Source organism: Lolium rigidum, unplaced genomic scaffold (genome assembly GCF_022539505.1).
Source record: "Lolium rigidum isolate FL_2022 unplaced genomic scaffold, APGP_CSIRO_Lrig_0.1 contig_15802_1, whole genome shotgun sequence".
NCBI classification, from domain to species: Eukaryota; Viridiplantae; Streptophyta; class Magnoliopsida; order Poales; family Poaceae; genus Lolium; species Lolium rigidum.
Window position 1 is genome coordinate 135099 of NW_025899878.1, and position 144179 is coordinate 279277.

The window sequence follows — 144179 nt, forward strand, 5'->3', positions numbered from 1 at the left end:
CGCCGACGGATTGCCGAGGGATGGTGCCGGCGGCGAGACAGCAAAGGGAGGGGAGGAGGGATTTGCATCGACAAAGTGGTGGGGTTCGTCTGTTCTCTCGCCGACAGAGCGGGCCCGTCCCCGCTTTTCTCTCGTCCGGAGTCCCTGAGTACTCCTCGGGGGGCCTGGGATGGCCTGGGCTCTCCGAACGGATGAAAGGTCTAATCCGGACGAAATCGAGGAGCTGGGGGCGCGACAGGGTCATTTTCGTCTATCCGGATGACAAAAAGGCGTCCTAGGGGCCTCGCTGGAGATGCTCTAAGTCACAACGGAGAAATGCAAATCCACATATAGGAATGATTTGACTATCATTGTTATCAACTTGTTGGAGATTCGTGCTACTGTTCTTACAGAACAAACCCTCCCATCTTAGATAGTTAAGTCCACTCCAGTTCTGCATATCACCTCGTAACTTATCAGGTTTTAAATGATTCATTGTTACATGTTTTTAAGATAAATATGAGGATTCAACATTAATATTTTTCAACAACATGTTATCATAGAAATATTCAACAATTCTTTCATCAAGGTATTTAACAAATTTTCATGGTTATATCACCAAGATAATTAAATAATTTTCACCAAGATACACACATTTACATACATAGTTCCCAAAAATGATTTACAAAGGTACTCCCTCCGTCCGCGCTAAGTGCACATTTTCCTATTTTGAAAGTCAAACATTTTTAATTTTTACACGAAAATAACAATATATGTCATCAGATTACTATAATTGAAATATATGTCAAGATTAATCTACCGATATTAATTTAATGTCATAAATGCTGCTATTTTTTAAGAAGTTAATCAACATAAATAAAGTTTGACTCAAGAGATATCCAAACGTACACTTATTTCAGGACGGATGGAGTATAAAGCAAAGTACACGGGTTTCATGCATTTTTCCTTCATAATTAACAGATGGTTCATAGTTTTATATCACAAACATGAATGTTTCATACAGATTCATACACTCAATAGAAGATTTAAGAATGTAAAAGTAGATTCAAACAAGAAAGCTACAAGTTTCCATCTGCAACAGAAAGATCTATCAAACAAAACTCAGTGTCAAGATTAGTTCAAGATCCAGTATCAACACATGATTCACCCAATATCTACTATATAGTTGACATAAATAGTCATTCACGGAAGAAACTTCGACAACATATTTTTACACAAGTTTTACATGTTTTTTCCAGCGGATCTTGAAAGATACAACATGTTTCATATAAGAAACTCATAGAATGACCTTGGTTGTAATCAAAAAAATCATGCGAGAGTGTACATAAAATAAGAAACTACAGTGTATGTTGAAAGAAAATTCAATGAAACGTGGAACAATCATTGATATTCATCCAAAAATCACAGAAAATCCATAAAAACAATTGTCAAGAAAAATATATAGATGAGGGATCTCAAATCCAAGCCATGAACAGCCAAGATCAGGGCCCTCCCTTCGCAGATGGGGACAACGACGAGGGGCTCCTTGAACTAACCGGATACGACAGCGAGCTACGGTCGGTTCTCCTTCGCCCCAATGGAGAGAGGACCCGACGGGGAGGTCCAGTTGACCAACGATGGTCGAGGAGGAGGACGGGGATGGGGCAGCCCCGCGAGTGGGTCTTGGAGTCACGGGTTATGCATCTAAAATGCATATATGTTCTTTGTAGTTTATTGTGTATATTTGGGGATTTTTCTATAAGATTCCATGTATTTGTATTATAACCCCGTAGCGTAGAATAACTCTATTTTCATTTTGAATTTAGTGACATTCATGAACTCAAAAGAATCTAAGATTTTTTCTATGCTATGAAGAAAGAAGTCATGGAGCACTTGGATCTCAGATGGGACTTCCAGAGGGCCGAAAGAGGGGACATGGCGCAGCCTGATACCCCTGTTGTGCCATGGGTCCCACTTCCCCCCTCGTGGCTCTGTTGCCATCTAGCTTCGCGTCGGTCTCTTATATTGACCTAAAACCTTCTATAAAAGGGTCCCCATCATGATCATAGTGCACGACGAGTGAAGAAACATAAACACAGAAATGGTGGCCATAGAAGAAAATATTGGAGGGGAAACATCGCCGGCTCGCATCTCCAACCTCCCCAACAACATCTCCTTCGTCTCCATAATGATGAGGGAGTAGTCCACATCCGGACTACGGTTTTATGATAGTAGCTTCATCTGTCTTTCTTGTTCTTCAATGATTCTAAAGTCACATGAGCTACACTCTTGATTGTGACCATCTATATGTAAGCCCTTTGTGGTGGATCGTAGATTGTTTCGTAGATTGGTATTTTAGATGGTATTTTTAGTTTGTGTTTGATGTGTGAGTAGATGTATATTATGTACTCTATTTTGAGTACAAGTTCTGATCCAACTAGTATGAAAAGTGATAACATCCTAATAAAACTACTAGTTGTGTAAATCTCTCATGAAAATGAATTAATACTTGTAATCAAGCATTTAGGATATAGTCAAAGCTAGATATAGCATTTAATGATAAAACAAAAATATATGTTTATGTAGTGAAAAACATGTTTATTTTTGGACTCATCAACATCCCCTAGCTACATCCTACATGGAAGCCATCAGCCGTTTCATTAGTCGCCTTGGGGAAAAGACTATGCCACTCTACCCTCCAATTGGTAGACTTTTACCAAGATCATTTAAAATTTATAACACTCAGCATGATGAACTAGTTCTAATTCATCAACTTGGGTGAAAATTCAATAACCTCGACAAGTTCTATGAAAAAGTTTGAAATTTCACCAAAATTTTCATGCATGAATGCAATATGCAAACCTGGGATATTACAAACAAACTCTCAAGTTCAATTATACCAGAAAATTTGTTTTTGACTATTTAAGTCATAGAGTGCATTATGTACTTTTACACAAATATATATTGTCATTTTGTTTTAGACTTGGAATTTTAATTCTTAAGGACTAAGATAAAAAAGAAATCCAAATAGGTTGACCCACTGGATAGACAAAGAAAACACATGAGGACTCCCTTAATAGAAAATAAAAACAAAGGAAAGCAACAAGCTACCCTTAAAAAATAGGGAAACAACAGGGAGTTCGCAACGCCCTCTTAACAATACAAGAAAACGATCTAGAGGCATGCTTGATGAGCACACACAAACTAACAAACAAAAAATACGGAAAAACTCAGAAATGAAGTAGACACTCCGTAAAAAAATGGGAACAATATATATCACTGTAACCATGCGCGTGTTCTTTTTCTTTCGAGTAAAAAAGCAGGAGCCTTTGAATTAGAAGAAGAGAATTTTTATAACTAGTTTTCTCAATTTTCTTTGTGGGAGTGGTGTTTCGGCTCATAGGAGCATATGCTTCATTTATTTTAAAATGCATCTTGGACACGTTTTGAAATGTTAAAAAAATTAAAACAAAAAATCACACGTCCATGTTCATGTGCTACGCTCCCACAAAATCGTTTCATGAAAAATCGACCTGTCGTGTGACGTATGTAAAAAAGATAAAATCCAGGGCTAAAAATAAGGTTTTTCACAGGATAAATTTTCTCTTGTAGACCGTAAATAATATATGTTTTTCGCTAAACTTGATTAATGCACATATATAGTGGAGATGTACATGTAGAATTTTTGTCAAAAAATTTCTACACTTCGAAATATGGGTTTTTTTGGTAGAGGGAGCATATGCGGCTGTCGCCGGACGACGCCCCATCCCCGGCATCCTGCTCAACGAAATTGCAGGCCAACCCGATTTGCACTTCCACCCGGTATGAATACATTTTGGCGCCCTTCGATGCCTCCATCGATTTAACCGTCCTGACCTGACCCCATGGCATGTGTGGAAGTCCTACTATGATGTCGATGAGACCATAGAGGCCAGCATGGCGGATATGATCAATGGAGGGGGCAGCACCCAAACGCAACATGGCACCGAAGGTGGCACCCAGACGCAACATGATGCCCCCAAGGTGGCACCTATGCCGCCCCTATCTCCATCGATGAGGCGCCCTTGTTCGAGGACGAGCAACCTCAAGTCACCAAAGGAGCGTCTCGTAGAACAAGCAACTTCACCGAGGTTGAGGATGTGTGCCATTGTGAGGCATGGATGGAAGTAGGACAAGATCCAATTTGTGGCGCCCCACAAAGGAGTGGAACATTTTGGAAGAAGAGATCAACAACATATTCCACGAGTACACGCATTTGGGCGATAACCCTTTTGTGAGCTTCTGGAGTGAGGCCTCGCTCACAAAAAAGTGGGTGTGGATCCAAGAGCAAACCTACCGAGTTCAACGCCGCATATGACAAGATGAAGAAGCGTAAGGTGAGTGTCCTTGATATTGCCGACTTAATGACACCAATCTATGGGCCCATTCAAGGTTGCCAACAAGCAAAAGAACTTCAACTCTGTCCACTGTTGGAGGGCGCTCAAGGATTGCCCCAAGTGGCCAAGTTGTATGCCTCCTATGATGCCAACACGGTCGGCGAATAGAATGTCATCGATGTTGATGGTGAGGCCCCAAGTGCACCTCTAAAGAGGCCTGATACGTCTCAAACGTATCTATAATTTCTTATGTGCCATGCTACTTTTATGATGATACTCACATGTTTTATACACATTATATGTCATTATTATGCATTTTCCGGCGCTAACCTATTGACGAGATGCCGAAGAGCCAGTTGTTGTTTTCTGCTGTTTTTGGTTTCAGAAATCCTAGTAAGGAAATATTCTCGGAATTGGACGAAATCAACGCCCAGGGGCCTATTTTTTTCACGAAGCTTCCAGAAGTCCGAAGAGGAAACGAAGTGGGGCCACGAGGTGGCGCCACACTAGGGCGGCGCGGCCTAGGTGCTGGCCGCGCGACCCTTTTGTGTGGGCCCCTCGTGACGCCTCCTGACCTGCCCTTCCGCCTACTTAAAGTCTTCGTCGCGAAACCCCCAGTACCGAGAGCCACGATACGGAAAACCTTCCAGAGACGCCGCCGCCGCCAATCCATCTCGGGGGATTCAGGAGATCGCCTCCGGCACCCTGCCGGAGAGGGGAATCATCTCCCGGAGGTCTCTTCATCGCCATGATCGCCTCCGGATCGATGTGTGAGTAGTCCACCCCTGGACTATGGGTCCATAGCAGTAGCTAGATGGTTGTCTTCTCCACATTGTGCTATCATGTTAGATCTTGTGAGCTGCCTATCATGATCAAGATCATCTATTTGTAATTCTTCATGTTGTGTTTGTTGGGATCCGATGAATATTGAATACTATGTCAAGTTGATTATCAATCTATCATATATGTTATTTATGTTCTTGCATGCTCTCCGTTGCTAGTAGAGGCTCTGGCCAAGTTGATACTTGTGACTCCAAGAGGGGGTATTTATGCTCGATAGTGGGTTCATGCCTCCATTAAATCTGGGACGAGTGACGAGAAAGTTCTAAGGTTGTGGATGTGCTGTTGCCACTAGGGATAAAACATCGATGCTTTGTCTATGGATGTTTGTGTTGATTACATTACGCACCATACTTAATGCAATTGTCTCGTTGTTTACAACTTAATACTCGGAGGGGGTTCGGATGATAACCTGAAGGTGGACTTTTTAGGCATAGATGCATGCTGGATAGCGGTCTATGTACTTTGTCGTAATGCCCTGATTAAATCTCATAGTACTCATCATGATATATGTATGTGCATTGTTATGCCTTCTTTATTTGTAAATTGCCCAACTGTAATTTGTTCATCCAACATCTGTTTATCTTATGGGAGAGACACCACTAGTGAACTGTGGACCCCGGTCCTATTCTTTACATCTGAAATACAATCTACTGCAATTGTTCTTTACTGTTCTTCGCAAATAATCATCATCTTCCACACAATACGTTTAATCCTTTGTTTACAGCAAGCTGGTGAGATTGACAACCTCACTGTTACGTTGGGGCAAAGTTCTGTGATTGTGTTGTGCAGGTTCCACGTTGGCGCCGGAATCCCTGGTGTTGCGCCGCACTACACTCCGCCGCCATCAACCTTCAACGTGCTTCTTGACTCCTACTGGTTCGATAAACCTTGGTTTCTTACTGAGGGAAACTTGCTGCTGTACGTATCACACCTTCCACTTGGGGTTCCCAACGGGCGTGTGCTTTACGCGTCATCAAGCTAAATTTCTGGCGCCGTTGCCGGGGATCGAAGAAAAGTTACACCACAAAGATTTCTAACTCCCACGTCAACTGCACGCCAGCAGCTAAATTTCTGGCGCCGTTGCCGGGGAGATCAAGACACGCTGCAAGAGGAGTCTCCCACATCCGATCTCTTTACTTTGTTTTTGTCTTGCTTTATTTTATTTACTGCTTTGTTTGCTCCTTATATCAAAAACAAAAAAAAATTAGTTGCTAGTTTTACTTTATTTTACTGTCTTGTTCTCTATATCGAAAACACAAAAAAATTAGTTACTTGTATTTACTTTATTTATCTTTTGTTTATTTCATCATGTTTCCTCCTAAGTTCACCCTAAAAGACATACCGGTAGGACGAGGGTCTATAATTTCAGAGATAATATAGAAGATTTTTTCACTCATGTTAGTACCACTGAAGATTTTAAAGATAGACACTTGGTAGAACTTGCTCCTACTTATGAAATTGCTGTTGCTTCTTTAGTACACATGTTGGAAACTAAATTTGTTAATCTCAATCCTATAATTCAACACATGTTTCTTACACTCGGTGATATGGAGGAAGGGGAAAAGAAAGATTTTGTCTTAGAAACCCTTCTAAAAAAATTTGGTGGTGTAGCAAGAGAGGCTAGAAAGGTCTTTATTAAATATAAGATGCTTGGCTCTTATACCAACTTTGCTAGTACCCTTGAAAAGATGGACATGGAGAGAATAAGGTACACTAATAATGTTAATGATGGTGGGGAGATTAAGACAATAATACCTTGTAAGCTCCTAGGAATGAATGACGCTCTAGAAAATAACTATGGTTGGCTTGTTCCTGAAAATTTGTTTGACGAGGATAGCAAGCCTAAGAATAATGAAAAGGGAGCCTCTGAAACTCACATAGATAAGATAAAATGCATAGTTTAGAAAACTCCCAACCCCTATGTGGATGCTTCACCTCTTGATAATACTTGATACACACTTTCTGCGCCTAGCTGAAAGGCGTTAAAGAAAAGCGCTTATGGGAGACAACCCATTATTTTACTTCTGCACTTTGTTTTATATTTGAGTCTTGGAAGTTTTTTTATTACTGTAGCAACCTCTCCTTATCTTTATTTTATTGCATTGTTGTGCCAAGTAAAGTCTTCGATAATAAAGTCAATACTAGATTTGGATTGCTGCGCAGGAACAGATTTCTTGCTGTCACGAATTTGAGCAGTAGTCTCTGTAGAAAATTTAAAAAAATCTGCCAATTTACGTGCGTGATCCTCAGATATGTACGCAACTTTCATTCAATTTGGGAATTTTCATCTGAGCAAGTCTGGTGCCTCTTTAAAATTCGTCTTTACGGACTGTTCTGTTTTAACAGATTCTGCCTTTTATTTCGCACTGCCTGTTTTGCTATGTTTGATGGATTTCTTTGTTCCATTAACTTTCAGTAGCTTTGTGTAATGTCCATAAGTGTTAAGAATGATTATTTCACCTCTGAATATATGAATTATGCGCTGAAGTTTTCAAGGGTCAAGAGAGGAGGATGATACAATATGATCAAGAAGAGTGAAAAGTCAAAGCTTGGGGATGCCCCCGTGGTTCATCCCTGCATATTTTAAGAAGACTCAAGCGTCTAAGCTTGGGGATGCCCAAGGCATCCCTTCTTCATCGACAACCTATCAGGTTCCTCTAGTGAAACTATATTTTTATTCCGTCACATCTTATGTGCTTTACTTGGAGCGTCTGTTTGTTTTTGTTTTTTTTTTTTGAATAAAATCGGATCCTAGCATTCTTTGTTTGGGAGAGAGACACGCTCCGCTGTTTCGTATGAACACATGTGTTCTTAGCTTTATCTTTAATGTTCATTGCGAAAGTTGAACTATTTCATTCATTGTTATATGGTTGGAAACGGAAAATGCGGCATGTGGTAAATGGTTTAATGTCTTGAATAATGTGATACTTGGAAATTGTTGTGCTCATATGGATCATGTTTAAGCTCTTGCATCATGTACCTTGTACCCATTAATGAATAACTACATAGAGCTTGTTAAAATTTGGTTTGCATGATTGATCTCTAGAGTCTAGATATTTTCTGGTTAAGGTGTTTGAACAACAAGGAGACAATATAAAGTCTTATAATAGTTACAATATGTTCATATGTGAGCTTTGCTGCACCTTTTAACTTGAGTTTGCTTCAAACAACCTTGCTAGCCTAGCCTTGTATTGAGAGGAATTCTTCTCGTGCATCCAAATCCTTGAGCCAATAACCATGCCATTTGTGTCCACCATACCTACCTACTACATGGTATTTCTACGCCATTCCAAAGTAAATTACTTGAGTGCTACCTTTAAAATTTCTATTCTTTGCCTTTGCAATATATAGCTCATGGGAAAATAGCCTTAAAAACTATTGTGGTGAAGACTATGTACTTATGTGTCTTATTTCTTAATAAGTTGCTTGTTGAGCGGTAACCATGTTTCGGGGACGCCATCAACTCTTTTACCTTTGTTGAATATCATGTGAGTTGCTATGCATGTTCGTCTTGTCTGAAGTAAGGGCGATTTTCATGATCAAATGGTTTGAGTATGCATACTGTTAGAGAAGAACATTGGGCCGCTAACTAAAGCCATGATTCATGGTGGAAGTTTCAGTTTGGACAACTAATCCTCAATCTCATATGAGAATATTAATTGTTGAATGCTTATGCATTAAAGAGGAGTCCATTATCTGTTGTCTATGTTGTCCCGGTATGGATGTCTAAGTTGAGAATAATCAAAAGCGAGAAATCCAATGCGAGCTTTCTCCTTAGACCTTTGTACAGGCGGCATAGAGGTACCCCTTTGTGACACTTGGTTGAAACATATGCTATGCAATGATAATCCGTGTTAATACGAGCTAATTAGGACAAGGTGCGAGCACTATTGGTATACTATGCATGAGGCTTGCAACTTATAAGATGTCTTATACATAACACATGTGCTTTATTACTACCGTTGACAAAATTGTTTCTTGTTTTCAAAATGAAAAGCTCTAGCACAAATATAGTAATCAATGCTTCCCTCTGCGAAGGGCCTATCTTCTACTTTATTGTTGAGTCGGTTTACCTATTCTTTCTATCCCGAAGCAAACACTTGTATCAACTGTGTGCATTGATTCTTACATGTTTACTTATTGCACTTGTTATATTACTTTGTGTTGACAATTATCCATGAGATATATATGTTGAAGCTGAAAGCAACCGCTGAAACTTATATCTTCCTTTGTGTTGCTTCAATACCTTTACTTTGAATTTATTGCTTTATGAGTAACTCTTATGCAAGTCTTATTGATGCTTGTCTTGAAAGTATTCTTCATGAAAAGTCTTTGCTATATGATTCATTTGTTTACTCATTATCTTCATCATTGCTTCGAATCGCTGCATTCATCTCATATGCTTTACAATAGTCTGATCAAGATTATGATAGCATGTCACTTCAGAAATTATCTTTGTTATCGTTTACCTACTCGAGGGCGAGTAGGAACTAAGCTTGGGGATGCTTGATACGTCTCAAACGTATCTATAATTTCTTATGTTCCATGCTACTTTTATGATGATACTCACATGTTTCATACACATTATATGTCATTATTATGCATTTTATGGCACTAACCTATTGACGAGATGCCGAAGAGTCGATTCTGTTGTTTTCTGCTGTTTTTGGTTTCGAAATCCTAGTAAGGAAATATTCTCGGAATTGGACGAAATCAACGCCCGTGGGCCTATTTTTCCACGAAGCTTCCAGAAGTCCGAAGAGGAAACGAAGTGGGGCCACGAGGTGGCGCCACACTAGGGCGGCGCGGCCCAGGTGCTGGCCGCGCGGCCCTGTTGTGTGGGCCCCTCGTGACGCCTCCTGTCATGCCCTTCCGCCTACTTAAAGTCTTCGTCGCGAAACTCCCAGTACCGAGAGCCACGATACGGAAAACCTTCCAGAGACGCCGCCGCCGCCAATCCCATCTCGGGGGATTCAGGAGATCGCCTGCACCCTGCCGGAGAGGGGAATCATCTCCCGGAGGTCTCTTCATCGCCATGATCGCCTCCGGATCGATGTGTGAGTAGTCCACCCCTGGACTATGGGTCCATAGCAGTATCTAGATGGTTGTCTTCTCCTCATTGTGCTATCATGTTAGATCTTGTGAGCTGCCTATCATGATCAAGATCATCTATTTGTAATTCTTCATGTTGTGTTTGTTGGGATCCGATGAATATTGAATACTATGTCAAGTTGATTATCAATCTATCATATATGTTATTTATGTTCTTGCATGCTCTCCGTTGCTAGTAGAGGCTCGGCCAAGTTGATACTTGTGACTCCAAGAGGGGGTATTTATGCTCGATAGTGGGTTCATGCCTCCATTAAATCCGGGACGAGTGACAGAAAGTTCTAAGGTTGTGGATGTGCTGTTGCCACTAGGGATAAAACATCGATGCTTTGTCTAAGGATATTTGTGTTGATTACATTACGCACCATATTTAATGCAATTGTCTGTTGTTTACAACTTAATACTGGAGGGGGTTCGGATGATAAACTGAATGTCGAGGGTGCTCCTCGGCAATGCCCTCCGATAGGGGCTTAGGGTTGGTGGAATCCTGCAAGCTGACACGAGACATCGGTTCACAGACAAGCGGGGAGAGCGATTTACCCAGGTTCGGGCCCTCGATGAGGTAAAACCCTTACGTCCCGCATGTCCGTTCTTGATTATGATGATAATGGGTTACAATGGGGTGCCGAATAGTTCGGCTGAGATCTCGTCGAGTTTGGCTAAGCGCTAAGGTAACCTAGCTTTAAGCTTCGCCGGCTAAGATCGCTAAGATTGGTTGTTGTCCCTCGACAGCCCCTCTCCTGGCCTTTATATAGGAGGCCAGGTCTCAAGAGGTCTAATCAAGTACGACTGGGTTTACAGTAGATCTATCTCTAAGCTTTCCTTGTTCGGCTCCTTCCGTGTCTTGCACTTCAAGGAATCTTCCGCCGCGTCTCCCTTGGCGGCCCATCTTGCCGTCGAGTGCCTTCATGGGCCTCCAACTAGGAAATATAGGGTAGGGCAACATTGGTTACCCGAAGGGTAATGCCCACGTCAGTAGCCCCCGAGTGTCTAGCCGAAAGTAGTTCGGGTAGAGACTAAAGCATGCCTCCTCCCAAGGTTCTTCCCCCTGATTGTTCTTGAATCTGCATCATCTTCTTCTGTCGGGTGCGCGTCAGCGCTCCTAATGGTAGTAGCCCCCGAGTCTAGGTACGGATGCTTGTAATCCGTGCGTAGACTCAAGTTGAACCACTCGAACATTTTACTCTGCCGAAGTTTTTCTGTAAGTCTCCGTATTCATTCGATATATTTTCCACATGCAAGGGATGATAAGTAACGTGCCCAACTTTTGTTGGTTAACTGCCGATGGCAAAACAACGTTACCCTACACAGAATCAAGTCCACGGGCATGATCCCGGAGTGCAAAAAAGTTCTATCGGGTGTGCGTCCAGCGCTCCCGATGGGAGTAGCCCCCGAGTCTGGGCACGGGTGCTTGTAACCGGGTGCAGACTTGAGTCGAACAATTGGCCCTTCCTTCAAACCCCTCTTTTTATTCTTCGAGTCTTCATTTTATCGGGTGCGCGTCAACGCTCCCGATGGGAGTAGCCCCCGAGTCTAAGCGCGGATGCTTCACAGTCTGTGCTTAGACTCAAATCTTTCATCCGATAACTTTTATTTTTCCTTCGAATGCTTTTAGCATTTTTCATGATGTCATCGATGACGCTCTACTGATATCTTGATCCTGACTGACAGGACGTAACCTGCTGGGCCTATTCTTTCTCTGTCCGGCCCTTTTCGCACAGTCACCAAGGCGTCTCCTCGATTTCTGCAACCTTCAATAGAAAAGATTACTGAATGGACCGGAGGCAACGACACGTGCCCCACTCAATTCTCAAGTCCCTCTTAAAATCTCCAAAGGGCGAAAAAATCCCTAATCCTCTTCCACATTTTCCGTAGCATCTCCTTGTTCTCCTCCTTCTTCCTCCCTTTGCTGCTGCTGCGCCGCCACCACTACTTTTCCGATTTTCCCCGGATCTCACAATGGTGAAGAAGAAGGGTGTTACCGCCACCGCCATTTCTACTAGCGGAGGCGCCGCCGCCAAATCCTCCTCGACTCTTCCGAAGGGGAGCGCCCCGAGCGCTCCTCTCCCAACTCCGGCGCCGCCAGCGCCGCCAAGTTCGGTGGCCAGGCCCGGAGATTGGGTAGCATCAACCGTCACCAAGCGTGACGAAAAAAGATCCCGAAGCCTGGGATTAATCTCCTCCGACGAGGGGGATGTGATCTTTCCAGGTGCGATTTCTCGGCCTAATCCCCCTGCTGGCTTTACCGTGATGTTCTTATCGTTCCTATATCGAGGTCTTTCGCTTCCCGCTCATGAATTCGTCCTCCATCTCTTGCGAACTTACGAAATCCAATTATGGCAACTCTCCCAACTCGATCCTCCACGTTGCTATGTGCATCACCCTTTGCGAGGCGTTTCTGGGTATCAAACCTCATTTCGGGCTGTGGAAAAAGATCTTCTATGTGAAGAGATATAGCAGTAGTAACGGATTCTTTGTCACCGGAGGAGTGGGGTTCGTAGCCCGTTCGGAGGTTAATTACTTCAGTTTCCCAATGCGAGAATCTGTGCAAGGGTGGAGGCTGAAGTGGTTTTACGTCAAGGACTCCCTGTCACCCGAATCTCAACTTCCTTGCTTTGCCGATGTCTTCGAAGCCAAGCCCAAGAATTCCTGGAAGAACATTCTCTCACCCGACGAAAAAGTAATAGCCGATGAATTATTTGCCAGATTTCTTCGAATCAAAGAGGCCGATGGCCAAACTATGGTTGGCACAGAGGTGGCAGCGGTGTTCTTGAAACGTCGAGTCCAACCAGTCATGGCCAGAGTGCACCCGATGTGGTTGTACTCAGGCCCAAAGGATGAAACCAGGATTAACGCTGCCGAACTGTCAGAAAAGGAGTTACTTGACGAAGTCCGTCGCCTTACTTCCTTTAGCCAGGAAGACTCGATCCCGTTGATATCTTATTACACTCCTCTCGATACTGATCATCCGCCACCAGAGGTAACTTCCTTTTGATGTCCTTACTATGCTATTTTCACTCGGCTAATATGATTGTTTTTATTCTTACTTGTTCTTCCTTTCGACAGGCCCCCATAGCCTCTGGAAACTTACATGATTTGCCAAATGATACTTCTGAGGGAAGAGGCTCCTCAGTTCCTGTTGATTTTCCCACCGTCGAGCACACAGGCCCAGAGAGTGAGCGTGACGATCTGATAGATTCTGAAACTGTTCACACCGACCTTCCTCCTTCAGCCGATGATGCTTGCGATACAGAGGGATCAGTGCGCAACGATGACGCTGATCATGATGCCTTTGTTAATGCAGCTGTGGAGGCGACCAGGGCTTCGCCTGCGAAGAGGTCAACCGGCGGCTTTGCCGAGGAAGACGATCTCTTCGATATGTAAGCACTTTCTTCCCTGGTGCCATAGCTTGTCCCTTTATTCTTCGCATTTTTTTCACCTCTTCTGTCGATCATTCCCTTTTTACAGTGACGAAGGTTTCGCCGAGCCTCCTCCTAAGAAGTCCAGGTCTGATGCTATTCCGCCGGCCGCTGCTGCCTCCGAAGCTTCAGCTCCTAAGGCGGCTCCCACGGCCCAGGCATCGACTGCTTCTTCCCTTTCCAAGGGAAAAGATGCTCCTGCCGCCACCACGACTCCTCCTTCTGTAAGTCCTTTCTGAATACGTCGTGGATTTCCTGAAATGTACCTTTTCTAACGATTCTTTGCAAAACATCCTTTTTTCCCTTAAGGATCTTCGAGGTGTTATTTCCTCTTTGGAGGCCTTCGCTTCCCAGTTCACTTCTCTGGAAGAAGATAAGGTTCGACTGCAGAAGGAGATCGAATCCTCTTCCTCGAAGCTGGAAGGCGCAGTCAAGATAGCTGCCAAGGCCCGCCAAGAAATTGATTCCCTGAAGGAGGAACTGGGTAAGCTGAAGGAAAAATTGAAGGAGGAGGAGGCGTCGAGGTTGGCTGCCGAAGCTCAAGCAGCCGAAAAGGATGAACTCCTTCGCCAATCTTCACTAGCTTTGCTTGGTAATCCTTTCCGCACTTTTCTGTTGATTATCATACTTCATGAATTCGATCTTTTGTTAACGATCTCTTTCCTTCTTCTTTCATGCAGAAACTGCCAACATCCCTGCCGCTGCCTTGGACAAAGTTCCAAACAATTCACCAGCAAACGGTGTGTCGATGGCTGTTGCCTCCCACCAGCTTACGCGGGAACTTCTTGAAAAGGGAAAGGGTGCCCTGGCGCGGATGCACTTGATGATTTTCCCCAAGATCAAGCAGGACAAAACCCTGGGGCAGCTGATCGATGCCTTCGCGGTTGACACCAAGGAGGTTATCGAGGTATTCAAGCGTACTTCGCGCACCTATGGTGCCCTCCTTGCCTTCCAGCTTATGATGGGTTACGGCTTTAAGGGTGATATTGAAGAAATGACTAAGGAGCTGCCAAAAGAGCAAGACGGGCAATTTGTTGACTTAAGCGCTTTTAAAGCGTCTGCCCTTATTTGCGCTCGTCGGCTCCTTGAGCTAGTTTCGTCAAGGAAATCATCGGCTGGACCCAGTTTATCGACCCAGACCCAAGCCCCTTGATTTTTGTAACAAACTTATGCTCGAGTTGATGTGAAACATTGTTCTGCTGCAAAACTTATGCTTGTAATAAACTCCGTGCTAGCGATATTGCTAGCACACCTTTGTTATGATATTTCTTCTTGCACTTCTCTTGATGGGAGTTACTTCGGATGATCGACTTGACTATATCCGTCACCCTTTTCAACGTTGTTTCCTGCAGGTTTTCCCAGTGCCCTCATTTGTCGAAGACTCTTCGGGTGTTCTTCCTGAGGGTGATCGGATCCAGCGTATGAAGGATCGGATCACTCAGATGGAAAAGGACCTGCGCAGCACTTATGCTTTAGCTGCTATTGTCAATAAGAAGAGCGAGATTGCATCCGAAGTGGAGCGGTACGCTCTTACTGAGCTGCATAAAGCTACCGAGAGTTTGAACTGTAAGCTTCCTGATTCCTTTGTCCTTTTGTCGACAACGCCTTGTCTGATCCTTTATTGATTCCCTTGCCAGTCATAGCTTTGAACCGTGCGGAAGAGAACAAGCGGATTCACGAGCGAGTGCATGCTTTAACCCAGTTGTCCTCATCCGAAGAGATTTTCTGGCGGGAACACTCGAAGGCTTCGGCTGTCGCAAAATTTCAGGATCGGGTTCAGCAAGTCCACCATTTCTTCGACAAGTGCTACAAAGCTACGAGGGTGGTTTGGAAGACGATGTTCCCTTTAAACGCAGTTCCCCCTACGCTGCTGTCTTTGATGTCTGAGTTTGGGAATGCCAAGAAAATTCAAGACTTGGTACGAGCGCAGGTTTTCGCAGGGGCCAGGTTGACGCTTGCCCTTGTGCTTGCATGGTACCCCTCGGCGGATCTACTTGCTATTGCCAACGCTGTTGGTGACTTCGATACTTTGTATCCGAAGGTATTGCTTCCTGCCAATGTAATCGTCGACAAGCTTGAAGGGCATTCAAGGGTACCTGAAGAAAGAGAAGCTCCACAAGGGTGATTTCGTGGATTAGGGTTTCTTTTGTAAATAGGTTAGTTTGACTGCTTTATCCAAGTGTTAGGATTGATGAGCCAAGAATTTTTATTCGGTAGATACATGTATATGTACTTTTACCGTAGTGGTGCCGTTGGCGATTTTTGAGGGAGCAAATCTTAATTGCCCGCTTAAGAATTTTTTTGTATTCGTTGGTCAGCAAACTTTTGAGTGATCAGCTCGTGTTGCAGGTCTTGCTAAACCCGTTGTATGTGCAACTTTGCTTTCAACCGATGTATGTTGCGACAGTCACTCCCGAATCTTTCGGGTGTAGTGGTTCTGCCGATGATCCCGTTGTTCATTGATATTTCCATATCGAACGTAGGTTGTGTTTATATGTATTTCCACACTCTTGCTATTTACGGCACTCGTAGAGGCATCTATAGCTGAGGGAAGGATTAACATCCTTGTTTGCTTTGTGTCTTTTAGCACTCGTAGAGGCTTTTTTTTTACGAAGCACGTTCTTCTGCCGCGTGCTGGTGGTGCGGCTTAGACGTTTTGAAGTACTGCAATGCTCAGCAAAGGATCGAAACTTAGGTTCTCATTAATAAAGTAAGCACGAGACTAGAGGGCGAAAAAGGAAGGCCCTGTTTATATAAAGGGAAAAAATTAATGCTAATAAATTGCTTAAGCAAGGAAGGGGTTCTTCTCATCTTCTGGCTTTTTCACCACGTTAATGGTTGCCGCGGCGTTGTTGACTTCACCAGGGGTCTGGGCAATGATTGCCAGCGTCTTGTTGTCTCCTGCGCCTTCTATGCCGTCTGCTGCCGAAGCTTTTGCTGCCGAAGCTTCTGCTGCCGAGGCTTCTGCTGCCGAAGCTTCAGGAGCAAGGTCGGCTGGATTCTTCTTGATTTCCCTGACATGTTTTTCCTCCTTGATTTCTCGTATCAACAGCTTGGGCAGAGGGTCAACAATTTCTCGTTGTGGCCCAAACTTCGCAGCAATCCTTTGAAAGTCGCGATCACAATTGTCCGAGCGTGAGAAACTTCCATAGACTGTGATGTTCGTCCCGTTGTTCCCAGGCATTTTCAGCTTGAGGTATGCATAGTGCGGCACAGCCATGAACTTGGCATAAGCTGGTCTCCCGAGTATGGCGTGATACTGTGACTCCCAGTTCACTACCTCAAACTCGATCTTCTCCTTTCTGAAATTGTCGGTTTTGCCAAAGACGACGTTCAGGTAAACTTTGCCAAGAGAGTAGCCCGGTGCAGTTGGGAGAATCCCATGGAAGCAGGTATCTGTTTCTTCTAGCATCTTCATGGTGATCCCCATACTTTTGATTGTGTCGACGAATATCAGGTTTAATCTGCTTCCACCATCCATGAAAACTTTGCTCATCTTGAACCCCCCGATTTGTGCCTCGACTACTAAGGCAGCGTGTCCCGGTTTTGGTATGGTCATCGGGTGATCTGCTCGACCGAACGTAATGTTCCGAGAGGACCACTCGACGTACTCGGGGATGTTTGCCATGATGCTTTCTCGCCAGGTTAATCTCTCGGGTGAGCTTCTTCATCTCTCTTCTTGAGACACCTGTCCTATGGATCATGCTCATCTGCCCCCGTGGTGGTGGAAACGCCTCGTTGGGTTGATGAGGTTGAGCCTGCTGGACTTGATGCTGCGGTGGAGGTGGAGGTGGTGGTGGTAGCGGTTGCTGGCCTCCCTGCTGGATGAGTTTATGCATGTCAATGAGCTGCCGACGGTCCCCGAGCAGGTGACTCGACTTCGTTTTTCCATCCTTAGAATCGGTATACGAGTGCGGGTAACGAGGAGCGTTGATCTGCTCAGCGTAAGGCAGTTTGGGGGCCCTCTGCTGCCGGGGTTTATAATTGCCACGGTTCCCGGAGTTGTTCCGATTACCGTCCTGTCGATCGTCTCTTCTGTCGTCATACCGATCATCCTGCCGATCAGAGTACTCTGCGGCTACCAGGTTGTTGTCATCATAGTTGCGGTTCTTCCTTCTCTTGTGGCGATCCCTTCGGCCACCCGAGTCGTGCTTCGGCTGGTCATCATCTTCGTCGTCACTGCGCTGTCGTGGCCTTCGCACGTTGTCCTCGCCATCAGCCCAGCTGTTGGCGATTTCCATTAACTTGGTTATGGTTTTAGGCTTTTTACGCCCGAGTTCTTCTATGTAACTCTCACGCCGGACGCCGTCGCTGAAAGCGTCAATTGCTCTATCGACAGACACATCTTCGGCAGCGTTTAGGAGTTTGGTGAATCTCCCGATGTACGAGCGCATTGACTCCTTCTGCTTCTGCTGGCAGTTCCGTAACTCTTCAATCCCGATGGGTCTCTTGTACGTTGCTTGGAAATTGGCAACGAAGGCGTCTACTAGGTCGTCCCATGATTTGATGGAACCCTTCGGCAGCCCCCTTAGCCAGGCTCGCGCTGAATCTTTGAGATAGAGCTGTAGGCACTGCATTGCTGCTATTTGGTTCCCCTTATGTAATATTACAGTGTGCAGGTAGTCGTCTATCCAAGATCTTGGCTCTTGCTGCCCATCGTATTTGGCAGCGTTGGTAGGCGTAGGCTTGAACTTCTTGGGCGGCATTGCCTCGCGGATTCTGTGACTTAAACAGTCGGCTCCCGTGAGCTCGCCGTCGTACTCCTGATCCTCATCCGAAGAATCGCTGTCATTCTCGTTCCTAGCGGCGCGTCGTCGCCTCGCTTTGTCGATCCTGCTCTGGGTGATTTCATCCTGAGCGTCTCTCGCATGATACTTTGAGCCACTGCCGTGCAGCGTGGTCTTTTCCTTTTGTGGAACTAGATTATTCCCCAGTATCGCGAGACTTTCCAAGGCGCCTCGATGAGCTTGGGCCATGGACCCTTCAGGGCGCTGGTTGATGAGGTATGCAGCAAGGTTGGCAGTTGCTCCTGCCACGGTTTTCGGTCGTGGCATGCCTGCGGTGTCCGTAGTCATAAAGGACTTGGTTAGGTTCGACGTGATTTCTCTGGCATCATCTTCCGAGAGCCTGGACAGCCTTGACCTGTGCTTGCCTGCCCCTTGAGTATTTCGAGAGGCGCTCGCCTGCGAGCCTCTTCGCCGCTCACTGGATCGATCTGCCGCAGATAGGCATCTCTCGAGAGAGGCTTGTTCCTTTGACAGGTGCTCCCAGTTTTTCTCTAGTATAGAGCGATAAGCATTGAGGGTTCCAACCGAGGTCCCTGCGGGGAGCGGTGTGTTGTTGAGTACTGCTGCCCTGGTGGCTGCCCACTTCTCATCTGCGATGGTGTAGTCGCTGTCGTGGTTGCTCGCGCTGTTTTTGAAACTCGCCCGCCTACTAGAGCGAGGAGTATGGTCTCCGTTTCCTCTGTGCCTTGTGTTTCCTGTGTTATTGGCGACACAGACCTGATGGTGCGCCGTCTTTCGGGTGGTTCCTTGGACGATGCTATCGATACCGTCCTCTCCTGACGAATACTGGGCATTGCAGATGAACGGGGTGTCGCTCGATCCCAGCCCGTGCTTGGTGTCGCAGTTCAAGCAGTAGTACGAGGTTAACTCCGAAGATGTGGGGTCGTCGGATCCTACCGACATGGAAGACTCGGAACGAGGAGTCGAGGGCGCGGGCGAACTTGTCGAGCCTGTCAGACCAGCCGAAAGGTCGAGTGACGATGACGCGCTTGGACTCGTCGATCCGGAGATAGGCGATTCCAGCAGTCGAAGGATTCCCTCCGCGTTGACGTTGTAGTGGACGCTGCCGAAGGTCATCTCCATGTTTCCTTGTAGATCTGAGAAGTTTGATCGGGAGGAATCGTTGTGCGGGGTGAACTCGTAGGAGCCGAAACGAATCGGGCTTCGCAGGTTCGGCGAAGATGGTGTTGATGAAGTCGCTGGTGAAGTTGCCGGTGGAGTTGTCGGTGTCATGATTGGATCTGCCGATGACCGATCTTGTGCCGACAGGTTTCCCACAGACGGCGCCAATTGTCGAAGGTGCTCCTCGGCAATGCCCTCCGATAGGGGCTTAGGGTTGGTGGAATCCTGCAAGCTGACACGAGACATCGGTTCACAGACAAGCGGGGAGAGCGATTTACCCAGGTTCGGGCCCTCGATGAGGTAAAACCCTTACGTCCTGCATGTCTGTTCTTGATTATGATGATAATGGGTTACAATGGGGTGCCGAATAGTTCGGCTGAGATCTCGTCGAGTTTGGCTAAGCGCTAAGGTAACCTAGCTTTAAGCTTCTGCTGGCTAAGATCGCTAAGATTGGTTGTTGTCCCTCGACAGCCCCTCTCCTGGCCTTTATATAGGAGGCCAGGTCTCAAGAGGTCTAATCAAGTACGACTGGGTTTACAGTAGATCTATCTCTAAGCTTTCCTTGTTCGGCTCCTTCCGTGTCTTGAACTTCAAGGAATCTTCCGCCGCGTCTCCCTTGGCGGCCCATCTTGCCGTCGAGTGCCTTCATGGGCCTCCAACTAGGAAATATAGGGTAGGGCAACATTGGTTACCCGAAGGGTAATGCCCACGTCACTGAAGGTGGACTTTTTAGGCATAGATGCATGCTGGATAGCGGTCTATGTACTTTGTCGTAATGCCCTGATTAAATCTCATAGTACTCATCATGATATATGTATGTGCATTGTTATGCCTTCTTTATTTGTAAATTGTCCAACTATAATTTGTTCACCCAACATCTGTTTATCTTATGGGAGAGACACCACTAGTGAACTGTGGACCCCGGTCCTATTCTTTACATCTGAAATACAATCTACTGCAATTGTTCTTTACTGTTCTTCGCAAACAATCATCATCTTCCACACAATACGTTTAATCCTTTGTTTACAGCAAGCCGGTGAGATTGACAACCTCACTGTTACGTTGGGGCAAAGTTCTGTGATTGTGTTGTGCAGGTTCTACGTTGGCGCCGGAATCCCTGGTGTTGCGCCGCACTACACTCCGCCGCCATCAACCTTCAACGTGCTTCTTGACTCCTACTGGTTCGATAAACCTTGGTTTCTTACTGAGGGAAACTTGCTGATGTACGCATCACACCTTCCACTTGGGGTTCCCAACAGGCGTGTGCTTTACGCGTCATCAAGGCCAAGGGGGCGGAACAACTCCAAGGCAGAGGCCAAGCGAGATGCCTCCTCGCTAGGGGTGATGGAGACGATCAACACACTTCTTGTTGACAAGGAGGTGTCGAGCGAGAAGCGGGATGAGAGGAAGCGGCGGGAAAAGGAACATACCGTCAAGAACTACTAGGAGATACAAACCAATAAGCTCGTGATTGTAGAAATCAATGCCCGTGCGACCACAAAGGAGGTGGTTAACAAGCGAAAGGAGTTGGAGATCGCCATACTCAATGAGGAGGCCAAGATCATGGTGACCCCCTTGACCGACGAAATGGATCCTACACACCGGGCATGACTCGAGAAGAAGATCATTTTAGCTCGGAATATATGATTCATGTGTTATGATTTTGGAACTCTAGTGCACCGACATGTTGTATTTGAACTCCGCGTGTTGCAAGTTTCGTTTCTATCAGTTTTCGCAAATTATTAACTTTGTGGCCGGCAATATTAAACACAAAATTTGAAAAACACGTTCGGTTTGAGGATGCGGATAAAATGCGAGCCGTCGTTATGGCCGATGCACCCGCCTCCAAACAGCGGCCTCTTTCTTATTCACCGGTCGCTGCATCCAGACCAAAAATGTCTGAAATACCGTCCGTTATGCGTCCGCCCGTGGAGTTGGCCAACCTACCATTCATGGAAGAATGCTTGAGTGGTAGGTGCGGAGAGATACTTGCGTCGACCGTCCAAACGTTTCCTCCGTGAGTTAATGCAGAGAGACATATTAATTACACATATAGGCGTGGGTCAGAATTGTGTCACGATTTTACTAAAAAATCTTACTACCTCCATCTTAAAGGTTAAGCCTTATTTTTTTAAAAGTTAAACCAAATAAAGTTTAGCTAAACTTTTAGAAGAATCTATCAACAAATATGATATTTCATAGATACCATGTAAAAATCTATTTTATTATCTATCTAATGATATTTAATTTTTATTTTACATGTTAATGATTTTTGGTAAAACTTAGTAAATCTAACATAGTATGACTTTCTAAAAATAATATAAGTCTAAATCTTTGGGATGGAGGTAGTATACCTGTAGGAACACACCAGAACTGGACGGATCTTGGTGTGAATAGACTGTCACGATAAGGAGAGCATCTGAGCCTGAGTTCAGAAACGAATTTCTGCCAACAAAGCTCCCTGACACACGTGCTTTATACTCTGTTGTATGAAGTACATCCTTCTGTATTACATTTTTTTTTGCGAAAATTCCACCGATCTATTAATAATCATCAACAGTAGTACAAAGATGCCTAAAAGTAATAAAAATTACAAAAAGGTCATTGGACCACCTAGCGACGACTACAGACACTAGCACGAGCCGAAGGCGCGCCGCCGTCCTCGCCCCTCCATCACCGGAGTCAGGCAAAGCTTGTCGTAGTAGAGCTTGTTGTAGTACACAAACGGGAAGTCGTCGTGCTAAGGCCCCAAAGGACCAGCGCACCAGAGCAGCAACCATCGCCAATGATGACAACCGTAGATCGGAAGAGACTGACCTGAAACCACACAATTGAACACGAGAGACGACCAGATCTCGGGAGATCCGCCGGACACACAACTCTACACGCCCTCCGCCGACGCTAGATGCACCACCGGAGCGAGGATAGTACGGGAAGGACCTTATTCTGACTTCAGGAAGTAGCCGCCGTCTCACCATCCCGAAGAAGACACCGAGAACAAACTAAACGAAGAACTGAAACCTTCCCGCCGGCGAGAGGCTGCGGTCCGCCACACCTCCAAGGCCCCAAAGCCACCGGAGGCGGAGCGGACCGGCAGCGTCGCCGACGAGAGGGACGAAACCCTAGATGGGTTTTGAGCCGCCTCCTGATCGCCTAAAAAAAGGTCTTTATTCACCATCCAATCCTTCTGTATTACATTGATCGTAAGTCCTTACATTAAAAAAAAAACTTACATAAAGCGTTGGGTCTCACTTAAGCTGACGAGAAATCATAGAGGTTGACAGCACACCTAGCTAAGAAAAATCAAAATTCAGCTCATTCCCTTAGGAGATCAACAAATCTCTTGAAATTCTTACACGATGAGCCGTTCTTTCTGAGGCTCCTGTCAGCTGAATCCTTAAGAATCTGTGCTCTTTCTGCAATGCCCTCGTCACTGATGACCAGCTCCATTTTGGTGGTCACCTCCTCCTTCGTTACGACGCCATCTTCACCGGGAGTCACGGCCAAGCCGGTTCTCCAGATATCGCAAGATGTAGCTCCGGTTTGCAAACTGGTCCACGAAGTACGGCCAGCATAGGATTGGCACGCCGTTCCTCACCCCCTCCATCGTAGAGTTCCAACCGCAGTGCGACACGAAGCACGCCACCGCGCGATGAGCCAGAACCTGCATGTTAGAACGTGAATTTAAAAAATCGTGATCATGATCTGACAATTAAAATATGGACCGAGATCCTCAGAAAATCGGCATAGTATGGTACAGTGACAAAAGTATACTGTAAGGCACCTGCTGCTGGGGACACCAGCTAACGATCATGCCCTTGCCGTTGACGGAGACGCGGTCCTGGAACTCGTCGAACCACACCTTGCTGAGGCCGCCGGAGGTGAAGTCCGGGCGCACCACCCACAAGAACGGCCGGCCGATGAGCTCTAGCCCCTCGGCGAGCTCACGGAACTGCCGTGGGTCGAAGATGGTGAAACTGCCGAACGCCACGTACACGACGGATCTGTCCGGATGCGAGTCGAGCCACTTCAGGCACGCCGTATCCTCCGGCAAGAGCTGCCCGACCGGCTTCCGGAGCTCACTGTCGGCGTACAGCGGGCCGATGGGCACTATGTCGGGGAACAGCTCGAACGCGGCGGTCTCAACGTCGAGGAACGAGTTGCACACTATGATCTCCGCGAGGCTCGTCGCCTGGGTGTTCCGGGACACCAGCCGGAAAGATACCTGCTGCCCCTCCGGTGCGCCGTCGATGCTCCACGGCATGTGCGATGTGTACATCGGCGGCATGTTGGGCGCGACCTCAAACGCCCCTCGGCGTCTCGGGATGCCTGCGAAAATTCAGAGTAACATGTCAATCCTCTGTCACTTCAGATGAAACTCCTCTGCTCAGCGCCTTGATTTCAGAAACGGAACAAGAGCATGAAATGCAACTACGGATGGATCTTCAGTCCATATACCCTTGTCGTCGAAGAAGCCGTCCTCAATCAACTGGGGAACCCGGCGCAGCGTCCCAAGGCCCGCCGCGGACGCCGGCCAGACGCAGGCGACCCGGACGCCGAGCTTCTTGGCAGCCTCGAAGCACATCCCCATGTTGGCGTCGCCGACGAGCCACTTCACATTCGTCTCCCTCATGAGCTCCTCCACGTAGCCCGGTATGCGCCGCGAGATCCCGTCGAGAAACTTGCAGAGGTCCCTGCGGTCGTCGCCCTCGGCCATGCCGTCCGGTACGGAGACCAGGCGGATCCCGTCCAGCGCATCGCCACCGCCGCCGCCAGTGGCATGTCGCAGGGCGTCGAGAACGAGCGCGTGGATTGGCTCGGTGCACACGAAGGTGACCTCGAAGCCGTGCTGGACGAGGCGGTGCGACAGCTCCATCAGCGGGGTGACGTGGCCCTGCGCCGGGAACGGCAGCACCATGATCCGAGGCTTCGTAGAGGCCATGCCGATCGACGGAACAGGATGGATATCCTCAGCAGCTTCGCAGTCGATCGACGGAGAGGCGCGCTATCTTCTCCGGCCGTCGAGTGACAGTGACAAGTAACTATGGCATACACCAACCAACTCAGTCGCTACTCGCTCACTCACCCGACAAAGGAAAGTGTGCAGAATAACTAGGGACAAGCGCACCAAGTTTTTAATCAAAGCGCACGCAAATAATAGAGGTCATAGCATCTCTACAATAATCTGATTGATATCATTCTTTTCAAAAAAAAGAGATGCCGCATCGATCAATCGATGCATACAACTTCTTATTAAAAAAGATTATTTAAGGTCTTACAAATATTCAAAGAAAAAAAGTACAACCATCATTAATTACAATCTAAAGAACGGAAGTAACACGCAACGCCTTATCAAGCCGCTAACCGAATCGGTTGTACATATCTTGTGCCACCGTGCCAAACGGTTACACATAATATGTATATATTGAGCTCTTCGGGTACGTGCGGGACTCCAGGAGAAGCGATCAGGGGGCGGCTCAAAAAACCCATCTAGGGTTCCATCCCCTCGCCGGCGACGCTGCTGGTCCGCTCCGCCTCCGGCGGCCTTAGGGCCTTGGAGGTGTGGCGAACCACGACCTCTCGCCGGCGGGAGGGTTTTTGTTCTTTGCTAGGTTATTTTCAGTGTCTTCTTCGGGATGGTGAGGCGGCGGCTCCATCTTGATGTCAAAATAAGGTTCTCCCTGCTCTATCCTCGCTCTGGTGGTGTATCTTGCATCGGCGGAGGGCGCGTGGAGTCATCTGCCCAGCGGATCTCGCGGGATCCGATCGGCTTTCGTGTTCGTTGGTGTGGTTTCAGGTCAGTCTCCTCCGATCTACAGTTGTCATCTTTGACGACGGTTGCTGCTCTGGTGCGCTGGTTGTTTGAGACCTTAGCACGGCGACTTTCCGTTTGTCTACTACAAGCTTTGCCCGGTTCCGGAGATGGAGGGGCGAGAACAGCGGCGCGCCTTCGACTTGCGTCAGTGTTTGTAGTCGTCGCTAGGTGATCGAAAGACCTACTTGTAATTTTTATTACTTTTGGATCAGTTTGTACTGCTATTAATTATTATTAATAGATCGGTGGAATTTTCGCAAAAAAAATTAGCCATAGGTATAACTTGTAGAAATGATGGGAACCTCATTCTGTTAAAGATAAAATTATTTCAGACATGCCAAATAGCCCATAGAATAGCACAAACACCCACTCTAATGCTGCATTTTTCTTTATTTTATACCCCATGCAACCAATTGCCAAACAGGTTTGTGATATTTGATGGAAAGTAAATATTAAAAAGCCATATGAGCAATGCGCCATAAAAATTTTGCAATAGAAAATGGCATAAATAAATGGTGAATTGTTTTATCTTGATCACATAAAGCAACATTTCTTACACCCTTTCAATTGCGTTTTGCCAAACTGTCCGTAGTAAGGATAATCCTTTTATAGAGAAACCACATACCAATTATAATCTTTAAGTGGTACTTTAATTTTCCAACTGTATTTGCGAAGGAAGCGAGTGTGACCATTAATCATATCAAGGTAAATAGATTTAACCGTAAACTTCCCGATTGATGTTATGTTCCTTTTGAAGACATCCTCTTGTGTCGAAAATGGATATGCATAAGTCAGTGTACTAGGTGTCACCATCTTTCTCACTTATTTCCCATCAAAGCCCGTCTAAACCTTTGTTCAGCGGTGCCATTGCAAAAACATCAACAGTTACATTTATATGACCTATTATATGATAAAGTGATGGATATTGCTTCGTCAAAAGCTTATTCCCTAACCAAGCAAACCTAGTGTTCATCATCCCATTACCAATTGCAAAGGGGCCTCTTGTGAAGAAATCACCTTTGACAATCATGAGGCCTTTTCAAAAGGGTAAGACGGGTGGTTTAGCTGAAACTTGAGCGAAGGTTTTGGATTGTAGGTATTTGTTGCACAAAAATTCTTGCCATACACCCTCATCATTTAAAAGCTTAAATAGCCACTCTCTAAGTAAGTATTTGTTTTTCATTTCTAGAACAACCCACCCTGGTCTTTTGGTCTACAAATCATATTCTATTTAATTTATCTATAATTGATTTTGTGGCCATCACTTTGCGAGAAGAAGCGAGATCTGAAAAAAAATCTAATCTTTTCCTTTACCTCTTGAGGTATCTCTAGAAAAGATAGCATGAACATTCGTAAACTTGTCAGGACCGAATTAATAATAATTAAACGGTCCCCATAAGAGAGTAATTTCTTCTATCCAAATACTCATTTTTTTTTCTCAAAGCAATCTTCCAATGGCTTCCATTCGCTACATGCTTCTATCGGATAATTTTTTCCAGCTATTTCAAAGCAATGCTTCCTTTCTTTCTCAAAAAATATAGGTCTAAATTGTTTTAGGCACCTAGAGAACACAATGCAAAATAATATTTATATTTATGCGAAAAGGATGGCCGATCTATTAATCATCATCAACAGTGGTACAAAGAACACCAAAAGTGGTACAAAGAACACCAAAGATAATAAAAGTTACAAATGGGTCTTTGGTCCACCTAGCGAAGACTACGACCCCTAGCCGCCATCGCCTCGACCCCCTCCTCCATGGCCTCCTCCTCGCCCGCGCGCACCTGGGCAAAGCTCAGGGTTGTTGGCGGTGGGCCCTCCAATATGCATCGCGCGCGGGGGCAGCACTAGATCAACGGTGGCGTTTCTCTGGTCGGTGATGCGGCATGCTCGTGAGCCTCGGTGTGGGATCCGGGGTGGCGGCCCCGGGCTGGTGGTCTATGGCGTGACACACCTAGGTGCGGCGGCCGCCATGGCGGAGGTTGCTGAAGGTCCAGTGGGGCATGGGGACGCGGCTGGCGGTGGAGGAGACCCTAGTTGCTGCGGATCTAGAGCCCTTGGCGGGACGGCCGAGATTGGTGTTGGCCCTGACAAGTACGCATGCATGGGCTAGCTTATTGTGGTCAATCATTGATCGAGGTTTTCTGATCATGTACACCAACATTATTGATAATGGGTTCATATCATTAGATGAATGATATATGGTGGACACACCTAATATGTAAGTATTGTAACGCGATTAAAGTCGCATCAAATTCAACGTTACCATGCTTATGAAAGCGTAGCGACCTATTCTTTAGACCGTGAGATCAAATTAGAATCGCGGCTAGAGGCTCCCCGTGTATTAATGAAATGCTTGTAAAGGACCGTGATTGTTTAAGTTAATGAAACTCCCTTCATCGCAAAAAAAATTACATGGAGAGTTCAGAAAATCACAATGTACGATTACGAAATAGCTAATATGATATGGTAGGACTTCCTCCTATACCATATCTCCTTTGCAATTTAAATTCTGCCGTTCGTGCAGATGCTAGAATCAACTATATTTGGTTTACACTTTCAGAGGAACTCCATTCCATGATAAACGATTTCTTTCCACTGAAATGAAACAAGCAGATAGGGCAGCACCTTCGGGTTCTTGTGGATGCCAATTATAGCTCGAATAGAAATCGTCCTAGAAAACTGAAATGGTCCAGTAATCACTTGCTTAGGAGATTAACAAACCCCTTGAAATTCTCATATGAAGAGCCGCCCTCGCTAAGGCTGCTGTGAGCTGCGACCCTGAGCGTCCGTACCCTCTCCGCAATTCCCTTGTCGCCGATGATTTGTTCCAGTTTGCTGGTTACCTCGTCTTTAGTCACGACGCCATTTTCCCCGGGAGTCACGGCCAAGCCCGTCATCCAGATGTCGCAGATGTAGCTCCGGTTTGCAAACTGGTCGGCGAAGTAGGGCCAGCACAGGATCGGCACGCCGTTCCTGACACCCTCCGTCGTCGAGTTCCACCCGCAGTGCGACACAAAGCATGCCACCGAGGGATGTGCTAGAACCTACATAGGCCATAGGGAGATGGATCACAGTTCACAGACATCGTTGGTCGGCTTGACTGTCTGAATATTTGCAAAACATGTGTAGCATGCTGCAGTTATTGACAATGTAAACTCACCTGCTGCTGGGGGCACCAGCTGACGATCATGCCCTTGCCCGCGATGCGGCTCTGGAACTCGTCGAACCACGCCTTGGTCAGACCGCCGGAGGTGAAGTCCGGGCGCACCACCCACAAGAACGGCCGGCCGGTGAGCTCCAGGCCCTCAGCGAGCTCACGGAACTGCCGCGGGTCGAAGATGGTGAAGCTGCCGAACGCCACGTACACGACGGAGCTGTCGGACTGCCCGTCGAGCCATTCCAAGCAGCTCGCGTCTTCCGGCCAGAACTGCCCCACGGGCTTGCGGAGCTCCTGATCGGCGAACAGAGGGCCGATAGGCACTATGTCAGGGAACAGCTCGAACGCCGTGGGCTCTGCGTCGAGGAAGGAGTTGCACACGGTAATCTCCGCGAGTCTGGTCCATGGGGCGTAGCTGGATGCCAAGTGGAATACTACCTGCTGCTCATCTGGTGGGCCGTCGATGCTCCACGGAAGATGCGATGCGTAGATGGGCGGCATCTTGGGGGCGACTTCGTACAAACCCTGCCGCTTGGGAAAGCCTGTGTGTTTTCAGGTGTTAAATTATTTGTTTGCTTCAGGTGTAAGAAAATGAAGTCAGATTCTAATTTTGAGTTAGAAATAATTATTCTCAGTTTCAATGAAGATTTTATTACCATTTCGTACTTAATTGAATTTTACTCCCTCCATTCATAAGAGCAAGAACAATAGTGTAGCCGGCAGCCGGCTATAACAATTTGCCACATCATCTATAGTTAACTTATAGCTAGCATGTACAATAGTAAGCTATAAAAGTGTAGTACTTTTATAATACATGGCCCACCTTTTAGTCTCACATACTGCCTAGGAGCACGTGCTAGATCTGGCTATTAGATAAGAGCCCACTTCTATTCTCTCTCCTAATCTCTCTCCTTAGCCAGCTGACTGTACCTTATTGTACTTGCTCTAATACTCCCCATCACCCCATGGACCAACCTTGCTCCATGATTTTAAGCAATGTTTTAAATAGCGAGCTATGCTTCTTAGCGGCGGTATTTTTTAGGCGCGAAGGAAGGCTATAGAGAAGCTATAGCGGAGCTAAGTCATTTAGAATTTTTGTAGAAAACAAGAAAATTCCTAAAGGCATCAAACATTCATATCATCTGTAAATATGATAAGAAATTCAATTATTCAATGATACGAAACTTGTACTGAACAATTATGATGATTTAGTAATAAAAGTAGTGCACAAATGCATATTACATAATTAGATCTAAATTTTAAATTTAAATTTGAAAACATTTGGGCTTAGCAGGAGAAATAGCGCTATTTTTCGGCCCTATTTATCGTTTTAGCGTGATTTAGCTAGCTATTAATGAGAGATTCTATTTAACGCTAAAAGTGCTTATCTTTAGCAGGAGTCTTGTCAATCTACTATAGCGATGATATAGCAAAGAGATAACGCGCTATTTAAAACTTTGATTTTAAGAGAGTTCACCTGGCTCCATGGACCAACCAGTCTATGTTTCAGGCGTGTCTGGCCTGTTTTTTCTAGTTTAGTGGTTCCACTACTCAACCCTAAAGTTACAATAGTGATGGATGAGATGAACTCTCTTTCCTCGGCTCCACCATCATAACGCTCTCGTCGGTTCTGGGTCCATCACAATATCCTAATTCAGGACTAATAGAAGTCACCTATCTTGGCTCCACTAAGTCGTTGTTTTTTATGGATGAGATAAACTCTTGTTCCTCGGCTCGACCATCATCACAATCCGTCGGTTGTGAGTCTATCTCAATATCTTATCCACTATGCCGAGGTCGCATTGTTCTCGTTTCACCTACCTTGGCTCCACCTCCGTTTTGCGGCACTGCACTTACATATACCGTGTGGGGAAAAGAAACACATGAATCTTGATATTCATCTGTTTCTTCTCTGCATTCGGTATAGTAATAAAAAAAAAGTGCAATCCACTCTTTTGGTTTATTAAAGGGGACTTACATTTTTTTATATTGTCGGTTGGTTAAAAACTTGTAAATCTCATCGATCTAGAGTTAATTTCACATTGCTTATTCTAGAACTGTACTATGTGAATTAGTGCAATTTTAGTCAAGTGTAAATAGAACTTTTAGATACTAGGTCCTATATCATATGATTTTCAAGACGAGAATGAGTAAATAATGATACAAAGGCTTCCATATGTGACTTGAATTTTTGGAAGAAAAAATCTAGTCATCGTATATTTACAATTGAGGAAAATCCAACAATTTCATAAATTGAGAAAGAGCCTTATTTTTTAGTGGTTTTACAGTTTTGCGAGTTATCAGACAAATGAGAATTAACTATTCTTAAATTACCACTAACAACCATGTGATTTCAATGAGAGATTCCTTCAACAAAAAGACATAAATCTTTGTTAGATGACTGAAAATCACTGCTTTTGGTTCGCAATTCGGCAAAATGATTGAAATTTTCTCTTTAATTGATTAAAAATGAAATATATTTAAAATGTATTTGAATTAATATGTACTGCTAAATCTCTGAATATTTTGAACCAAAAGTAACTAATTTGGTGTCTACCAATATCACTGAAATTCAGTTAATTTCGATAAAATCTCGTTACAAATGAAGTGATTGCCATTAGTCTGATTTTAAATTCAGTTAACATGCAGAAATACTAAATTAGACAGCAGAAGAATAGATATGCATACCCTTATCGTCAATGAATCCATCCTGCATGATCTTGGGGATCCTGAACGACGTCCCAAGGCTCGAAGCTGCCGCCGGCCAGAAACTGGCGACCCGGACGCCGAGGCTCATGGCAACCTGGAAGCAGAACCCCATGTTCACGTCGGCGACGAGCCACTTCACCTTTGCACCCCCAGACGCCTCCGTCTCCCCGATGAGATCTCCCAAGTAGCCAGGCACGCACCGAGAGACCGCTTCCACGAACTTGCAGAGGTCCCTGCGGTCGTCGCCCTCGGCCATGCCGTCCGGTATGGGGACCAGGCGGATACCATCCACCAGCGCCTCGCTGCTGTTGGCGCTCCGTCGCATGGTGTCGAGGAGGAGCGCGTGGGTAAGCCCGGTGCAGACGAAGGTTACCTCGAAGCCGTGGTCGACAAGGCGGTGCGATAGCTCCATCATCGGGGTCACGTGGCCCTGCGCCGGGAACGGCAGCACCATGACGTGAGGCGCCGCGGCCATGCCGATCGTGTAGGAGCGGCAGATGTGCTACGCAGTAGTAGTATGCTCGGTGTAGTGTGCTCAGTGTGCTGTAGCCGTGTAGCGGGTGTAGCCGGAGAGACTGATAAGCGCGCGTTGTTTTGGCATTTCCGCACGTCCGCTCAATGCAAGCAGCAACCTCTTGTCGTCTCCGCGCTGCCGTCGAGTGATCGGCCGGCTGCCGGCGCTGCTGTGTCGAGTGATCGGCCTGCTGCCGGCGCTGCCGAAGGCTGAATCCTTCTCGTTTTCCTGTTGGACGCAGGCGTGACGGCGTGACGAGCAAGGAGTCGGGACTTGGCAATAAGTTATGAGCGAGAACCGAGAAATACTACCTGTCCATCCTAAAATAAATGACTCAGTTTTATCTATATACAAATGTATTCCCTCCGGTCTCTTTTAATTGACTTGAATTTAGTACAACTTTATACTAAATTCGAGTCAATTAAAAAGGACCGGAGGGAGTATGTATCTAGACGTATTTTAATGTGTAGATATAGATCTAGAAAAAGTTAAATCACTTATTTCATAACTGAGGGAATAATTCAAAAGAAAACTGAACTTTCTATGGGCTAAGTTTTATGATGGCTGATGGGTTGTGCATCACTTTAACACAGAGATTTTGGACTCCCATTTTACAAGGCTAGGGATTTCAACCTCATTTTTACAGAAAAAAAAATAGGCTCAGTTTTTACAAAGAAGACACGGGTTTCAACCTTTTAAAAAAAAATCGAGTTAGTTCTATACTCTGTTCGCTCAATTTTTTCGACAGTGAGACCCAGCAATTTACACCATATATCTTGATATCGCGTCGGTTGGGTGGAACGTTAGATTAGATAGTAATCTGAAACACTTGCACGCAAATGTATACTATGTGTGCAACATCTCTATCTATGCTATGGCAAGTTGGCAAGCACTCCTGCCTTTAGTAGATGGAGACGCGAACCTAGAAAGGACGAACGAAAGAGATGGCTGTATTTTTCTTGTGGTATTCAGCACAACACGCACCATGAGCATTTCACCCAAAACTTGCAACACCACAAAACATTTTCAACGAACACCCATGTATATGCAGCAAACGAAAAAAAAAGCTTAATATTAACATACCAGACAAACCTATGCATCATAAGAAATCCAAAATTACCAACCTTCCAACAACCTTTGGGTGCCCTGGCCTAGACGCCTAGGGCTGAGCCAAATTTAACCGGACCTTGTGAGTTCGATTAGAACCCTTTCTCTCCGCCTCATCATTTTTCCGAGCTTGACAATGCAATTTTGGCTCTATCCCTCCATTAGGCCATCCATGGCAGAAAGGGGTAGGCAGGTTTGGGGCTAGCTCATATGTATGAATGTATCTATAAATTTTGAAGTTTAATTATTATGCTAATATCCAACATATATGTAACATATCATGAGTTACCACAACTGTTTTTAATGATTTTGGGGGTTCCCCACGAAATCCCCTTTCTTTGTTATCTAACTTTGGAATTCAGGAAGCCCCTATATTTTGTATTTTTACTTTTCTGGAACTCAAACACACCGATGATTTGTCCCACATCATTATTTTAGTAGGGGGAATACTGGGATACAAAGACGGAGACCAGAAGAGATCCGAGAACCCAGATCAACCCCTCGGCATGCCCAGTGGTCCCGCCCACACCAAGAGGGCATATGCCCCCTGGGCCGTCTTATTGACCTTGTTTCGGTGCCCGCACCTTCGTTTTGACCTAAAAATGCCTACATAAGTTCTTGTTTTCTTAACTTCCAGGGGGAGACAACAGTACGAGAAAAAAGACCGAAACAACGATAGGAAATTGGACCGCCAAAAAAGTTGGAGGAAAAGCCGCCAGAGCCACTCCCGGTTGCACCTCCAACCTCTCCAACATCGTAGACATTGTCGTCATCATGAAAAGGGAGTAGTCCACCCCTAGAGTATAGGTTTGCAGCAGTAGCTTGATCAGTCTCTCTATGTGCTACCATGTTTACAACCATATGAGAGGTCTCATGTGATTATGGTCATATTTGTAGTTGGAGTAGCTAGAAAGAGTAGAACTATCTGGAGAAGCGCCTGGAGGGAGTGCCGGTGCTGATTGTTCGGCAGCCTTCGATTGTCCTCCTCGATTCTCCTTGTCTCCTGGCTCTGTTCCTGCCATTTTGTCTCCGGAACATTTAGGAACAACCAGCCATTAGAAGACGAAGACGCCGGTGGAGTTGATCATGTAGGACAACCATTTGTCTGGGCTACTTTGGTCCCTTACATATGGCCCACATTAGTAGCATAGACACATGGGCTAAATTCCACTAGGTTTTTTTTTTGGAAGATAACGATGCAAAGGCAGTGGCAAGCTCAAATCTGAAAAAATAAATAGTCAGAGCAACTGCACTAGGGTGCAACCAATTTTGTGTATCAATAGCAGCGTTTCCTAAAATTCCTAGCCCCCCCCCCTACCCACCCTAGTGCAGTTCATCCTACTAGGTAGTCAAGCAGAACACATATAGTAGGAACACATATAGAAGAACGACTTCGAGGTGTCCGACAGCGGCACCAAGAAGGGGGAGCGGACGCAGAGGGTGCCGCTGCCCGTCACGCTGGGGAGGCTGGGGAGGCTGATGCATGGGAAATGGATACCGTGCGAGGCCTGGTCGGGCGTGCAATTGCCTGGCGGCTGGCGGCTCAGCTGCCTCCGGGTACCCGTCCCTCCTGTCCCTGGGCGCAAGCCAGATCGGACCGCGGAGATCCGGCGAAGGAGGCGGTACCTTCCGCTGGACCTCCGCGCCGATCCGGCATACGCCATCGACTCTGAAAGTTCGCGTACCTATCTCTCGACCGAGAGGGATCGGAGGAGGAGGGCGGGCTTCATGGGCGATAGGGATTTTCCCTTCGACCGTCCACCGCCAACTCGTCCACGAACACAGCAGGCGCCGACGCGTCGTGACCAGGCATCGACGCGTGCGCAGTACAACGACGACGACGATGACGACGACTACATCGAGGCGCTGGCGTACCATAACGAGGAGGTCAAGGACGACAGCGATGACTACGTCGCGGTCGTCTTCCACGAATGGCAGCAGGCCATGGCGGAGGGCCGCAAATTTGAGTTCCCCGAGAACATGACGGACGACGAGATGGCGAAGCTCGGCGTCCTCGTCTCCGAGAATGACCCACCTGTGCGGCCGCCGCTGCCCCGCTACGGCACCGGCGTCATGCAGCGGGCCTGTCGGAGGATGAAGCCCTTCGACTGGCACTACAGGACTCGGCCACGCTACAACCGCCGCCGTACAACCCCTGGGCTCCTCCTCCACAACCGCATCCCTGGGCGCCTCCACCGCCGCCACAGCCGCATCCCTGGGCGCCTCCACCCCCGCTACAGCCAGAGCCCGGGCGCCTTCACCGCTCCCAGAGCCCTGGGTGCCTCCTCCTCCAGCATCGCCGGCGCGCCCGGCGTACGCTCCCCCGGTTTCCAACTGGTCGTGGACGGTACCCGAGCTCATCGTGCTCGACAGCGACGACGAGCAGCAGTAGGCCCACGCGTTTAGGGTTTATTTTCATGTGTTCAACTATGTAAATTATGTTTTCATGTTAAAAAAATGATTCGGCCAAAAAAATACGCCGTGCCGCTGGAGCCACCTCCGACGCAAACGGACGCACGGTCGATTTCGACCATTTCGACCGACGTAAACGGACGCGCGCGGACATTTCCGGACACTAAAATGCGTTGCGCGCTGGAGATGCTCTTACCATACAAAATAGTCCATAACCAACATGTACAAGCCCTATCTGGCTCTCTCCACTAAAAAGATGCATTGGTGCCAGCTGACCTCCACTATGTAACCCCATGTAAATATGTATGCTAGCGCCACAATTGTTTTTTTTACTATTGTCCTTTATGTTGTATGGGCAAATCAGTTTTTGACAAACACTCAGGTCAATCGTAATCTTCACAGAAAAAATTATTTGCTCTATCACATATATGATTCTTGAGATATACAATTTTGCATACTGCCAAAATACACTCTAAAGTACTCCCTCCGTTCTAAAATGTAAAGCGTCTAAGGATTGGTCAAAAGTCAAACTTTACTAACTTTGACTATATATTTAGAAAAATATATTTACATCTGCAATATAGAATGGACATATTAAGAAAATATACTTTATGGTGAATCTATTCATGTTGATTTAGTACCGTAAATATTTATATTCTTTTTGTATAAACTTGGTCAAACATAAAAATTGTTGACTTTTGACTAATCTTAAGGCGCATTACATTTTGGGACGGAGCGAGTAGTTAACACTGACTATTTATGCCAAAAGGTAAACACCACCCATCATAGAAACACCCCAACGTGCATAATAAAAGGAGAAACTCGAAAGAGCTTGTCCAAGGAAGGTGATTCAGGGAAGTTATAGACCACGGCTTATCTCTCGCTTGCACGGGAAGTGGGGAGTTGACGCATGGCCAAACCGTTGGAAGGTATGTGTTGCTATACGGTGATTCATGTATATAGTGTCAAGGCTTGCTCCAGTATAACCCCCTCCTCCTAAACTCAAACTTATCAAAGGCTGAGATCGTTCCGTGTCTCTTCGTAAGCTTAATTACAAAGTGGTACCAGAAGTGATCTTAACCTTTATTGTGTTTTGAGTTTGAGAAGGAGTTGTCAAAGGCCACAGCCAATCTCACAAGCTCGGACAGTCAGACGTACTGCCACGATAAATAAAGAAGAAAATCATAAAGAGCATCCTAAATAAGTGAAACGGCGCGGCTCACTCCGCCAAGAGATTAACAAATCTCTTGAAGTTCTCGTACGAGGAGCCGCCCTCGTTGAGGCTTGTGCGAGCTGCGTCCCTGAGCATCCGTACCCTCTCTGCAATCTCCTTGTCGCCGATGAGCTGCTCCAGTTTGCTCTGCACCTCTTCTTTAGTCACGACGCCATCTTCACCGGCCGTCACGGCCAAGCCAGTCATCCAGATGTCGCAAATGTAGCTCCGGTTCGTGAATTGATCGGCGAAGTAGGGCCAGCACAAGATCGGCACGCCGTTCCTGACCCCTTCCGTCGTCGAGTTCCACCCGCAGTGCGACATGAAGCAGGCCACCGCGGGATGCGCCAGAACCTGCATTTATCGAAATGGATCAGTTTTTTTTTCGAGAATGAAATGGATCAGAATTTCAGAAACACCATAGCGGAGGGCGATGCTACGGTTGCAGATGAGCACCTGCTGCTGGGGGCACCAGCTGACGATCATGCCCTTGCCGGCCATGCGGCTCGAAAACTCGTCGAACCACGCCTTGCTCAGACCGCCGGAGGTGAAGTCCGGGCGCACCACCCACAAGAACGGCCGGCCGGTGCGCTCCAGCCCCTCGGCCAGCTCCTGGAACTGCCGCGAGCCGAAGATGGTGAAGCTGCCGAACGCCACGTACACGACGGAGCTGTCGGACTGCGCGTCCAGCCATTCCAAGCAGCTCGCGTCTTCCGGCCAGAACTGCCCCACCGGCTTCCGGAACTCCTGATCGGCGAACAGCGGGCCGATAGGCACTATCTCGGGGAACAGCTCGAACGCCGTGGTCTCGGCGTCCAGGAACGAGTTGCACACGATGATCTCGGCATGGCTGGTGGCCTGGGCGTTGTCGGAGACCACCACTTGGAACATTGCCTGCTGCCCCTCGGGTGGGCCGTCGATAACCCACGGCATGCGCGCCGTGCAGATCGGCGGCATCTTGGGCCCGAACTCGTACGTTCCCTCTCGCTTTGCCACGCCTGCATAATTCGTTCATTCAGTTAGGTGTTATCATCCGCGCGCGCATCAAGGAAGAAGTCGCAAACCCTCTACACAGACAAGTTTCCTCAAGCTGATTGATATGCAATCAGGAATGCGTTTCAAAACAAAAACAAAAGATATGCAATCAGGAGATAAAGTGCACATATAACTTCTCTCTCCAGAGTCTTTTAAATCGGCAAGATTCTAGCTAGAATGTTAATCTATCAAGAAGAGTCTTCTTTTAAGATGTGTCAAGAGTATGAGAAATGACCTACATTCAAATTTCTATTTAATTAGATTAAATTTTACCTGGAAATAGGAGTTTATATTTGTCGCCGTGCATGAGCCGTTCCCAACAAGACATGCAACTTTTCTATAAGACCCGGTCTTTCTCACCCAAATAGTTAGACTTCTCATGTCTAATGAAACTGTCACTACGGGCGGTGTCTCTACGTGCTAAGGAAAATAGTAATAATGTCTTTACATTTTAGAAGATATAAAATAGGCATTATATTGTGTCTCTAGTGTAAATAAATGTGAAGAAACCATGTGAAAAGCAATACTCAAACTCATGACCTTAATGATTAAGACTTAATCCATTAACCATCTCACCCTTTCACAAGTATATGTTGATAGTTGGAACAAATTTATAATTAGTGTTGCCCACCATGGCCCAAACATAGAACAAATGTCTCTAGAGAACAAGCATAATGCCTCAAACATTGCCTCTAGAGGAAAAGTGAAGACATACAATCAAGTGTCTCATGGATTGCCTCTTGATAACTTATCCGTGACATTTTTGGAGTGTGAATAAGTTGTCTATATAATAAAAATTGCAATACCTTACAGAAATGTCTCAACTAATGTCCCTACATTTGAGACTATTTCTGAAGTGTCTCAAAAAGTGCCACTACAGTATGCAAAGTGTCTTAATGTGATTTTTAATGAGGCAAAGTAGGAACTGTCTCTAGTAAAATATCTGTATGGAAGGTTTTTCTTGTAGTGGTACTTCATTGTCAATTTACTAGATTATTGATCTAGCATAACTATAGAGTTAATCAATGGATGGAATGTTCGAAAAAACTCAGTTTATAATTAAAACAATTAATATAGTATTGATTCAATACAAATATCTCAAGATTTCGAATTTTCATGGCAAGTTTGCAAGCTAGGCTCAGTTAATGCCTGGTTCAAGCGTCAAATTTCATGGCAACTCTTAGATCCACAATGGAAAAATTATTGTGTCAAATAAAATACGGATCTAAAAATTAAACGGAGAGTAGTATATTGTTTTCAGATTTTTGTTTAGCCTAGAGTATAACATGTTTCATACTGAAATTGTACACACTTGTAGAATCATCTGTATGTACATGATGTTGATTTTTTTTCGGAATTTGCTAAAACTTTAGATACTCTCTTCATTCCAAATTAGCCGACGCAGCTCTTTTTCAAAGGAATACGCTCTACAACTCGTCTAGACACATACTAGTACATGCCTAAACCAAATCTGAACAAAGACGCGTCAATTAATTTAGAACGGAGACGGTACCATTTTTTAATTTGCTAAGTTTGGCATCTTTGTAAAAGACTTGGTAATCTACATGTATAATGGAGTAGCATAGTGCTATCAGTATATATAATATAATCGAAGTTAGGCAGTTGTATCTTTCGTACCCTTGTCGTCAATGAGGCCATCTTCTATCATGTGGGGAATCCTGAACCACATCCCGAGACTCGCAGCTGCCGCCGGCCAGACGGCAGCCACCCGAACGCCGAGGTTCTTGGCAACCCGGAAGCAGAACCCCATGTTGACATCGGCGAGGAGCCACTTCACCTTCTTCTCCCCGGACGCCTCCGTCTCCCTGATGAGCTCCTCCACGTAGCCGGGCACGTACTGCGAGACCGCTTCCACGAACTTGCAGAGATCCCTGCGGTCGTCGCTTTCAGCCATGCCATCCGGTATTGACACCAGACGGATCCCCTCCAACGGCGTCTTGTTGCCGTCGGTGTTGCACGGCATGGCGTCGAGGAGGAGCGCGTGTATGAGCCCGGTGCAGACGAAGGTGACCTCGAAGCCATGGTCGACGAGGCGGTGCGACAGCTCCATGAACGGAGTGACGTGGCCTTGCGCCGGAAATGGCAGCACCATCACTTGAGGCTTCGTAGTGGCCATGCCGATCGAAGGGGCTGCCGGCATATGGATATACGAAACTAGCTGGAGTTGCGCGGTCGGCTAAGAAGTGAGAAACAGAGGAACTGATAAGGGCTCGTTGTTTCGGCATTTCCACCCGTCCGCGCGCTCTCGTCGTATCCGCGATCGGCCGGCTGCCGGCCGCTGCCGACGGTTGACACCGTCTCGTTTTCATGTTCCAGCGCGGGTGAAAGGCATGGAGTAGAGGACCTATTCCCCGCTCAACGTAGGCAGTCAGAAACAGAACCTCTTCTTTTCTTGGAGTACTAATCAACGTAGGATTTATCTCTCTCGACTTGCTACTAATCACTAATTATTGCAAAGCAAAGATATGTAAATCTCTTATTTTCTTTCTCCGTATGCAGATATGCACATTTTATAGACAAAATCAAGGACAATTAATTAAAATTTCTAAATTGCCAAAACTTTCAAGTCGAAGAGGCCACGAATAGAATCATCAGAGGGTTTGGCGAGCACTGGTACAGCCACAGCCCGTCCGTACGGCGCGCATCCGTACCATGTGTCACTCCCTTCCACATATCAAATGGAACAACTTTCGTGAAGGATCATATATATAATGGCATCACAGCCGCTGGAATATTGATGGACACATTAAAGCTTGCCCAGCACTCACCGATTTTGTAAGCGTCGACATGCCTGAAGATCAGATAGCACCAATAATCCATGGTGTGGTGCCTCCAACGAGAAGAACGACCCCCATGGGCGACATCACCGCCGAACTTCCGCCCAGAGCTTCGAGGACACCATCCATGCGCAATCAACCAAAGCCAGTCTGCATCTCCACTAGCCTACACACACCTGTTGCCATGACCACACGCTATCACAGAGCAGGGCCACCACAAACCTCGCCGCCGACGAAGACGATGGGCCAGATCATGCCAGATTTGGCGAGCACAACCTGCTGCATCACATGCTGCAGAGCATGCCCAGGAGCAGTCGCCGTTACGTGAGCTTGGAGTGGAGGAGGCGCTACGCCGCCCCATCTCGTCGCAGCTAAGCCGCATGGCAGGGGTTTCACCACCGCATCCCCAACTGGCAGGAGGAGTTCCGTCGTCAAGGCTCAAACCCGCACTGCCGTAGGCTAGGGCCTTAGAACACCGACAAGGATGCCGCCAGCCTCCATGGGGAGTTCCTGGAGCAACCACATCACGTCACCACCCCCTCTCCGCTCGCCGCCATCTGTATGGCAGGCTTCGCCCAGAGGCCTCCTCCAATGGTGGAGAGGGGGCTTCGAGGAGAAGTGGTAGGTGGCGGAGCATCTCGGGAAACCGCACGACCTGCCCCAGGAAATGGTGAGGGTACCTAAATGATGCTAGGTTGGAATATAAATAAGCTACTGTTGCGGTCAGAAACCCACCGGCGGGCAGCGACTGGCAACACCGTAGAGCCGGGAATCTCCCAGGACTGCGGCTGGCCCTGGTCCCTCCGAGCGACGGCCCGCAAAGTCTTCTGGTCACACGTCCGATGCTGTCGCAAGGGCGTGCCACCTGACCTATACCTGGTCAGGAAGGTGTTGGATGATGCCTCGCTTAGTTTCCTGCATGGCATACATGTAAACGTTAAATACGAGCCTCGATTGGCTCTCAGGTTATCCTGTGAATCGGCTCAAAGAGCCGATCCACCCATGATTCGTACGAGGTGTACGAATATATGGTGGTCCTGCTTGATCAAGATAAAGCTAAAGCGATCTACGACGATTTAGGGTTTTCACCGCATAATCGGATCATCCTACTCACGATTGGGCCTCGCGCTCGCGTACGGTGACCGTAAGCCGATCCTAGACAGGGCCTAAAAACCAACACGAGGTTGATCCCCGGAACATCCTGTCTAGGGCTAGCAAACTCCACCCTACACGCCGCTGGATCCTCCAACCCTTTGTAAGGCCTAACTATTGCGGATATTAAACTAATCCTTGAAGAACAAGGAGCAACCGTAACGGATCGGATCTACTAAACAATGATCAAGCGGGGTGCCGCCCTACACCTAAGATAGGTGTAAGGGCGGCTAGATGTATAAGGGTTGCACTACGATAGCATATGATACGAAGAACAATGCTAACCCTAACACATCTAAGATAACTACGTTGCTCGCCATCAAAAAGGCTTCGAGCACGAGCAACGCATGAACAACGTAATAAGCTTGTGCTGCCTAGATCGCAAGATGCGATCTAGGCAGCATGGTGCTTACCGGAAGAAACCCTCGAGACGAAGGAGTTGGCGATGCGCCGAGATTGATTTGTGTTGAACGTTGGTTGTTGTTTATTTCATAAACCCTAGATACATATTTATAGTCCAGGGGACTTTCTAATTCAGGCGTGCACCTAACCGTGCACGGGTAAAACTCTAACTAACCGACACGTAACCTACTATATTACAGATACAAGGGAAAACTAGCCCAAACTTTGCATATAAGGCCGATTCACGTATTTCTTCTGTATGTAATCTTCAAGCCCATCTTGATCGCGGCCCACCTCTGACTCGGTCGAATTCTGGTGATAACACATGCCCCCCTGGTTTTGGAAATGACATTTCCAAAATCATTACGCCTTTCCTTCGTCGGGTCATGTCGCGGCAGAACAGCACTGCCGCAGAATCTTCCATCATTTCACCTCGCCTCCTTGGCTTCTCTGCACGAATTGATAATTTCGGCATCACGTCCTCGAGAACCGTCATGGCATTAAATCTCCACTACACCCCCTTTATTTATCCGTGCCGAACGGTTCGCCACTTCATCCCTTTGCTCTGTTCTATCCATCGGTGCCCAAAAACCCTCTTCCCCGTAGCAATGTCTTCCTCTTCCTCTTCCCCCTCAGGCCTCCCCCTCCAATCTTCGCCGAAGAACAAGAATGAGGACGACCTCCACTCTGGGGCGAACCCCATCTCCTCCGACAAGGAGAAGAAAGAAGGAGAAGTAGAGAAGACCAAGGCCTCCCCCTCCGCCAGGCTCCCGCCGCAGAAGCGCTCCCGCATGTGGGCGGACAGCGAAGACGAGGATGATGACGAGGAAGGAGAAGAGGAGGAGGAGGAAGATGATTCCTCCTCTTCCGCTGGGTACCCGCCGACGAAGCGCTTCCGCGCTTGGGCGCACAGCGAGGATGATGATGATGACGAGGAAGAAGAAGAAGCTCCGGCCGAGGGCTGGGGCAGCAGCGACGAGGAAGCCTCCGGAGGTAGCGTCGGTGGCAACTCCGATGCCGACGATGATGCTAGCGAGGATTAGCAATGTAGGATTAGCAATCCCTGAGCAATCGGCTCTCCTTTTGTTCTTCCTTTCTTCTTTGAGCAGTCGGCTCTTCATTGTAAGAAATCCCAATATTAGTGAAGAATTTCCCTTAACTTGATTCTGCCGATTTCTTTCCGTACTGATTTGGCCGATTGTTAATTTGATCACCGCTCAATAAGCCGATGGCAACGCATCGGTAACCTGCGAACCTTGCTCAAAATCAGATCCCCAAACTTCCAACCGAACAGGTCCAATCCGCAGTCACTGAGCGTAGTGTTGGATTCAACGGCAAAAACCCCTGAAATAATGCCTGGCCTCATCATTAACCTCAGGTTTTCAGACATTTTCCTGCCAGACCCTTCTCTTCCAAATCCCCTTTGCTTTCAGGGGCTCTCTGAGACCATTGCTAACTCAACCCAGAGGCTGGAGATGATACTTCTGCAGGACAGGCTCCTGCTCCGTTTTTCCCGCAGCAACTATTCCTCAAAAGCTGAGATGTAGAGCCAGCCGATTTCAACAAAATCGGCTCCCTATAGCAAAGGGTCCTTCAGGACAAGCTGCCCCCCGAGCCTCAGTCAAGGCGAGAAAGGTAGTGAGTCAGCCAAATGTGCCGCCATTGGCCTTAAGTCATAACGCAGAGCCAGCCGATTTCAACAAAATCGGCTCCCCAGAGCAGAGAACCTTCAGGGTGAGCTGCCCCCCGAGCTTCTTCAGTCCACTTCTCGCGCCTTGCAGGTCAGATCGGCTCCTTTCCTTTGGCGGATCTGATGCAACCCATCCTCAACCTGATCTGCACGTCGAGGCTGCTCTTGGCATTGGTCAGGGTCATGATCCCTCAAACCGCCCCAGCTGATATTGCGGACTCGAGTACTTGCAAGAAGGCATTCCATTGAGGAGTTCTTCCAGTAGAGTCTCTCTTCGTGACCCACTTCCTGCTCCATTGAGTATCCCTTGAGTCGATGGCCATGCATCGGCTGTGCTTAAATTTTTTTTTGAATTTTTTACGGCCGATTTATGTATCGGCCCCCGTACTTCAATACCCGTCATCAAAGGATATCTTGGGCTGCTGGGCATTTGAAAGACGCTTCTACTGCATATCCTTGTGTTTTATCCACCTGGGTGCCCCCCGAGCCGATTCTTTCAAGGGACTTGATGGTATCGGCTCTTCAGGTATTCCCTGTTGGATCGAATGTTGAACCCAGGTAGAATGTACAGTGAGGATAATTTTGGCCGATTGCTGGAATCGGCCTCCACGTTGAATTGCTCAATGAAGGTTTTATAATGTTCCTCCATAAATCCTTGGGGCCGATCTCCTGGATCGGCATCGCCATGTTTGTCCATAGACGTTGTTTTTGTTACATGGTCAGGCCGGTGGATGAAACCAACCTAACCCCGTCCTTTGTCACGTCGATGTGCTCGCAGTCGTCCAATCCTGGAGCACTAAACTCCGTTGGAAGGATGGAGACCATGTTTGTGCCAGCCGATGCCTCATCATCGGCTTTCTTTTGTCTGGGGCGCCACTCTTTCCTTTGTGGCCGACCTTCTTCGTCCAGGGTTCGCTGAATTTTGGCGGCCAGATCAGGCCGTGCCTTCCTCAACGTGTGCAGGTATAACCTTTCAGCTTCCTCCAACCCACGCAGACGCTGAAACCTTCGCTTATGGGAACGGCTGAGCCCATCAGGGCACCACCTTGGCCGATGATACTTGTCTTCTTCATCATCGTCCTCTAGTTCCTCGAGATCTTCCACCCGAGCGGACTCAGCATGCTTGTCCTGAGGCGGGAGGGGCCCTAGACGTTTGAACACGGACACGTTGGCTGCATCCTTCTTCCTTTGTTTACATTCTGGGCAATTGCCGATTGTAGGCAATCGGCTCATTCCTGAATCCCAGCAGTGTCTGAAGAAGGGGCAGTCCCAGTGCCTATCCACGTCGTCTTGCTCCCTCGACTTTTCCTTGGCGTGGCGCTCATATCGCTCCTCGTCGTGATCATGCCGACGACGTCTCCTGTCGTCCCTAGCCAGACGATCTTTTTCATCATCGTCGTTGTATCGCCGGCGTTGGTCGTATTGACCCACATACTTGTTGAGGAGGTGATCAGAGAGAGGTCGCTGATATCTTACGTTCCTCACTTCTCCCTCTGTGATGTAGCGCTTGCCGTCGTGGCGGAGCCGATCGCGTGGAGCGGCTTCCTCCGTGTCTTTGCTATGAGAGCAGTTGCCCTCATCTCCTTCCTTACCAGAGTGGTGCCCAGGTCCCACCATGTTGATATTGCACGAGAAATCTGGCTGGCACCCTCCATGGTAAGTATACTCCACCATGTTAACGGCGGGGAAGGGGTGTGTGTCGACCTTCATGGCGTACTGGTTGAAAATTAGCCGTCCTTTTTCCATCGCCATTTGGATCTGCTGACACCACACCCTGCAGTCGTTAGTGGTGTGGGTGAACGTGTTATGCCATTTGCAGTATGGCTTTACGTTCAGCTCCTGCACCGTGGGGATCTTGTGGCCTTCGGGTACCTTTAGCTGCTTCTCCGTGAGTAAGAGGTCGAAAATCTGCTCAGCTTTGGTCACGTCGAAGTCGAACCCTTTTGGAGGGCCTTGTGGCTTAACCCACTTGCAGGACACGGGGCCCGCCGCCCGAGTCCATTCAGCCACTCGCTACCTCTCGATCTCCCGCAGCACCTTCATCCTCGTTCGCCTCAACCAGGACCACCGCACGCTTGAATTTGTCCCGATAAACATATGGGTGGCGCTGTTCATATGCTGACAGCCTTCGCACCATGTGCGCCAATGAAGGGTAGTCCGCTTGGGAGGCCACGTCCTTGATCGATGATGAGAGACCCACCACCGCCAACTCGACAGCCTTCTTTTTCACTTACGTGAACCGAATAGCATCGGTTCCTAATGGTCCTGAAGCGCTGGATGTATTCCGACACTCGTTTCCCCGCGCTTCGTCGTACTTGTGCTAGATCGGCAATACCAGCCTCGGAAGCCTCCGAGTGATACCGTATGTGGAACTGCTCTTCCAAGCTGCTTCCAAGTCCGGACTGAGTTCGGTGGCAGCGATGTGTACCATCCGAAAGCCGATCCTGTGAGGGACTGTGCGAAGAACCTCACACGCAGCTCGTCTGATGCTGAGATCGTGCCCAGCTGTGCCAAATATCAGCTCACATGCTCGATGGAGCTGGAACCATCTGATCCACTAAACTTTGTGAAGTCAGGGAGCCGATATTTGGGTGGTAGCGGGATCAATTCGTACTCGTTGGGGTACGGCTTGGTATAGCCGAATGTCTCCCTTTTCGGCATCATGCCGAACTGATCTTTCAGAATTGTACAAATCTGATCCGCGGTGATGGCTGAAGGTGTCGAACCCTGAAGATTCGCCGGGGTGGCATACTTAGCCAGCCATGCTTGCTTTTCCAGTTCTGAGCCAAGTGCGGGAGCTGAGCTCGCGGAGGTTTGTCGGAGTGGCGTACTTGGCTAGCCACGTCCGCTTCTCAAGATCCGCTCCCGACGTTCCTCCTGCTGTTCCGCGAGGTCCCTCGCTGTTGCGGCCTGGTTAGAGAGTGCCCGATTCATCGCGGTCGGCACGTATGCGCACGTGTATCCGTGTGGGATCTCCTTGGGCGCCTCATGTAGGAATTGGTAGTCACTAGGATCACCACCAATGTTGTAGACGACGTATGCCGATGAGTTCGGCACTTCTGGTGCTGCCAACGCGAACGGCAGCGGTGGACGGGACTGGAGTGGCATCTCTCCTTTGTAAGTCCCCAGAGCTGGTCCCGACGGAGAATACTGGTGGCTCATGATTTCCTGGATCACGCGCAGAGCGACACGCTCCAAAGTGTTCACCAGGCTCTCAGAGTGGCGGTGCAGCGAATGAGCCACCATGAAGTTGATCTCCTGACGCGGCGACCTGGTGCGTTCTTCGACGGGGCGGACAGGTCCACTCCATCGAGCGCGCCTTCGGTGAGAACCCCTTCCACCTGATGCCATGGGAGCGGGTTACGTGGAAAGAGCCGATGAGGTCGGCTTCGAGGACCGCCTTGATCTCGTCGTGCTTCTTCTTGAGCTCGTCGGTCGGATCCTCGTACTTGACCGGAGTGCCTTCCACCATCTCGGATGTAGATGGCGATGCGGTGGATGTCGAAGATTGTCCCACCGGGCGTGCCGGAATGTGTTGCGGTCGGAAACCCACCGGCGGGCAGCGACCGGCAACACCGTAGAGCCGGGAATCTCCCGGGACTCGCGGCTGGCCCTGGTCCCTCCGAGCGACGGCCCGCAAAGCCTTCCGGTCACACGTCCGATGCTGTCGCAAGGGCGTGCCACCTGACCTATACCTGGTCGGGAAGGTGTTGGATGATGCCTCGCTTAGTTTCCTGCATGGCATACACGTAAACGTTAAATACGAGCCTCGATCGGCTCTCGGAGTTATCTCGTGAATCGGCTCAAAGAGCCGATCCACCCATGATTTGTACGAGGTGTACGAATATATGGTGGTCCTGCTTGATCAAGATAAAGCTAAAGCGATCTACGACGATTTAGGGTTTTCACCGCATAATCGGATCATCCTACTCACGATTGGGCCTCGCGCTCGCGTACGGTGACCGTAAGCCGATCCTAGACAGGGCCTAAAAACCAACACGAGGTTGATCCCCGGAACATCCTGTCTAGGGCTAGCAAACTCCACCCTACACGCCGCTGGATCCTCCAACCCTTTGTAAGGCCTAACTATTGCGGATATTAAACTAATCCTTGAAGAACAAGGAGCAACCGTAACGGATCGGATCTACTAAACAATGATCAAGCGGGGTGCCGCCCCTACACCTAAGATAGGTGTAAGGGCGGCTAGATGTATAAGGGTTGCACTACGACGAGCATATGATACGAAGAACAATGCTAACCCTAACACATCTAAGATAACTACGTTGCTCGCCATCAAAAAGGCTTCAGCACGAGCAACGCATGAACAACGTAATAAGCTTGTGCTGCCTAGATCGCAAGATGCGATCTAGGCAGCATGGTGCTTACCGGAAGAAACCCTCGAGACGAAGGAGTTGGCGATGCGCCGAGATTGATTTGTGTTGAACGTTGGTTGTTGTTTATTTCATAAACCCTAGATACATATTTATAGTCCAGGGGACTTTCTAATTCAGGCGTGCACCTAACCGTGCACGGGTAAAACTCTAACTAACCGACACGTAACCTACTATATTACAGATACAAGGGCAAACTAGCCCAAACTTTGCATATAAGGCCGATTCACGTATTTCTTCTGTATGTAATCTTCAAGCCCATCTTGATCGCGGCCCACCTCTGACTCGGTCGAATTCTGGTGATAACAGCTACTATGCTCACAAAGACGACTACAACCGACAATTTCAGGAAGTGCATGCTTGCACCATTGACACACTACCATTTTGGCAGACAAAATCTCATGATCGCTTGTACTCCCTCCAATCCGAAAAAAACTGTCAGACGGTCAGTACAATTGTATTTCACAATTACAACATTCTAAAAAACAGAAAAAGGAAAAAAGGTACTGCACGCCTCGCACTTCCGCTCACTGCTGGAGTGAGGGACCGAGGGAAATCAGGCGGCTCAGCGTGAGCACCTGGGCGCAGCCGTCGATGCCGCGGCCGTCGATGAAGAGCCACAAGGGCACGCCCTTCTTTCCGGTTGCGGCCCAGAGTTGCTCCCGGAGGTTCTCCAGCGGCGCTCGCACCTCCTTGCAGTCATGTAACGTCTTGTGGATGCCCCAAAACGTAGTGGTGTAGAGCATGATGGCCTCCTGCCGCTGGGCGGGGAACTCTAGGAGCGGGTCATCGGGATTGGGCGCCGGCGCTGAGGCAAGGGAGTCTCGGTCATCGCCGTCCTACTGGTCGAAGAGCTCCCAGTCGTCATCGGTGGGCTCGGCGTGGAGGTTAATCTTACTAGGGGTCTCATGTGCGTCGAAGAAGGAGGCATCCTCAGACAGCGCGTCCGCGGCGAGGACCACAAAGCGGCCGGCTTTGGTCAGCGACGGCGGCGGGATGCCGACGCAGCAGCAGCTTGGAGGGACAACTGATACATTGCAAACGTATCTATAATTTTTGATGCTCCATGCTTGTTTTACACCAATTTCTATATGTTTTGTTTACACTTAGTGGCGCTTTTATGCATTTTCTGAAACTAACCTATTGACAAGATGCCACAGTGCCAGTTCCTGTTTTCTGCTGTTTTTGTATTTCAAAAAAGTTGTACATGAAATATTCTCGGAATTGGACGAAACAAAAGCCGGAGTTCTTATTTTACTGTCACGAAGACGGAGTCTAGAGGGGAGGCGAAGAAGTGCCAGGAAACGGCCACACCATGCCTAGGCGCAGGCCACCCCTGGCCGCGCCTAGGGGTGGTGTGGGCCCCTCGGGCGTCCATCGACCTCGCCCTTCCGCCTATAAATTCATCTGAGATCGGGAAAAACCTAAAGACCCAAGCCTCCATCTACGAAAAGTTCCGTCGCCGCTGCCATCGCCAACCCTAGCTCAGGAGGGTTCTGAAGCTCTTCCCGGCATCCTGCCGAAGAGGGAGATCATCACCGGAGGCCTCTACATCGTCATGCCCACCTCCGAAGTGATGCGTGCGTAGTTCATCTCTGGACCACGGGTCCATAGCAGTAGCTAGATGGTTGTCTTCTCTATTTTATGCTTCATGTTTAGATCTTGTGAGCTACCTATCATGATCAAGATCATCTTTATGTAATGCTACATATTGTGTTTGCTGGGATCCAATGAATATTGAATACTATGGTTGAGATTGATTATATACTTGTCATATGTTATTTGTGATCTTGCATGCTCCCTGTTGCTAGTAGATGCTCAAGCCAAGTATGTGACTCCAAGAGGAACTATTTATGCTCGATAGTGGGTTAGGGTTAGGGTTAGGGTTCATGCCTCTAGTAATCTAGGTGAGTGACAATAACTTCTAAGGTTGTAGATGTGATGTTGCTACTAGGGAGAAAACAACAATGCTTTATCCAAGGATAATTCTATTGTTTACTTTATACTCTTTACTTAATGCAATAATTTGTTGCTTGTAACTTAATACTGAAAGGGGTGCGGATGCTAACCGGAAGGTGGATTATTAGTCATAGACGCAGTTGGATTATGGTGTATGTATCTTGTTGTAATGCCCAAATTAATCTCATAGTAATCATCTTGTAGTGTATGATCTTTATTCTGTCAATTGCCCAGCTATAATTTGTTTACCCAACATGTTATTTATCTTTATGGAGAGACACCTCTAGTGAACTATGAACCTCGGTCCTTTCTTTTACACTGCAAATACTTGTTCTTTTTATTGCCCATTCCCATGGCAACATCTCTCTTTATTTCACTGCAAACAAACATCTGTTTCCACACTATATGTGAGATTCACAACCTCACTGTAAGTTGGGGCAAAGTATTTTGGTTGTGTTGTGTGCAGGTTCCACGTTGTTGCTAACACCGGTAGTACGCCCTACCAAAAGTCAGCTAGCAACACCTCCAGAAGTGATTTCTTTCTCCTAGTGGTTGATTAAACCTTGGTTTCTTACTGAGGGAAAACTTTCAACTATGCTCATCATACCTTCCTCTTGGAGTTCTCCAACGGTGTGCTTTGCACAACATCAAGCTCTTTTTCCGGCGCCGTTGATTTCTGCAAGGGGAGTCTCTCATCTCCAATCTCTTTACTTTGTTATTATTTTGCTTAGTTCATTTTACTTTGTCTTGTTTGCTTCTTTATATCAAAAACACAAAAAAATAGTTTCTATTATAGCTTTTATTTTTGTTGCTCTGTTTTAATCTTGCTAAAATGAGTACTCCTGAGAACACTAAGTTGTGTGACTTTACTAGCACAAATAACAATAATTTTATTTGTACACCAATTGCTCCACCTGCTCCTGAAGCAGCCTTCTATGAAATTAAACCTGCTTTGTTAAATCTTGTTATGAGAGAGCAATTTTCTGGTGTTAGTAGTAATGATGCTGCTTCACACCTTAATAGTTTTGTTGAAATTTGTGAGATGCAAAAATATAAGGATGTAGATGGAGACATGATGACCCACAAGTATAGGGGGTGTATCGTAGTATCTTCGATAAGTAAGAATGTCGATCCCAACGAGGAGCAGAAGGTGTTGACAAGCAGTTTCGATGAAGGTTTCACTGTAAATGCTCACGTACAAGTATTCAGGGGGTTTTGATGTAACGGATAAATAAAGTACAAGTAAGTAAAATGCGAGAGAAATAATTGCAGCGAGTGGCCCAATCCTTTTTAGCACAAAGGACAAGCCGGTTTGTTTACTTATAATGACCAAACGTTCTCGAGGACACACGGGATTTTAGTCTAGTGCTTTCGCTACATACGGCTAAATAATCTTCATTGTTATGATAAGTGTTGTGTGGGTGAACCTATGCTAATGTACCGCCCTTCCTAGGACTAAATACATACTTGTGATTATACCCCTTGCAAGCATCCGCAACTACAAGAAAGTAATTAAGAATAAATCTAACCACAGCCTTAAACTCCGAGATCCCGCGATCCCTCCCGCATCGATATACCAACGGGGGTTTAGGTTTCGTCGCTCCGGCAACCCCGCAATTAGCAAACGAATACAAGATGCATTCCCCTAGGCCCATAAATGGTGAAGTGTCATGTAGTCGACGTTCACATGACACCACTAGAAGAATAACACCACAACTTAAATATCACACCATTGAATATTACTCAACCATAGTTCACTACTAACATTTAGACTTCACCCATGTCCTCAAGAACTAAACGAACTACTCACGAGACATCATATGGAACATGATCAGAGGTGATATGATGATGAATAACAATCTGAACATAAACTTGGTTCAATGGTTTCACTCAATAGCATCAACAACAAGTATAGATCGATACCGGGAGAGTTTCCCCTATCAAACAATCAAGATCAAACCCAAATTGCTACGGCGGTGACGAGGTGCTGCGGAGGAGATGGCGGTGATGATGGTGGAGATGATGATGATGGTGATGGAGATGATGTCCAGCTCGATGACGGTGACGATGGCGTCGATTTCCCCTCCCGGAGGGAATTTCCCCGGCGGATTCCTCGCCCGCCGGAGAGCTCTTTCTCTCTCGGTGTTCTCCGCCCCGCGAGGCGGCCGTAACTCTTCGTGAGGTACCCTCTCCGGCTTAGGTCTTCGGGACGAAGGGTTTGGCGAAGAAAAGGAGGCGAAAGGGGTCGTGGGCCCCTCACACCACATGGCGGCGCGGCCGGGGCCTGGGCCGCGCTGCCCTAGGGTGTGGGCCCACCCCGGCTCCTCCCGGCTCCTCCTTCCGGCTTCCTTCGTCATCTTGAAAAATAGGATTTTTGGTATAATTTCCTTCCACAGCTTGATCTTCCGAAATATTGCGTTCGACGGTGCTTTTTCCAGCGGAATCCCGGCTCCGGTGTTCGATCCTCCAATAATGATGAAACATGCAAAATAGATGAAATAACATAAGTATTGTGTCCCAATATGAAATATATCAATGAATAACAGCAAATTATGATATAAAATAGTGATGCAAATTGGACGTATCAACTCCCCCAAGCTTAGACTTCGCTTGTCCCCAAGCGAAACTGAACTCAATAGACATGACCACATGTTTATGGAGTGAAGAGTCGATAAATAGAATACGGACAAGAAGCATCATATTCATTCACACAGGACCTTATAGTAAACAACCTCTTATAACTCATATTGAAACAAGTATAAGGTAATCACAAGTAAAGGTGCATGAGAAATCATAATTGGTGATGGCAAACTTCGTTCTTGGTCACAGAACAATTAATAGATTATATTTATCTTATTGAGCAGCGCTCTCATGTTAAAGTTTATAATGCACAACTTGCATACTCAATCATAATGGTCTCTTCATAATCATTGATAACTTGCAAAGCTATATTCATTCAGATAAAACTTGTACTAAACACGGAAGAATAAAAGACATGATGTAGCAAATCACAATATAATGGTTTGATCACAACTACTCAAATGCTTGCTTGAGATGGAGAGAAATAGGTTTACTGACTCAACATAAAGTAAAAGACAGGCCCTTCGCAGAGGGAAGCAGGGATTAAATCATGTGCTAGAGCTTTTTCAGTTTTGAAATCATATAAAGAGAATAAAAGTAAAGTTTTGAGAGGTGTTTGTTGTTGTCAACGACTGGTAGCGGGTACTCTAACCCCCTTGCCAGACAACCTCCTAAGAGCGGCTCCCATAATATTTTACTTTTGCGTGGCACTCCTTCCAACCTTTCTTTCACAAACCATGGCTAACCGAATCCTCGGGTGCCTGCCAACAATCTCATACCATGAAGGAGTGCCTTTTTATTTTAGCTTTATGATGATAATGACACTCCCCCAACCTTTGCTTACACAAGCCATGGCTAACCGAATCCTTCGGGTGCCATCCATCAATCACATACCATGGAGGAGTGTCTATTTAGTTTAATTAATTTGGGACTGGGAATCCCATTGCCAGCTCTTTTTGCAAAATTATTGGATAAGCAGATGAAGCCACTAGTCCATTGGTGGAAATTGCCCAACAAGATTGAAAGATAAAACACCACATACTTCCTCATGAGCTATGAAACATTGACACAAATAAGAGATACTAAGTTTTGAATTGTTTAAAGGTAGCACATGAAGTATTTACTTGGAATGGCGAGAAAATACCATGTAATAGGTAGGTATGGTGGACACAAATAACATAGGTTTGGTTGAAGGTTTGGATGCACGAGAAGTATTCCCTCTCAGTACAGGTCTTTGGCTAGCAAGGTTAATTAGCAAGCATAAGAGTCGAGGGAAACAAACAAATATACATATGATAGAAACAATCATGCATCTTCCTTGTAAGCACAAACAATTTTAACTTCAGAATAATGAGCTATGAGCTAACAAGAAAGACAATGAAACATCTACATGTATTTCTCTTTTCTATTTAAACCTCAAAGTGTTGTTGCTATTGACCAATGCTAAGTTTGCCAAAACCAAATAGATTTATTCAATGCTCCCAAAGTGATACCAATACTAACAACAAGATGAGTCATAGAGAGTGCAAACTAAAATAAGATGTGCAATATGTAAATGATAAGACTTCTCATTAATATTCCATATCGATAACTCACACCAAGGGATACATAGACAACTAAAGGAGAGATACTTCCAAACGCAACCCATCCTATACGATAACTTCCCTATTCATGATATGACACTACTTGACAATAAAAGTAAAAGATAGTGATAATGTGATACCGCGGCACTCCCCAAGCTTGGAACAAACCAAGGGGATGCCAATACCGATGATGAATTACTCCCGAGGAGATGGTGGTGATGAATTCCCGACAAGCTTCTCAATAAGCTCCCGAAGCTCGTCAATCCCGTATATGAGATTGCGAATCATCTCCGAATTGTGCTCGACGCGGTTAGAGAGTCTGTCTAATGGCGAGTCCCAGCTCTTGGAGTTATTTCCCCACTCTTCAGCCTCAGGCTCCTTTTCTCCTGCAGTGTTAGAGCGATCTATATCCCACTGGCTAGGCATTGCTGCCTTGGGAGTCCCTTCAATTTGATTATTGAAAATTAGATTGTGGAAGGGGCGATGAATGCCTGATGGAGATGTTTTCGGAGCTAGATAATGACGTGGTACCGCCCCTCCAGTGCGAATTCTTGCGCTCTTGTTTGCACTAAAAGTGTTGTCCACCACCTTAATGCTTGCAATGGTAGCACGCGGGTGTGCACGCGAATCTTCCTCCACCTCTTCTTCATCCTCTTCCTTGACGTCCTTGTCTTCCTCTTTCCACCCAAGATCTCGATCTTCTTCATCTGGAAACTCCTTGCCCTTGTTCTTGGAGACCATGGTGCTTCTAGACTAAAAACAGATCCCGGCGAAACAGACTCGAAACAAAACACGTCGAAAACACGATATACGGACCTCCAGGGGTCCGGGAGATTATATAGCAAAAATTTTCTCGACAAAAGGAAAGTACCAGATCGAACCAGAGTCGGAAAGGGGCGACGGGGCGGCCAAACCCTAGGTCGGCGCGGGCCCTATCTAGGCCGCGCCGGCCTATGGTGCCACGCCCTCGTGCGTCCTTTCCACTCCGTTTCGAACTCGTAATTTCTCATATTTTCCAAAAACAGCGAAAATATTGTTCGGAAAGTAAATTGCGTACTTTTCATTACCGATCGTTACCTATTCAAAGTCGAGTTATGGCGGACTGTCAATTTGTCCTTTGATGAAAGCTTCCGGTGTTTCCACTTGAATAATATCAACATCAACATTATAAGAATCACCCGAGATATAATGCTTGAGTCTTTGTCCATTCACCACTTGCGTAGCATTGCCTTGGAGAGAACTAATTTTGATTGCTCCTGAACGATACACCTCCTCGACAACATATGGTCCTTCCCATTTCGAGAGTAATTTCCCTGCAAAGAATCTGAGACGAGACCGATACAATAGGACTTTATCCCCAATATTAAACTCTCTTTTGATGATCCTCCTATCATGCCATTTTTTAACTTTTTCTTTAAAGAGTTTAGCATTTTCATAAGCTTCGCTTCTCCATTCATCTAGAGAACTTAATTGTAGCAACCTCTTATCACCGGCAAGTTTAGGATCTTTATTTAATTCTCTAACAGCCCTATAAGCTTTGTGTTCTAGCTCTAAAGGTAAATGACAAGCTTTTCCATAAACCATTTTATAAGGTGACATTCCCATGGGGTTTTTATAAGCAGTTCTATAAGCCCATAGTGCATCCTTCAATTTACTAGCCCAATTCTTTCTAGATTTATTAACGGTTTTCTGCAGGATGGATTTAATCTCTCTATTTGATAATTCTACTTGACCACTAGTTTGAGGATGATAAGCGGAAGCAATTCTATGATTAATACCATACTTAGCAAGAGTTTTTCTAAAACCTCCATGAATAAAATGAGAACCTCCATCAGTCATAATATATCTAGGCACTCCAAATCTAGGAAAAATAATATCTAAAAGCATCTTTAAAGAGGTCTCACCATCAGCACTTTTTGTAGGTATGGCTTCCACCCATTTAGTAACATAATCAACAGCAACAAGTATATGAGTGTTACCTTTTGAAGAGGGAAAAGGTCCCATGAAGTCAAATCCCCAACAATCAAACGGTTCAATAATAAGAGTATAATTCATAGGCATTTCATTGCGTCTGGAGATATTACCAACCCTTTGGCATTCATCACAAGATAAAATAAATTTTCTCGCATCCTTGAAGAGAGTTGGCCAATAAAAACCTGATTGTAGAACCTTTTGCGCGGTTCTATCTCCGGCATGATGTCCTCCATAAGCACTGCCATGACATTTACTCAATATCTCTTGTTGTTCATATTCGGGGACACATCTTTGCATAATACCATCCACTCCTTCTTTATATAAGTGTGGGTCATCCCAGAAATAATGCCTCAAATCATAAAAGAATTTCCTCCTTTGCTGAGCTGAAAAGGTTGGAGGCAAGTACTTGGAAACAATAAAGTTAGCATAATCAAGCATACCAAGGATCTGTCTCGCGAGCTCACCTTTATCACAGCCAATTGTTCATTTGGAAAACTATCATTAACGAGAACAGGATCATAAGCAATATTCTCCAATCTAGACAAATTATCAAGCAACCGGATTATCAAGCACCTTTCCTATCTACAATATGTAGATCAAATTCTTGCAAAAGAAGTACCCATCTAATAAGCCTCGGCTTAGCATCTTTCTTTGTCATTAGGTATCTAATTGCAGCATGATCAGTATGAATAGTGACTTTTGAATCAACAATATAAGATCTAAATTTATCACAAGCAAAAACTACAGCTAACAATTCTTTTTCAGTTGTAGCATAATTTCTTTGAGCAAGCATCAAGAGTTTTACTAGCATAATGAATAACATTCAGTTTTTTATCTACTCGCTGTCCAAGAACAGCGCCTACAGCAAAATCACTAGCATCACACATAATTTCAAATGGTAAATTCCAATCAGGAGGTTCAACTATAGGAGCAGTTGTTAAGGCTTTCTTAAGAGTTTCAAAAGCTTCCTTACAATCATCATCAAAAACAAATGGTACATCTTTTTGAAGAAGATTAGTAAGAGGCTTTGAAATCTTGGAGAAATCTTTAATAAACCTCCTATAAAACCCAACGATGACCAAGAACACTACGAATACCTTTAACATCCCTCGGATAGGGCATCTTCTCAATTGCTTCAACTTTAGCTCTATCAACTTCAATACCTCTCTCAGAAATTTTATGTCCCAATACAATTCCTTCATTAACCATAAAGTGGCATTTCTCCCAATTAAGAACAAGGTTAGTTTCTTCACATCTCTCGCAAAACTTTATCAAGGTTTCGCAAGCAACTATCAAAAGAATTCCCATAAACGGAAAAATCATCCATGAATACCTCTACAATACTTTCACAAAAACCATGAAAAATAGCAGACATGCATCTTTGAAAAGTAGCAGGAGCATTACATAAACCAAAAGGCATACGTCTATAAGCATAAGTTCCATAGGGACAAGTAAAGGTGGTTTTCTCTTGATCTTTAGCTTTAACGACAATTTGTGAAAATCCGAATAACCATCAAGAAAGCAAAAATGAGTATTTTTAGACAATCTTTCTAGCATTTGATCAATAAATGGTAAAGGGTAATGATCTTTCTTAGTAACTTTATTAACTTTTCGAAAATCAATGCACATTCTATACCCTACAACCACTCTTTGAGGAATGAGCTCATCATTATCATTAGGCACAACAGACATACCTCCTTTCTTGGGAACGCAATGTACAGGACTAACCCATCTACTATCAGCAATAGGATATATAATACCAGCTTCAAGAAGTCGTAATACCTCATTCCTTACCACTTCCTTCATCTTCGGAATTAGACGACGCCGAGGTTCAACAACAGGCTTTGCATCATCTTCCATATTAATAGCATGTTGGCAAATAGATGGAGAAATCCCCTTCAAATCATCAAGAGTGTAGCCAATAGCTCCTCGGTGTTTCTTCAATATTTGCAATAATCTTTCTTCTTCAAACTCGTAAGCTTAGAACTAATAATAACAGGATATATTTTCTTATCATCAATATGAGCATATTTAAGATTATCAGGTAAAGGCTTTAAATCAAAAACAGGATCTTCCTTAGGCGGCGGTGTTGTACCCAAATCTTCCACCGGTAAATCATGCTTGAGAATAGGTTGGCGAAGAAAAATTTCCACAAGTTCATCTCTTTCTTTCCTAAAAATTTCACTCTCGCTATCCTCCAAATGTTGCTGCAAAGGATTGTTAGGAACAAGAACAATAGATGCACACTGCTCCATTTTAAAATCATTACTAGGCAAATCAGCTTTATAAGGTGTTTTAGTAAATTTAGAGAAGTTAAACTCATAAGATTCACCAGCAAATTTAGTCAAAATTTTCTCTTTCTTGCAATCTATAATAGCTCCACAAGTATTTAGAAAAGGTCTACCAAAAATGATAGGACAATAATCACTAGCAGCGGAACCAAGTACCAAAAAGTCAGCAGGATATTTAATCTTACCGCATAAAACTTCCACATCTCGGACAATACCAATTGGTGAAATAGTTTCTCTATTAGCCAGCTGAATAACCACATCAATATCTTCAAGTTCACAAGAATCAATTTCGTGCATAATCTCCGTGTAAAGCTCATACGGAATAGCACTAACACTTGCACCAATATCACATAATCCATAATAGCAATGATCACCAATTTTAACAGATAGCATAGGAACACTAGCTTGTTTGGGTTTATTAGGATGTGAAACAATATTAGAAGCATCTTCACAGAAAATAATATGACCATCCTCAACATTTTCAGTCACAAGATCTTTAACTATTGCAACAGCAGGTTCAATTTTTATTTGTTCTTCAGGTTCTCTATGTTTCTTTTCACTTTTATGAACCGCACTATTTATAACAGAGTACTCTTTCATTTTAGCAGGGAAAGGAGTTTTTTCAATATAGGCTTCAGGAATAACATGATCAGCAGTTTCAATTACAACACACTTATTAATAGATGAATCAATTTTATCTTTATATGGTTCATGATACTTATCAAAATTCTTCTTAGGCAATTCATAATGAGAGGCAAAAGCTTTATAAAGATTTACAGCAACTTGGGAATCAAGACCATATGTAGCACTCATATTACGAAATAAATCAGTATCCATAAAAGCTTCAATGCATTTATAATCATAAATTATACCCGATTCTCTATCCTTGTCGTTCTCCCAACCTTCCGTATTTTCTTGGATTCGATCAAGAAGGTCCCTTTTAAACTCTTCTTTGTTGCGTGTAAATGATCCAGAACAAGAAGTATCCAGCAAGGTCTTGTCTTGAAAAGAAAGTCTTGCATAGAAATTATCAATAATAACATTACCAGGAAGCTCATGAATGGGGCATTTGAGCATTAAGGACTTCAATCTCCCCCACGCTTGGGCAATACTTTCTCCATCATGAGGCCAAAAATTATATATGCGATTCCGATCCTTATGAATTTCACTTGGAGGATAGAACTTAGAATAAAACCGGGGCACAATGTCATTCCATTCAAGAGAATCCCCATTATCCAGTAATTTATACCAATGCGCCGCCTTACCGGACAGCGATAAAGAGAATAATTTCTTCCTCACTTCATCCATAGCAATACCTGCACATTTGAATAACCCGCATAATTCATGCAAAAACAGTAAATGATCACCGGGGTGGACAGTTCCATCCCCTTCATAGCGGTTATCCATAACACGTTCAATAATTTTCATAGGTATTTTATATGGTATCACTTCCTCACCTGGCGCCTCATCTACTACCGTTGCAGTAGTAGTAGATTTCCCAAATAGAAATTGAAGAGAAGATCTCTCCATAAATGACTTATAGCAGCAGGCAGAAATAAAATCAGCACAACAGTAAAGGTTTTCCTTACCAATTCCACTTACCAATAGCGCTTCACTCCCCGGCAACGGCGCCAGAAAATATTCTTGATGACCCACAAGTATAGGGGGTGTATCGTAGTATCTTCGATAAGTAAGAATGTCGATCCCAACGAGGAGCAGAAGGTGTTGACAAGCAGTTTCGATGAAGGTTTCACTGTAAATGCTCACAGACAAGTATTCAGGGGGTTTTGATGTAACAGATAAATAAAGTACAAGTAAGTAAAATGCGAGAGAAATAATTGCAGCGAGTGGCCCAATCCTTTTTAGCACAAAGGACAAGCCGGTTTGTTTACTTATAATGACCAAACGTTCTCGAGGACACACGGGATTTTAGTCTAGTGCTTTCGCTACATACGGCTAAATAATCTTCATTGTTATGATAAGTGTTGTGTGGGTGAACCTATGCTAATGTACCGCCCTTCCTAGGACTAAATACATACTTGTGATTATACCCCTTGCAAGCATCCGCAACTACAAGAAAGTAATTAAGAATAAATCTAACCACAGCCTTAAACTCGAGATCCTGCGATCCCTCCCCGCATCGATATACCAACGGGGTTTAGGTTTCTGTCACTCCGGCAACCCCGCAATTAGCAAACGAATACAAGATGCATTCCCCTAGGCCCATAAATGGTGAAGTGTCATGTAGTCGACGTTCACATGACACCACTAGAAGAATAACACCACAACTTAAATATCACACCATTGAATATTACTCAACCATAGTTCACTACTAACATTTAGACTTCACCCATGTCCTCAAGAACTAAACGAACTACTCACGAGACATCATATGGAACATGATCAGAGGTGATATGATGATGAATAACAATCTGAACATAAACTTGGTTCAATGGTTTCACTCAATAGCATCAACAACAAGTATAGATCGATACCGGGAGAGTTTCCCCTATCAAACAATCAAGATCAAACCCAAATTGCTACGGCGGTGACGAGGTGCTGCGGAGGAGATGGCGGTGATGATGGTGGAGATGATGATGATGGTGATGGAGATGATGTCCAGCTCGATGACGGTGACGATGGCGTCGATTCCCCCTCCCGGAGGGAATTTCCCCGGCGGATTCCTGCCCGCCGGAGAGCTCTTTTCTCTCTGGTGTTCTCCGCCCCGCAGAGGCAGCTGTAACTCTTCGTGAGGTACCCTCTCTGGCTTAGGTCTTCGGGACGAAGGGTTTGGCGAAGAAAAGGAGGCGAAAGGGGTCGTGGGCCCCTCACACCACATGGCGGCGCGGCCAGGGCCTGGGCCGCGCTGCCCTAGGGTGTGGGCCCACCCTGGCTCCTCCTGGCTCCTCCTTCTGGCTTCCTTCGTCATCTTGAAAAATAGGATTTTTGGTATAATTTCCTTCCACAGTTGATCTTCCGAAATATTGCGTTCTGACGGTGCTTTTTCCAGCAGAATCCTAGCTCCGGTGTTCGATCCTCCAATAATGATGAAACATGCAAAATAGATGAAATAACATAAGTATTGTGTCCCAATATGAAATATATCAATGAATAACAGCAAATTATGATATAAAATAGTGATGCAAATTGGACGTATCAAGACATTACTTAACTGAAATTGTTTCCTTTCTCTTTGAGAGGGAGAGCTAAAAATTGGTTGCTATCTTTGCCTAGAAATAGTATTGATTCTTGGGTTAAATGCAATACATGCTTGAGAAGTGACATAATGAAATTTAGACAATTTGATAATGAACATGTTGCTCAAGCTTCGGAAAGAATGAAATCTTTGGTAAAGAATTTTCCCACTCATGGACTGACTACTTGGATGATCATCCAAACTTTTTATGTAGGACTGAATTTTTCTTCAAGAAACCTTATGGATTCAGCTGATGGAGGTACTTTTATGTCCATTACTTTGGGGGCTGCAACAAAACTCCTTGATGATATGATGATAAATTATTCTGAATGGCACACTGAGAGAGCTCCACAAGGTAAGAAGGTAAATTCTGTTGAAGAAATCTCCTCCTTGAGTGATAAGATTGGTACCATTATGTCTATTCTTCTTAATGGTAAAGCTCATGTTGATCCAAATAATATTATTTTAGCTTCTTGGTTGCTCAAGAAGAGCATGTTGATATGAACTTCATTAAAAGCAATAACTATAACAACAATGCTTATAGGAATAATTTTGGTAGTAACAGTTATAAGACATATCCTTCTAATAATGGTAATAGTTATGGCAATTCTTATGGTAATTCCTACAACAACAATAGAAGTGCACACTCTGATCTTGAAGTCGATCTTAAGGACTTTATTAGTAAACAAACTGGTTTTAATAAATCTGTTGAGGAAAAGTTTGGTAAAATTGATGTTATTGCTTCTAAAGTCGATAGCCTTGCTCTTGATGTTGAACTTATCAAACTAAAAGTTATGCCTCATGATGTTAAAGAAAGCAAGACTTTGCATGCCATTCAAGTTAGAATTAATGATAGGGATTTCTATTTTCGTGCCCTCCGGTCCTTAGTTGTACTCAGTTTTCCCCAGCTCCTTAGTTTTTCCTCAGTTTTCCCCAAGCCCTTGTTTGAAACCCGCAGAAGCAGCTCAGACGGCAGGATTCCCGTTTAGTTGACCGTTTTGTCACGTGTGGGGCCGCGTCTTGTGGGGCCGAGTCGTGTGGGCCCGCGTCGCGTGGGGCTGGTAGAAAGGGACCGCGTGGGACAGGACGAGAAGCGTTTGGTTGCACGTGAGCAGGAGCTGGGTTCTGTCTCTCTCGGCCCCAAATTGGCATCCCTATTAAGTGCACCTTTTTCCCCTCTTTCTCTCTCGTCCTTTTCACCAAATTAGTATAAAATCTAGAGAAGCTTGCATTTCTGACTTTCTTCAATTATTTGTGCCTTTTGGCCCTCGTTGTTTGCCCAATATGGCAGCAAATCTAGTACTCCCTCCGGTTCATATGTATGTAGTTAAATCTAGAAGCAAATCTCCAGGATAATGTACGATAAATTCACAAGTCATAGTAAATCAAGAAAACTAAGTACGGCCAACAAAATATAGTAGACTAGGGATAGATAATCCCTAGATAATATGGATAGATAATAGGCTGCATACACAAGCAGCCAACATAGTAACAGAGTTCTTCACAAGCACCATCATACTAACATAACAACAAGGGATCCCTAGCTAACAACAAAGGGATCCCAACAACAAACTAGGAGGCAGCAGCGGCAGCAGCAAGACACGTCCGGGACTCCGCCTACCCCATCCGGCTCTCCCTCCACTTGTTGCTCTTGCTCCCCTTGGGAGCCTTGGGCTTGAGCGGAGGCATGCGCCCGGCGGAGATCTCCACCCGCCGCAAGCCGCGGAGGTGCATGCCGAGCGCCCCGTGCTTGGCGCGGAAGGAGTGGACGTTCACCGTCGTGCCGACCTTGGGGAAGGTGTTGCTGATGTTCTCGGCATGCGTGACGAGGCAGTTGAAGTCCGTGGCGCCGAGTCTCCCGGTGCGGAAGGGGCACCCGTACACCTCCTTGGCGAAGTAGGAGATGTATCGGCCGACCTGCAGCCTCCGCAGACACTCGGCGAGTCTTGACGTCCTCCTCGCTCTTCGTCGCTGCCGACGTCGCTGCCGTACATCTGATCCATATCAAACAGAAACTAGTGAATGAGTTGCAACGATGACTAACGTACATGATAACAAAGTTAAGAAAAACGAGTCAGCCTCAGTTAGAGTGGACATGATTATATATCTACATGGAAGGTGTAAGCGAACTAAAGCTCATGCACAACAGATTTGTACACAGCAATGGTTCGCTGAACCCTCCCTGTAAAAATTTGTGCCCAACCATTCATCATAGGCAAAGAAACAGATTCTAGATCTGAACTAGATCTGAACTTGAACACATTCGAGATTATTTGCAAAATTAAACGGTTGATATCTTCCGATTAGTGCATAAAATAACTGATTGAGATCCCATGATTACTTGCATAAATTAACCGATTGAGATCCAATATTACTTGCATAAATTAACCGAACAGACCGAACCCCAAATCTTAAACGAAATCAAGAAGTGATCAAAACAAAATGGAATAAAATCGGCGCAAATATTAGCCCAATACTCATCCATCTACAGATCCATCTACACCAGCAAAAATAGGGTTCAAAAAGGAATGGGGAACAAAAAAGGAAGCAAACCGTAGTTACCTCGTTCCATGGGTCCTCCAGGGAGGTGTCGTAGGGGTTCGGGGGCGGGACGTACGGCACGGGGTCGTAGGGGTCCCATCCCGCCGGGATCCGACCGCCACCGGCGGCAGCAGCCTCCGATGCACCGGCGGCGGCGGCGGCGTCGTCCGTCGAGGGGACGGGGCCGAAGATGGAGGCGTCGCGCTTCGAGCCAACCTCGACGATGGGATTGGCATTCTCCTTGTCCATCTCTCCGGCGGAGGAAGAGGAAGAGGGAGAGGGAGAGGGTTTTTGCTTTGGAGAAGATGATGGGACGTGGGAGAGAGTTGGCGATGCGTGAGCGAGTGAGAGTGACAGAGACAGTGCGAGGAGGCGTCTATAAAGGCGAGGGGTGGTTAATGCGACCCGCGTCCTACGCGTGCACAGTGTGCACGTCCGCACGTCTTGGACTTCTGCAACGCGACACGCGTCCACGATTGCACGTCTCGACTTCTCCACCGCGACCCGCGTCTACGCGTCAACAATTGCACGTGCCCTCGAGTCTAACCCTGGAAATTTAGATATACTCAGGTATACCCTCGAGTCTTATACTAGCATTTTTTGTGTGCTCAATTTTCCCCTCGAGTGCTAATACTGGCTAGTGCAATATACTCAGCTTTACCCTCAAGTGGCTGGTCAACAGAGAGTCAACAAATGGGATTAACTAGTTAAATGAGTCATTTAATGTGCAAAAAAATCCTAAAAAGAGTGGCACTTACTCATGGAGTCTTTACCACAAATTGACACTTCTCAAATCATAGATAAATCATAGATAAATCAAGTTTTACCACAAATTGCCACTTCTCAAATCACCTAGTAGCTATGAAGGTGCATGGTTTTCCACAATAAGCCCTTCCCAAAACAGACTTCCCCCAAATCATACTTTGTCTAAATGAGGCCACAATTCTCACACCGATGTATATTGGTATTGCAAATAGTTTGAGGTAGGCCAAGATGGGTTTCATTGTACAAAACACGCATTTTCCATTTTTTAAATCTCATATTTGAATCCCTTAGTCTATCTACTACTCGGGTGCCCTTGGTTTCTTGATAGTACTCAGCTTTGCCCTCTCTCTTCACAAATTCTCGCAGACGTGCATCATCGCTCTCCGATTGGTCTAGCCCATGTCACGCGGATCGTGCCCACCGACCGTTGATCGTATGATATAGGGAACGGGCAGGATAACCCCTCTCTCTCTCGTTGGCGGTTAATTAGCTTCCACCCTCTAAGTATGCTCGAAGGGCGGTTTTCTCGTATTATTTTTCACGCGCTAAAAATTATAAACTGTTTTAGGCGTTATTTTTCACGCAAAAAATGATAAACCATCACCGATTTGTTGTTACCATTACTTTTCACGCAAAAAAAATGATAAACCATCACCGATTTGTTGTTGCCATTACTTTTCACGCAAAAAAATGATAAACCATCAACAATTTGTTGTAGCCATTACTTTTCACGCAAAAAAAATGATAAACCATCACCGATTTGTTGTTGCCATTACTTTTCACGCAAAAAATGATAAACCATCAACAATTTGTTGTAGCCATTACTTTTCACGCAAAAAATGATAAACCATCAACAATTTGTTGTTGCCATTACTTTTCACGCAAAAAATATGATAAACCATCACCGATTTGTTGTTGCCATTACTTTTCACGCAAAAAATGATAAACCATCAACAATTTGTTGTAGCCATTACTTTTCACGCAAAAAATGATAAACCATCAACAATTTGTTGTAGCCATTACTTTTCACGCAAAAAAATGATAAACCATCAACAATTTGTTGTAGCCATTACTTTTCACGCAGAAAAACCTAATTTGTTACAAAAGCTGGTTTCGAGTGAGACCTAACCAAGTTTGGCATACATGATGGCATACCTATAACAACAAGGAATATCTAAAAGGGAAAGTTTCAGAAAATTTAGGGTGAAAATGATGCCATACATGATGCTGTTTTCGAGGTTTTGACCTGAAAATCAATTGGGTATTGTAAAGGGAAATAAAAAGTTCGAAAAATGTAAAACGAAACAATCTATCTATCTATGTATAGAAGATCAGCTGTATGAAATTTGAGGTTATTTAGAGAAGGTAGAAAAAATCACCTTGTTAGAAAAGCTGGTTTCAGCGAGACGAAACGGCATGCGCTTAAGCAAAGTGATTTTTTCGAACATCTCCAAATGACCCCAAATTTTCCATACATGATGCCATACGTGTAACAACAAGGAACCCTATCTAAAAAGTGTCAAAAAAGTTTGCCCAACCGTATAGCTCTATCAAAAAGAACCTCACCATGGCGCTAGTATAATTTTGGGATAGTTACAAACTTTCGTTACCTAACCTTCAACATGAAACTTGTTTCAAATTCATTTTGGCCTACAAGAAACAAATCCCAACTTGATTCGAGCACCACAGCCTCCAAACGATGCCGATGCCGATATCGGCATGGTCGAACGGCTATGCTCGCCGCCACCGCTAGGTCAACGTCGGGATGCACCCTCAATCCCGTCCCCTCATTCGATCACCGACACACCGGAGATACCGCCGAGGCCAATGCCGAACGTACATGCCGATGCCAATGCCGATCATGCATGCACGCCGCCGTGGGCACGGCCACGCCGACCCGCTATGCTCGGACGCCACGGACCGCCGCGAGGTCTTTCCCTTCGCCACCACACTCTCCTAGCACCCACCTATACACGCCGTAAAGGAGAGACACTAGTTTTCTCTACATTGCTCGCGTTCGTGTCCGACACGGTCAGTCAAAGTTTTGAGGTGGTCGTCGATGTCGTCGACCATTTCTTCTCTTCTTTGCATGGTTAAACGCGTCTAGTTCATATCTATCTAATGCGTCCGGTCTCGCCTCATGCAGTTCTTTGTGGACGTCGATCTCATCTCGGCACCCCGCATGCCACCTCCTCCGTGCCATCGCTCGTAGAGCTCCGTTTAAAAATCTAATCCTACCCGTGTATTGCCCCTTGTATCGCCGTCATGGCCCCACTTGTCATTTGATATACCGAAGCCCCACTCGTTCGCGTTTTGGTCGTGGATACAGCGATGCTTACGGTCAAACAAAGATGGATGGTCCGACGTGTCTTTGCGGGCTCTACGTGGCCCCACTAGTCGGAAGATAACGGTCAACCGTCGGGCAACCGGCCGTTACATCACGTGTGATGGTTTCAGACAAACGCTTGGGTAAAACTGAGGAAAAACTAAGGAGCTGGGGAAAACTGAGCACAACTAAGGACCCGAGGGCACGAAAATAGAAATCCCTTAATGATAATATTAGGATGTTGGCTGAATTGCATGCTAGGTGGGAAAGAGAAGATTAAATTGCTAGAAATAATAATATGACTAAAGTTTGTACCATTACCACCACTAGTAATGCTGAAGTCTCAAATGCTAGCAAACCTCCAACTGTTAATGGTAAAATAATCGGTGTAGGAAAAGTCTCCACTCCTTCTACGAAATTGCCTAGAACCATTGAAACTGTTTCTGATAAGAGTGCTGAAATTTTTCGAAGTATGGGAGACAATAGTCATTTTACCTTTGATAATAATGACTTTGATTTTGATGATTGCAATATCTCTGAAGTAATTAAGTTCTTACAAAAGCTTGCTATAAATCCTAATGGTAGTACTATAAATATGGCTTTTACAAAACATATTACAAATGCTCTCATGCAAATTAGAGAAGAGAAATTGAAACATGAAGCTTCTATTCCTAGGAAGTTAGAATATGGTTGAGAGCCTATCATTAAGATGAAAGTAGATGATTTTGATTGTGATGCTTTATATGATCTTGGTGCGAGTATCTCTATTATGCCTAGAAAAATTTATGATATGGTTGAATTACCACCTTTGGAACAATTTTATTTGGATGTTCATTTTGCTAATATTACTAAGAAGAAACTTTTGGGGAGAGTTAATAATGTTCTTATTATTGTTAATAATAACTTTGTTCCCGTTGATTTTGTTGTTTTGGATATTGAATTCAATGTTTTTTGTCCTATTGTTTTGGGAAGACCTTTTCTTAGAACTGTTGCCGCTGCTATTGATATGAGAGATGGGATTATTAAATATCAGTTCTCACTCAACAAAGGTATGAAATACTTACCTAGAAAAAGAAATAATTTATCTTTTAATTCTTGATTCTGATGTTGATGCTTCTTCACTTGAAAATACTTGATTCAAACTCTTTTTATGGCGCCTAGCTGAAAGGCGTTAAAGAAAAGCACTATTGAGAGATAACCCATGTTTTATTTATGTAATTTTTTCCGTTGAGTCTTGGAAGTTATTACCTCTGTAATAACCTCTCATTATTCTTTTTATTTCATTTTTGTGCCAAGAATAGCCTCTAATAGAAAGAAAGTAAGATTTGAGGAAGTTACTGTCTTGAAACAGATTCTATGATGTAACCAAAAAAATCGTATTTCTAGCCAGAACGTCATATTGATCTGATAATTTTTTATCATATGCCTCAGGTTATTATCTAAGTTTCGTTAGTTTTTCCCTTTTCGATTTGAGCAACAGAGGATTTTCGAAAAAATTGATCTTTACATGTTATTCTGTTTTGACAGATTTCTGCCACTATTTGCATTTGCATCATAAACTTTTTCTTTTTGAGTTCTTTTGAGAGAAAGAGATTTTTGAATAAGTTGTTACAGTAGCTAATGTTTTAATGGATGTTTGACATATGTTAGAACTGAACCAAGTGGATTTAATTATTTTTATTGCACTAATGCTGCTAATGAAAATTGTGTGAAGTTTTGTATGAAGGAAGTTTTCAAGTGTAGGGAGAGAAGAATGATGTGATGAGATGAAATATGGAAAAAAAAAACTCAAGCTTGGGGATGCCCATGTCACCCCAAAAAATATCCAAGAGGTACAAGCGTCAAAAACTTGGGAATGCCCAAGGCATCCCTTTCTTCATCAACAAAGTATCAGATCATCTTTCAAGACGCTATATTTTTATTGCTTCATATGTTATGTGTTGTTCTTGGAGCATCTTTATTTTTGTTTTTTTGTTTTTATTGCTGTAGCATATGGTTGGATCCCAGCATATTTGTTTTGGAGAATGACACACTCCGTTTTCATTGCATAGAACACTCTAGTTTTCACTTTTATTGTTCTACGAGTGTTCTCTTTTGCTAATACTGCGTTTAGCACTCTGGTTTTCCAGTCTTATTTTGTTTAGAGCTTGTTAGTTTTCTTTAGTTAGGTATGATTGGATATCTGGTTTTTATTGATTATTATCTATGAGAATTATTTCAAATAAATTGATTGGTGTTGGAGACGAGTAAAATGTTTCATGCTTATAGTGGTGCAAAAGGAAGCTTATTTAGACTGTGGCTTAGACTTTAGCATGTCATGTTAGATGTTATTTTAATTATATGCTTAGTAGTTATTGTTGTAGCATGACTTGTCTCAAATAGCTGAGAGTTCTTAATGTGTCATTGAAAGAATTATGTGTTGTTTTCATCATACAGAAGCATAATATTGTGGTTTTCTCCTTTGATGTTTTATTGGGTTGACTTGGCACATGCTTACATCATGTTATGACTACAAACCAGTCACCTAGAGCCCCTATGATCATTTAGTTTTTGACTTGTAATATCACTTTATGCTTTGATTAATAATATTTTATGCTATGCATGATTATAGTTATTATTGCTCTCTTAGTTGGTCGCTCCCAGTCTTTTGCTAGCCTTCGCCTTTACTGAGTAGGAACTCTACTCGTGCATCCAACTCCCAAAAACCAAAGTTGCCAATTCTGTCCACCATACCTACCTATATGTTGTATTTCACCGCCACTCCAAAGTGAATTGTTTGTGTGCTACTTTTAAACCTTCAAAAATTGTTAACTGTTTTGTGTTCATGTTTTAGCTCATGAGGAAATGTTGAATTCTTTATTGTCTCTTTCATGTTTATTTTGGCTTCACACTTTGACTAGCATGCATAATGTGCTAGTCCTTAATATTGCAAAAGAGCAGGCAAGCGGGTGCCCAGCCCACTAAAATATAAATTGAACGCATAATCAAAATCTCCTAACACTATGTACTTGAGAAATCATGAACTCAACTTGTTTAAACAAAGGAGAAGAAAAACTTTATTGATCTCTCTATGGGAGCCGCTCTTGAAGCCGTTAAACATGAAAGGATGATATATCATTTGATGACATTCGTTGACATAGACATACATACCTCTCAAAGTATATTTTCAACACCTCTCCTTTATTCAAAATAAAAAAAGCTCTAGCACAAGTGTAATCTTGCTTCCATCTGCGCATAGCCTTTCTTTTACTTATATGTTGAGTCTTCATCTTCTTACTTTAGGCACCAATTAAGAGAGCACAGTTATCATTCTGAATATAATATGCATAGTCCAAAAATTTATTATTGATTGATTCATGATTTTATTATCGTTTGTTCTCAAATTATTTGTATCTAGTCACCCTTTGAACTTTAAAGGTGTCCTAGAATTTATGTTTTGCTATTCCATAAAGTACAAGCTGAATACCGCTTTGCTATGTTTTCTCTATGCTAAAAAACAAACAGTTGCTTTCAGTGCACTATTATTCATGATCTTTTGTTTGAGTTACTTCTCATGTTGTAACACAGTTGCTAAGTTCTATTGTTAGAATTATATCTATCATGCATATGTTTAGAATACTTTGATCCCAGCTCATAATGCTTTTACAATAACTTGATCAAGATTGTGTTGACTACATGTCACCTCAAAAATTATTTTTATTATCACTTACCTACTCGAGGACGAGCAGGGGTTAAGCTTGTGGATGCTGATACATTGCAAACGTATCTATATTTTTTGATGCTCCATGCTTGTTTTACACTAATTTCTATATATTTTGTTTACACTTCGTCGCACTTTTATGCATTTTCTGGAACTAATCTATTGACAAGATGCCAAGTGACAGTTCATGTTTTCTGCTGTTTTTTATATTTTAGAAAAGTTGTACAAGAAATATTCTCGGAATTGGGCGAAACAAAAGCCAAAGTTCCTATTTTACAGTCACGAAGACAGAGTCCAGAGGGGAGACGAAGAAGTTCCAGGAGGCGGCCACACCATGCCTAGGCGCAAGCCACCCCCTGGTCGCGCCTAGGGGTGGTGTGGGCCCCTCGGCAGGGCCGGCCCTAACATTTCAGGGGCCCTGGTGCAAGACAAAAAAAGGCCCCCCATACACAAGCAATAGAGATGATTTCTGATGTTTTATTTCATAGAAATTTAATCATTGAATACAATTTTGGCTGCTACTCACATCTTATTGCATTTCAGCTCAAATTCTAGCTCGTGCTCCTGCTCACACTTGCTCTTGCACTCCAGGTCTCCTGCCAACACCCCATCTTGTACTCTGATCTTGTATTGACTTGCAAAATAGACAAGATTATGTAAACCTTTTTTTCTAAAATTTGTTGAGGCAAAGTCATTGATAATATTATCAACATTAATCTGGTTCAATAGGCCCTTCTCAATGCATATAGTAGCTAGACCATTCAATCTCTCTCGTGACATTGCTGATCGCCGGCCGCCTTCCTGCCCCTGCCCAGCTGCGTGCTATTGCCGATTCGGCGATTCCCCTCCTGATTTCCCCCTTTCTTCAATCTTTTGCCTTGCTCAAGCACATGAGACTTGGGGAATAAGGAAGGAGAAGTGGTGGAGATCGGCAGGAATGACCAAGAACAAACTAATCTTGAAGAATATATAGAAGGGGATTGTAATTACCGTTGCAAATTGGGGACAGATTTCTTGGGAATCAATGAATCATAATCTCCTCCATTAATTCCTCCAAAACGGCTAGAAATCTCGACGAGCCAGAGCCGCCCCATCGTCGATGCCATGGCGGTGATTGGGGTTGGGGATTGGGGAACGGAAAAGTTAAGGAGGAGCCGAGGAGATCAGGGGAGAAGAGGATGCGTAAGGCAATTTCCACACGACCGGCCGGACAAGTCAATGCCTTTCCTTTCGTTATCTATGTGTGCGTACAGCGGTACAGGCAGGTGAGCTGATTTTGATTCGTTTTTTTTTCTTTCCAATTTTCCAAACGTGAGCTGCACCTCCACTTGTACATACTAGTATACGTACTAGTATTTGATCGGGGGGCCTTAGCGATCGGAGGCCCGGTGCGGTGGCACCGGTTGCACCGCCTCAGCGCCGGGCCTGCCCCTCGGGCGCCCATCGACCTCACCCTTCCGTCTATAAATTCATGTGATCGGAAAAAACCTAAAGACCCGAGCCTCCATCCATGAAAAGTTCCGTCACCGCCGCCATCGTTGACCCTAGCTAGAGAGGGTTCTGAAGCTCTTCCCGCACCCTGCCGGAGAGGAAGATCATCACCGGAGACCTCTACATCAACATGTCCGCCTCCGAAGTGATGCGTGAGTAGTTCATCTCTGAACTACATGTCCATAGCTGTATTCTCCACTTTATGCTTCATGTTTAGATCTTGTGAGCTGCCTATTGACAAGGGATTAACAATGCCTACGGATTGTAGACTTAGGGTTTCGTAAGAAGTAGAGGGCAAATAGATCTCGAAGGTTTCAGCCGACAAAGGTGTTTCGACTAAAGTTACGACGGCCCTATTGACAATTGATTCGATCATTTTCTCTTCCCTCGGCTCCCCTTTATATAGGAGGTGGAGCCGAGGCTTATCGTGCCGTGTAAGTTACAAACTGCGAGAGGCGTATTGGGCCTTTCCTATATTGCTATATTACTCCTAATACAACTCTAATTTCTCTATCCGAAGTTCTCTGAACTTATGGACCTCCAAAGCTTCGGGTCGTGGGTCTTCTCCAGATAACTCGGGTGTTTTATTCGGCATGCATATTCGGCGTACCTATGTCAGTAGCCCCCAAGATTTTACTTGAATCGCAGGGTCGAGTAAAATCTCCATCGTAAAACTAAATTGCATGTTTATAGAACTTTCGAATCACAACGAATATATCGCCCGATATCTATTTTGTATAAGGATAATGGCAAATGGGGTTGGTTCATCTGACGGATCAGGTACCAGTTAACTGCTTTTGTGGCAAACCCGCATAAACCTACTTCAAGCTAAAATCCCTGAACTCGAACTCGAGATACTGGCGTAATTCGACACGCGCCGTTTAAGGTCTTATCATGAACAGAATTCCAGTTATGTTTTATCGAGTACCAACGCGTCCGTTAGGAATCTCATATTTCCGAACACACAGTGGGATAATATAGATTCACATGGCAAGCACTCGACTATGATTGACTTTGATCCATATACTAGTTGATAAAACAATAAGCTTGGAGAACTCCGCCATCACAGATCCACAGAGCAAACTATTGTATACACAGCTCGGTGCTTGTTCATTCGCTCAAAAGATCCACGAATCTCGTGAAGTTATTGTACGACGAGCCGCCATCGCCGACGCACTCCGAGGCCGCGTCCTTCAGCCATCCTGCCCTCTTCCTGAACCCTGGGTCAGTGATTATCTTCTCCACCTTGCTCCTCACCTCCTCCTTGGCGACGACGCCATCCTCGCCGGGCGACACCGCGAGACCGGTCCTCCACACGTCGGTGATGTAGCTCCGATCCAGGAACTGGTCGCAGAAGTAAGGCCAGCACAGGACCGGCACGCCATTCCGTGACGCTTCCAACGTCGAGTTCCAGCCACAGTGAGACACGAAGCACGCCACCGCACGGTGCGCCAGGACCTGACGGAACCAAATAGAATACGTGGAGGTGAGTTTTGTTTTGTTGAGCAAAGGGTCGGTGCGCACGTGAGGTGAGTTTGGCCTGACCTGTTGCTGGGAGCACCAACTGACGATCATGCCGGCGCCGGCGACGCGCTGCCGGAAGTCGTCGAGCCACTCCTTGCTGAGGCCGGCGGTGAAGTCGGGGCGTACCACCCACAAGAACGGCCTGCCGGTGAGCTCCAGCCCCTCGGCGAGCTCCTGGAACTGGCGCGGGTCGAAGATGGCCATGCTGCCGAAGGCCGCGTACACGACGGAGCCGTCGGGCCGCGCGTCGAGCCATTTCAGACACCTCGTGTCCTCTGACAGGAAGTTGCCGACAGGTTTCCTGAACTCGCTGTCGGCGAAGAGCGGGCCGATGGGCAGGATGCTGGGGAAGAGCTCGAATGCGCTGGCCTCCGCCTCCAGGAACGAGTTGCAGACGACAATCTCGGCGAGGTCGTGGAATTTGTTGTTCCGGCACACGAGCTGGAAGAGGATGTGCTGCCCCTCGGGAGGGCCGGCGTTATTCCACGCCAGCAGTGATGTGTGCAGCGGCGGCGTACCAGGGACGAGCTGCAGCATCTCCTTCCTCTCCGGCCATCCTGCAGTGCGTTATACGATCGCGCGCGCCGGCGAGAAACTGGTCATTCCCACGAAGCAAGAACAAATGTGCATATCGATCATTCAAAGAATTCGTAGGTTAGAACTTAGAACGACGGATGGAATTTGCGTTACATACCCTTGTCGTTGAGGACGCCGTCCTCGATCAGCTTGGGGATCTTGAGCATGATGGCGAGGCTCGCAACAGACCCCGTGCTGAAGGATGCGACCCGGATGCCGAGCTTCTTGGCGACCTCGAAGGACCACCCCATGCCGACGTCGCCGACGAGCCAATTAACCCTCGGCCGCCCGGCCGCTTCCATATCCCCGACGAGCTTCTCGAGGTATCCAGGCATGTGGTGCGAGTAGGCGTCGACGAGCTTGTTGAGGTCCTTGCGGTTCTCGTCGTCGGCCAGCCCGTCCGGGATGGACTCCAGGTGAATGCCGCGCAGCGCCTCCGGCAGCGCGGCGAGCACGAGCGCGTGGTCCACCTCGGTGTTGACGAAGGTGACCTCGAAGCCGTGGTCAACGAGACGGTGCGACAGCTCCATGAACGGGGTGACGTGGCCCTGCGCCGGGAACGGCAGCACCATGACGTGAGCTTTCGCCATGGCTAACCTCTCCCTCCCGCCTCTCCACTGTCCACACACACGACTAGCAGCAGCAGCCACAGGCCACAACAAGAAACAGCTGTAGCAAAAACATTGATATACACCGAAAATAAGTGATTTGGATTTGTCCAGATCTATCTAGACGACTGATCCGCACCACTTATTTTCGGACAGAGGAAGTACGTACAGTATGATTTTTGAGAAAACAAAGGTATCGGTTTAGCACTGGTGCACCGTGCATTGCTCATTTGATGCAGGTGGTATAGTTTGGTGCTTCGTGCAAAGTGGCTGCGAGGAGTTGCCAGAATCGATCTTGCCATGGTCAGATTGCCATCTTCATTTCCATCTCTCTCAAACCAAAGTTACGTAACTCGACGTGGAATGCCGACACTGACGAATCACAGCAGCAGTGCAACTCGACGCGACACTGACGAATCACAGCCGAAGTGCTAAACCGACTGCAGATTTCAGGCGCTGACATGATGTAAAACACAGCCTGATACCGAACACCACGAAAGTCATCGATCTACCTGCGTCATCAATAATATAGTGGACGGGTCTTAGAAAATCCCATATACATCTATTGGCAACAATATGAGGAAAAATAATACTACTCTGTTTGGCATCGACAGTGCAGGTACAGCAGCCAGTGAGAACTTTGGGGTGTTGAAGAACTCGACAATGACAAAGGCTTTCTTTTAACTACCATTCAAACGCGTGCAGCCATAAACAATCCGGATTAGGCACTTGCGCTTCTATTTTTGTTTGCAGGAAATTGGTCAAAGTTAGGTTCTAAGTATATCTTGAATGAATTGTAAGAGCCTGATTACCTGATTTTCAGCTTGACCAGATGCACGCGTGACAAGGCAAAGCATGAGCCAAATTAACATATCTAGAGCAAAGCATGCGTGAGAATGAAAGTGACTGCCACTCCAATGAAATGAAACAAGACTGAAAAGCTCGTGGAGAATTGATCAATGTGGTGATGCAAGCAAACACACTTTGACCAAAAGCTTGATTATCTTTCTGTATAATAAAACTGGAACAGCAAGGGACGTGCAGCCAAATTAATGAGCATCAACATACATGTCCTGGTCCCTAACTGATGAGGTGGTACATTTGGTGCTTCCTCAAAACAAGGATTCAGAAATGCAAGCACCACCAATCCAAGTTAGGCTTCATTATTTGAATGAACTGTAAGAGGTTGGTTATGACTGTGAGTTGTACCACATTAACAGTTAACATATTGTGCTCGAGCAAAGCATGCATGAATAGAAGTGTCTGCTACTCTAATTAATGGAAAGAAGGAATTGATCAATGTGGACAGTTGGAGACGTAGGCAAAACCTCTTTGACCAAAAAGATTGAATATCTCTCTTCTGTATAACAAAACTGGAACAACAAGTGCAAACAAATTAATGAGCATCATAATACATGTCTTGGTCCCTAACTGATGATGAGGTGGTACACTTGGTGCGCTCTCAAATCAATGACTCAGAAATGCAAGCATCACCACGCCAATGCCTTCGGTGCACCACAACTGAACAGGATACATCATGCAGTAATGGTGTGCATACAGATTAGCGCTTTGCACTGCCTGGACGAGGGGGGCCAAAATAATTCGTCACCAAACCCATAACAGCAAACCTGGCAAAATTAACAGAGCTTAGTGAAGGAAATAAGCTACTTCTGAACTTACAACAGGACAATAAGGACCAAAAGTAAGAAAAACAGAGATATGGATAGAAAAAGTAAAAAAAGATTACATGTTTTCGTTTTGTTGGCATAATCATTTTCCAGAGAATTCATTTTTTTTAATAATGTGACATAACTAAGAAGATACTACCCATGCTAAGAGTATTAAAGTCACTTTCAAGATGAGCAGATGGAGATCTCTATCTGAAAACTGACATCTACTGATGGACTAGTCTGAAAGCAAAATGAGAACAGAGGCAAAGTCAAAACAGCAAGAGCTCTATGTAGGCCTGTTCCTATCTTTGTAAATACTGGTTGCTTGACTATTGATTTTCTTTACTAAGTTATATATACTGTTTCGATAATAAACCAAGCAATCAAAGTATCAAACAGATCATCTATCCTAAGTCAGGTCAATTGGTAATTTCCAATTATTGTTGACTGTTTCAATGATGATGAAGAGTAAGACACAAATTACAAAAGAAAAGTTGATATCTGAATAACTTTCACAACAACTCCTGTTACCCTAATATCTTTTTGACTCGTTCAATTACGTTCGTACTAAGATTAGAGAAAAGCAGAATTTGTATTGTATGTTCGATGAACAATGATAAAAATCAATTAACCAGAGCAATGAGTGAGAACATGAAATGGATTTCCACTTCTACATCAATTTACTGACCAGATCAGCTGCATCTCTTGTCATGATAATTTTTTTAAATCATTAGTCTGTGCTTTCTAGTACTTAGTTACTTCGCACTAGAGCCATACGTTGAGAACATGGAATGGCTACAATAATATCCATGAAAAATCTACTATACTTACCTATACTATTATATTGGAATTGGTCGTTGGTCGTCAAACGTGTTTGATGGTGGAGATTGGGACTATCCTGTCCATCCAATCACCCAACCTATCCCCTCACCGTTTGATTGGTTTTTAAGCCAGGCATGCTAATTAACTGCCGTATGAAATCAAATCACACTTACCAAATAGTAATTGATTTGTTTCCTTTCTTCGTTCTTCTAGATCCGCACTCTTCCCTTCCAAATAATTGTTACTCGACCAGCCGTCTCTCCAAATCCCACACACCCTCTCATCTCATCTCGGAGAGGCCGATGGCCAGGCAGCCTGGGTCGACAAGGTACACCAGGTTGGACGTCGTGTCCAAAGATCCATCACATGAACATGTCCTACAAGTCGAAGGTGGCGCTGGTGGTGCTGGCGACGTGATCCAGGAATGGGAGCACGCTCTTCTCCGCCTTCTTGAGGCTGGACCGCTCCACGAAGGCGCGGTAGTCTTTCTTCCTCTGGCGAAACTGATCACGGAAAAGCTGCTGTTAATCAGGTAACCCGCCTGATTCAGAAAAGCTTCCGTATTGGCTCGTTGACTCCGCACACACCAAAGGTGTTGCTTCCATCATCGCGCCGCCAGGCACCATATTGTGAAAGATGCTGCTGACAGGTGCTTGGCGGTGACCGTGGCAGCAGGTGCTTCCAACGGGCGCCTCAGTTGTCGCTGTTGCACGTAACACCGGTATCTGACTCTTACCCCCATTCCCTGATCGCCTCCATGTTCCTTCGATGACGGTGTAGGGTGCAAAATGTTTCTTTGCCACCGATATCATGCACTGTTGACACCATTATTCATGACATTTCTTGGCATAATTTTATATCCATACTTGGTGCCTTTTTAGACTTACTTATTTGTTGCTTGATGCCTAATGCATACCTTCGCAGGGAAAGCAACAGGAGTTAATTGCAACGGCTGCACTGCTGACACCATTATTCATGAGCCATGTCCTACACGATCTATTTTGTTGCTTGATGCCTAATGCATACCTTCCCAGGGAAAGCAACAAGACTTATTTATTAAGTCTTCTTGATGTTGCCTGTGGATTTTCTCGATGCTTTATGCATCTAAGTTTCATCAGCTGTAAAGATTTCAGTTGCCTTATGGTGGGTTTCTTCTTGATCAGTCTTTTTCCCTTGTGTTCCCAGAAATGTGTACATTGTCCCTACCTAGGGCCTCTCTTCTCTGGACCTCCCACACATCTCCAGTAATTCCAAACAAACAACACCCGCGCTCCTTATTTCTCCATCTAATTCTTGGCTCCAAAGTTTTCATATATCATGTAATTATAAGCCTGGATGCATTACTTCTGTTTCAATTTCCAGTCTAAATCTGCACACGAATATGAATATGATGCAGTACCTATTTGCAAGCTAAAACGTGGTGGTTTTATGAGAATTGATAGTACGCCTGCATTAAAATGATTGAGACATAGTTTCTAAATCTGGAAGTCACAGATCCATCTGTACAATAGTGCATATGCAAGCACAATATAACCTTCTGATTATATTTTGTCAATGTTTGGAGCAATTGAATAAGTAGGATGGTAAGCAATCCTGATGAGATATATCAGTAAGTATCCTCATCCAGCTCACCGTCTCAGTTGAGAATTTGAGATGCATATGATTTGGTTGTCCAAGGTCCACTAGACACAACTCCAGGATCCCCTTCTGTTTTTGCTCAAGGCCACAATCTGGGATATCAATTTGTTATCGATGGTTGTTCTTGCAGTTCTCCTGTGAAGATTGTCCTGCAAATTTTTTAATATGTGTGTTTCGTGTTGCAAGAAGCGTTTGATTTTGTAACAGCCTGCCTCCTAATAGTTTGCACTTCGCAGCCATCTGACAGTCAGATCCTTGCAAAAGCGATGGCGAGCAAGAAACTGGACAATCCTCATCAACATTGGAGTGCTAGATAAAAGTTAGCAGAGATACCCAACTCCACCTCCAGGCCAAATGCTGAAGTGTTCCACATCAAAAGAGACTTGAATGGCATTGCCCACAACTGTGGTCATCAGGTTCTTAGGCAATCCCTAGGTCAACCTCTCTATAGTTGTGTCTATTCAGCTCATTCTTCACCCTCCTGCCCTGCTATCTCTACTCTAACCTTTTTTTTTTTGAAGGACTATGTAATGCACACTTACTGTGCAATTGAGCTAAATAAAAGTTTTGGCGCCTTTCTTTGCAATCAATAAATAAAATTGTGTTGTCGTTTTCCTGTCAGTGATAGCTAGATTTTGTTGTTGTTGTTGCATCCTATACCAAAAATCAGGTCCTCAATGTTGCCATCCTTTTCCTGCACCTCCTAAAAGTGATTCGACAACATATAAAATTTTACCTCAAGCTGTCATGTTCAATTTTTCTAAGTTTATTCTTTCAGTAACAATTGCATGGATATTCAAGTTTTCATTTAATCTCAATCAATGTATATATATTTTTTAGATCATATCCAGTTATGGAGACAATAGGTCCAACATGATGGTGCTTGAAGGGAGCCAAGACTCGCCGGGTTTTACACAACCAAAGGAGGTGCAAGAAGAGAATCGTCTTTTCTATATGACCATATTTAAAGGGTTGGTTCATTCAATTTGCATTGTGAGAACTGAATGTTGCACTTTTTTATTCCCCCATGAAACATTCATGCTAATGACAAATAATTTTCATGTAGAATGGTTATGAGCCTAGGAACAAAAATTTTGTGCACTTGCTCAAGTACCGAGCAAATGAAGTCAAAGACAACATCGATGACACTGTACGAGAATATCTAAAGTGCGTGAAGCAGTAGATATTAGTTAATGAAAGATAACTAGTTGGGTCCTTATTTTATATTCATACAACGACAGAATTAGTGAAACACACTTCAAGAAAGGTGGAATCTTAAAAGCTTTCCCAATGGTATGTGCTAGATTTTTTATACATGTGAAGATTCACATGCACTATATGTATTGCGTGTAAAAAAACGGAACCGCAGCAACACACAGGCATTCAGCTAGTAAGTTATAACAGTGGAAAACTAGCAAATATCAATATTAGATTGCCAAGCCATGACAATCTCATGAGCCATGAGTGCAAGCTACCCCTTCAATATTAAGTAATGGTCTGTTATATTGTGGATTTTTGAATTTTGAGTATGTAATATCTGCTTGGGATCAGCTGATTGCTGACACAGTTACTTCACTATGCAAAGACAAAATATTCCTCAAGTTTGACATCATAAACATACACCTAGAGCTCGCTATGATTTTCCTTCTAAATAATATAATTGGTTATTGGAATAACGAAAATGAAAACTTCTGGCAAGGAGTATATTGTCTTTTTATCAGCTGATAGTTTATTAGTTACTCGTATGTCAGAATCTGCAATTCTATTGTAAAACTGGTAGAATTTAGAAGAGTATTTTTTTTTAGGGAAAAACTTTTAGGCGAGGCCCCAAAAAGTAGAGATGGAATAATCCATACCATGGTATTTTACTGCACGACCGCCTAGTATTTAACTAGAATATTTTTGCGGTATTCAGGACTGTGCCTCATATGCTGGAGATTGGGTATTAAGTAACCACAAGGAGTCAAGTTGAAAAATGATCTTCAAATCTAAGTGAGGAAGCATTGCTAAAAAGCTTAAAGTAGCATCCTGACTTCTCCAACCACAAACTACATAATAAAGGGGCAAATGCAATTGTGTCAAATTAAGGAGCTCTACTAGCCAACAGCTAAACGCGCGCACGGGGGTGATTTGCCAAAGTGCATATTTCCATCACAAGTAAAAGTACAGGAACTAAGAAATCCAAACGTACACAAGTACAGTTTGTCAAAGTACCCAGCTGGCAGACTGCTGAAGTATATGTTGCAGTAAGATTATCTAGATTTTGACTGTGTAGCTTAATATTGATACATAAACCCCGTATATGTGAAGAAAACTCACATGAAAGCCATGGAGAGCTGCTTGAGATCATTCTCGAAGTTCTTCATGTTCGCCAGCGACTGCGCGCAGAAGATGATCGCGATCCACGAGCACACCTTGTACTGCAAAACACATAGCGAAGTCAACTCTACCGCAAAAGCAAACACCCTACACGCCCCAAGGAACACATCATCAATCACGCAGCAAGCCGCGAAGGAGCACACCCTCGGATCTGCCAGTACAACAAACACAGCATCTCCCGGATCCAATCGGCCAACTGCTACTCGGGTGTTAAACTAAACCTAGATCGTAGCAGCGGGACGATGGGCGCGTATACAGATAGGATGCTGGAAGCCTGGAAGGCCGCACGTACGAGAGCTAAGAGGCGTGGTGGCTTACGTGCATCATGACGCCGACGACGCCGAAGACGACGGCGAGGAAGCCCGCGTAGTCGACGGGCAGGTCCTGCGACGACAGCTTCGGCGGCGCGTAGGGCCTCGCCGTCGTCGGCTGCCTCGGGTCGTTCGCCCCGGCGCTCGCGCCCCCCGACGTCGTCGCCTCCTTCATCTCTCTCTCCGCCGCTCTGACCTCTCCCCTTTCCTTTTCGAGATCTGAAACAAAACTGGAGCAGAAACTGATGAGGAAACAGAATACTCAGAAGTAGAGAATAGTTTGGGCTCCGCCCAGTACGGCCCACGGCCCGGCCCCACACCGGTCCATTCCGAGCATTGAAAAGTCAAAGCGCACGAGTCTTCCGAAGACACGGCGTCGGCCGAGATGGAAACGGAGGCACCGCCGGCAGGGAGGCAGCCGAAAGAGTCAGTGGAACTGACGGTCCGGATGTCTCAGATCCTGGACAGCGGTCTCCGCCGCCACACCCTGACGCTCCCCATGGCGCTCTGCGACCCCGGCGTCGTCGGCGACCTCTCCTCCGCCGCCCCTGCGCCCGCGTCCAACGCCATTGCGGGGCCGACCCAAGCAACCGTCTCTCTGTTCCCCTCCGGCCTTCGCCAACCCTAAGGTCCGTGCCCCCGTTCTTCCTCAATGAGACCGCTTATCAGTTATAGTTGGTCTCGAACATTCCGTGATGTATGTGTAGGCCTCGTGATTCCATTTCCTTCCGTTTGGTAGTTTTTGATTGGCTGCTGTATATGCGTACATGAGTTCGTGTCAACTCTGTTACGTTATACACATGGGTTGGATTCACTGAAAATATACAGAGACGAATTGACTGTAAGACATAGAACAATATCTGTACACTTGGGCTGCCTATGGATAATTTTGAATTCGACAGTTTCACTGGAATATATGGTCTAATGAACTGTCGATTTCGGTATTGTTACTGTTGTTAAGGATATTCTAGAGATATTTATCTCAATGCTTCTTGCGTTTGGTGCCTTTTTAGTTTTAGCTAATGCTCATATATGAAAGGTTTTGTTGCGGTCTAGGCATGTCACAAAGCTGCTAGGGTTATCACTATGCTGGTCGATTGAGCTTTTGAACTCACTTTCATTGTGCTGTTTGATTTGTTGATTAGGGATTAAGCAAGCCTAGTAAAACACTCATCAAGTTAATCCATTGTCTTTGAATACATAACAGAGGTAAAGGTTCCCCTTGAAACAATAGTTTGATCCATACCAGGAGCCCAGGGAAGGACTTTTTTTCTTGGCAGTCACGACAAGAAGGGAAGGGCGGGCCTGGTGCAGCGGTAGAGCCTCACCGCCTGTGACCGAGAGGTCCCAGGTTCAAGTCGCGGTCTCCTCACATTGCACTTCATGAGGGTAAGGCTTGCCGCTAACACCTTCCCCAGACCCCGCACAGTGCAGGAGCTCTTAGCACTGGGTACGTCCTTTTTTAGTCACGACAAGAAGGGTCCTGAAATCCCCACCACATTGGATGGGCCAAACATTATCGTGCACTACCATGCGGGCTGCTACCATGCTCTTGTTCAGACAGCCAGTGGCGCAGAGGTGTCTGTCAGCATGCCACCCAGGCCAGGATGTTTGACGGGGTCGTAGTCCTGAAAATACACCCAAAACACAGTCGTCGCCAAATAGGGCCCCAACTGGCACTTGTCGCGCACATTGTTGGTGGTCCAGGATCCAAGTGATCGTAAACGCGCAAGCAGACTCGTGGCGTGGGAGGTACCATTCGTCAAATGGATTTCACCCTGTTGGCCACAGCATGCTTTATTTTTTCTTATATTAGCATGACTGCTATGCTACGACTTGTAGATTAAGTTGCTTTATTTTCTTTAAGAATTATATGCTGTTTCTTTCCTTTTGTTTGTTGGTTCGAAAAATAGCATTTTACTACCTGGGTGCAATTTCTGTTTTGGTTCCAGCTTGTGAATGACTTTCTACAAAACAAAAATTGTTCCACAACTATTTCTTGGTGTATTCCCTCTTAATGCCTGCACTACCTTGCAAACTCATTGCTGGACGTTTGCTTTTATATTTGGTGTTTCCTGGAAAATTGGATTAGCCTTCCATTGATTCAGGAAAAATCACAATACTCATGGTTCCTTTCAGCACAACTGGTTCCTTTTGGAACCCAGGGTTCCTTTTGGTACCCCTGGTTCCTTTTACTACTCACGGTTTCTTTTGGTACAGCTGGTTCCTTTTAGGGCATGTACAATGGGGGCAGTATGTTGTGGTCGCCCCAGCCATCCACATACACAAAACAGAATGAAGCTAGTGCTGTTGAACATATGCCTCCAGTGGAAGCTACTACATGTGAGGTCATTCTCTTACTTTTTGCACTGACCAACTTTTCAGGCACACTGCAAATATTCATTTCAAGAAATACAACCGTTTATTTCAAATGAATTCACTTAGCGGATTAGCAAAATACCAAACTTAGTCTCAAATTTGACCCAAACACGCTCCAGTATACAAAAAAAAAAAGAGTCGAACATAGCAGGCAGCCTTGTATAGCTAGGATTTTAACCAAATTGAAGATAGAAATCAAAACTGCAGCATCAGGAAAGCTACTTTGACAATCAATTTACCGGATCGAACAAAAGCTACAAGCTTTTAATATTTGCCTGATACAAATGAGGCTTGTCACGGGGTGCCTTCTCTGCAACTCAATCAACTCTCTTTCAGGTCCTGATCAAGGGATCACAACGCAGCCAGTCCCTCACCGAAAGCCAAGCTATTTCATTTTGAGGAAGCCAGAAAATCTGGCCAAAATAAAAATACATCATCTAAGCCTATCGCTTAAGAAGAAACGTTATGGGGAATTAGGGGTTTTTCCAAAATCGGGGATTTTCACCAAATCGAAGATACAGATCAAATCAGCAACATCTAGGAAGCTACTTTGATCAATTAATTTACCAAATCGAGAAGAAGCGATCCAATTTCTTGAAAAATCGTTGAAACCCTTCGCAACTATAGTAGTGAGGGTGAGGCAGGGGACGGACGGGAGACAGGGAGAGGCTCGTACCTTGTAGGAGATCAGCAAATCGACGGTGTTGCCGGCGAGCTGTTGAGGACGAGCAGTGTCTTCTTCGCGCGCCTTGGGTGCTCCCCTCGTTCGCTTCTCTGGTTCAGGATTTGGCGGGAGCGGGAGCGCCAGAGCGGGATTCTGGTGGCGCAGGAGCGCGAGATTTGATGGGCGGCGTGGTCCTTGATCCCCTACGTCGGCCGGGAGACTACTTTCCTCCACCGCGTCGCCTCGGTGGTCGCCTCGGCACTTTTGTCAGGGGGCGGCGACCTCTCCTGCAGGAGACCACTTTGCTCTGCAGGAGGTAAGTTTGATCTAGTTGGCATCTGCGGAACGACGTGGATGGCTGAGGCAGTGGTCCAGCGTGGAGCGTTGCCCTTAGTACCCCTGTTTCCTTTTGGTACTACTGGTTCCTTTTGGTACCACTTGTTCCTTTTCGTACCTCTGGTTCCTTTTGGTACCACTTGTTCCTTTTCGTACATCTGGTTCCTTTTGGTACACATGGTTCCTTTTGGTACCCATGGTTCCTTTTTGTACAAATGGTTCCTTTTGGTACCTCTGGTTCCTTTTGGTACACATGGTTCATTTTGGTACCAATGTTTCCTTTTGCTACCCCTGGTTCCTTTTGGTATCAAAAGGATACCAAAAGGAACCCTGGTACCGCTGGTTCCTTTTCGTACCCCTGGTTCCTTTCCGAACCACCGGTTCCTTTTGATACCCGTGGTTCCTTTTGGTACCCCTGGTTTCTTTTGGTACCCCTGGTTCCTTTTGGTACCCCTAAGGTGATGGATGGTTTTAATTTGCAGCACCTGACCTAGTCTATTGTTGAGCACTAGCATCCTTCAGCATTTATCTGTATTATTAGTAAAATTTTGGTTAACACGCGGCAGGGGGTTTGCGTCTCTGTTTCACCTCTACCGTAACCCCCTCACCAAGATGAAGTTCCTGGAGGATCTTTCGTCAAAAGAGTGTGTTTAGTGCTTGTGTTGTAAGCTTATTTTCGACTTTGTTCATCGAAAGGAATGCGTAGTGCTTGTGTCCATACTGCATTCGGCATTCGGCAGTGTTTTGTTTGCAAAATGTAAATAATGATCCATTTGGCATTTTGGCACTCCGCTAGTGCTAGTCGATCTTCCTCTGTGAACAAACAAGAAAACTCATCATCGCTATACTAAGATCAGGGCAGCGCGGCAACGCAGTGCCCTGATGCACACCGCCGACATGATGGTGGTCACACCAAGCGCGCCCACGGCTCCGACACCCGGAACCAATGCACTTCGCCATAGTGGACCGTGTGTATGAGCAACAGAGGCATCATGACAGGAAATATATTGACACATAATACAACAGTTTCATCAAACCAAATAGTTCCTTACAGTTACACATAGACATAGAGCAGTTTAAGTTCATGAATAATGACAGCAAATAGCTCACAACTTCACATAATACAAACTCAGTTCAGAAATTAACATGACCATGCGACCATGCCTCAAGAGCTCCAACGTCCAGTCCAGCAAGTTCCACAAACGAAAATGCATAAGACAAACGAAAATGCAGTTTAAGCAAGGCAACAAATTGTCCAGCTCCATGCTTGCATCCATCCATGATCCATCTTCATCATCAGAGATATCATTGACAGATTCAGCTGGAGCTTGACTGCTACAGCTTGTCCTTGTTTCATGGCACACCAGCAGGAAGAACCAAAAGTGCCACTTATCTCTTCACCCTCTTTGCATTCTTATCTTGTGACACCATTTGCTTAATCTTTTGAGGCACCGTCTTTGCATTCTTACCTTGTGACACCATTTGCTTAATCTTTTGAGGCATTACAGTGTTCTTCTCGTGGGCAAGAAGGTTCGCCAGAAAGAGTTTTTTCTCTAACTCAGCCTTCTTCTGCACATTGAAATTAAAATGACATAATGCAGGTCAGTATTTTTGAAACATCATGTACATTCAAATAATAAAAATAAGAATGGTTGCGGAATACACACCGGGTTACACATGACTTTGGGCATCTTTACTCCATTGAACTGTTGAATGCAAATCATACATGCAAATGCACTTGATTCTTTATAACATTCCAGACTAAAACTTACCCATGCAAATTTTTCACCGACGGTTTGTCTACCTTCGTCGCCATGGCATGTAAATGGTGAGGTGTAGCCACATCTTCGAAAGGCTTCGTCTACCTTCTTCGCAAATTTTTCACTGATGGTTCCAAGCTCATTGTTATCGTAGAGACAGTGACCTCGTTTTTATACTCCATATCAACGAGAAGCACTATGCCTTCAAAATAGCTGCAAAAAATAATGTATTAGAATGTTGATGTATTATCAATGATTGTATTATGAGTAGAATATTGGACTACTTACGAATCTCTGCTTTGACATCCCTCCTTGGAATTTCCCAATCTCTTTCATAATCACTTGCACAAATTCTTCATCCAACTACACTCAAAAAAATTTTGCTATCAAAACAGCTTTTAACTGACAATCAAGGCTATGTTTCTTGCACAAAACTTACCTGATCTTGTGGTTGGATAATGACTCTCTTCTTATTCTGGTCATTATTGTTATCATACCACTTGAGGCATTCAACAAAAGCACCGAGAAGATTCAGGGCACTCTTAGGATCATTTATACACTTCAGCAACTGAGCCCCCGTCATGATAGTCCCATCCACATTTAACACTTCATCACCATGGCTTCACCAATTAAATACAATATATGAGTTTACTGATAAAACTAAACAGGTGAACCCCTTTTTCACCGAATGCAATGCATTAGCTGTCAAAACAAACATCTAACGGAGCCTAGTAGAGTCAAAAGTTCAGTGAATAAATGAATAAACTTACTGTTTCCCTCGGAGAAGTTTACGGATCACCTCACAGAACGACTGTCCACGCCGAAGAGAGGGAGAAGGTTGAGGAACTTGTTGACACTGACGCAGTTGGCAATGATGGGGGTCCTCCTCTAGGTGCCCACAATCTTGAGGACTCTCATGTGATGGATGCGGCTGTCCACGCCGAAGAGATGGAGAAGGTTGACCTAGACGTCAGAGAGATGGATGACTCTTGTGAGCTCCGATAAATCAGAAAATGAAGACAGTGAAAACTCTTCCATGAGCTCTGATACAACGGACAGTGAAAAAAAGGAAGATGACAAGGAAATGGCTCAGGAAGCTGATAATAATACTTGTTGTGGGTATACTTCATGGGTGTACCATCGATAGTGCCTAGATCCGGTAAGCCCTGGTGGCCCATAGATGGTGATGCTGGCATGAGGCCCATCAGGCGGCCCAGTTGCTGTAGATCAGGATGGATGAAGTCCAGCCCAGGAACAAGGAGCCGGATCCACCAGACCGACGTTGGAAGTCGGATTCGGCCTGGCCCATTAGGGGTAGCTGGATCCGGTACGACATACAAGGGAAGGCGGATCCTTAACGTGCACGGCAAGATATTGTACCGTAGTTAGGTGACTTATATTCCGGCTAGGACTCTCCATGTAAACCCTAGATCCGTGCGCCTTTATAAGCCGGATCCTGGGGGCCCTAGAGGCACAACCACAACTCATTGTAACAACGCGAAAGCGCCCAGATAATTCCAGACAAGCAGCAGTAGGCCCTTCATCCAGCAGGTGTTCCGAAGCTGGGTAAATCGCGTACCACCGTCCCGAGGACTCTCCGCCCTATGGCCCCTATCTCTTCTCCCCCTCATGAGGATCCCTCCTCCGAGGTATCGTCGAATAGGCAACGAGAGTTGGCGCCCACCGTGGGGCCTGCGGCGTCAGGAGGCCGGAACCGGGAGGGTTCCCCATGGGAAGCTACAACGAATCCATCGCTGTGGGGCGTGTCCTTTACGCGGGGAACTTTCCGATCGTCCCGCAGGACGAGTGCTGGATTCCGGCTAGGACCCCCGTCAAGCTCTCCATCGTCCCAATCGGCGGCATTCACATCTTCATCGGCGAGACCGCAGATTCCGACGGAAACGCCCTGGTAAGTAACGCTGACGCGACCGCCGCTGAGGAGGACACAGTCGCGAAGATCCGATCTGAGATGCAGGAGCTTCCTAAGGAAGATTCCGCCTTAGATCTAGAAAATTCAAAACCCACCCAATCCGCCCCTGAGCAGGAAACTACGGTGGAAGACCAATGCAGATCCGCCTGGGTCTCCCAGGTGTTAGAGAAGCAAAGGTGCCACTTCGTGCACTTCCTCGCGCATACCGCAGGAACCGCCCTTCCTCAGGAAGGAGCTAGACCCATGCAGGTTGAAGCTACCGGAGACAGCGACGCCCCGGATCAGCAAGAGGCTGCCGGAGACAGCGAAGCCCCGGATCAGCAAGAGGATGCCGGAGAAAAAGAGGAGCCAATCCTGGGCAACCTTAGCCCGACTTCAGACGATGTTTCAACCATGAACACGGAAGAGTACAACAAGGCCTTGAAGGAACTGGAAGATGAGGAGGCAGCTGAAGCGGAATCCGCTCCGCCTAAAGAGGTCTTAGCGACCATAGTTGGGCTGGAGCAGGATGCTGAGGACGAAGAAACTCCGACTGATGTCGGGTTCCTAGGACCATCCACCTCGGAGACTCCACCCACGCGCCATCACCGGCGCGCCGTGCCGGATTCCAGAGAAGGACACGTCTCCGGGAGCCAGGAGTACCTATCCGCGGAGGAACTCGTCGAGCAGGCTGGCCGGGGTGCTATCGCACACTCGGAAATCCTCAACAAGCCAATAACTTCGGACGATGCGGCAGATCCTGAAGCTTTAGAAACAACAAGAAAGGAGATGCTGAGCACCGCTAAGGTCATTGCCAACACCGTAGCAGCAATGCTGGAGGAAAGGCAAGAAGCTGCCGAAGTAATGGAAAATTTCCTCAAGAGAGAACGCGAAGCCACAACTCTGAGCTAAATGGGAAACCATGATGGAGGACGCTGATAAAGAGGCAGATAGAATCCGCAGGGAAGCCATCGGCCCCCGAAAGATCAACTTCGCAACCCCCTCAAACAGCAGCCGCTTGCCACTCCCAAGGATAACATGAAGAAGGCTGCGGAACTCTTGGCGAAAAAGACGAAGAAGTCAACATCGCACACCTCCGCACTCTGGTAGCCTCAGCAATGAAGCAACAGAGCAAGGCAGACACTTCGCGCCGGTTGGAATCCAACCCGGAACACTGTGTATCCACAGCACAGAAGGACGCCTCCGGGAGGGCTCACCGTGACGACGAATCACGCACCGGATTCTCGGAACGTAGAAGGAAAACCAGAGAACATCCAAATCCAATCCCGGTTCCCTCGAAAACGCCTCCGACGGACCCAAAAAAGGGAAAGGATCCGATGTATACTGGCAGAGACAAGTACCGGAACCCGTCACCTCCGCCCAACGGGTACCCGCGTCCTCCCCCTCCTCGCCGTCGTAGTCCAGCCGGAAACACTAGGCCCCACGGGCCTGGTGGAATCAATATCCGCGACAACGTGGCACCCAGAGGAACAGGAACACGGAGCGCGCGCCGGAGCCCCGTCGGAGCAGGAACGAGGAGCGCGAGCCGGAACCCCGCAGGAGCCGGAACGACGGTAGCAACCTCCACCATGGCGAAGGCAGCCACCGAAGCCAGAGCCAGCACCGGGAAGGACGTGGAGAATCCGAAGGCGGAAGCAAGAGGTCTAACAGGCCCCCTCGCAGATCTCCCTCCCCACCACCTAGTGGAGGAGGTGGAGGCGGAGGTGGAGGCCGGAGATCCCGTTCCCGCTCAAAATCCCCAAGCAACCGCTCACGCGATGCAAGGGAACGCCTCAATGAGTACAGATCTGAATACATTGGCCCAAAATGCTTCGGCAGGATGATCCGGGAGGAGCCTTATCCAAAGGGCTTGAACCTTAAGCTACCCGGAAATCTGAAGCACTATGATGGCAGTGAAAGACCCGACACCTGGATCGAGGATTACTTGAACGCAGTAAACTTCGCCGGAGGGAATCAAAGGATAGCCTGCCGCATGCTTCAGCTGTACCTTGTTGGTCCAACTCGTACCTGGCTTGGTGACCTCCCGGAGAACACCATCTTTTGCTGGTTCGACTTGAAGATTGCCTTCGAGAAGCACTTCAGGGGTACCTACAAGAGGTCTGCCACAACAAGCGACCTTCAAGCATGTATTCAGAAGAAAAGCTAAACATCGCGAAACTTCCTCACACGATGGTTGGCAACCAGGAACGGGTGCGAAAACGTGGATAATCGCACAGCTATGCACGCTTTCATCGATGGACTGCAGAGAGGAGGATTGCTCCGGCACAAGCTCACCTGCCTGATCAATGAAAACAATCTTACGTTGGATGACATGATCGGCATCGCAAGTAATCACACTGCCGTTGACGACGACGCAGGAGGAGAACTTGCCGCTACAGCCATACCCCTTCATCAGCAGAAGAAAAACCGCGATAACGGCGGCACCAGCAATAGCAACAAGCGGAAGAACCACCCCGAAGACCAGAAGAGCGGCGGATCCGACATGGTCGCCGTAGCGTTTCAACGCGGAGGTCAAGGAGGCGGAAGAGGCTGCGCACGTGGGGGCGGAGCCGGCAGGGGCCAGCAGCGCGCTGACGAGGTCACAGCTGCTGGGTTCCGCGCTCCCCAAACCTACGAAGAATACAGAGACATGCCGTGCCTGGTCCATATGGATCCGGCTACCGGCAAATCCTCTCATACTAACCACAATTGCAAGTGGGTCAACGACCTGAAGGTCGACCCGGAAGCAGGCTACAAGCGAGCCCGGAAGCACCACCCACGCGGCAAAGGAGGCAAGAGCATGAACAAGGACGAGGACAGTTCCGAGGCGATGAACGAGGATGACGCCTCGCCGGATCCCAAGGAGGGTCCCGCAGCCAACAAATCCAATCCCTTCATCAAAAAGAGTGCTCGTGCATACCACACCTTCCTCGGAACCCCGACAGTCCGTGCCAGCAAATCTGCGCTCTGGATCCTGAACGCCACAGTTCCGGCTGTGCCGCAGTATGTCAGTGGTCAGAAACTCCGATGGGCCTCATGCCACCATCACCATCTATGGGCCACCCGGGCTTACCGGATCTAGGCACTGTCGATGGTACACCCATGAAGTATACCCACAACAAGTATTCTTATCAGCTTCCTGGGCCTTTTCCTTGTCATCTTCCTTTTTTCACTGTCCGCTGTATCAGAGCTCATGGAAGAGTTTTCACTGTCTTCGTTTTCTGATTTATCGAAGCTCACACGAGAGTCATCCATCTCTCTGACGTCCAGGTCAACCTTCTCCATCTCTTCGGCGTGGACAGTCCCATCCATTACATGAGAGTCCTCAACCCCCTTAGGATTGTGGGCACCTGGAGGAGGACCCCCATCATTGCCAACTGCGTCAGTGTCAACAAGTTCCTCAACCTTCTCCCTCTCTTCGGCGTGGACAGTCGTTCTGTGAGATGATCCGTAAACTTCTCCGAGGGAAACAGTAAGTTTATTCATTTATTCACTGGACTTTTGACTCTACTAGGCTCCGTTAGATGTTTGTTTTGACAGCTAATGCATTGCATTCGGTGAAAAAGGGGTAAACTCATATATTGTATTTAATTGGTGAAGCCATGGTGATGAAGTGTTAAATGTGGATGGGACTATCATGACGGGGGCTCAGTTGCTGAAGTGTATAAATGATCCTAAGAGTGCCCTGAATCTTCTCGGTGCTTTTGTTGAATGCCTCAAGTGGTATGATAACAAGAACGACCAGAATAAGAAGAGAGTCATTATCCAACCACAAGATCAGGTAAGTTTTGTGCAAGAAACATAGCCTTGGTTGTCAGTTAAAAGCTGTTTTGATAGCAAAAAAATTTTGAGTGTAGTTGGATGAAGAATTTGTGCAAGTGATTATGAAAGAGATTGGGAAATTCCAAGGAGGGATTTCAAAGCAGAGATTCGTAAGTATTCCAATATTCTACTCATAATACACTCATTGATAATACATCAACATTCTAATACATTATTTTTTTGCAGCTATTTTGTCCTCTAATTCAAGAAGATCCTATCATTCAAGAACCAGAAGGCATAGTGCTTCTCGTTGATATGGAATATAAAAACGAGGTCACTGTCTGTACGATAACAATGAGCTTGGAACCATCAGTGAAAAATTTGCGAAGAAGGTAGACGAAGCCTTTCGGAGATGTGGCTACACCTCACCATTTACATGCCATGGCGACGAAGGTAGACAAACCGTCGGTGAAAATTTTGCATGGGTAAGTTTTAGTCTGGAATGTTATAAAGAATCAAGTGCATTTGCATGTATGCTTTGCATTCAGCAGTTCAATGGAGTAAAGATGCCCAAAGTCATGTGTAACTCGGTGTGTATTCCGCAACCATTCTTATCTTTATTATTTGAATGTACATGATGTTTCAAAAATACTGACCTGCATTATGTCCTATTAATTCCAATGTGTCTAGAAGAGGGCTGAGTTAGAGAAGAAACTCTTTCTGGCGAACCTTCTTGCCCACAAGAAGAACACTGTAATGCCTTAAGAGATTAAGCAAATGGTGTCACAAGGTAAGAATGCAAAGAGGGTGCCTCAAAAGATTAAGCAAATAGTGTCACAAGGTAAGAATGCAAAGAGGGTGAAGAGATAAGTGGCACTTTTGGTTCTTCGTGCTGGTGTGCCATTAAACAAGGACAAGCTGTAGCAGTCAAGCTCCAGCTGAATCTGTCAATGATATCTCTGATGATGAAGATGGATCATGGATGGATGCAAGCATGGAGCTGGACAATTTGTTGCCTTGCTTAGACTCCATTTTCGTTTGCCTTATGCATTTTTGTTTGTGGAACTTGCTGGATTGCTGGATGTTGGAGCCCTTGAGGCATGGTCGCATGGTCATGTTAATTTCTGAACTGAGTTTGTATTATGTGAAGTTGTGAACTATTTGCTGTCATTATTCATGAACGAACTTGTACTGCTCTATGTCTATGTGTAACTTTAAGGGACTATTTGGTTTGATGAAACTGTTGTATTATGTGTCAATATATTTCCTGTCATGATGCCTCTGTTGCTCATACATACGGTCCACTATGGCGAAGTGCATTGGTTCCGGGTGTCGGAGCCGTGGGCGCGCTTGGTGTGACCACCATCATGTCGGCGGTGTGTATCAGGGCAGCTGCGTTGCCGCGGTGCCCTGATCTTAGTATAGCGATGATGATTTTTCTTGTTTGTTCACAGATGAAGATCGACTAGCACTGGCGGAGTGCCCAAATGCCAAATGAGTCATTATTTACATTTTGCAAACAAAACACTGCCGAATGCAGTATGGACACAAGCACTAAGCATTCCTTTTCGACGAACGAAGTCGAAAGTAAGCTTACAACACAAGCACTAAACACACTCTTTACAACACAAGCACTAAACACACTCTTTTGACGAAAGATCCTCCAGGAACTTCATCTTGGTGAGGGGGTTACGGTAGAGGTGAAACAGAGACGCAGACCCCCTGCCGTGTGTTAACCAGAATTTTACTAATAATACAGATAAATGTTGAATGATGCTAGTGCTGAACAATAGACTAGGTCAGGTGTTGCAAATTAAAACCTTCCATCACCTTAGGGGTACCAAAGTGCAAACATATTCGTTTTGTGGTTTGTAGTAACTCATCTGAGGATGTATTTTTTCCCTTACTGATTACCTTTTTCGGTCTATAATTTTCTGTTTTAGTCACTTAGTATATCTTGTTTGCTTTCCCGTACTCAAGTATGCAAAGCATTTGCTCAAAGATGTATTTCTCTTTTTCTTAGGTTTTCAGAATGAAGCACCTGGCTTTAAGTATAACTCTCATGGAAGGGTGGCACACGCTGGTTTTAATGCAAAGGTGAGTCAGGGGTCTTCTTTCGAGGAACATGTAGGTTGATGCCACCTATTTATCTTTATTGTTTGTAAAATTTCAGTCAGACATTGGAAAAGGGTGTTCTCGGTAAATCATCGTTTGTGTGTCAATTCATCAGGTCCATGAGTATTCTGACAGTGAAAGAGAGGAATTAGAGTATGAAACAGAAATCGAGGATTTGGAGAGCTCACCAACGTATGGAAGAGAAAATGAGCTGGATGAAAATAATGGATATGATCAAGACCTAGAAGAAGACTTCGGTTTTACTTCTATGTCAGATGAAGGGATTGAGGTGAGTTACTACTTACCTGTTGAGTTCACTTTAAACTCTTATTTATATTTAAATAACATGAATGTACAGTAACCTGAAAAGGCCAATAAGATTAACTGTAAATGATAATTTTCTGCATAACTATAGGTAGGAATATTGCATCGTTTGGTAGTTATTGAGTCTGACAATAGATATATATTTTATTTTTTTGTTTTGTAACTATGATAGTACATCACCACTAATATCTACAACCAATTTACCGATAGGATGATACAAGCTTATATTTGAAACAACTCTTCGTTTCCATGATATGTATCATGGAACAAGCTCATATTGAAATTGAAAGGAGCACTTGGAGTTGATTCTTTGTTTTACATAATGACTAGCACCATATGCAGATGCATTATGGATGTTGCATTATAGGTTTCGATATTCTGCTCTTGGCGAGGAAGATCATTGCTCACATGACAGTCTTACAGGATTTTGACTTGAGACATCTTGTAGAAGCAGACAAGCAGTGTATATTAATGCACTTTCTTAATGTTCATTTGATTAACATAGTTGGCTTGACATTTTTATTGGTTGTCAATTCGCTAAAACTACCCTTGGCAACCAGAAGTTTGTTATTCCGTATATCTTATTCTACTGTAAATACATAATATTGTATTGTTGTCTTACTCTGGCTCTCCGCCTTTATGCCCTGTCTTTGTTCTTTAGCATCATCCTCTCCAACTTGTTTCTGCTGCAGGAACAAGAGCCTAAGAGGGAACCAAGGAAGCACCGCCGCAAGGTGATCGACTCTGATGATGAATCTCCTCCGCCAAGGAAACAACCTCTCAAACGTGGAAAGGCAGTTGTTTTTGACAGCAACGAGTGAGAAAAACTACAATCACGAAAGTGCTGTCGTATGAATTATTTATATGGAGTCTGGTAGCTTCGTTTATTTCACTTATTTGTGCGATGAAAGTTGGACATGTTTATGAATGGTGTAAATGGGCAGAACTTGTCAGAAGTTACTGTTATCAAATCGACGTCTTGTCACCCTTTCACATAGCATGTTTGTGTTTTTTTTCCATCATTCTGCGCATGGACGAGTTGATCAAGCTGGGTAAAATTTCCTGTTAATTTTGTATTTCTCGTCATTCTTGGAGCGCACTTGCAGTGAGGAAGAGCCGCTTGAACCTGAACCAGGTTGTTTTCATTGATTTGTTTGTTGATTCATCCGTGATTTGATTCTCTCCAAAATTTTATAGGTACACAACTTGTGTCACAATCAATCTCACGGACGCACATAAGATCCAACAGCATGCGCACTGAATCGCCTATTCTGTATAATCCAAAGGGAACAACTCGAATCGCAGTGTGCCCATCAAGAGTACGGACAACTTTTCACCGGAATTCTTGGCACCGCTAGAATTGCATCATCCTGTGGCGCCACTAGTATCTAAAGAAGCACTACTTTTTTCAAAATGCTTCGTGCAGTCGCACCCGAGACTCGTGTTAGTTTATTTGTTCTGAATTCTGAGATGTCGACTTGTGTGGTAAGTTGCTGCCGGGTCAGCAGAGAAAATGAACTGCAAAACGAAACGAAAACGAGCAAGGAGGGCAAAGTATCGTTCCGGATCGCATCGGGCCGTCACGGGTGGGCCCACGCCGTAGCCCGCAATCCAGCAACGTTTCTTCCTCCTCCTGCTGCTTCCCCTCGCCCACTTTTGACCCAAACAAACTCCGTTCCCCTTCCCACCGACGCGACCCGACCGGATTTCCCCCGCCCCCAAACCCTAGCCAGCTCGCCCGCCCGCCGGGCCCGCGGAGCCGATGCGGAGGCGGCTCCTGGAGGGCGCCATGGCGCTCGCGGTGTCGCCGGACGCCAACTCGTCGGGCGCCGCGTCCCCGCCGCCGTCGTCGGCGGCGTCGGGGCCGATGTCGTGGCTGTCGGGGTGCCACGGGGCGTGGTACAGCCTGGCCGTGATGCTGCCCTCGCTGGCCTTCGTGGGGTTCCTGGCCTGGCAGGCCCGCCGGAGCTTCCGCCGGCTCAGCTACGGCCGCTCCCACGTCGTCGTCGTCGCCTACTACGCGCTCCTCTGGGCCGTTGCCGTCCTCAACCTCCTCTGGTGCTTCCTGCAGGTCCTGCTCGCCCGCCTCCGTTACTTTTCTTTTCCCCCTCTGCTTTTCTGACTCGTGGAGGATCATTCGTAGAACCCGTGCTCAGCTTCTTGTTCTAGAATCCTACTAATAGTCACTAGCGACTCTACTACCGAAGTAGGGGTAAACGAATTTCAATTGGGCATCATCACGTTGTGGGGGATCAGCTGCCAAAAGGACTGAACCGCTGATTGTGAATAGCGTCCTTAGTATTCATAGGCAAGGCAGCTTTTGTATGCTTGTCAGTGTATTATTGAGAGCAGCATAAGTGGGTACAAGCTAGGTGGACTTTTCATTAGACACATCCTCCTTGCATACATCAGCTCTGCCTTTTGGTGTTTCAACCTGGCAATCGATTAAGTCAGTAGCAAGCTAGGTAGGTTTTGAGGCTGTAATGATTAGTTAGTAGCAAGCTCTGGTAGGCATCTATTGATGTTCAAAACTACAAAAAACTTTAGTGCATATTGGCCTGCTATTAGATTCAGATTGTCTGAGTACACATTTTGCCTGGTGGTTAGGTTCAGATTTAGGTGTATTTATTGAGTAATTATACCGATCTTATGGATAATTGAATAAGCAACTCCGCTCATTTGCATGTAATTTCGTACCTATTTGATCTTTAGTAATGTTGCCCATATGCCATATGCACATTGTATATTGTCTGTTTTCTCTTATTCTTGCATAACACTTATTTTATTGCTTCATTGGCAGGTGTGGCAGTGTATGCCTGATAGGGCCTTTTCATGGAATGTGCTCTCATTGTTTACCAAATCTGGAATGTTATTCTTGGAAGTTAGTCTTATAGCATTTCTGCTTCAAGGAAATGAAACCAGTGGTTACGAGTCTTTGGCACGCACTTTTGTTATCTCCGGAGCTGTAGTCTGTGCCGACGTACTGCTCAAGGTATGTTACTGCTCCACCGTGCTACGTTTCATGATTCTGTGACATCTTATCATTATTTGTAAGAAAATATGCTACTGAAATAATCAAACTAAATTCACTAGTTATCAGGTCCATCATGTTCTTTCTCTTTTAAATAGAATAATATGGTCGCCAGTGTTTTCATATTTGACTGTGTATTGCAAGTCGTTATCTGTGTTTTGTTCTGATGCTAGATCTTGCAGGCTCTAGTCTGTTGTAACTGTAAAATGAGTTTTTGGCTGCTCTAAAAAAAATGCCCCATGACTTAACTCTTCACACCTATATTGCATCACATTATGTTGCAGATGATGCTTGAGCAATAGTTTTTGTCATGCGTTATAGCTAGGGAGTATTATGTTAGCTTTGGACTCATGTTTCCTCATTCTGCAGACTATATATGTATTTGGCTTTAGCGTTCCTTTGTTTATTGATGCTGACCAAGGAACTGGTGGGAAATGGGGTCTATGGATTCTTCACAAACTGGTGCTTACAGGAGTATATGGCGTGATTATGTTCATGTATCATTCAAGGTGGAGGGACAGGCTACCTGGTAATTAATTACTCTTCCGCCATATTATTATGTATGCTTCAAGCTCTGCTGGGATGCACGTTACAGTGCTGCCAAGCCCGCAAAAACAGCTGAGTTACCACAAAATGAATCACTAAACTCCTGCAATGAAAAATCTGGATGCTAAAATGCACAAAGCAGCTGAAGCTTGCGTCCCTAATTTGTTGTTTTGATGACCATCATTTTCTAATGAATGTCATGACCTTTGTATTGCAGCAAAACCAGCATATTACCACTATGTGTGTGCAATGCTGTTACTGAATGCCTTATCGCTGTTTGGCTGTTTCCTTGCTGCTTGTGGAGCTGGATTTGGTTTATGGTACGTAAAGAATACTATATCTATATACTATAGTCCATTCTGTATCTGAGAGCAATATTTGAGCATTTTGTGTTGTGCAGGTTGTATAATCTCACTAGTGTCTGTTACCATTCTCTTTACCTTCCACTGCTCTATGTGACATTCTTAGCAGACTTCTTCCAGGTACCTTCTTTCATATGAATTTAATACTTTGCTTTTCGTAGTGCCATCTTCTTGAGCTTAAGCAGTGCTTTTATGTGCCTATTTGTTCTTATACTGATTGTTTGGGTGTTGTTTGTTTATCTGTGTGATTGTAGGAGGAAGATATGCTTCTCGAGAATGTATACTACTCCGAGATGAAAGATGCTGGGTTCTTTGATGCTGACTGGGATTAATCTACATATAGCCAGATTACCACGATGTATGTGACTCGCTTGAATGCAGATTTGCACGGTGTAGCTTCATTCTGGAAACTGAATCTTAGAACAGAGATTGTATCATAACGAGTAACAACCATCATAATCAATGAAAATATGTAAATTTATTGGTATATATACTCTTAACCTGTGTCTGTTATCATCGGTCGCCCAACTTAACAATGGATGGATAAAAATTATGGTTATTCTCTCACCTCAAGAATTAGCTCTGTTTGATTTGCCACTATATGAAAATGCCATATCACCCACAAGATGCCTAGAAGCCTGAAATCCTGAACTGGTGCTACATGTATGCAAGACTTTCCTTGGTTATTTGATTTGGTAGTCTTTTGAAGTCTGGCTGTATCAACTTTTTTTTTGACTGCCTCCCTGTACCAATCGTTATAGTATGGTTATGTGGAAAAAAAATTCTTGGTGTAGTAATCAATAGGTATTTCGAGTTGCCGGTAGATGTCCTACCCAAGTAGGAAATTCTGAGATTCAAGGGCGTCACAGCATTTTCACCGGTGCCCCCCCCCCCCCCCACCCCCCTAAATAGCCGTCGGCACAGCCGTATCAGGCGCTGGCACGCTATCCTCCATTTGAGTTTGCTACACGCCCTGCCCTGTCGTACCCCAACTTCTGCGGTGGCCCACCTCGATGGAGAGGTCGACGGCTCGGGCCACCGCTCCTTGTTATCCTCCTCGCGGGTGAAAGGATCGTATGCCGCACCTAGGGGGGGTGAATAGGTGCTAATCAATTTTTAGTTCTTTTTCAATTTAGGCTTCACACAAGAGGTAAATTCTCTAGATATGCAACTAAGTGAATTTACCTATATGACAAGGATATCAACTAAGCAAGGTATAGCTACGCAATAGGAGATAGAGTGGGATAGAGGTAACCGAGAGTGGAGCACGCGATGACACGGAGATGATTCCCGTAGTTCCCTTCCTTTGCAAGAAGGTACGTCTACGTTTGGAGGAGTGTGGTTGCTACGCAAGCCAAACCAACAGCCACAAAGGCTTCACTCAGCTGTGAGCAACGCCACGAAGGCCTAGCCCACTTCCACTAAGGGATTTCCTCGAGGCGGAAACCGGGCCTTTACAAAGTTCTTGGGGCACACATCCACAACCAAATTGGAGGCTCCCAAATCTGTAACAATACAACAATCAACAACAACACATCAACAACAAATCAACTAGGGAACCAAATAGGAACACTAGCATGAGATCCCTCAAACAAGAGAGGGGGAAATGAAGAACGCTTCGGTGAGGATGTAGATCGGTGTCTTCTCCTTCGAATCTCCAAAGATCAAGAGCTTTGGTTGGGGGGGGGGAAGGAGATCTTGCAAATCTTGAGTTTCTTGAGGTGGCTCTAATGGAGGTGGCTTGGCAGATTTCTTGTGTAATGATTGAGCAAGCAACCAAGGTAGAAGAAGGGGGTATTTATACCTCCCCTCAAAATTGAGCCGTTGCAGCTTCCGGGGGGGGCCGGATATTCCGGCCTAAGTAAGGGCCGGATAATCCGCCCCCCTCCCCCCCGGATAATCCGGCCTTCGAGACAAAAATGTGACATTATCCGGCCAAATGTCCGGCCCCATGCCAGACTTGATTTTCTTCCAGTCCTTAGCCAAAATCGAGGGGGCCGGATATTTCCAAAATATCCGGCCCTGGTACAATACCGGGACAATATCCGGGCAAAAATCCGGCCCCTATACTGCGCTGCATTTCCTCAGAGACTTAGCCAAAAACAGGGGGCCGGATATTTCAACAATATCCGGCCCGGATTATCCGGCCTGGCCACATTTTTCCTGTTAACTTTTGACAGACCGACCAAATCCAACACACACACATATGAAACTATGTAATCCATGTACCACTTAAACAAACATTAGTGTATCACATATATTGACATCAAACACACAAAACATAATGTGAGAGATGTTCTTTCAGCGGGCACGGGCGTCGTCCTCCACCTTCTTGAGCGACTCGAATGACTCAAGGATGGCCTTTTGTTGTGTTGCTTGCTCCTCCGTGTCTGGCCCGTCGTCGGACCAGTCGAGGGCATCGTCGTTGGACCAGTCGAGGGCCTCATCGTCCTCCGCTTCCGCCGCCATCGCCGCTTCCTCCTCCTAGGCCGCCAAATTCGCGGTCGCCACCTCCTGCCACAGCAGCTGCTCCAGCTCCTCCCGTCACTGCTGGTGCTCCACTCCTGCCTCCAAAGTCGTTTCTGTTGCGCTTCCACATGCCAACGCTCGCGCATCCTGACGCCGACGCTCGTCGTGCGCCTCCAGGCGCCACACGTTCACTTCCCGCTGCCGCTCCGCCTCCCGCCGTTGCCGCTCCGCTTCCTGCTGGTGCCGCTCCTCCATGACAAAAGCATCTATGGTCGCTGCTAGCGCCGCCGCTTCCCACTGCTCGTTCTCCGCGAGCTCAGGGTCCTCCTCCACGGTGTCGAAATCAGGGGTGCCGGCAGGTGGAGGCGTAGGTGGAGACAAGGGTGGAGGCAGCTGGCCGCCGCCGGAGCGACTCAACATTGAGTATGGGTTAAGCAGGCGACGAGACTTTTTTTTGCTACGGCGGCGGCTATGGTGTCCGTTGAGTGGAGGTGGCGTTTATAGGCAGCGCCGACGCGGGAAATGGCGGGAAGAATGTGCGGGAAGCGATGAGAACGCGCGGGAAGCGGCGAGTACGTCCGGGAAGATGTGTGTACGCGGGATCCGACATGGCACAAGGGGCCGGCGCGCCGGTTTCGCGTCCTCCGCGAAGGGGACGACACGTGGTTGCTGGGGCTCCTATTGGGCTCCTATTGGGCTCGACAATGCGTCGGCGCTTTATTGGGTGCGCCGATGTGAGTACAAAGACATCACCGGACTTCAAATAGCTATCGGGGTCGCTGGTGGATATTCTCTAAGGTCATTTCCAACGGGGAGACCCAAATCAGCGCGATGGGACATCTGTTTGCGTCTGTTTGGGTGGGCGCGCGGACGCGCGGGTAGTGGTTGGCGTTCGTCCGGCCGTTTGGGTCGCGCGCTGCACCCAACGCGGCCAGATATGGGTCGCGGCCACACTATTTGGCATTTGGTCTTTAACTCAATATAAAGCATATAAAATCATATGAAAAAATATAAATAAGTTTAAATTATCCAGGTTTATTACATAAAATTATTGTTCACCTATTAAATGACAAAGTACTTATTCAAATAAAATCTAAAATGATACGAATGGCATAGGCATTGTTTTCTTCGGGATTTTCATTCATTGTTGTTGTTTGCAACATTGTTACCAATATGCGCCCACATGTGCTCAACCAAATTAGCCTGGAGCTGGTTGTGAACCGTTTGGTCCCGGCAAGGACCTATGGTACACGGGGATCTGCGCGACATTGTGCTTGTGGATGAGCAACGCAGTCTCAATGAGCAAGTCGTCGTCGGGCTCGTCATCTGAGGATGTGTCGATGACGTTCTTGTAGAAGAACTCGTCACTGTTGTCCACCATGATCTACAGGTGAAATGAGACAAATTAGTTGACCCATTTCATCAAATACCTCGCGGGCGGGGGCAATCCAATGCTTCCATAGGGACATGCGTCAATGGTCGCCCCGAACGACTTGCGGCCTGGAAGCACGGTGCACAAGAGCTTACCTCTTTCGGCAACGGCGAAGCTGTTGACGGCGGGAGGACTCGCGACGGCGAGAGGACTACAATGTCGGCAGCGGCGTCCTCTGACGATGCATCGAGGCTGCGAAAGCACAGTCAAAACCGCATGGGTGCGTCCTATGCTGCCACACCTACGGCGGCGTCTCGACGTCAGTGGACGGCGTCGATAGCGCTCGCAAATCGGCGGTGGTGAGGTGGCAGCGAAGTGGGGGGGAGTTGTCCGCGAGGGGGTTGTGGTTTGGGAGGCAGACAGGTGGGCCAAGGGAGGACAAGGGGAGCACGCGAGAGGCCAACGCTCAGCGTTCGCGGTCACGCAAACCAGGCCCAGATTTGGGCCAGCTTTGGTTCGCCCCGGACACCGCGGCCATCCATTTTGGGGATGCGTCCACGCGTTGGGCCACGGATTTGTGCAGTTCAACCCATCCGGACGTGCCGGCACGGGATGGGTCTCCGTGGAAGGAGATGGCCTAAGGGCATCTCCAACGGGGCGACACAAACGGACGTTGCGTGACCGGTTTGCGTCCGCGCGGTCGAAAAATGCGCCTGCACCCTGCTCCAGTGGGGCGATGCATAATGATCGGGCCGTCTGCGGAGACGCAAATGCGGCCCAAATATGTGGCACGTTTGTGTCTCCGTGGACGCTGCGCGGTCGCACCGAGCGTCCTCGTTTTCTTACCCGGTCACGCACGTCAGGGACAGCGCAATCGACCGCGCGGATTTGCTTTCTTTTCCCCTTCTTTGCTACCCTAGTGGGACGCCACCACCCCAATCCCACCTTCGCCACCCCGCCGCACCGCCGTAGTACACGCTGTCTGCTCGGGCCTTGCCGCGCCGGAGAACAAGATCTAGTTGGGGTAGGTTCTGGGGTGCACCTGTCGCGTGTTTGGGGGCCAAACATCTGTCGGTTGCGCTGATAACGCGTGAAGCACACGTCCGTTGGGAACCCCAAGAGGAAGGTGTGATGCGTACAGCAGCAAGTTTTCCCTCAGTAAGAAACCAAGGTTATCGAACCAGTAGGAGTCAAGGGCCACGTGAAGGTTGTTGGTGACGGAGTGTAGTGCGGCGCAACACCAGGGATTCCGACGCCAACGTGGAACCTGCACAACACAATCACAATACTTTGCCCCAACTTAACAGTGAGGTTGTCAATCTCACCGGCTTGCTGTAAACAAAGGATTAATGTATAGTGTGGAAGATGATGTTTGTTTGCGAAGAACAGTAAAGAACAAGTATTGCAGTAGATTGTATTTCAGATGTAAAGAATGGACCGGGGTCCACAGTTCACTAGTGGTGTCTCTCCCATAAGATAAATAGCATGTTGGGTGAACAAATTACAGTTGGACAATTGACAAATAGAGAGGGCATAACAATGCACATACATGTCATGATGACTACTATGAGATTTAATCAGGGCATTACGACAAAGTACATAGACCGCTATCCAGCATGCATCTATGCCTAAAAAGTCCACCTTCAGGTTATCATCTGAATCCCTTCCAGTATTAAGTTGCAAACAACAGACAATTGCATTAAGTATGGTGCGTAATGTAATTAACACAAATATCCTTAGACAAAGCATTGATGTTTTATCCCTAGTGGTAACAGCACATCCACAACCTTAGAACTTTATGTCACTGTCCCAGATTCAATGGAGACATGAACCCACTATCGAGCATAAATACTCCCTCTTGGAGTTACAAGTATCAACTTGGCCAGAGCCTCTACTAGCAACGGAGAGCATGCAAGAACATAAACAACACATATATGATAGATTGATAATCAACTTGACATAGTATTCCATATTCATCGGATCCCAACAAACACAACATGTAGCATTACAAATAGATGATCTTGATCATGATAGGCAGCTCACAAGATCTAACATGATAGCACAATGAGGAGAAGACAACCATCTAGCTACTGCTATGGACCCATAGTCCAGGGGTGAACTACTCACACATCAATTCGGAGGCGATCATGGTGATGAAGAGTCCTCCGGGAGATTATTCCCCTCTCCGGCAGGGTGCCGGAGGCGATCTCTTGAATCCCCCGAGATGGGATTGGCGGCGGCGTCTCTGGAAGGTTTTCCGTATCGTGGCTCTCGGTACTGGGGTTTTCGCGACGAAGGCTTTAAGTAGGCGGAAGGGTAGGGTTGGAGGCGGCGCGAGGGGCCCACACCATAGGGCGGCGCGGCCCCCCTCTGGCCGCGCGGCCCTATGGTGGTGGCGCCTCGTCGCCCCACTTCGTATCCCTTTCGGTCTTCTGGAAGCTTCGTGGAAAAATAAGACCCTGGGCGTTGATTTCGTCCAATTCCGAGAATATTTCCTTTGTAGGATTTCTGAAACCAAAAACAGCAGAAAACAGCGAATCGGCTCTTCGGCATCTCGTCAATAGGTTAGTGCCGGAAAATGCATAATAATGACATAAAGTGTGTATAAAACATGTGAGTATCATCATAAAATTAGCATGGAACATAAGAAATTATAGATACGTTTGAGACGTATCAAGCATCCCCAAGCTTAGTTCCTACTCGCCCTCGAGTAGGTAAACGATAACAAGGATAATTTCTGAAGTGACATGCTATCATAATCTTGATCAATACTATTGTAAAGCATATGAGATGAATGCAGCAATTCGAAGCAATGGTAAAGACAATGAATAAACAACTGAATCATATAGCAAAGACTTTTCATGAATAATACTTTTCAAGACAAGCATCAATTAGACTTGCATAAGAGTTAACTCATAAAGCAATAAATTCTTAGTAGAAAGCTTTAAAGCAACACAAAGGAAGATATAAGTTTCAGCAGTTGCTTTCAACTTCAACATGTTTATCTCATGGATAATTGTCAACACAAAGCAATATAACAAGTGCAAAAGGTGAACATGTAAGAATCAATGAACACAGTTTACACAAGTGTTTCCTTCTAAGATAGAAAGAAGTAGGTAAACTGACTCAACAATAAAGTAAAAGAATGGCCCTTCGCAGAGGGAAGCATGGATTACTATTTTTGTGCTAGAGCTTTTCATTTTGAAAACATAGAAACAATTTTGTCAACGGTAGTAATAAATCATATGTGTTATGTATAAGACATCCTATAAGTTGCAAGCCTCATGCATAGATTACCAATAGTGCTCGCACCTTGTCCTAATTAGCTTGGATTAACACGGATTATCATTGCATAACATATGTTTCAACCAAGTGTCACAAAGGGGTACCTCTATGCCGCTCGTACAAAAGTCCAAGGAGATAGATCGCATTTGATTTCTCGTTTTTGATAGATCTCAACTTAGGACATCCATACCGGGACAACATAGACAACGGATAATGGACTCCTCTTTCATGCATAAGCATTCAACAACGAGATAATATTCTCATAAGAGATTGAGGATTAATTGTCCAAACTGAAACTTCCACCATGATTCATGGCTTTAGTTAGCGGCCCAATGTTCTTCTCTAACAATGTGCATACTCAAACCATTTGATCATGAAAATCGCCCTTACTTCAGACAAGACGAACATGCATAGCAACTCACATGATATTCAACAAAGGTGTAAAAGTTGATGGCGTCCCCAGAAACATTGTTACCGCTCAACAAGCAACTTATAAGAAATAAGATACATAAGTAACATATTCAATACCACAATAGTTTTTAAGGCTATTTTCCCATGAGCTATATATTGCAAAGACAAGGAATGAAATTTTAAAGGTAGCACTCAAGTAATTTACTTTGGAATGGCAGAGAAATACCATGTAGTAGGTAGGTATGCTGGACACAAATGGCATAGTTTTTGGCTCAAGGATTTGGATGCACGAGAAGAATTCCTCTCAATACAAGGCTAGGCTAGCAAGGTTGTTTGAAGCAAACTCAAGTATAAACGGTACAGCAAAACTTACATAAGAACATATTGCAAGCATTATAAGACTCTACATCATCTTCCTTGTTGTTCAAACACCTTAACCAGAAAATATCTAGACTCTAGAGAGACCAATCATGCAAACCAAATTTTAACAAGCTCTATGTAGTTCTTCATTAATGGGTGCAAAGTACATGATGCAAGAGCTTAAACATGATCTATATGAGCACAACAATTGCCAAGTATCAAATTATTCAAGACATTATACCAATTTACCACATGAAGCATTTTCTGTTTCCCACCATATAACAATGAACGAAGCAGTTTCAACCTTCGCCGTGAACATTAAAAGTAAAGCTAAGAACACATGTGTTCATATGCAACAGCGGAGCGTGTCTCTCTCCCAAACAAAGAATGCTAGGATCCGATTTTATTCAAACAAAAACAAAAACAAACAGACGCTCCAAGTAAAGTACATAAGATGTGACGGAATAAAAATATAGTTTCACTAGAGGTGACCTGATAAGTTGTCGATGAAGAAGGGATGCCTTGGGCATCCCCAAGCTTAGATGCTTGAGTCTTCTTAAAATATGCAGGGATGAACCACGGGGGCATCCCCAAGCTTAGACATTTCACTCTTCTTGATCATATTGTATCATCCTCCTCTCTTGACCCTTGAAAACTTCCTCCACACCAAACTCAAAACAAACTCATTAGAGGGTTAGTGCATAATTGAAAATTCATATATTCAGAGGTGACATAATCATTCTTAACACTTCTGGACATTGCACAAAGGTACTGAAAGTTAATGGAACAAAGAAATCCATCCAACTGTTGCGGTCAGAAACCCACCGGCGGGCAGCGACTGGCAACACCGTAGAGCCGGGAACAACTCAGGGCTGCGGCTGGCCCTAGTCCCTCAGAGCGACGGCCCGCAAAGCCTTCTGGTCACACGTCCGATGCTGTCGCAAGGGCGTGCCACCTGACCTATACCTGGTCAGGAAGGTGTTGGATGATGCCTCGCTTACTTTCCTGCAGGGCACACACGTAAACGTTAAATACGAGCCTCGATCGGCTCTCAGGTTGTCCTGTGAATCGGCTCAAAGAGCCGATCCACCCATGATTCGTACAAGGTGTCCGAATATATGGTGGTCCTGCTTGATCAAGATAAAGCTAAAGCGATCTACGACGATTGGGGGTTTTCGCCGCATAATCGGATCATCCTACTCACGATTGGGCCTCGCGCTCGCGTACGGTGATCGTAAGCCGATCCTAGACAGGGCCTAAAAACCAACACGAGGTTGATCCCCGGAACATCCTGTCTAGGGCCAGCAAACTACACCCTACACGCCGCTGGATCCTCCAACCCTTTGTAAGGCCTAACTATTGCGGATATTAAACTAATCCTTGAAGAACAAGGAGCAACCGTAACGGATCGGATCTACTAAACAATGATCAAGCGGGGTGCCGCCCCTACACCTAAGATAGGTGTAAGGGCGGCTAGATGCATAAGGGTTGCACTACGACAACATATGATACGAAGATCAATGCTAACCCTAACACATCTAAGATAACTACGTTGCTCGCCATCAAAAAGGCTTCAGTACGAGCAACGCATGAACAACGTAATAAGCTTATGCTGCCTAGATCGCAAGATGCGATCTAGGCAGCATGGTGCTTACCGGAGAAACCCTCGAGACGAAGGAGTTGGCGATGCGCCGAGATTGATTGTGTTGAACGTTGGTTGTTGTTTATTCCATAAACCCTAGATACATATTTATAGTCCGGGGGACTTTCTAATTTAGGCGTGCACCAAACCGTGCACGGGTCAAACTCTATCTTCTAAACTAAGATGCGATCTAATATGTTACAGATACACGGGCAACTTAGCCCAACTTCTTCGTGTCAGGCCGCTTCAGAGATCCTCCACGCGTTTAACCTTCAAGCCCATCTCACCTACGGCCCATCTCCTGATTTGGCCAAAATCTGGTGATAACACATGCCCCCCTGGTTTTGGTAATGATAATTTCAAAACCACTCTGTTTTTTCCCCCGAGGGGTCATGTCGTGGCAGAGCAGAACCGTCGCAGTATTTTTCATCATGACGACTTGCCTTCCCAACTTCTCTGCACGATTTGACAGTTTTTTGGCACCACCTTCTCGAAAACTGTTCGAACATTAAACCCCCACTCCTTTTATTTAACCGCACCGAACAGTTCTCCTCCTCATCCTCTCCGCATTAGCACTCCAAAAACCCTCCTGCGCACCATGTCTTCTTCTTCCTCCGCCTCATCGGGACTTTCCCTTGAGTCCTCTTCCTCCCACGAGCCGACGCCAGAACGGGACCCACAGGAGGTCCATGCGGCCAACGTCCGTCGCGCCATAGAGGCCGGGGAGGAGCCAGGCCATGACTTCTCCATCTGGTCCGAGGACGACAAGTCCTCGACGGACGGGGAGAGCGACCTCCGGTTCCTCGCCGACGGGAAATCGGAGGAGGAGAGCGATGACGATCGCTTCTCCTGGGATGACTTTACCTCCTCCGAGGAGGTGAAGGAGGAGGAAGAGGAGGGGGAGGACGGCGACGACAGCTCCTCCGACGAGCCGCCGGCCAAGCGCCACTGCCCCTGGCCGGGGAATCTTAGTGACTTCGACAGCGACGACGACGACGACGACGAGGAGGATGAGGACAACGAAGGTCCTTCCGGCGGCCGCTACAGCAGCGACGACGAGCCCGCCGGGAGCAGCGCCGACAGCGGCGGCGAGGGTGACGACGAGGGCAGCAATGGCCCGTAGATAGGACCCTTAGCATAGGATCAGTAGTAGTAGACGGGGCAATGTATCCCCTTAGTACTCCCTTTTGAGAGCAATCAGCTCTTCTATGTAAGAAATCTCGTTCATCAATGAAGAAATTCCCCAATTTGATTTTGCCGATTTCCTTTATGCCACTTTAGCCGATTCCCCTCATACTGATTCCGCCGATCGATACTTAGCCAATGCTCAATGAGCCGATGACAACGCATCGGTCTCTCATGATTTGTTCTTCATCTCTTTGACGTTGGAGTGATCGTGAACTCGATCAATGCTCAAAAGCCGATGTTAACATATCAATCCTTCACGATCCATCTTTCACCTTTTTCGACCGATGTCTGTGCGCTCTGGTGGACAACGAGGCAGACCAATGCCTTCCAAAGAGTCCTAAAACCGCTGCTGAAACAACTCGCCGTTGAAAGCCGAGACTCCTGTAGTACAGATATCCCCTGCTCTGTTCCTTTACAGCAACCAGATAGCCCAGAGCCAATTCTCCATCGGTGATGATGGACCTCTCTTTTGCAAGAACTCATCGCCTTTGAGAGGAATTGCGTTGCGGGACCAGCCGATGATTCTCCAATTGGCTTCTAAAAACAGAGTATCCACGAGGCCAGCTGCCCCCGAGCCTCAGCCGAGGTGAAAACAGTGATGAGGACACGTAATTCAGACAAACAGACCCGGGCTCGATCATGTCTGAGAGAGCTATCATGCGGGGCCAACCAGTCGATCACCTTTCTTCTGTTGACAGTCGATACTGCAGATGATCACCCACAGTTCAATGAGCAAAAGGTTGTCTTGTATGCCAACACTCCCCTGCTAGCACTGACGAACTGGCAACCTGGCAACTTTGCGCCCTTGTACTAGAGTCGATGACTGTGCATCGGCTTTGCATCACGAAACACCTCAAAAAGGATAATAAAACCTGATTATGAATCTTACCAGCCGATCCAGCAGGCTGGTAATCTGGTGTTGGGCAGGTGTCTTCAACAGAGCCCTGGGCTTGTCGTTGAATCGACTTGCATGCTGAAACTGATAATTTTGCAACATCAGCACCATTCTTCAGACAAGTTGTGATGCAGAGCCAGCCGATTCCAACACAATCGGCTTCCTGTGGCAAAGGATCCTTCAGGGCAAGCTGCCCCCCGAGCTTTTCCAGTTCGACTCTTGCGCCTTGCTGCTCATATTGGCTCGTCATCTTTGGCATCCTGATGCAACTTCCGGTGAGAATGTTGATGAAGTCTTGATGTTCTCCACAACTCTAGACGCAACAACCCTCGAAAGTAACAACTACCAAGTCGCCACCTTGGCCACGCTCCAAGCGAAAATGCCACAGCCGATTGCTTCATCATCGGCCGTTCTCATGGTCCTAGAAGAGGTACGTTCCCTTCGTTAGTCAGGGTTACGATCCCTCAGACTTGCTCGCTTCTGCTGGCACCGCTGAGCCACCCTTAAGTCGATGTCTGCACATCGGCTGTGCTTAAAAATTTTGGATTTTTTACGGCCGATTTGCTCACGTATCGGCCCCCATACTTTATCAGAGAATATATCTTGACTTGCTTCAAACTCCGTGTCCTCATGTTCTATCCTTCTATGTGCCCCCCGAGCCGATTCTGCCAGGTAACTGCTGAAATCGGCTCTATGATTAGCCAAGGCACTCTATGTGAACGTCGACTCTGATAGGACCAGTGTGGACTTCCTCCAGCTCATCAGCCGACGTAAACCCATCGCCTATTAGATTGATGCTGAATTCAGGAAGAATGGATGGTGAGGATAATTTTGGCCGATTGCTGAAATCGGCCTCCATGTTGAATTGCTCAATGAAGGTTTTGTGTAATGCTCCTTCATGAATCCCTGGGGCCGATCGTCTGGATCGGCATCGCCACGTTTGTTCATCGATGTTGCTCTTGTTACACGGTCAGGCCGGTGGATAAAACCAGCCTAACCCTGTTCTTTGTCACGTCGATGCGCTCGCAGTCGTCCAAATTGATGCCTGAGAGTGGCTCTTGGCCTGATGTCTCCCAAACATTCATGCCAGCCATTGAAATTTCGGCCGAATCATCTGCGTGGACGACTTCTACTTCATCTCCATCCCACTGTATTAGGCATTGGTGCATCGTGGATGGAATGCAACAGTTGGCGTGGATCCAATCTCTCCCTAGCAGGACAGCATAGGAACTCTTGCTGTCGATGATGAAGAACGTCGTAGGGACAGTTTTCCTTCCTACGGTCAGATCCACATTCATAACACCTTGTGCGTCAGATGCTTGTCCGTTGAAATCTCTCAGTGTCACGTTGGTCTTGATCAGATCCGAGCTGGAGCGTCCTAACCGACGTAGCATGGAGTATGGCATAATGTTAACTGCCGCTCCGGTGTCCACCAACATCTTGTTGACAGGCTGCCCATTGATGTAACCTCGCAAGTATAGGGCCTTCAGATGCTTGTAGCTTCTTTCTCGTGGCTTCTCGAAGATGACCGGCCGTGGGCCGCAGTCAAGTTGTGCCACGGGTGCTTCGTCAAATCCTGGAGCACTAAACTCCGTTGGAAGGATGAACACCATGTTTGTGCCAGCCGATGTCTCGTCATCGGCTTTACTTTGCTTGGGGCGCCACTCTTTTCTTTGTGGCCGACCTTCTTCGTCCAGGGTTCGCTGAATTGTAGCGGCCAGATCAGGCCGCGCCTTCCTCAACGTGTGTAGGTATAACCTTTCAGCTTCCTCCAATCCACGTAGTCGCTGAACCCTTCGCTTTTGGGAACGGCTGAGCCCATCAGGGCACCACCTTGGCCGATGATACCTGTCTTCTCCTTCATCATCGTCCTCTAGTTCCTCGAGATCTTCCACCCGAGCAGGCTCAGCATGTTTGTTCCGAGGCGGGAGAGGCCCTAAACGTTTGAATACGGATACGTTAGCTGCATCCTTCTTCTTTTGTTTGCATTCTGGGAAGTTGCCGATTGTAGGCAATCGACTCATTCCTGAATCCCAGCAGTGTCTGAAGAAGGGGCAGTCCCAGTGCCTACCCACGTCATCCTGCTCCCTTGACCTCCCTCTAGCGTGACGATTGTACCTGTCGTTGTTTCTATCATGCCGACGATACCTTCTGTCCTCTGCATCATACCGACGATACCTCTCATCATCTACGTCGTAGCGCCGACGTCGGTCATACTGCTGCTCATATTTGTTGAGGAGATGTGCGGAGAGTGGACGTTGATACCGCACGCTTCTCACTTCCTCCTCCGTCAGGTACCGTCTGTCATCATCTTGGGGCCGGTCGCGTGGATCGGCCTCCTCTTTATCCTTGCCCCGGGATTGGCTGCTCTCTGCCTTATCTTTGTCATGGCGGCTGGCAAGCCCTGCCATGTTGACACCAAAGGAGAACCCTGTCTCCCTTAAGGAGTGGCTGAGATCCACCATGTTGACGCCAGGCAACGGACGTGTGTTTTCATTGAGCTTGACATCGTGTGAACGGGTCTTCTCAAAGGAGCCGATGAGTTCGGCCTCGAGGACTGCCTTGATCTCGTCATGCTTCTTCTTGAGCTCGTCAGTCAGATCCTCGTACTTGACCGAAGTGCTTTCCGCCATCTCAGATGTAGATGGCGATGCGGTGGATGTCGAAGATTGTCCCACCGGGCGTGCCAGAATGTGTTGCGGTCAGAAACCCACCGGCGGGCAGCGACTGGCAACACCGTAGAGCCGGGAACAACTCAGGGCTGCGGCCGGCCCTAGTCCCTCGGAGCGACGGCCCGCAAAGCCTTCCGGTCACACGTCCGATGCTCGTCGCAAGGGCGTGCCACCTGACCTATACCCGGTCGGGAAGGTGTTGGATGGTGCCTCGCTTAGTTTCCTGCAGGGCACACACGTAAACGTTAAATACGAGCCTCGATCGGCTCTCGAGGTTGTCTCGTGAATCGGCTCAAAGAGCCGATCCACCCATGATTCGTACAAGGTGTCCGAATATATGGTGGTCCTGCTTGATCAAGATAAAGCTAAAGCGATCTACGACGATTTGGGGTATTCACCGCATAATCGGATCATCCTACTCACGATTGGGCCTCGCGCTCGCGTACGGTGATCGTAAGCCGATCCTAGACAGGGCCTAAACACCAACATGAGGTTGATCCCCGGAACATCCTGTCTAGGGCCAGCAAACTACACCCTACACGCCGCTGGATCCTCCAACCCTTTGTAAGGCCTAACTATTGCGGATATTAAACTAATCCTTGATGAACAAGGAGCAACCGTAACGGATCGGATCTACTAAACAATGATCAAGCGGGGTGCCGCCCCTACACCTAAGATAGGTGTAAGGGCGGCTAGATGCATAAGGGTTGCACTACGACAGCATATGATACGAAGAACAATGCTAACCCTAACACATCTAAGATAACTACGTTGCTCGCCATCAAAAAGGCTTCGATACGAGCAACGCATGAACAACGTAATAAGCTTATGCTGCCTAGATCGCAAGATGCGATCTAGGCAAGCATGGTGCTTACCGGAGAAACCCTCGAGACGAAGGAGTTGGCGATGCGCCGAGATTGATTGTGTTGAACGTTGGTTGTTGTTTATTCCATAAACCCTAGATACATATTTATAGTCCGGGGGACTTTCTAATTTAGGCGTGCACCAAACCGTGCACGGGTCAAACTCTATCTTCTAAACTAAGATGCGATCTAATATGTTACAGATACACGGGCAACTTAGCCCAACTTCTTCGTGTCAGGCCGCTTCAGAGATCCTCCACGCGTTTAACCTTCAAGCCCATCTCACCTACGGCCCATCTCCTGATTTGGCCAAAATCTGGTGATAACACCAACATAGCAAAACAGGCAATGCGAAATAAAAGGCAGAATCTGTCAAAACAGAACAGTCCGTAAAGACGAATTTTTCTGTGGCACTTAACTTGCTCAGATGAAAAAGCTCAAATTGAATGAAAGTTGTGTACATATCTGAGGATCACGCACGTAAATTGACAGATTTTTCTGGATTACCTACAGACGGGGCTGCTAAATTCCTTGACAGCAAGAAATCTGTTTCTGTGCAGTAATCCAATTCTAGTATCAACCTTACTATCAAAGACTTTACTTGGCACAACAATGAAATAAAATAAAGATAAGGAGAGGTTGCTACAGTAGTAACAACTTCCAAGACTCAAATATAAAACAAAAGTGCAGAAGTAAAATAATGGGTTGTCTCCCATAAGCGCTTTACTTTAACGCCTTTCAGCTAGGCGCAGAAAGTGTGAATCAAGTATTATCAAGAGATGAAGCATCAACATCATAATTTTCACAATTTGTCACATTAGGTATCTTAGATGCTCCATTATCCATAGTGGTACTAAGGGCTTTGTCAATTTTAGGCCTATAATAATTTTTTGGCTTAGGCACTTTAGAGACATACATGAACTTTTGCTCCTTACCCACATAGGCATTCTCCTTAAACTTAAGAGAAGAAAAAGTTGAACCCAAGGTTCCCATTGCTTCTTCAAGTTCACTAATCCTATGGGTTCGATTATCATGAGTAGCACAAGTTTCTAAAATGGTAATTCTCTCATTGATTCCACTTAGAGTTTTATCAAGTTTATCAGTGTTATTAAGTAATATTCTCAATTTAGTCTCAACACTTGGAAGATTTTTCTCTATGGCTTCCAACTTTTTCATGACATCTTCAAGAGAGATTTCAATTTTAGCTTCATTAACAGGTGGTATTCCAACTAGACTCTCAATGATGCAACTAGCTTCTAAAGCAGGAGTGCCTAGGAAATTACCTCCCGCAAGAGTATCAAGAACATACCTATTCCAGCTAGAGATACCAACATAAAAGTTCCTAAGTATGATAATAGTGGAGTGTTTCTTAATGCACCTATGATGAGCTTCACTAATTCTATACCAAGCATCTTTAAACCTTTCTCCCCCTTGTTGCTTAAACGAACGAACTTCAACTTCAGGATTACTCATTTTTAGCAGTAGTAAATAAAGCAAACTAAATAAAGTAAATGCAAGTAACTAATTTTTTTTGTATTTTTGATATAGAGAACGCAAACAAGACAGTAAATAAAGTAAAGTAAAGCAAGACAAAAACAAAGTAAAGAGATTGGATGTGGAAGACTCCCCTTGCAGCGTGTCTTGATCTCCTCGGCAACGGCGCCAGAAAAAGAGCTTGATAACGCGTGAAGCACACGTCCGTTGGGAACCCCAAGAGGAAGGTGTGATGCGTACAGCAGCAAGTTTTCCCTCAGTAAGAAACCAAGGTTATCGAACCAGTAGGAGTCAAGGGCCACGTGAAGGTTGTTGGTGACGGAGTGTAGTGCGGCGGAACACCAGGGATTCCGGCGCCAACGTGGAACCTGCACAACACAATCACAATACTTTGCCCCAACTTAACGAGTGAGGTTGTCAATCTCACCGGCTTGCTATAAACAAAGGATTAAATGTATAGTGTGGAAGATGATGTTTGTTTGCGAAGAACAAGTAAAGAACAAGTATTGCGAGTAGATTGTATTTCAGATGTAAAGAATGGACCGGGGTCCACAGTTCACTAGTGGTGTCTCTCCCATAAGATAAATAGCATGTTGGGTGAACAAATTACAGTTGGGCAATTGACAAATAGAGAGGACATAACAATGCACATACATGTCATGATGACTACTGTGAGATTTAATCAGGGCATTACGACAAAGTACATACACCGCTATCCAGCATGCATCTATGCCTAAAAAGTCCACCTTCAGGTTATGATCCGAACCCCTTCCAGTATTAAGTTGCAAACAACAGACAATTGCATTAAGTATGGTGCGTAATGTAATCAACACAAATATCCTTAGACAAAGCATTGATGTTTTATCCCTAGTGGCAACAAGACATCCACAACCTTAGAACTTTCCGTCACTCGTCCCGCATTCAATGGAGGCATGAACCCACTATCGAGCATAAATACTCCCTCTTGGAGTTACAAGTATCAACTTGGCCAGAGCCTCTACTAGCAATGGAGAGCATGCAAGAACATAAACAACACATATATGATAGATTGATAATCAACTTGACATAGTATTCCATATTCATCGGATCCCAACAAACACAACATGTAGCATTACAAATAGATGATCTTGATCATGATAGGCAGCTCACAAGATCTAACATGATAGCACAATGAGGAGAAGACAACCATCTAGCTACTGCTATGGACCCATAGTCCAGGGGTGAACTACTCACATATCAATCCGGAGGCGATCATGGTGATGAAGAGTCCTCCGGGAGATTATTCCCCTCTTCGGCAGGGTGCCGGAGGCGATCTCCTGAATCCCCCGAGATGGGATTGGCGGCGGCGTCTCTGGAAGGTTTTCCGTATCGTGGCTCTCGGTACTGGATTTTCGCGACGAAGGCTTTAAGTAGGCGGAAGGGTAGGGTTGGAGGCGGCACGAGGGGCCCACACCATAGGGCGGCGCGGCCCCCCCTCTAGCCGCGCGGTCCTATGGTGGCGGCGCCTCGTCGCCCTACTTCGTATCCCTTTCGGTCTTCTGGAAGCTTCGTGGAAAAATAAGACCCTGGGCGTTGATTTCGTCCAATTCTGAAAATATTTCCTTTGTAGGATTTCTGAAACCAAAAACATCAGAAAACAGCAACTGGCTCTTCGACATCTCGTCAATAGGTTACGAAAATGCATAATAGTGACATAAAGTGTGTATAAAACATGTGAGTATCATCATAAAAGTAGCATGGAACATAAGAAATTATAGATACGTTTGAGACGTATCATGCGCCGCCCGGCCTACCGCCCACGATCTATACGATCAATTGCGCCGGTAGATTTCTTACTCATCTTTTGGGCGCTATTGTGGGCGACCATTGATCCGCAGCTGGTACCCACGCAGATGGACATGTGGAAGATGTTGGACAAGTTCTGCGCTAAGGTCATTGACTCATCTTCTGATGAAGAGTTCGATCACACGATGCAGACCATAGCTACTGATGCGGCCTCCATCCTCCATGAGCACAATGGTAGCCAGATGCTTGTGCACCGGGGTTTTGTGAAGGGCCGCTCAAAAAACCTGTCGTGCAACAGAGTGGAAGGGCACATCTGGCTCCACAAGGACTAGTTCGACCGTACCAATCCGGTGTTCCCAGAAAAATGTTCCGGCACTGGTACAGGATGTCAAGGGACATGTTCATGGTCATTCTACGGGGCGTCAGAGACTACGACCCATACTTCCAATTCCAATGCAGGCTCGATATAACAGTGCGCTAGGTTTCACCTCGTACCAAAAATGTTCCGCAGCTATTCGCATGCTATCCTATGGAATGGCTGCTGACATAGTCGACGAGTATCTTCGAATGGGTGAGAGCACCTGCCTTGAGTCCATGTACCAGTTTTGCCGAGCTCTGATTGCCGTGTTCGGAGAACATTACTGTAGGGAGCCAACAAGTGAGGATACAAGGCGGTTGTTGTCTATCAACGAGTCTAGAGGGTTCCCAGGAATGATCGACAACATAGATTGCATGCACTGAGAGTGGAAGAATTGTCCATTTGGATGGCAGGGTCAGTACAACGGCCATACGGATGGATACACTGTCATTCTTGAAGCAGTAATATCTCAAGATTTATGGATTTAGCATTCATTCTTTGGCATAACTGGTTCCAACGATGACATCAATGCGGCATTCAACAGGCTTATGCTAGGTAAAGCTCCCTAGGTGAGCTACGAGATCAATGGAAATAAATATGACAAACCATATTATCTTGCTGGTGGCATCTACCCTAACTGGATCACACTGGTGAAAGACTGTCCATAATCCAAACATGGAAAAGACGAAGAGGTTTGCCAAGCGGGATTTGATGTGCTCTAAGATCGGTGGGCAATTGTCCATCACCCGGCAAAAACATGGTCATTGAAGACCATGCATGAGGTGATGACTTGTTGCGTGATCATGCACAACATGACCGTTGAGAACGAGCGTCCTGATGGCCGCAATGAGCACCAATGAGATTTCCAAGGTGAGTTGGTTGCGCTAATTCCTGGGGCATCATCCTGACAGCAATATCTGCATATGAATGTTGAAGTCACTGACGAAAATGTGTCTAGACGTCTACAAACGGATCCGATTGAGTATTAGTGGGCATTGGCCGGTCACGAAGGCAATGCGTAGATGTCATTTCATGTTATTTTTATGTAGTCTTTTAAGAATTTAGATGTAATAACTGAGACTACTTTGAACTTGTCTATTTTGTTGTTTAAAACAACTTAATTCAAGCGGAGGCCCCACTGGTGGCACCCAGGCGCAAAAATGTCACCATCCTACTGGCACTTCTACTGTGTACGCCTACTAGCCTACGTTGGATTGGATATGGCATGGGCACCGACGCACACGGTAGCAGCATTGCATATTTGCATTGCATCGGGTAGGTTTGTGCTTGTGGCAGTGACAGTAGCTGTTATTTATGAGTAGGTGGGTACGCCCTTGGCTTGGACAGAGTGCTGTTTCCGCTAGAGTTCTGTGAGAATGGACAAAGGCAATGTCCTCAGTTTCTGACTGCGCAGCGTTTCAACGGGCCGAAACTACAGTAGAGGCATTGGGTACCTGCGTCCTCCAGCCTTCTGTAGACACGGTCTTCCTTATCCTTTGAGCTGACAATTCTCTACTCTGTTTCGTATTGATCCGCTAAGGTTTGGTCAAAGTTAAAACATTACAGACTTTGACAAATTACGTGGGAACATATATTAATATTTACATTGTTAGAACCACAATGAAGTGTATTTATACATTATATACATGAATACATATGGTATTGTATAAGTAGATATTTTAGGGTGTGTTTGGTAGCCCGTGTCACCTCAGATTCGCTCTCTCAGTTGAGATATCTCACCTCATACAAGCTAATTTGAGATTTTGTGGCGTGTTTGGTAGTCTGGTTGTGTTGAGAAAATCTGAGCCAATACATTGTTTGGCAGCATCTCTGGGTTGAGATTGGCCCAAAACATAAGATATTACATACCAGTCCAAATTCTTACACAAAAGACCTTAAATAAAATTTAAAAAATCAATCGGGTCCATGTCCCTGGAACAACATGGCTGTGAGTGGTGGAGCGCCGGTGGCGCAGGTGGTAGGCGTTGGGTGGCGCGCCGGTGATCCGTGGTGCGTCGGCATGCGGTTGTGCTCCCGCTGCTGCTGCTCGGCGGGAGATCAAGAGGGCAGCCGGCGCGAGATGGGGAGGGCGGCGGCGCGGCCGTTGCTGATGCTCAGCGGCGGCGCGGTGGCTGGGGAGGCGGCAGGAGGGCGGCCGGCAGGAGGAGCGCGGGCCGTTGCTGTCGCTCGGCGGCAGCGCGGGAGCCTGGGCCTCGGGCTCGACCGAAGCGAGAAAGGGAGTTCGCCCGTCGAGGTCGCCCGTCGCGAGAACGGCGTCGCGGCACTTGCTCCTGCTCGGCGGCGGCGCGGGACTTGCTCCTGCTCGGCGGCGACACAGGTTGGTGGGGACGTGCGACGAGGGTGGCGATGGGAGAGGCGGAGGGTGGCCGACGGAGGAGCCGGGCTCGGGGGGAGCGGTAGTTGCAAATGAATGCGAAAGAAGTTGGGGGTTGGGGGTCTGGGGGGGCGCGGTGCGAATTTGCGGGATGGACTCAGCTAGGCTGAGTTGTGAAGCTCGATTTGAGCTTCACAACCGGGCCTGGCTGAGGAGTCTTTTCCGTATCAGATGAGCATAGCTGAGATGGGTTGGCCCGGGCTAACAAACACATGTTTCTCCGAAAATCTCGGTTGGGATGAGAATTTCTGGGTTGACACGACCTACCAAACACACCCTTACTGTATACACTTGGTCACACATTAGAAAGTTCGATTTTGACCAAACCTTGTGTTCGAACTGCGAAGCGGAGTATTCCATCCGTTCACAGATAAGTGTGCGTTTCGCTTTTATCCTACAATCAAACTTGTGCCTCAGCTGATCCCCGTGTCGCTCGAGAACCCTAGCATGCCACCGGCCGGATGTCCTCCCTAGGTCCTTCATCGCCGCTGCAGCTGGCCTTGCCGCGGTGGCGGCAGCCCCGCCCCTCAAAGGAGGCGTTGGGAGAGCTCGTGTTGGAAGCATGGGCGGTTGAGCGTCGGCGGTCGTACCTATGGTTTTCTAGTGGCACGGAATACTGGGGCGGCAGCCCCGGGGTTTGGTGGCAGTGCTAGCTTGTGGGCGGGTGCGGTGTGGGCCACACATTCGGCGGGTGCGGTGATGTTGCGCGTTCCGGGGCTCCTGGTGATGCACCGACGCTAGGTTTGCCGAAGCGGCGGCTCCGGGACTACGGGGCGGTGGATCCAGTGTCCTTGCTCCCCGATCTGATGGGGTGGAGGTGTTCCGGTAGATGCAGTGCTGCTCTAGCTGCGTTGATGGTTGGGTGGCGGCTTGGGCTGCTAGGGGAGGTAGGGTGCACTAGTAGAAAACCTCTCATCCATCTAAGACTTTAATACCGGTTCCCTTACGAACCGGTATTAAAGGTGGCATTTGTACCGGTTTGGACGCTGAGGCATTCGTACCGGTTCGTTACGAGCTTTCGTACCGGTTCGTGTTAGGAACCGGTACGAAAGGTCTTCGGCCAGAATGGCAGGTGAGGGTGGGGCCAAGGTTGGACCTTTGGTACCGGTTTGTGTTAGCAACCGGTACTAAAGGGTGCCTCATATGCTCACTGCCCCTGCCCCGCCCCCGATCCAATCTCATTTTCATCTCTCTCACATTTCTAAAACTTTTGCACCTCTCACACTCCAACAAATTTTCATTATTTCTCCACCATTTTAACAAGATTAACGACCTCCATCTATCCAAGGGTTAGCAATATCATCCTTTCTTCCGGCGTTCCTAATTTAGCTCATTTCTTTGGTAGTTTAACTCGTACTATTTTTCTAGTGCTAGCAAGGTGTTTGATGAAATGCCTAAGTTAGGGATTTTACTTTTTTTATAATCAATTTGAGCTGAAATTATGGTATATTTTGTAGGTTTTAATTAGTATCATCCCCGTCCTCACCGCCGTCGATCGCTAGCGTCGTCCCCTAGCCAGGCACCGTACAACCTCGGTGAGCCTCTTCTTTTTATAAAAAAAACTTAGTTTTATGTGATGAAATTGAATATTAATTAAGTTGGTCACTCATATATCCATGATGTTGTGTACTTAATGATTTTTGATATACATATAAAATGCAGATGAGTCGACAATGGATGTACGGTGACCGGTGCCATCCCGAGTTCATTATCGGCATGCATTATTTTCTCAACGTGGCTGAGGCAAACAAGGCGGTCGAATGGTTTCATGTATTGTCCATGTAGTTCCTGTAAGAATATGAAGGATTACTCTACCTCGAAGACCCTTCACGTCCACCTGCTGGAGAATGGTTTCATGCCCAGCTATAATTGTTGGACCAAGCACGGAGAAAGAGGGGTTATATTGGAAGATAACAAAGAAGAAGAGGATAGTGACAACTATCCCTTATTCACTGAATACGGTGGTAGTAGAATGGGGGAAGACGAAGCTGAAGAAGAGCTCATTTTCGATGAGCCGATTTTTGATGACCCGGATGACGATTTGGGTCGGTCCATTCTTGATGCGAAGATGAACTGCGGAAATGAAAAGGAGAGGTTGAAGTTGGAGAAAATGTTAGAGGATCACAACAAACTGTTGTACCCAAATTGCGAAAATGGTCGGAAAAAGTCGGGTACCACGCTGGAATTGTCTGCAGTGGAAGGCGAGAGAATGGTACTTCGACAAGGGATTTGAAAAGTTGCTGAAAATAATAAAGAAGATGCTTCCGGGGGAGAACGTGTTGCCCTCTAGCACGTACGAAGCAAAGAAGGTTGTCTCGCCCTCTAGGATTAGAGGTGCGGAAGATACATGCATGCATCAATGACCGCATCCTCTACCGCGGGGAGTACGAGAATTTGAATGCATGCCCGGTATGTAGTGCATTGAGGTATAAGATCGAGCGAGATGACCTCGGCGATGTTGAGGGTGAGTCCACCCCCGGGAAGAGGGTTCCTGCGAAGGTGATGTGGTATGCTCCTATAATACCACGGTTGAAACGTTTGTTCCGGAACAAAGAGCATGCCAAGTTGTTGCGATGGCACAAAGAGGACCGTAAGAAAGATGTGATGTCTGAGACACCCCGCCGACGGGTCGCAGTGGAGAAAAATCGACAGAGAGTTCAAGTCATTTTCAGATGACGCAAGGAACTTAAGATTTGGTCTAAGTACGGATGGCTTTAATCCTTTCGGGAGCAGAGCTCCGACCATAGCACCCGGCCGGTGACTCTATGTATCTATAACCTTCCTCCTTGGTTGTGCATGAAGCGGAAGTTCATTATGATGCCGGTGCTCATCCAGGGCCCGAAGCAACCAGGCAACGACATTGATGTGTACCCGAGGCCATTGGTTGAAGAACTTTTAGAGTTGTGGCGTGACGAAGGTGTACCTGTGTGGGATGAGCACGAACAAAAGGAATTTAACCTACGAGCGTTGTTATTTGTAACCATCAATGATTGGCCTCGCTCTTGGTAACAATTCGAGGCAGTCAAACAAGGGATACAATGCATGCACACACTCGTTTAGGTGAGACTGATAGTAATTATTTGGGAAACAAGAATGTGTACCGGGGCATCGTCGATTTCTTCCAAAACAACATCACGTAAGAAAGAGAGGAAAGCATTTCGGAGGTGAGGCGGATAACCGAACGAAGCCTACCCGCCCTAATGGGGAAGTTATATATGATATGGTCAAGGATTTAAAAGTGATCTTTGGAAAGGGTCCCGGCGGACAATCTGTTCCGCATGATGTTGACGGACACGTACCCATGTGGAAGAAGAAGTCGATATTTTGGGAGCTACCCTACTCGGAAATTCTTAGAGGTTCACTCGCAATCGACGTGATGCACGTGACGAAAAATCTTTGCGTGAACCTCGCTAAACTTCTTGGGCGTGTATGGGAAGACAAAAGATACACCGGATGCACGGCAGGACCAGCAAAGTATCCACGAAGGAAACAACCCGAATCCGGAGAAGTATCAAGGTCCCGCCAGCCTATGCTCTTACCAAAGAGGAGAAGGAGATCTTTTTTGAAGTCCCGAGTAGCATCAAGGTCCCGTCCGGCTTCTCGTCGAATATAAAGGGAATAATAAACATGTCGGAGAAAAAGTTTCAAAACCTAAAGTCTCATGACCGCCACGTGATTATGACACAATTACTTCCGGTTGCATTGAGGGGGCTTCGCCGGAAAATGTTCGAGTACCCATTGTGAAGCTATGTGCGTTCCTCAATGCAATTTCTCGAAGGTGATCAATCCACTTACTCTACAAAATTTACGGAAGGATGTGGTCCAATGTCTAGTCAGCCTTCGAGTTGGTGTTCCCACCATCCTTCTTCAATATTATGACACATCTCCTAGTTCACCCGGTCGAAGAGATTGGCGTTCTCGGTCCCGTATTTCTACACAACATGTTCCCCTTTGAGAGATTCATGGGAGTCTTAAAGAAGTACGTTCATAACCGTGCTAGGCCATAAGGAAGCATCTCCAAGGGCTATGGAACGAGAGGAGGTCATTGAGTTTTGTGTTGACTTTATTCCCGACCTTAAGCCGATCGGTGTTCCTGAATCGCGCTATGAGGGGAGACTGCGTGGAAAAGGCACGCTAGGAAAGAAATCGGCAACGTGTATGGACGGACATTCTTTCACTCAAGCACACTACACAGTTCTACATAATCCATCTTGGTGGCTCCGTACAAAGAGGAACACAAGGAGATCTTACGCTCTAAATATCCGGAGCAACGTGAAGATTGGATTGATGGAGAACACATGAAGACTTTCGGCGGTTGGTTGCAAACACGTCTCATGAATGTCACCGATGACGAGCAGCTGTACTTGTTGGCCAAGCAACCATCTTCTACTATATCGACTTTTCAAGGGTACGAGATTAATGGGAACACATTTTACACTTTCGCCCAAGACAAAAAGAGCACCAACCAAAACAGTGGTGTCCGCTTTGATGCGTAAGATGGCAATGGGAACAACGTCACATATTATGGGTACATAGAGGAGATATGGGAACTTGACTATGGACCTAATTTCAAGGTCCCTTTGTTCCGGTGTAAATGGTTCAACTCCGAAAGACGGGGTACGAGTAGACCCGCAGATACGGAATGACTACGATGGATTTCAAGAATCTTGGGTACGACACCGAACCATTCGTCCTAGCCAGTGAAGTGGCTCAGGTTTTTTATGTGAAGGATATGTCTAGCAAAACCGAAAAAAAGAAAAGAAAGGCAAGAGGACACATCATACGATGAGCTAAAGCGGCACATAGTTCTTTCAGGAAAAAGAAACATCGTGGGAGTAGAGGACAAGACAGACATGTTAGAAGATTATAATAAGTTTGACGATATTCCACCCTTCAAGGTAAAAATTGACCCAAGCATCATCTTAAACAATGAAGATTGTCCATGGTTGCGTCGCAGAAGAAGAAGAAAGGGAAACGGGCGAAGAAAACTCGGAAGACTAGGTAGCTACATATAGGGATCATAACTTGTGTAATGATGTTACTCGTATGTAAGATATTAACAATGGAGATGGTTGGCTTGTTTTACTAGTTAAGTCACGGGCTTGCAGGGAAATTTTTCCGAGGCGGAACTTCCGAATATGCCATATATAGGGCATGTGCACCAAGGGCATATTCGAGAAGTTCCGCCACGGAGATTTCCCAACCCTTTCCGCAACATTGTTAGAGGAGATGGAGTCTTCCACGGGCTTGCAGGGAAATTTTTCCGAGGCGGAACTTCCGAAGATGCCATATGGCGTGTGCACCAAGGGCATCTTCGACAAGTTCCGCCACGGGAGATTTCCCAACCCTTTCCCCAACATTGTTAGAGGAGATGAAGTCTTCCACGGGCTTGCAGGGAAATGTTTCCGAGGCGGAACTTCCGAAGATGCCATAGGGCGTGTGCACCAAGGGCATCTTCGACAAGTTCCGCCACGGGAGATTTCCCAACCCTTTCCTCCATCCATGGTAATGAAACTCTCCATCCATGTTGGCTTGTTGAGCTGCTTCCCATGGTGTATCGATGCTCCTTTTATAGGCAGAGCGTCCTTATCCTGCCGACAGCTTTAGTACCGGTTGCAGACACGAACCGGAACTAAAGGTTACCCACGCGTCCTTATCCCACCGACAGGGCGTCGTGCGCTACATGAAGGAGATATGCCCTAGAGGCAATAATAAAGTGGTTATTATTTATATCTTTATGTTTATGATAAATGTTTATATATCATGCTATAATTGTATTAACCGAAACATTAGTACATGTGTGATATGTAGACAACAAGAAGTCCCTAGTATGCCTCTTAAACTAGCTTGTTGATTAATGGATGATTAGTTTCATAATCATGAACATTGGATGTTATTAATAACAAGGTTATATCATTATATGAATGATGTAATGGACACACCCAATTAAGCGTAGCATAAGATCTCGTCATTAAGTTATTTGCTATAAGCTTTCGATACATAGTTACCTAGTCCTTATGACCATGAGATCATATAAATCACTTATACCGGAAAGGTACTTTGATTACACCAAACACCACTCGCGTAAATGGGTGGCTATAAAGGTGGGATTAAGTATCCGGAAAGTATGAGTTGAGGCATATGGATCAACAGTGGGATTTGTCCATCCCGATGACGGATAGATATACTCCGGGCCCTCTCGGTGGAATGTCGTCTAATGTCTTGCAAGCATATGAATAAGTTCATAAGAGACCACATACCACGGTACGAGTAAAGAGTACTTGTCGGAGACGAGGTTGAACAAGGTATAGAGTGATACCGAAGATCAAACCTCGGACAAGTAAAATATCGCGTGACAAAGGGAATTGGTATCGTATGTGAATGGTTCATTCGATCACTAAAGTCATCGTTGAATATGTGGGAGCCATTATGGATCTCCGGATCCCGCTATTGGTTATTGGTCGGAGTGAGTACTCAACCATGTCCGCATAGTTCACGAACCGTAGGGTGACACACTTAAAGTTGGATGTTGAAATGGTAGAACTTGAATATGGAATGGAGTTCGAATATTTGTTCGGAGTCCCGGATGAGATCCCGGACATCACGAGGAGTTCCGGAATGGTCCGGAGAATAAGATTCATATATAGGATGTCATTTTATGTGAAATAAAATGTCGCGGAAGGTTCTATGGAAGGTTCTAGAAGGTTCTAGAAAAGTCCGGAAGAAACCACCAAGGAAGGTGGAGTCCACAAGGGACTCCACCTCCATGGCCGGCCAGCCCTAGATGGGGTGGAGTCCCAAGTGGACTCCACCATAGGGGGCCGGCCACCCCCACATGGGAGGTGGGAATCCCACCTTTGGGTGGGAGTCCTAGTTGGGCTAGGTTTGCCCCTCCTATGGAAGGTTTTGGTTTCGGGTCTTATTCGAAGACTTGGACACCAACACTTGGGTTCCACCTATATAATGAGGGGCCAAGGGGAGGGGGCCGGCCACCCCAAGCACCACAAGGTGGCCGCACCACTAGATGGCCGGCGCCCCCTCCCAAACCCTAGCCGCCCCTCTCTCCTCTATAGTTCCCGCACGCTTAGCGAAGCTCCGCCGGACTTCTCCACCACCACCGACACCACGCCGTCGTGCCGTTGGATTCAAGAGGAGCTACTACTTCCGCTGCCCGCCGGAACGGGGAGGTGGACGTCGTCTTCATCAACAACCGAACGTGTGACCGAGTACGGAGGTGCCGCCCGTTCGTGGCGCCGGAACCGATCGTGATCAAGATCTTCTACGCGCTTTTGCAAGCGGCAAGTGAACGTCTACCGCAGCAACAAGAGCCTCATCTTGTAGGCTTTGGAATCTCTTCAAGGGTGAGACTCGATACCCCCTCGTTGCTACCGTCTTCTAGATTGCATCTTGGCTTGGATTGCGTGTTCGCGGTAGGAAAATTTTTGTTTTCTATGCAACGTTATCCTTCAAGTGGTATCGAGCCGTGTCTATGCATAGATGGTTGCACGAGTAGAACACAATGGTTTTGTGGGCGTTGATGCTCTTGTTATCTTTAGTTTGAGTACTTTGCATCTTTGTGGCATAGTGGGATGAAGCGGCTCGGGCTAACTTTACATGACCGCGTTCATGAGACTTGCTCCTCGTTCGACATGCAACTTGTATTGCATAAGAGGCTTTGCGGGTGTCTCGTCTCTCCTACTATAGTGAAGATTCAATTTACTCTTCTATTGACAACACTAGTATCACCGTTGTGGTTCATGTTCGTAGGTAGATTAGATCTCACTCGAAAACCCTAAACCACGTAAAATATGCAAACCAATTAGAGACGTCTAACTTGTTTTTGCAGGGTTTGGTGATGTGATATGGCCATAATGTGATGATGAATATGTATGAGATGATCATTATTGTATTGTGGCAACCGGCAGGAGCCTTATGGTTGTCTTTAAATTTCATGTTGGGTAGTTTTTCAAAGTAGTTGTAATAGTTGCTACATGAGGTGAACAACCATGAAGACGGCGCCATGAACCTTGACGCTACGCCGACGATGATGGAGATCATGCCCGTTGATGATGGAGATCATGTCCGTGCTTTGGAGATGAAGATCAAAGGCGCAAAGACAAAAGGGCCATATCATATCACATATGAATTGCATGTGATGTTAATCCTTTATGCATCTTATTTTGCTTAGAACGCGACGGTAGCATTATAAGATGATCCCTCACATTAATATCAAGATAATAAAGTGTTCTCCCCTCGTATGCACCGTTGCATTGTTTGACGTTTTGAAGCATCTCGTGATGATCGGGTGTGATAAACTCAACATACAACGGGTGTAAGCCATGTTGCACACGCGGAATACTTGGGTTTGCTTGACGAGCCTAGCATGTACGGACATGGCCTCGGGACAATGGAAACCGAAAGGTTGAACACGAGTCATATGGATGATATGATCAACATGTTGATGTTCACCATTGAAACTACATCATCTCACGTGATGATCGGTTTTGGTGTAGTGGATTTGGATCGTGTACCACTTTACAACTATGAGGGATGTTGTATTAAGTGGGAGTTCATTAGTAATTAGATTAAAACATGAACTAATTATCATAAAAATAGTCTGAGTAGTATTTTGAATTAATTTTGTAGTATTGGCATCCGTTTACTACTATGCGCTAGTCTTATAATTGAGATAGAAATACTCGTTAAAATCTGACTAGAAACTTTACGGATTGGTACCGTATTGTTAATGAATCAAGAAATGATTAAGTCCTATTGCAAACTTTTAGTAAAACTCACTTTGTTGATTCAGAGAGCTATGGTTTCAATTAGTACCTAAAGTTATCTTGTCTCCGTGAAACTTGAAGTTCAAATCTGTTTGAAAAGTAAGGAGCTGAAAATTTAGTTTTCGTAAATAATCAAGGTACGAGATATATGTGATATCTAAGACCTTATTGCAAGATGATAGAATATAAATTTGGTGAGACTACATAAACTCATAAGTTTTATGGGAATGTACGAAGGTTGAAGACGCAAGGCGTCCCAATCCTCCAACTATTGGGGCACTAACGATATTCGCATATCCATGAAGTGATTGTCCTTAGTATGCACCGTTGCTAAGACTCGTCGTTTCGAAGCATCACGTGATGATCGGGTGTTATAGATTCTACGTGTGCTTCCAACGGGTGCAATCCAGATTTGCATATGCGAATACTAAGGTTTAAACTTTATGAGCCTAGCATGTACAGACATGGTCTCGTGAAAGTTATCATGAATTGATGGATAAAATTATGAGTGAAATTGTTCATCGTATTACAAATTTACTAATAGTGAAATATGAAACACTTGTCATATGATGATCAACTTCAAAGTAAGAACCTCAAGGTTATTGGTATTTGACCAACAAACCTAGAAGTTATTGATGTTGAAATGTTTTTCTGAATAATGAGAAAAGCTAAAAGAGAAACTGCAAAAGATATTTTGGCAAAAGAAAAGAAAAGACTAGAAAGTCTAGCTCAGGTGTATATAAATGATATACATGTTATGGTTGTATTCCTAGTTAAGTCACACAATGAAATTCTTGGGTATTAGTACCATATTGGTTGGTATGAAGTGTCATACAAAACAACGCAATACAAGAATACAATGGCCTAAGTGACTGACAAGGAATATGATAGAAATGCACGTCTGGAACAAAATAAAGTGTTATCATGTTCGTCGTTGGCATTCTATCTAGCCCTTAGAATTTATAATAAAGAACTTAATAATTGTTATTTTGCTCTGGTCAAATGAAAACAATGAGTTGTTCAAATTATGACATTACTCCATGTACGATGGATAAGTTATTATAAATCTTAATGGTGAAACACACATACATAACACTGACGCTAAAAATGCCATAAGGTAAATGATTTGAATTCCACTTATTTGTGGAACCGCAATTTAGGTCATGTTAGAAAGGATCGCATGAAGGAACTCCATGCAAATGGATTTTTGGAGTCATTCGATTTGTTGAATCGTTTGGCACTTGCAAAATCTTTTCTAAAAGGTAATGACTGAAATACCGTTCATAGGCCGAAGAGTTGAACGGGCAACTAACTTAGTGAAAACATACATAATGATATATGTGGTTCACTGGGCATAGTTGTGTGCGGAAGATTCTTCTACTTCATGAAAACTTTCAAACAATGAATTGAGTATATATGTGGATATATTCAATAAGGAAAAGTTTGAAACATTTGAATAGGATTCAAATAAATTTCAGCATGAAGTGGAAATCATCGTAATAGAAAAATCAAATATCTATGATTGGATCATGGTGAAAATATTTGAATTACGAGTTTTAGCGAACATCAAAGAGAGTTATGAAATTGTTCTACAACTCACATTTCTTGGAGTATCATAGTGATGATGAAGTATCCGAGAGATGTATCCAAACCTAGTTGGTTCAATGATGAGATAAAATATTATGACGCCATTATATTTTTGTGGATTATGCTTTAGTGACTACCGCTTTTACACTAAATAGAGCATCATCATGATCCGTTGAAATGACACCATACAAGTTATGGTATGGGTATAAACCCTAATAGTCTTTTCTTTAAATTTTGGTCTAAGAGTTTACAACCAAAATCGGATGAATGTCTTTGTTGGTTATCCCAGAGATTTTATTGGGAATTCTTCCCACAAGACAAAGACAAAAGTGTTTGTCAATGTTTCTTATTTCCGAGAAATTGTTTCTACTGAAGTATTTGAGTGGGAGGACAATATAATTTGATAAGGTTTATGAACCTGAGCATAATGATCGTAGTAGCGCAAGCATCGGAATTGGTTTCGGAAGCGGCCATAACGATCATGGCTCCCATGACTACAAAATGTTTTAGCCATGGAGATCGAAGTACATATTGAATCTTGTAGGTATGGTTTACTTTGTGATCAAATAAATGATTTGTGAACAAAGCATTGTTTTTTGAACAAATGATAAACCAACTACAAACAAAGAAGTTATGATGGGCCCTGACTCCGTTAAAATGGCTATACGCCATGAAATCCAAGATAGATGAATACTTTTTGAAAGTAAATGGATCTATAAAATTGATGGACTTGGATGAAATATCTTTAAAGAAGCTTGACTGGTCGAAAAGTTGTTTACGACAAAGTTCAAAGAGTTGACTACGACAAGATTAGATCTTCCGTAGCAATGCTTATAGTCTATATGGATTATTCTAGTAATCACTACATATTTCTTTTATGAGATATGCTAGTAGGATGGCAAAATACACTACTTAACAGAAGTATGTATACAAGATACAACCAAGAGTTTTGCTGGTCCGTGAAATACTAGATAGGTATACAAGCTTCAATTGGATGAAGTAAGTATCACGGAGTTGGAATCTTCACCAGATGAAATAGTCAAAGAGTTTTTGATTTCATCAGAGACGATGAAGAGGCTTGCATTTGCAAGAAATTAAGTGGGAGCGCTAAGACACATTTATAATACTTTATGTAGGTGACATATAGTTGGTTATAAATGATGTAATTATATACTTGATTAAAAAGGTTTCATTGAGAATTAACTTCAATGAAAGGATATGGACTGAAACAAATTTAGTGTCAAGATCTATGAAGATAGATTGAAACACATAAATAAGTTTAAATCAAAGTACATATGATGGATATTGAAGTAGTTCAATGTAGAAAAATTAAGAAAATGTTCTTGTCATGTAAAGGTTTAACAAGACTTGAGTGTATCTGACACTCAATGAGTAAAAACACATGAGTGATTATAGATCACGAATAATATGTACACAATCAGATATCATGTGCTATAAAGTGTTATGAGCATATACCGTAATGATTCATATGATGATCATTGGACAACGAGTAAGAATATCCTTGAGTACTTTAGAAGAACTAAGGATATATATATATATATATTTTTGTATGAAGAAATGACAAACAAATCGCCGTAAGGTGTTACACCGATATTGGTTTTGTCACATATAAAATATAATTTCAAATCTCAAATTAGACTAAGTGTTGTTTAAAAGGTAGCACAATGAGCTAGAAGTTGTCTATGCTAGATTTAGAAGAGTTCTAAATATTGTGACGGAATCTACAAAAGAAGGCACAGTATGTCATTGTTTTGACAATGACAAAGGATGTTAAGTCAAGAGGTTCTTTGAGAACTTGGTGTATTTCCGACAGCAGTCGTAACTTTGAAGCTATATTGTGTGTGACAATATTAGTGACATATTTCAGACCGCGGAATTAAGGTTCCACCAGAAGACCAAACATATTTAAGGCCGACTCATTTGGAAATGAGTGATGCGTTGAGACGCAAATGAATTACAAAATACATACGGTTCTGAGCATATCAGATCCGTTGACTAAAAACCTCTCCCGTGAGCAATACATGATAAAGCACCATAAGGCCAAGGTGTTATATCTTTACAAATGTAAACTAGATTATTGACTCTAGTGCAAGTGGGAGATCGAAGGAGATATGCCCTAGAGGCAATAATAAAGTGGTTATTATTTATATCTTTATGTTTATGATAAATGTTTATATATCATGCTATAATTGTATTAACCGAAACATTAGTACATGTGTGATATGTAGACAACAAGAAGTCCCTAGTATGCCTCTTAAACTAGCTTGTTGATTAATGGATGATTAGTTTCATAATCATGAACATTGGATGTTATTAATAACAAGGTTATATCATTATATGAATGATGTAATGGACACACCCAATTAAGCGTAGCATAAGATCTCGTCATTAAGTTATTTGCTATAAGCTTTCGATACATAGTTACCTAGTCCTTATGACCATGAGATCATATAAATCACTTATACCGGAAAGGTACTTTGATTACACCAAACACCACCGCGTAAATGGGTGGCTATAAAGGTGGGATTAAGTATCCGGAAAGTATGAGTTGAGGCATATGGATCAACAATGGGATTTGTCCATCCCGATGACGGATAGATATACTCTGGGCCCTCTCGGTGGAATGTCGTCTAATGTCTTGCAAGCATATGAATAAGTTCATAAGAGACCACATACCACGGTACGAGTAAAGAGTACTTGTCGGAGACGAGGTTGAACAAGGTATAGAGTGATACCGAAGATCAAACCTCGGACAAGTAAAATATCGCGTGACAAAGGGAATTGGTATCGTATGTGAATGGTTCATTCGATCACTAAAGTCATCGTTGAATATGTGGGAGCCATTATGGATCTCCAGCTCCCGCTATTGGTTATTGGTCGGAGTGAGTACTCAACCATGTCCGCATAGTTCACGAACCGTAGGGTGACACACTTAAAGTTGGATGTTGAAATGGTAGAACTTGAATATGGAATGGAGTTCGAATATTTGTTCGGAGTCCCGGATGAGATCCCGGACATCACGAGGAGTTCCGGAATGGTCCGGAGAATAAGATTCATATATAGGATGTCATTTTATGTGAAATAAAATGTCGCGGAAGGTTCTATGGAAGGTTCTAGAAGGTTCTAGAAAAGTCCGGAAGAAACCACCAAGGAAGGTGGAGTCCACAAGGGACTCCACCTCCATGGCCGGCCAGCCCTAGATGGGGTGGAGTCCCAAGTGGACTCCACCATAGGGGGCCGGCCACCCCCACATGGGAGGTGGGAATCCCACCTTTGGGTGGGAGTCCTAGTTGGGCTAGGTTTGCCCCCTCCTATGGAAGGTTTTGGTTTCGGGTCTTATTCGAAGACTTGGACACCAACACTTGGGTTCCACCTATATAATGAGGGGCCAAGGGGAGGGGGCCGGCCACCCCAAGCACCACAAGGTGGCCGCACCACTAGATGGCCGGCGCCCCCTCCCAAACCCTAGCCGCCCTCTCTCCTCTATAGTTCCCGCACGCTTAGCGAAGCTCCGCCGGACTTCTCCACCACCACCGACACCACGCCGTCGTGCTGTTGGATTCAAGAGGAGCTACTACTTCCGCTGCCCGCTGGAACGGGGAGGTGGACGTCGTCTTCATCAACAACCGAACGTGTGACCGAGTACGGAGGTGCTGCCCGTTCGTGGCGCCGGAACCGATCGTGATCAAGATCTTCTACGCGCTTTTGCAAGCGGCAAGTGAACGTCTACCGCAGCAACAAGAGCCTCATCTTGTAGGCTTTGGAATCTCTTCAAGGGTGAGACTCGATACCCCCTCGTTGCTACCGTCTTCTAGATTGCATCTTGGCTTGGATTGCGTGTTCGCGGTAGGAAAATTTTTGTTTTCTATGCAACGTTATCCTTCACTACATACTTTATCTCATCGAGCAGGGCGTCCTTATCCTGCCGACAGCTTTAGTACCGGTTGCAGACACAAACCGGTACTAAAGGTTACCCACGCGTCCTTATCCCACCGACAGGGCGTCATGCGCTACATACTTTATCTCATCGAGCAGGGCGTCCTTATCCTGCCGACAGCTTTAGTACCGGTTGCACCCACCAACCGGTACTAAAGGTTTGCCTCTGTCTTCCTGCCTATTTTCTTCCCACGCTTTCCACCGGTTCCCGCCTTTGTCTTCCCGCCTATTTTCTTCCCACGCTTTCCACCGGTTCCCGCCTTTGTCTTCCCGCCATTTTTTCACTATATATATGTAGGCTTGGCCACCATTTACATATCACATCTAGACTCATATCTGCAAACCTCATCATTCTCTCCCATGGCTTCCATCGCATCTCTAACCCCCGGGAGGCGAAGGCGCTTTGCGCCTCGAACTACCCCTGCCCGCCGGCCTACCGCGTCCCGACCGGCTGGTTGCTAAGCGTCGGAGGCGTACCGGTCCCTCCAGTCCCTCTAGGTGTGGCGCGCGAGATGGCCATCACAAACCACTACTACTTCGAGCTCACGCCGGAGCAGCGGAGGAATCCCCGGTGGCATCCCGACTACAGCCCGACTTGGGAAAGCTTCTTCATCAATCGGCGTGAGAGGGCGCTTTCCGTGCATGATGAGGGCGGTCCGCCTCCTTCGAACTTCAACGAGGCCGGCCGTCGGCCGTGGTGGCGCGGCCGGACTCTCCAGGGCGTCATGGCCTACCGTGGCCCCCGCCTGCGCTACCCTCAGTCCCAGCCCACGCGTGCTCACCCGCCGACCGGAGAGTACCGCGACCCCGATGCCAGCGACGATGATGACGGCGACTACGACGACTACGAGTGGCGACTACTACAGGGCTAGGCACGAGTATGACCGAATGACTCCAACGAGTAGAATTTGGCCATGTATCTTTAATTTTCAGTTGAGCTATGTACTTTTAATTCGAGTTCAATCGTAATAAAATTTTATTCCCGCCCTTCCTTTCTCGCCTTTTTTCTCCAACGCGCGGCGTCGTGGCGGGAAAGTTTCCCGCGCGACGTCGAGGCGGGAAACTTTCCCGCGCGAACGGCGTCGTGGCGGGAGTGTAAAGAAAGAAATAGAAACAATAAATAGAAAAGAAAATAAATAGAAAAGCAATAGAAAAAATAAATAGAAAAGAAACAGAAAAGAAAATAAAATAGAAAAGCAACAGAAAAAAGAAATAGAAAAGAAATAGAAAAGAAAATAAAAAAAGAAAAGAAACAGAAAAGAAATAGCAAAGAAACAGCAAAGAAACAGGAAAAGAAAAGAAACAGAAACAGAAAAGAAACAGCAAAGAAACAGCAAAGAAACAGAAACAGAAAAGAAAAAGAAAAGAAACAGCAAAGAAAAGAAAACAGAAAAAGAAAAACAAAAAACAAAAAAAAAACCTTTGGTACCGGTTGGTACCACCAACCGGTACCAAAGGGGTCTCCTCCTTCTCACTTAGCCGCGCGGGGAGAAATTTCCCAAATCGACTCACACTTGCCGCGCGCCAGAAGCTCTCGCCGTCGCAGACCACGCCGCGCTGTCCGCCGTCGCCAGACCACGCCGTCGCCGCACCACTCCCCCTCGCCGTCGCCAGACCACGCCGTCGTCACCCGCCGCTCCCCCTCGCCTCGCCTCCCTCCCGCGCCTCCCGCGCCACAACGCCGGCGTCCCCTCCTCCGGCCGGCAGCGCCTCACGCGTCGGCGCCAACCCGAGGTGAGCTCCCGCCGCCCTCCCTCGCCGCTGCGCGCCTCACCGGGAGGAGCCCGCGCGCGCGTCGACTGCCGGCAGGCGCCGCTGGCGCCCTCCCCTCACGCACGCGGGCAAGCCGTTCGACGAAATGCCTGGCTGCCGCGCGCCCTCGATCCCCTGCCTGGCCGCCGCGCGCCCTCCCCTGCCTGGCCGCCGCGCGCCCTCCCTTGCCTGGCCCTTAGTGGAGTTCTCCGCTGACGCTGCCGGTGACCTGCTGGCCCTCCCCATGCCCACCGTCGCCGCCGACCTGCTGGCCCTCCCCATGCCCACCGTCGCCGCCGACCTGCTGGCCCTCCCCATGCCCACCGTCGCCGCCGTCACGGGCCACACCTCCGCCGGCGGCTTCCTCCTCGCGCTCTGCCACGACTACCGCGTCATGCGCGCGCCGACCGCGGCGTGCTCTACATGAGCGAGGTCGACCTCGGCCTGCCCCTCCCGCCACGTAATATGCATTGTTCATGTAATATGCATTGTTCATTGCGTTTGCAAGTAGTTTAGCTAGCTTGGGAGATGCAGTCAGGTGAAACTTCAGTGGACGCGCATATGGCGAGATGCCAAGCTGAGATTGTAGCAAGGCGTGATGGCTAAGCAAAAACAATGTATCCATTCTGATCACCAAGGAAGTTTCATGGCAAAGCTGCGTCTTCTTCCTTGTCTGAATGTGTGCGTTGAGTTTCTCAGAGTGTGTGTCCGTGAGAGTGTGTTTAGAGGTAGAAGAAGAATACAGACTTTGCCCGTGGCTACATTTTTCTCTGTCTTCACATTTCTGAACACAATACTTACATGGATTTAAATAGGCAGAGCCTGAACGCACTCTGCCCACTACTTCACTAGCTGCCCATTTCTTCATTTGAATTGTTTTCTAATTGCTTTCTTAATTTTGCAGTGACATTGAGGTATGGAGGACGGCACCTTCGTCCGAGATGAGGAGGGGGAAGAAGCGGTGCAGCAATTGATCTATGAGAGTGCCCGTGGTCCGGAACCCGGCGATGGAGATGACAACGATTTCCAAGACTTTCTGAATGATTTCGGCGAGGGACTTGAGTCTGAACAAGTTAGAAGAGACAACGAAGTGTCCATCACAAACTCCGGCGAGGTGTATATCTATGTATCAATTAGTCTATATGTTCATCCCTAGATGCATTCATTTATTTGTATTTCACTTATTAACGAATATTTTTTTCTTTTAGCCTTCGGATCATCGAGCAAGTCCGTTAGATCAAAACGAGGCCCGACGCGGGTGCTAAAGGGCGAGGGCAGGTTAGCCCTCACGGCATTCAAGGATAATGGTGAACCAGTGGAGCCCAAGGAGTTTTGCCGCAAATTTACAAGTCAATCCGGAGTTATTGTTAGGGACCATGTACCGATCAGCATTCAAGAGTGGCATAAGCCGAAGAACCCGGAGAGTGGTGCTAGTTATGTCAACGACAAGTTGAAAAAATTTCTTTGGGACACGCTATCGACAAAGTTCAGCCTACCGGAAGACATGACGGAAGGCCGGAAGAATAAAGTCAAGGAATGGACATGGAAGAAGATGGCCATACAATTCCGGACCTTCAAGAAAAATTTATGGGACAAATATAAGAATGAAGATCCAGTATTCGATGATAATCTAGTGAAGATAAAAGATCACTGGGCCGCATTTAAGGAGTATAAGCAATCGTCTACTTTTGTGTCCCGATCGAAGAAAAATACCGAAAATGCTGCAAAGAAGAAACTTCCGCATCATTTGGGGTCAGGTGGCTACAAGAGTGCCATTCCGAAGTGGACAGCGTTTGAGAATAAACTGATTGATCATGGAATCACTCCACAGACATGGGACTGGACCGAACGGTCCAAGTTATGGTTGTTCGCTCATGGGGCAGGGTTGGACCCAAAGACAGGGCTGATCGTTGCGAAGGGAAAATGGAAGGAAAAAATTGAGGCAATTGTACCGAAGCTTGTAGATGCAATTGACAAGGTCAGAAAGGGAGAGTACATTCCCGATCAAGAGAATGACGAGCTGACACTCGCTCTGGGGAACCCTGAACATGTTGGACGGGTACGAGCTCGCCCAGGTCTCACCATGAAGGAAGCATGGCCGGACAGCGCTGACACTTATAGAAGCCATTCGCGAAAGAAGAAGAAGGACGCCAACATTGTAACGGAGTTGTTAACTAGGGTGGAGGCTCTTGAGAGAAATCAGAGGGCACCTGATCAGCCGCTGTTTCTACAGGATCCACAAGCCGATGCTGCCCCATCTCAGCGAAGAAGCGGTGTCGGTTCCTCGCATCTTGACGGATGTGGAGGAAGCTACCCCGTGGATTATGTCACGGAGAAGACAGATTGCGAGCTACATATGTTAATCGGGACCGCGTCCGTTAAGGTGGCGGTCGGCTATGTGTACCCAAGTGAAGATGGAGCAATGCACCATCATATGCCCATTCCACCTGGTTGTGTTCGTGTCGGGGTGGATGAAGTTGTTTCGGGTTTTGAAAAAGTGGAGCTTGATATTCCTAGAGGTGAAGATGAGAGGACACCGGCCGATGTCAAGCACGGTTTCGCCCTATGGCCGAAGAAGTACGTCGTCCTTTTGCAAAGGCCACCGACTCCTACACATGAGCAGCAAATGCCATCGACTCCTCCCGGTGGCGGTCCCGGTGAGCAGCCAAGTCCACACCTACCCGAGAGGGACCCCGGCGTGAGTCCACCATCTCGAGATCCTCCGCGTAAGACGGCGTCCGTTAAGCGGAACGGTACGCCACCTAGGAAGAAAGCTAGAAAGGAGAAACAACTGCCGCCTACCGAGAAGTTACCTTGGGAAAAAACTCCGGAGGAAAACGCGGAGGCCGTTCGGGCCGAGGTGAAGAAATTTTTGCACCGAAAGTGCCGGAGATACCTTTCGAGAAGACACTAGATCGGAAGAAAGTTGTGCGTACCGTTGACAATCTATATGACCCGGTACCATCGCCGCCATCTGACTATGTGCGTTCTATTGAAAGGTCGTATGACAAGATGATCGAGGCGACAAAACCCGTTCAATCGGGTATCAGGGAGATAAAAGGGATACACAGTGTCTACCAGCTCGGACAACAACCCGTTAAATCGGTCGCCCCTCTCAAGGTGTTTGACGGGAAGACCGTTCAAAGTTCTCGACAAGACGCAACCGATTACGCCTTAGCCGAACGAGCATATCGGTTTGTTCAAGGGAAAGATTTGGTCGAGAATCTCGGGAAGGTACCAACAAGTATGCGTAACTTGCATTCGTGGTACCTTAAGGCCTCAAAGGAAGGGATCGAGACTATCATGGTGCGAGTTAGGGAAGAGCACTACTTCCGGGAGTACTCGTGTGAACGTTGACTTCGCCGAACTCTTTCGGTTATACAATCTCCGGGCCCTCGACAAATCAATCATCGGTTGCTATTGTCCGTAAGTGATTTATTTATTTAATTTGAGAAGTCGTTCATTGTCTGCAGATTATAATCTTTTGTGCTCTATATTATGCAGATCGAAGATGCTCGAATGCAAAAGGGACGATATCACAGACATTGGGTTCATTGACCCGCACACAATGCATCTTAAAACCATAGAGAATCCCCTCTATAACAAGGATACACCGCAGACTTTGCTAAGGTTTTTGAAGCGACAACGTGACAAAAAGCTAATACTTTGGCCTTACAACTTCGAGTGAGTCTTACTGTCTTATAACACATTATATTTTGCTCACCGTATGTCAAAATTTCCACTAATGACTTATGTATATGACACTACATATTGAAACGTGCGTAGGTTTCACTTTATTCTTCTCGTCATCAATTTGGAAATTGGAGAAGTTGAAGTCTTGGACTCACTAAGCAAAAAAAAGGATCTATACTTGTCTTGTTTTTTAATGTTCGGAAGGTAATTTTAATTCTTATCGGTTTGTTTCGTTAATTTCCTGCTTTGAACTAATTGATGACTCTTTTATGCATTTTCTTTTGTCGAGCAGCGTATGGCAAACTTTCATCAAGGAAGATACATCCCGTGAATGGACACCGAAGCTGCGATGGCGCGCGAAAGTAAGTAGTACTACCTAGGTCCACACACCTTTTAATTATCATACTTGACTATTGTTTGATTGAATTATATTCTTGTAAAGAAATGCCCGCAACAACCTCCGGGAACCGATCTCTGTGGATTCTTCGTTTGCGAGTACATCCGCGAGAATTATCAACGAGAGAACGAATAATGAAAGAAATAAAGAGGTACAAAAACAATCTTCACAAATTTGTTTTGTTATCATAAGTTGTGCTTGAGTTTCAGTAATAGTTGTTTCATGTATTCATTTGTATCTTATTCTTTTATAGTTGGCAAGAAAGCGGAACAAGCTCTCAATCGATGACCGCTTCATACCAATAGGCGAGGAATTGGCGGGATTTTTCCTTCGGGACGTCATACCACCACTCGCAGAGTTCCACTATGAATGAAGATGTACATGTTACATATATAGTTGACTCGAAGAGTACCACTATGCTACATGTAATAGACATATATAGAGTACGCCTCGGAGAGTACCACTATATATGCATGAAGATCGATCTTCATGCATAGTGCTACTTAATTTGCGATCTTATGCAATAACATGTGTGTTATATTATATGCACCAACTTGCTATGCATCATCTTGATCTTCATGTACTACCTAAACCCAAACGCGTTTACGGTGCATCGACGCGATATGAAACAAACCGATATCCCTAAACCCCTCCAAAAACCCTAAAAAACCAATTCTCGCCGCGGCGAAGATTTGGGCAAATTCCCTGCCGCGGGGGAACCTTTGGTACCGGTTCGTATTACCAACCGGTACCAAAGATCCTTAGCCCTGAGCTCTCCTGGTGGCCCACGTGGAGGCCCCTTTTATACCGGTTCGTAAGCAACCGGTACGAAAGGGTGGGGGGCTTTAGTGCCGGATAATTAATACCGGTTGCTTAACCGGTACTAAAGCCCCTCTGGAACCGGTACTGATGAGAGATTTTCTACTAGTGGTGGTGGTGCAAATGCTCCTACCTGCTCACCGAGTTGCGGAAGCCGGGGCGGCGGCCCCGGGTTGAGGTGGTTTGCTCTTAGTTCCAGCGAGACACTGGTGGCCGTGTTGCTGTTGAGGGCTGGGCATCAAAAGAAAGGCGCTTTGGGTTGACCTGCTTGGGGCATGGAAAGGGCTATGGTGGTTCAGCTAGTCCGCGCTCCAGTGGTGGGTGAGAAGCAATGGCGTGCTAAGGCCTTGCTCTTGGCCATTGGCTAGGGTAGACGTTAGCGGTGCTCGTTGGCATCATTACCTTCTTCAAGGCATCGTTGATGTGGTTGCTTGCTCCTCTGCTTGGCAGATCTCCAGGGAAAACCTTAGATACCGCTTGAGATCGGACGAGGGTGGTGTCACACATCACTAACCCCTTGGGGCTTCGTTTTTGGAGCTGGTGCCGATTGGAGGGTCCTGCGGTAGCTTGTGGTTCGGAGGTGGATGTCGGGGCAGTGGCATTGAGTAGATGGTGCTTGTATGTCGACGCGTCGGCCTCGAAAACCATGATTGGTAGCAGCTGGGCGGATTTGTTGCTGGCATGGCTTGGACCATCCGGTGAGGTTGTCGGCTCGATTGACGTGCCTCGAAGGAGGCGGTTTGACCTTTAGGCCTGGGCAATGGCCCCGGATGCTGGTGCGGCGGCCATGGTATGTGATCGATTTACCTTGTGTAGTTTGGGTTGCGGGCGGCTGAGTCATGCGACATCGTGGCTCAAGCGCGAGCGATGGTATGTTGGGATGGTGGTCCTGGAAGGTGATATTGGTGGTCCGCTGCGTGTGGCGGAGCAGCTGGAAGTCATTGGTTCGGGTTTGGGTTTCGCTTTGCAGTTTGTTTACCACGGTGCGCACGCCCGTGCATTTTTACTCCATGGGCCATAGCTCGCGGTGCACGCGTGCAGGTGCACAGCCGGGAGCCCGGGACGCAGCGGCAGGTGGTGCCGCTCGGTTTTTCGACCGTTGATCAAAAGCCGCGCTGCCTTCTGGACGGGACAGTGCTGCGCAGGCTGCGTGCTGAACTGGAGGCGCGCCTCCCGATGCTACGGGACACACGACCCACTTGCCGTTTCCGTTCCGCTCGTCCAAAAAAAACTAAAAACCGAGATAGTAGAACGGAAAGGAGCAGTGAAGTGAGCTACAGTACAAACCAAGCACATCTCCACCTCCACTCCTCCTGTCCTGCTCATTTCCACTCGACCATTCGCCATTGTTCCACAGCAACAACCCCCACTCCCTCTATCCCCTGCATTAAAACCCCTTCCCCCACCCGAGAGGCTTCAGCACACGCCTTCCTTCCTGACGCCGCCTCCACCACACCGGAGCAAGCAAGGAACCTGAACCCTGCCCGCCTGCCATCCATGGCGTCGCACGCGGCCCGTCTCGTCTTCCTCCTCGCGGTGGCCGCCGCGCTCGCCGGCCGGTCAGGTACGCGCGCCCACATTCCTGCTATTTCGTCCGTTTCTTGCAAGAAATCTGTACTGATTGAGCTGCCGCGCTCTGGCTGCGGAATGGGGGCAAGAACAGAGGGCGGGTGGTGCCTGTGCCGCACGGACCTGTACGACGTGATGCTGCAGAAGACGCTCGACTACGCCTGCGGCGGCGGCGCCGACTGCCGGCCCATCCTGCAGAACGGCGCCTGCTTCGCCCCCAACACCGTCAAGGCGCACTGCTCCTACGCCGTCAACAGCTACTACCAGCGCAGCGGACAGAACCCGCAGGCCTGCCTCTTCTCCGGCACCACCTTCGTCTCCAACAACGACCCCAGTGCGTATATACTGATCCCTTCGCCGTTCCTCTTCTTCCTTCCTTCCTCCCTTCCTTTCTTTCTTTTCCCCCAATCGCACAGTTCAATGCTTCAAGAAGCCAAGCCAGGCGCTTGCTAGATTTTGTTTTCATAATACAATTGCTAGTAGTAGATCTCTGATGCTCCGTTTGCTCTTGCTTGCAGGCGCCAACGGCTGCGTGTTCCCTGCGACCCAGGGGTAATGCACTTGCCACTATTTTCCGAAGTTCATGTTCATCTCTTCTGTTTTTCTTGTTCTTGAGAGAATAGACCTGTGCTATGCTGCAGCTTCATTACTGCTCCAAGAACGCCTTAGATGCAGGATGACAGTTCCACATTTCAGTTTAACTGAACCCTTGCAAAACACAACCAACATTTCGCAGATTTATCACCGTTCGCATTGCAGAGAGCATATGGGTTGATTAGGATTTAGGTAAACAAATGCACAAGCACATCTTTTAGCAAGTCTTCGGAGACTGTACCAACCACAAGTCCACAAGTACACCATCATTCATGACTGTGTTTTTGGCCGTCTTTACAAGACATCATTACAAGTTTACAACTAGCTCATTCCGTCCTAGCAGTAGCAAGTAGTCGTATTTGGTGCCTGCTGCCATGTGGTGGCTTCCCGATTCCGGTGGGCGGTGCTGTGTCGTTCCTCCGCTGGGGCAAGCCTTGGAATAAAGGCCCATTTGCGCGTGGGGTTCAGTTTCTTTCCTACATTTGGCTGCATCGTCGGTGCGCAACTGGTGTGGTGCCTTCGTGGAGTCTTTCTCAGGGGAATCAATCCTATACCCTCTGGTTCCGTCTCCCAGCTAGACGAGACGATGAGCTCCTCTTTCTGTTCTGCCGCTCTGGTTTTTGTATGGCAATGTAGGTTCTCGAATTATTCCTGCCTCCTTTTTGAAGCTATACCAGTAGCCTT

The 144179-nt window shown here is 46.1% G+C and overlaps 6 protein-coding genes, 1 long non-coding RNA gene and 2 pseudogenes across 7 annotated transcripts in view; 4 read left to right on the top strand and 5 right to left on the bottom strand.

The window, feature by feature from the left end:
* Positions 1-22814: 22814 nt before the first annotated feature.
* On the bottom strand, positions 22815-31794 carry LOC124680417 (annotated as a pseudogene).
* Positions 31795-36571: 4777 nt separating this feature from the next.
* LOC124680411 (UDP-glycosyltransferase 83A1-like) lies at positions 36572-39737 on the bottom strand. The gene is made up of 3 exons (XM_047215477.1): positions 39239-39737; positions 37022-37563; positions 36572-36919 (listed from the first exon to the last, which is right to left on the bottom strand). The coding sequence occupies exons 1-3, from the start codon at positions 39735-39737 to the stop codon at positions 36572-36574; spliced, it is 1389 nt and encodes a 462-aa protein (XP_047071433.1).
* An 8823-nt stretch (positions 39738-48560) lies between these two features.
* Positions 48561-72042, bottom strand: LOC124680405 (annotated as a pseudogene).
* Positions 72043-73421: 1379 nt separating this feature from the next.
* LOC124680410 (UDP-glycosyltransferase 83A1-like) lies at positions 73422-75195 on the bottom strand. The gene is made up of 3 exons (XM_047215476.1): positions 74658-75195; positions 73985-74520; positions 73422-73897 (listed from the first exon to the last, which is right to left on the bottom strand). Exons 1-3 carry the CDS (start codon positions 75127-75129, stop codon positions 73550-73552), a joined length of 1356 nt encoding a protein of 451 aa, XP_047071432.1. The 5' UTR covers positions 75130-75195; the 3' UTR covers positions 73422-73549.
* A 1270-nt stretch (positions 75196-76465) lies between these two features.
* LOC124680415 (protein Asterix) lies at positions 76466-82179 on the bottom strand. The gene is made up of 3 exons (XM_047215482.1): positions 81975-82179; positions 81597-81697; positions 76466-76775 (listed from the first exon to the last, which is right to left on the bottom strand). The coding sequence occupies exons 1-3, from the start codon at positions 82140-82142 to the stop codon at positions 76709-76711; spliced, it is 336 nt and encodes a 111-aa protein (XP_047071438.1). The 5' UTR covers positions 82143-82179; the 3' UTR covers positions 76466-76708.
* Positions 82180-83351: 1172 nt separating this feature from the next.
* Positions 83352-96150, top strand: LOC124680414 (protein LEO1 homolog). Its single transcript, XM_047215481.1, has 4 exons — positions 83352-84315; positions 94809-94874; positions 95008-95181; positions 95909-96150. The coding sequence occupies exons 1-4, from the start codon at positions 84205-84207 to the stop codon at positions 96035-96037; spliced, it is 480 nt and encodes a 159-aa protein (XP_047071437.1). The 5' UTR covers positions 83352-84204; the 3' UTR covers positions 96038-96150.
* Positions 92642-93900, top strand: LOC124680416. The gene is made up of 4 exons (XR_006995510.1): positions 92642-92796; positions 92873-92947; positions 93024-93367; positions 93468-93900. It is a non-coding gene; the product is annotated as an uncharacterized LOC124680416 (long non-coding RNA).
* An 813-nt stretch (positions 96151-96963) lies between the features above and the next one.
* On the top strand, positions 96964-99642 carry LOC124680406 (protein CANDIDATE G-PROTEIN COUPLED RECEPTOR 2). Its single transcript, XM_047215473.1, has 6 exons — positions 96964-97287; positions 98017-98208; positions 98617-98776; positions 99011-99113; positions 99194-99275; positions 99410-99642. Exons 1-6 carry the CDS (start codon positions 96979-96981, stop codon positions 99485-99487), a joined length of 924 nt encoding a protein of 307 aa, XP_047071429.1. The 5' UTR covers positions 96964-96978; the 3' UTR covers positions 99488-99642.
* A 43187-nt stretch (positions 99643-142829) lies between these two features.
* Positions 142830-144179, top strand: part of LOC124680404 (PLASMODESMATA CALLOSE-BINDING PROTEIN 3-like) — a 1818-nt gene continuing 468 nt past the window's right edge. Inside the window, exons 1-3 of the mRNA XM_047215472.1 lie at positions 142830-142896; positions 142996-143235; positions 143420-143453. Coding sequence (XP_047071428.1) covers positions 142830-142896; positions 142996-143235; positions 143420-143453 — 341 coding nt within the window. The remainder of the gene's footprint in view (positions 142897-142995; positions 143236-143419; positions 143454-144179) is intronic.

Bases quoted from the DNA above. Each gene is read 5' to 3' on its own strand.
- LOC124680411 (XM_047215477.1), bottom strand. From the start codon at position 39,737: ATGGCCACTACGAAGCCTCAAGTGATGGTGCTGCCATTTCCGGCGCAA. The intron at 37,564-39,238 runs GTACGAAAGATA...CGAATTATGCAG, and splicing joins TGGCCTCATTGACGACAAGG to GCGTGGCAAAGCGAGAGGGA. The intron at 36,920-37,021 runs GTGCTCATCTGC...CGATAAATGCAG, and splicing joins GCTGGTGCCCCCAGCAGCAG to GTTCTGGCGCATCCCGCGGT.
- LOC124680410 (XM_047215476.1), bottom strand. From the start codon at position 75,129: ATGGCGAAAGCTCACGTCATGGTGCTGCCGTTCCCGGCGCAGGGCCAC. The intron at 74,521-74,657 runs GTATGTAACGCA...AACGCACTGCAG, and splicing joins CGGCGTCCTCAACGACAAGG to GATGGCCGGAGAGGAAGGAG. The intron at 73,898-73,984 runs GTCAGGCCAAAC...TGGTTCCGTCAG, and splicing joins GTTGGTGCTCCCAGCAACAG to GTCCTGGCGCACCGTGCGGT.
- LOC124680415 (XM_047215482.1), bottom strand. From the start codon at position 82,142: ATGAAGGAGGCGACGACGTCGGGGGGCGCGAGCGCCGGGGCGAACGAC. The intron at 81,698-81,974 runs GTAAGCCACCAC...TGTGTTTTGCAG, and splicing joins TCGTCGGCGTCATGATGCAC to TACAAGGTGTGCTCGTGGAT. The intron at 76,776-81,596 runs GTGAGTTTTCTT...TAATTTTGCCAG, and splicing joins CAGCTCTCCATGGCTTTCAT to GTTTGCTGTTATGGGTTTGG.
- LOC124680414 (XM_047215481.1), top strand. From the start codon at position 84,205: ATGTACAATGGGGGCAGTATGTTGTGGTCGCCCCAGCCATCCACATAC. The intron at 84,316-94,808 runs GTCATTCTCTTA...TTAGGTTTTCAG, and splicing joins TGGAAGCTACTACATGTGAG to AATGAAGCACCTGGCTTTAA. The intron at 94,875-95,007 runs GTGAGTCAGGGG...TCAATTCATCAG, and splicing joins ACGCTGGTTTTAATGCAAAG to GTCCATGAGTATTCTGACAG.
- LOC124680406 (XM_047215473.1), top strand. From the start codon at position 96,979: ATGCGGAGGCGGCTCCTGGAGGGCGCCATGGCGCTCGCGGTGTCGCCG. The intron at 98,777-99,010 runs GTAATTAATTAC...TTTGTATTGCAG, and splicing joins GTGGAGGGACAGGCTACCTG to CAAAACCAGCATATTACCAC. The intron at 99,276-99,409 runs GTACCTTCTTTC...GTGTGATTGTAG, and splicing joins TCTTAGCAGACTTCTTCCAG to GAGGAAGATATGCTTCTCGA.